We start from the raw sequence: 144179 nt of genomic DNA, 5'->3' as shown, positions 1-144179 counted from the left end.
GGGGAAAGAATCCAGGAAATCACATTGTAGGATTTTTAATGAATTAATTGGTAAATTCCTCGGTAAAATAAGTATTTGGTCACCTATAAACAAGCAAGGTTTCTGGCTCTCACAGACCTGTAACAACTTCTTTAAGAGGCTCCTCTGTCCTCCACTCATTACCTGTATTAATGGCACCTGTTTAAACTCATTATCAGTATAAAAGACACCTGTCCACAACCTCAGTCACACTCCAAACTCCACTATGGCCAAGACCAAAGAGCTGTCAAAGGACACCAGAAACAAAATTGTAGACCTGTACCAGGCTGGGAAGACTGAATCTGCAATAGGTAAGCAGCTTGGTGTGAAGAAATCAACTGTGGGAGCAATTATTAGAAAATGGAAGATATACAAGACCACTGATAAGCTCCCTCGATCTGGGGCTCCACACAAGATCTCACCCCGTCAAAAGGGAGTCAAAATTATCACAAGAACAGTGAGCAAAAATCCCAGAACCACACGGGGGAAACTAGTGAATGACCTGCAGAGAGCTGGGACCAAAGTAACAAAGGCTACCATCAGTAACACACTACGCCGCCAGGGACTCAAATCCTGCAGTGCCAGACGTGTCCCCCTGCTTAAGCCAGTACATGTCTAGGCCCATATGAAGTTTGCTAGAGAGCATTTGAATGATCCAGAAGAGGATTGGGAGAATGTCATATGGCCAGATGAAACCAAAATAGAACTTTTTGGTAAAAACTCAACTTGTCGTGTTTGGAGGAGAAAGAATGCTGAGTTGCATCCAAAGAACACCATACCTACTGTGAAGCATGGGGGTGGAAACATCATGCTTTGGGGCTGTTTTTCTGCAAAGGGACCAGGACGACTGATCTGTGTAAAGGAAAGAATGAATGGGGCCATGTATCGTGAGATTTTGAGTGAAAACCTCCTTCCATCAGCAAGGGCATTGAAGATGAAATGTGGCTGGGTCTTTCAGCATGACAATGATCCCAGACACACCGCCCAGGCAACGAAGGAGTGGCTTCATAAGAAGCATTTCAAGGTCCTGGAGTGGCCTAGCCAGTCTCCAGATCTCAACCCCATAGAAAATCTTTGGAGGGAGTTGAAAGTCCGTGTTGCCCAGCGACAGCCCCAAAACATCACTGCTCTAGAGGAGATCTGCATGGAGGAATGGGCCAAAATACCAGCAACAGTGTGTGAAAACCTTGTGAAGACTTACAGAAAATGTTTGACCTCTGTCATTGCCAACAAAGGGTATATAAAGTATTGAGATGAACTTTTGTTATTGACCAAATGCTTATTTTCCACCATAATTTGCAAATAAATTCTTTAAAAATCAGACAAAGTGATTTTCTGGATTTTTTTTCTCATTTTGTCTCTCATAATTGAGGTATACCTATGATGAAAATGACAGGCCTCTCTCATCTTTTTAAGTGGGAGAACTTGCACAATTGGTGACTGACTAAATACTTTTTTGCCCCACTGTGTGTGTGTGTGTGTGTGTGTGTGTGTGTGTGTGTGTGTGTGTGTGTGTGTGATATATATAAAACTGTCCCATGACATTCAGGTCACCCCCTGGGCTATCTAGTGGTCCACTGGGCACCTCTAGCTTTCTTCTGGGCCTGAGAGCTCTAAATGTTTTCAGGTTCATTATGGTGATGTCTGCCCCATATCAATTCTAAACCTGACCGACATATCCTACATTAATCTGTTCGGTCCAGTGTTCTATACTGCTTTGATTTGCTTTACTTACGGCTCCAAGGTAAAAGCTCTCCTTGTCTTCATTGCTCTGAGTGACTTCTCTCACTGACTTGGACAAACATTTTCTCTCCCAATGGCCCCTTTTCCTACTTTTTCTGCACTCAGATTTTAATTCTGGGCATTTGGCTGGGTTTTTGTGCTTCTCCTTCCTGCACCGGCAGCACTTTAAATCTCCCTCGAGTGGCCTTGCTGCTGTCCATCACTCCCTTCTTTAACTGGTGGTCTCCATCCTCTCATTTGTGGTTGCCTCTGTTTCACCTCATGCACGTTGAGCGGTGCCTACTGTTCTTGCTGCGTTATCTGTTGTGCTACTTCAGCTTGCCTCACCATTAGCACTGCCTTTTCTAATGTAAGGTCTGACATTAACTGTAGTCTCCTAGAGAGCTCTTTATCACGGATGCTGATGACTAATCTGTCTCTGTGTTCAGTTTTATTTTCACTAAAGTCACTGTTTTCACTCCGTTCATGCAGGGCTCTGATAAACATCACCATTTCACCTGGTTTTTGTTGTCTCTGGTGAAAGCATGTCCTTTTGTGTATTGTATTTTTCTTCAGTATGAAGTATTCATCAAATTTAGCAAGCACAGTCTCATAATGATCTGTGTCTTCCTTTGCCATAAAGATGAACATCTTGAATATATTTTCAGCTTTACTGCCCATAGCATAGATGTGCTAACCTGAACATCACCATCCTCATAGCTCAACTTTGTCACCAACTTGTACTGTGTGAATCTCTGTCTCTATGCAGGCCATTCTCCTGGCTTCTCAAAGTTAAGATTCTCCGGTGGTTTAAACTTCATCATGTCAGTTCTCTCTCAGAATGCTTCTGATACCATGTCAAGTAAAACTGCTGGGAAATACAGTTTATTTGTACTCCATTTCAGTTCTTTATTAACTCTCTGTAAACACATACAACACAGGAAATAGGCTTTCTACAACTGAACTCTTCCTGTAAGTTCTGACCTGGCTGCCTCACAGCTTGTTCTCTGATTGGACACTGAAGGTGTCCATTCAATTAAACATAATACCTTGACAGACTGGAGTAAGGTCATCTTCTCTGAGTCCAATTTTCAGCTTTTCCCATCATCTCATCGTTTAATGGTTAGATGGAGATCTGGAGAGGCCTACAAGCCACAGTGTCTTGCGGCCGTTGTGAAATTTGGTGGAAGATCGATGATGATCTGAGGGTGCTTCAGTTAGGCAGGAATGGGGCAGATTTTTGTTTGAGAAGGACACGTTAATCAAGCCATGCACAAGATTATTCTGAAAGAAAACTTGCTTCCTTCTGCTCTGACAATATTCCCTAACTCTGAGGATTGGGTTTTCCAGCAGGATAATGCTCCATGCCACACAACCATGTCAATCAAGGTGTGGATGGAGGACCACAAGATCAAGACCCTGTCATGTCCAATCCAGTCTCCAGACCTGAACTCCATTGAAAACCTCTGGAATGTGATCAAGAGGAAGATGGATGGTCACAAGCCATCAAACAAAGCTGAGCTGATTTAATTTTTTGTGCCAGGAGTGGCATAAAGTCACCCAAGATCAATGTGAAAGACTGGTGGAGAGCATGTCAAGATGCATGAAAGTTGTGATTAAATGTCTGGGTTATTCCACCAAATACTGATTTCTGAATTAATCCTAAGTTCAAACATTAGTATTGTGTTGTTTAAAATTGAATATGATCTTGATTTCTGTGTGTTATTCAAGGACTGAAAACACTTCATCTTTTGTTATTTTGATAGCTGCCAAACCCTTTTTCCTGCCTTCCCAACTTTGTGCTTGCAAAGTACTACTGATTTATTTGTAAGAATCATCTGATGATTCGCTGCTGAAATCATTTCCCAGATGCAGATAGTCCTTTTCCTAGGTTCATACAGATATCCAGTTTCTCTGCTATCCATACTGACTTGAAGATAACGAGGGTTATGTATATAACCGCGGTTCTATGAGTTTCGGATGACCGTCAGAGGCGGTGCTTTCAGCACATGGATATCCATCACACGAACGTGCAGGTCGAGTAATAGTAACAACAAAGTCACGTGTGACCTGGGTGACATCACCCCGTGACCCCGGCACAAAAGACCGGTGAACCCAGGAAGTGACCTCTTGGCAAATCTTCTCGTGTACACTCTGAGTGACTGCCAAGCTCTGGCGGTCATCCGAAACTCATAGAACCGCGGTTATATACATAACCCTCGTTCTATTTCGTTTCTCCTGACCGCCAGAGGCGGTGCTTTCAGCACATGGATGACTAATACCAACCAGGTCATGAGGAGTGCCTACCCGTACTCAGTGCTGCTGCGACGGGCCTGGAATGACGGCCGTCACCACAGGATTATGTGGGACGACATTAGACGGTAAAACCTGGCGAAGGTGCAGCTGGAAGCCCAGGAGGCTGTGCTGCATATGTCTGAAAGGGGCACGCCCTTCAGTAATGCCCATGAGGCCGCCACGCCCCGTGCAGAGTGCGCCCTAACAGCCGGAGGAATCGGGGAGCCACTGTGCCTGTAGGCATGTAATATGGCCTCGACTATCCACTTGGATAGCCTCTGCTTAGAGAGCGCCAGACCCCTCCTCGGCCCTGTGTGGCACAGAAACAGGGCATCACTCCTACGGAAGCCCTCCGTATGGGACACGTACACCCTGAGGGCGCGAACTGGGCACAAAAGTTCCGACCTCTCACCATGGCCCGCCTCAAACGCCACAAGGCTAAGGGGCTGGTTGACGAAGGTAGCAGAGAGGGTCTTCGGGAGGAAAGAGGGGTTAGGCCACAGAGTGACCCCACTATCACCGGAGTGCCACTGCAGGCACTCCCCACTGACTGACAGCGCGTGTAATTCCCCAATGCGCCTTGTCAATGTAATGGCCAGAAGAAAAGCAGTCTTCAGGGAGAGCCATGAAATGTCTGCCGTGAGCAGGGGCTCAAACGGTGCGTCGCAGAGAGCCTGCAGCACCAAGTGAAGATCCCATGTGGGTACCCGGCTCCGTCGGGGGGGTCTCAACCAGAGAGCACCCTTCAAGAAACGTGCCACCAAGGGGTGGGACCCCACGGTCCTTCCCCCAACTCTGGCATGCTGAGCAGAGATGGCAGCTGCATAGACCTTGATGGTGGAAGGAGTAAGACCCTTGTCAAACAGAGACTGGAGGAACAGTAGAATGGTCGGCAGGGGGCAGCATGACCCCCCGAGTCAAGCACCAGTTGGAGAAAAGCCTCCATCTGTTGGCGTAGAGGGCATTGGTGGAGGGTGCCCGAGAGCTTGCAATGGTGTTGACCACTGCCGGCTCACAAAGACCTAGCAGGGGGTCCGGCCCTTCAGCGGCCACACCCAGAGCTGCAGACGGGCTGGATCTGGGTGCCAGATCTGCCCTCCCAGCTGTGATAGCAGGTCCGTCCTCACTGGCAGGCACCAGGGGTCGCCGTTCAGAAGTTGTAGCAACTTGGGAAACCACACTCGGCCCGGCCACCGAGAGGCGACAAGCAGCAGCCCGTGGTGGTCCATCGCAACCCTGTGTAGGGTTGGCACGATCAGTGGCAGAGGGGGGAAGGCATACAGCAGTTGCCTCAGCCAAGCATGCGCCAGCGCATCCTGGCCCAGGGAGCTGGGGCTGTGGAGGCTGAACCACAGAGGGCAGTGTGTCGACTCCTGGCAGGCAAAGAGGTCCACCTCTGCCCTGCCAAAACATTCCCAGATGGCGAGAACCACTGCTGGGTTGAGTCTCCATTCCCCGGGATCGGGGTCCTGGCGGGACAGCAGATCCGCTGCCCTGTTGGCAGTGCCTGGCAAGTACATGGCACGCAGGCTCAAGAGATGTCGATGGGCCCACCGCAGAAGTTGGCCGGCCACTTCCAAGCACTGGAGGGACTTGGTGCCTCCCTGGTGGTTGATGTAGTACACTACCGTAGCGTTGTCCGTCCGCACCAGAACGTGTCTGCCGGCCAGGCCTGGGAGGAAGTGCTGTAGGCCGAGGAACACAGCCTGTAGCTCCAGCACGTTGATATGCTGCTGTCGTTGCCCTGGACTCCAGCAGCCTCTGACGGTCCGGCATTGCCAGACTGCACCCCAACCTCCCAGGGAAGCATCCGTGGTGATGACCTCCCTCCAGGAGGGGATAGCCGCCAGCGGAACACCCCGCAGAAGGTAAGCCCTCCTCCTCCATGGACGGAGGAGCCTGAAAAAAGTATCCGTCACCTTCACGAGCCTGCGCCCGTGCAGCGCCAGGTGGAGGTGGAGACCGTTGAGCCACCTCTGAAGCGGGCGTAAGTCCAGGAGTCCCAGCGGGACCAGAGAGGAGGCTGCCATAAGCATGCCCAGCAGGTGCTGAAAGGTCTTCAGGGCGAGTGACCTGCTCCATCCTAAGCGGCCAAGCAGCAGGCGGATGTTGTGGATCCTGGTCTGGGAGGGGGTTGCCATCAACGACCTCGAATCCAGGTGCATGCCCAAGAAGTCGTCTCCTGGCTGGGCACCAGCGAGCTCTTCTTGTAATTCACCCTGAGCCCCAGCTCTCCGACATGTGAGAGCACAGTCGCGATGTCGGTGCGGGCCTGAGCTGCTGACCGTGAACAGACGAGCCAGTCGTCCAGGTAAGGCAGGACATGCAAACCCCTTGCCTGAAGTGGTGCCAATGCCGCTGCCACACACCTGGTGAACACATGGGGTGCCAGCGATATCCCAAAGGGCAGAACATTGAACTCGAAAGCCTGGCCCTCGAAGGCAAACCGCAGGAACTGCCTGTGGTGTGGCGCAATGGGAACATGGAAATAGGCGTCTTTCAGGTCGACGGTGGCAAACCAGTCGCCCGCCTGGATGTGGTGTAAGACATCCACTGTATGCAGCATGCAGAATCTCATGGTCTTCAAGTGGGAGTTGAGGGACCTCAGGTCAAGGATCGGGCGGATACCGCCATCCTTCTTCGGAACCAGAAAATACCTGGAGTAGAACCCACCTTGCTGTCTCTGCCAGTCGATGGGAGAGATTGCTCCTTTCTCCAGGAGGGTGGCGATTTCCTGCCGGAGGACGAGGGACTTCCCCGGATGGCTCATGGTGGTGTGTTTGACCCCATGAAAATGCGGCGGTCGGCGGCAGAACTGGATGCGGTAACCCTCAGTGAGGGTCACCAGCACCCAGGGGTCTGGGGTCAACACTCTCCAGCTTTGGAGCTGTTCGCTGGAAAAGTGGCCGACTGCCGGCGCGCTGATGTCAGCGCCGCCCAGACCGCCCCCATCGGTCACCATGGGGACAACGAGGAGCGGACTGGGTGTAGGGGGCGGCGCCACGGGTCCAGGAGGTGGTGGGGTGACGAAAGTCATCAACCCGTCTGGTCTCCTGGCGAGTGCATGGCCGAGACAGAGTCGGTGTGGGCCCCCTGAAGGACTGGGCAGCGTTGCCGTGGTGGTGGACCTGGCGGAGGCCAGCGAACTGCTGTCGCGCCTGGACGACCTGGGCACTCCGGTCCAGGGCTTGCTGAGCGGCCTCGCCAAACAGCTCCCCGGGGACAACAGGGAGAGAGCACAGCACACGCCGGTCGGGCTCGGCCAGAGGGGACTGCGCCAGCCATATCTGCCGGCGGGCGAGGGTGAGATACGACATCAGCCGGCCCAGTTCCCGCGACGAGTAGGCAAAGGCCTGGAGAGCCGCGTTGCACAGCTCCCGTGATGCCGCGCTCGTCCCCTCCAGCATCTGGGCGAGGGCCAGCAGCAGATGGGACATGGAATTGTCAATACGACCCATTCGTGCCGCCGTGTCGTATCCCCGCATGATGAGGTCATCGGTTGCACGGCATTGAGTGCGGGGGCATCGGGCGTCAGGCCGCAGAGCCTCGTTGGGCGAAAGGACGAGGGCAGCCACGGAGGGCTCAATGTTGGACATCTGCTGGAGGCCGTAGGTAGGGGTGTCCTGCCTTGCTGCCAGGGCCCTGCAGTCACTAGGGAGGTGGGAAGGTGTCTAGGGTCCGCCCAACACCTTTGTAACTCCTCGATGTATGGGGCCGAGGGCGGAACAGACAACGAGGAAGGCTGTGTGGAGCCTCTGAAGAAAGCGCTCTGATGCTGGGCCACCGGGGGCGTGTCCAACCCCAGACGGGCCAATGCAGCCCTCAGCGTTGGCTGGATGGATGAGCGTCCGCCTTCCGACGCTGCCACGGTGCCATGGCTGGTGGCCTGGGAACCCGCCAGAGAGGTGGAGTCGTGACCGTCAGACCCACCGCAGTCAAAGCTCTCTGACGCCTGGATCGACAGCTCATCCAGGCCGCGTGCATCAACGGCTGGTGATGGCGAACGGTCGGGCTGCCAGGCAGATGGGGTGGCTGCGGGAACACTGCTGCCCTGTGGCGGAGGCTCGCAGCCACGCTCAGGCACATGCAGTCTGCGCAGGCCATGTCCGTCAGCCCCTGCCACAGGTGATCAATACCCAGGCACGAGGGGCACTCGCGGTGGCCGTTCTCCCGGCAGTTGGCGCAACAAGAGAATAGGTCCATGACACCTGGCTGGCAGAAGGGAACTTAAAAAATAGGGCGAGAACACCCCAAGTAAGTATCCCAAAATAAACAATCAGGCGGCAACGAAAAACGACCGGGCGAACACACCCGTGGTCAGGAGAAGAAGAAAAAATGGTGTGAGGGCCTAAGCGGGAGCACCCGGACCTCGCGAACCGCGAGCCTACTGCCACGGGTTTAAAAGACAGCCGCAACTAAACAGTCACTCACTAGCGTGAGAAGACATCATACGCCGCTAAAACACACAAGACAGCCGGCCCGTGAGCAGGCCGGAGGCAAGGTTACACAAACAAGGCGGTCGATAATATTAACAAGATAGGCACCGTGCGCCACAGAACTGATAACAAACAGTGGTGAGAAACACCGCTTTAATTTAAATGAATGAAAACCGCTTACCTGAACGAAAATAAGCCGGCCTCCAGCGGCAAGGACCCCGCCTCGGAGGGCTAGTCAGCTAACTCCACCGGGCGAGAGCACTCAGCTTAACAGAGTAACAAACAATACAAATACAACACACACAAGACAGCCGGCCCGTGAGCAGGCCGGAGGCAAGGCTACACAAAACAAGGCGGTCGATAATATTAACAAAGATAGGCGCCGTGCGCCACAGAACTGATAACAAACAGCGGCGAGAAACACCGCTTTAATTTAAATGAATGAAAACCGCTTACCTGAACGAAAACAAGCCGGCCTCCAGCGGCGAGGATACCGCCCCGGAGGGCTAATCAGCTAACTCCACCGAGCGAGAGCACTCAGCTTAATGGAGTAACAAATCAATACGAATATAACAAGAGAAAAAGAATTGGTGGACTTAGCGCAGTTTCTTGGAAGGTGCGTAAGCACAGCCCCAACCCTACGGGTAACGAAACTAACACGGCGCTTTGTCCAAATTCCAATCCAACTTGCAACCTGCAAACGCGAGAAGATGCAAGAGGTCACTTCCTGGGTTCACCGGTCTTTTGTGCCGGGGTCACGGGGTGATGTCACCCAGGTCTCACGTGACTTTGTTGTTACTATTACTCGACCTGCACGTTCGTGTGATGGATATCCATGTGCTGAAAGCACCGCCTCTGGCGGTCAGGAGAAACGAAATAGAACTTTTTCATCTGACTAAATCCAGGCTAACAAGTATGTTTACACTGGCTACACTTAACTTCTGGATCCTGGCTATCAACGACTTGATGTCACATCCTGGACGCAATACTAGTTGCCCATGTGCAATAAAGCTTGATGTGCTTTTGGACTTAAAGCTACTTATGATCGTTAATCAGGTGGCTGCACTTGTGTGCATTATTATAATTAGGGTTTGTACTATTGTTATCAATCATATTTAAATGTTGTACTGGTACCATTTAAGAAGGCTGAGCTACTTGTGCAATAGTTCAGTGAAACATTCCCAAACATATGTGTTACACCCACGCACATTGGTGCACGCAACAGACTTCCTTTCACACTCACTCTGGACAGCGCGTGCTATGAACTGACTTGCGCACACTCTGAACAGCGCATACTGCTAATGACACACACCTGCACTGGATTAAGGCGCAATCAGCGCGCCTATATAAGGACGCCAAAGACTCCTTCAGGTCACAAAGTATTGCGTTGTAGTAACTCATTACTGAGCCTGCTTTCATATTGTTCTCCTGGTTTCCTGATTCTTGTTCCTGGTCTTTTGGTTTCTGCTTTTGTCTGTGCTTTGGATACTCTGATTGTGCCTCACCTGACTCATTACTTGTTTACTGTTTATGATTGATTTCTGCCTGCCGTTTTGGACTGTATGACTGACTGTTAATTTTATAATAAAACTCTTCTGCACCTACATCCGTCTTCACCACCCTTCTCTGACAATATGCACACATATTGGTTCTATAGGTGAGCACCTTCCACTGCCATCTTTATTACACTGAACATCTGAAAGCAAAATTAAGCATTTTATTTTTCTCTATCCTTATGAACAAATTTGGTGTTCATAAAGAGCTAAAGATGCCTCAGAGAAAAGATACAGCATTAGATGAATACTGGGCTTTGAAATCTCAAAAAGCTCTGTCATGGCCAAATCAGACTATCAATGCAAAAGTTACACAGCTCAGCTCCACATGATTGCACTGGAGAATCTGATGAAAGAGTTGCAAAGGCAATGCAACATCAGTGCACCCGAGGGTTAGTTAATCTGCCTTCCTCTCTGAGAACAGACTTACAGCTAGATATTTAATTCAGCACAAATACATCATTGCTGTCTTTGTTTCCTGATTTTACATTGAGATTAAATAAAGTCCCATACTATTATATAGCAAGTGTGGTGGTGCAGCAGACAGCATTGCCACCTCATAGCCTCAGTGTTTGATTCTGCATACTTGCCAAATCAAATCAAGTTTATTTGTACAGCGCTTTTAACAATAAACATTGTCGCAAAGCAGCTTTACAGAATTTGAGCGACTTAAAACATGAGCTAATTTTATCCCTAATCTATCCCCAATGAGCAAGCCTGTGGCGACGGTGGCAAGGAAAAACTCCCTCAGACGACATGAGGAAGAAACCTCGAGAGGAACCAGACTCAAAAGGGAACCCATCCTCATTTGGGCAACAACAGACAGCCTGACTATAATATTAACAGTTTTAACAGGTATAACCCTCAACTGTCCTCATGGGGCCGTCCTTCACAGGAGTGGGGCGATAAAACTCCGACCAGACACAGGGCACCAGGATGGATCAAGCAGGTCCGAGGGGCAGAAGAGGCCAGCATCTCAATCCCAGGATCAACATGTAACTCAGAGGGACAGATGGGGGGGGGGAGAGAGAGAGAGAGAGAGAGAAAGAAAACACGTTGTTAGGTATGCCCTAAAAATGACAAGTATTAAATCTGTGTGGTAGGCTCGCAGAGACGAGAGTCTTTACATCAGGCATGACGCACAATGGCATGTTAATATGGTAAAAAATATATCATGACCTGCTCTGGCTGGATGCTTGATTGGGTGATGGGAGCACACTCCTCAGCAATGATGAGATGCAGATGGGACCCTTAGGCCTGGCCAAGACAATTCAGTTACATTTCACCGGGTCTGGGACATGCGACAGAATGTCTGACGGCCGATTCCCTGCAGGCTACGATAGCCAGTCGAGGTCCCCACCGTCTCCACCAAAAGATTTCCTGTTGACTTCATGTAACTCAGAGGGACAGATTTGGGGGGGGGGAGAGAAAGAAAACACAGGTGGTTAGGTATGCCCAATGTCACCTGAATAAGTAGGAACAGTATACATATTGCACCGAGTACAAGCAGGGACTCCGGCAACTAACTATGACAGCATAACTAAAAGGAGAGAGCCAGAAGGTAACACAGGCATGAGGGAGCCCCGGGACATAAAGCAGCCAGCCACTGCACCGTCAACAAACTCGAGTGAGCAAGCGAGTGGGGACTGACAGCATCCATACATCCCAGTTTACCAAAACACTCTATGTCTGAGGACCCTCCAGATCTACTCCTTTACCTCATAAACACCATTAACAAAAGGCTTGACTAAACAGATATGTTTTCAGCCTAGACTTAAATGCTGAGACTGTGTCTGATTCCCGAACATTACTTGGAAGGCTGTTCCATAACAGTGGGGCTTTGTAAGAAAAGGCTCTGCCCCCTGATGTAGCCTTCACTATACGAGGTACCAGCAGATAGCCTGCACCTTTTGATCTAAGTAGGCGTGGCGGGTCATAGAGGAGCAGAAGTTCACTCAGGTACTGTGGTGCGAGACCATTTAGTGCTTTAAAGGTCAATAGTAGTATTTTATAATCAATACGAAATTTGATTGGGAGCCAATGCAGTGTGGATAAGACAGGCGTGATGTGGTCATATTTTCTAGTTCTAGTAAGAACTCTTGCTGCAGCATTTTGAACTAACTGGAGCTTGTTTATGCACTTATTGGAACATCCAGACAGTAAGGCATTACAATAATCCAACCTGGAGGTAACGAAAGCATGGACTAGTTTTTCTGCATCATGCAATGACATTAAATTTCTTATCTTTGCAATATTTCTGAGATGAAAGAAAGCTATCCGGGTGATGTTATCAATGTGAGTTTCGAATGAAAGACTGGGGTCAATAATCACTCCGAGGTCTTTTACTGCTGCACGTGAAGAAACAGAAAGGCCATCCAGAGTTACTGTGTAATCAGAAAACTTACTTCTAGCTGTATGTGGTCCTAGCACAAGTACTTCAGTCTTGTCAGAGTTAAGCAGAAGGAAATTTATAAGCATCCAGTGTCTAATGTCCTTAACACATTCCTCAATTTTATTAAGCTGGTGTCTCTCATCAGGTTGTGCAGAGACATACAACTGTGTGTCATCAGCATAACAGTGGAAACTAATACAATGTTTACGAATAATATCGCCCAGAGGTAACATATATAGAGAAAAAAGCAGTGGACCCAAGACAGAACCTTGTGGAACACCAAACTTTACCTCGGTACGTCTAGAAATATCACCATTTATATCGACATACTGATAACGATCAGTTAGATAAGACCTGAGCCAGGAGAGGGCCATTCCCTTAACTCCCACAACATTTTCTAGTCTATCCAGAAGAATGGAATGATCAATGGTATCAAATGCTGCACTAAGGTCAAGCAACACAAGTAGCGAGACAAAGCCCTGATCAGACGCCAACAGTAGGTCGTTTACTACTTTAACCAGTGCTGTCTCTGTGCTATGATGAGGTCTAAATCCTGACTGATACATTTCATGGATGTTATTCCTATGTAAATATGAGCATAACTGCTGTGCCACAGCTTTTTCAAGGATCTTGGAGATAAAGGGGAGGTTTGATATTGGCCGATAATTGGACAGCTGACAGGGATCAAGGTCAGGTTTTTTAATCAGGGGTTTGATAACTGCTAGTTTAAAGGATTTGGGTACATAGCCAATCATAAGAGAAGAATTTATTATTTTTAGAAGCGGTTCAATTACTCCAGGCATTATCTGTTTGAATAGATGTGTCGGTAAGGGATCTAGTACGCAAGTTGAGGCTTTTGATGTAGAGATTAATGAGAGTAATTCAGTTTCTTTTAGGGGAGTAAAACATTCTAACTGATGATCTGATACAGTTATATTGTTAACTACAAGGTCACTTTCATTGTCTAACCTTAAATTAGTAGTTTGAATTTTTTGTCGGATATTCTCAATTTTGTCATTAAAAAAATTCATGAAGTCGTTGCTACTACATACTGCAGGTGTGCATGTGTTGATAGTGGACTTATTCCTGGTTAATTTTGCTACAGTATTAAATAGGAATCTAGGATTATTTTTGTTATCTTCTATTAGGGAGGAGAGATATGTTGATCTCGCAGCACTAAGAGCTTTTTTATACTTCAGGAAGCTCTCCTTCCACACCAATTTGAACACTACCAATTTTGTTTGATGCCATTTACGTTCCAATTTTCGAGTGGTCTGTTTTAATGTGCGAGTGTCATCATTATACCAGGGTGCTAATTTTTTGTCTCTGACCATTTTCCTTTTTAGAGGAGCTACATTATCTAAAGTATGGCGGAATGTTGACTCTAAGCATTCAGTTGCCTGATCGAGTTCTGCAGGGGCTGACAGTGACCCAATCAAAGTTGACAGCTCTGGGAGATCATTTATAAAGCTCTGTGCAGTAGTTGACGTGAAAGTACGTTTAATACAGTAGCGTGGTGAGGTGCATATATTATTACTCAGACATATTTTGAATGAGATGAGACAATGATCTGAGATAACTTCAGACTGTGGAAGTATGACTATATTGTCTACGTTTAATCTGAATGTTAGTATTAGATCAAGGGTGTGACCACCATTATGGGTCAGTCCTATGACATTCTGCTTAATCCCGACTGAATCTAAGATGGACACAAACGCTGTTTTTAAAGGGTCTTCTGGGTTATCGAAGTGAATATTAAAATCTCCGACAACTAAAGCTTTGTCTAAGGAAATAACCAAATCTGAGATAAAATCTGCAAATTCAGAAAGAAACTCAGAATATGGCCCCGGGGGCCTGTAAATAATAAGCAATGGAATTAACTGGGTAGACTTATTTTTCGAGGCTACATACATTATATGAGTATGAAGAACTTCAAATGTATTAGATTTATAACCAGGTTTGTGTGTTACACCTAGATAATCGTTATAAATAACCGCGACGCCTCCTCCTCTGCCAGTTAGACGAGGCTGGTGTATATAACTGTATCCAGGAGGACTCGCTTCATTTAATGCTATATATTCATTTGGCTTAATCCATGTTTCTGTTAAACACAGTACATTAAACTCCTGATCAGTAATGAGTTCATTAACCATTAGCGCTTTAGATGTAAGAGATCTAATATTTAATAGCCCCACCTTTAGATCAAAGGTGCTGGCAGCAGCTGTACAGTCAGTCTGATCTAATTTTATATTGATTAGGTTACTGGAACAAACTCTCTGAAAATTTCTACCTTTTTGTTGAGCTCGGGGAACAGACACAGTCTCGATGTAGTGGGCCCTGAGTGACGACTCTGTGCAGCTAGCAGACAGTCGGTTTAGCCTGTTCGTCTGCTCCCTGGCCTTGGCTCTGGATTGTCAGAAATTAACTAGGCCTGTTCTGAGACTATGACCTATGCTGCAGGAAATGAGAGCAGCACCTTCCCGAGTGGGATGGATACCGTCCCGCCCTAACAGGCCAGCAGTGCCCTCAAAATTAGCCCAATTATCTATAAAGCCCACACTGTTTTCAGAGCACCACCTGGACAGCCAGCAGTTCAGCGACCATAACCTGCTGTAAGCTACATCGCCACGCCGCATTGGGATGGGGCCAGAGCATACTACAGCATACATCCAACCCTTCCGATTTCGGCGGGAGGCTCCTGATTTTAGCCTCCGTCTCCCGCTTCCCGATCGTATTTGTTAAAAACTGGATAATCTCCCGGTTTTGGGAAATCCCTACCGCCAAGTTAAAAATACTCCCGATTATGTCCAATCAGACTCGTACGAGAAACACTGCTGATGTCAACTGATTTTTAACCAATCAATGAACAGAACGACAGTCACTTCCGTAATATAGAATTCACCCAGGCTGTCTGACATTTTTTACAAGCAGTCATTCATCATGGCCACTAAACCAAATACCAAATGGCAAAAATACCATGTTGCATGGGAGAATGAATTTCCATGGATAAGCAAATGTTCGACCAGCCAGACCAACGCATTTTACAAGGTAAGACTACAAAGCGATTCATTTATCCCAATTATTCAATTGCGATTCAATTATCCCAATCTTATGGTGGGGTAAAAGCAGGTAAATTACATATTCTTCAAAACTACAATAGGTCATTCACACCCTTTTATGTAAATTCTAAATGTTATTTTTTAATTAAAAATAGTTGATCATTTGTACATGTGTATGTAACAAGTGTATGAGACATTGAAATTAACTTAAGATTTATATTATGTTTTGTATTTTTTTTAGTAAGAAGTGTAATTAAATTGCATATACAGTAGGATCTGCACCTCTGTATAAACGAAATATATTTATTGTATTGAAATGTGAAATGTTTTTAACTCTTGAGAATTTCTTTTTGCAGTTGTGTCGCAGAAATTTTATTCTTAGTGCTATTTTGAATTTATGTTTGAAAGTTTTAAGTGAAAGTTTACAAGTGAAATTATAAACATTCTTCTAAAGCATCACTTGTGTTATTTTCTGTGGGTCTCTGTATGTATACAATATTCAGGCATGAGATTTTTCAGCTAAAAATCTGATTTAAGACTTCCCTTTCATTGTTATTAGATTAAAATTCAAGACAAGACTATTATTTCAGATTTTTCACTCTGAGCTCTCTCATGCCTGATACATGAATCCCATAACCTATAGTAATTGACAGAACAAAATCAACAATTCAAAAACTCTTTAATTGTATAAATCTGAAATGGTTTGCAATTAATTGGGATCATTTCAACCACGCATCATACCCTTGTCCAATTGAAAATGTCGTTCATGCACTTTTCTCCCCATTGAGAATTTTGAAAAGTTGGCAAGTATGATTCTGGGTTTGATCGTGAATTTGCGTAAGTGTCTGTGTGGGTTTCTTCTGGGTTCTCTAGGCAAGGCAAGGCAAGTTTATTTATATAGCACATTTCATACACAGTGGCAGTTCAATGTGCTTTACAGAAGTAAAAGCAGAACAGTAAACAATAGAAAATAAAATTACATAAAATAATTGGGGAAGAAAAATAATAAGAATTAAACAATAGTAGAAATAAAATGAAATAAAAGTTCAAAAAAGGAATCAGCCTCGAGATTAATTATTATTATGGGTTTAACTCATAAAGCGCGGTCTTCCACGAGGATCACCAAAAATCGTCCCGCAGAGAAAATCTACGAGGATCACCAAATAAAATCGTCCCGCAGACAAAATCTACGAGGATCACCAAAAATCGTCCCGCAGACAAAATCTACGAGGATCACATAAAGCGCGCTCTTCCCGTGGCTCTTCCATGAGGATCACCAAAAATCGTCCCGCAGACACAATCTACGAGGATCACCAAAAATCGTCCCGCAGACAAAATCTACGAGGATCACAGTAACAAAGAATTAAAGTAAAAGTAAAATCATTAAAATCCAAGATTAAAAAGAAATTAAAATAAAGAAAGTAAAATCATTAAAATTAAAATAAATTATGTTAAAGGAAATTAATTACTTAGGTAAAAATTAATCAAGTGAAAGCATCTGAAAACAGCTTTGTCTTGAGCCTGGATTTAAAACTAACAACAGTAGGAGCATTTTTGATATCATCTGGAAGTTGGTTCCAAAGCTTAGCAGCATAGCAACTAAAGGCTGCTTCACCACACTTCGTTTTGACAGCTGGTGTTACTAGCAAGTTTTTCTCCTGTGATCTTAGAGACCTAGTTGGTGCATATAATTGAAACATATCCAGTAGGTAGCTGGGTCCCATCCCATTTAATGTTTTAAATAGAAGAAGTAGTGCTTTAAAGTCAATTCTATAGCTCACTGGGAGCCAGTGCAGAGACCTTAGGATTGGAGTGATATGGACTACCCTTTTTGTTCTTGTAAGAACCCTTGTTGCTGCATTTTGGATTAGTTGAAGCTCTTTGATGGTCTTTTTTGGAAGACCTGTGAAAAGGCTATTGCAGTAATCAACCCTACTGGAGATGAAAGCATGAATAAGTTTTTCTAGATCATGTTTTGACATGAGACCCCTGAGTTTAGAAATGTTTTTTAGGTGATAGAATGCAGACTTTTTTACCACTTTCATATGACTGTTGAAGTTAAGTTTGCTGTCAATAAGGACACCAAGGTTTTTTACAGTATCCTTTGCTTTAAGCCCCTTAGTTTCAAGAACAGTGGCAATCCTAAGCCTTTCCTCCTTTTTGCCAAATATAATTGCTTCAGTTTTATCTGCGTTCAGCTGAAGAAAATTGTGAGACATCCATTTGTTAATTTGGTCAATGCATCTATGAAGAGACTCAAAAGGGGCATAGTCATTAGGTGACATAGCTAAGTAAAGCTGAGTGTCATCTGCATAGCTATGGAAGCTTATTGAGTTATTCTTAATAATTTGTCCAAGTGGGAGCATATAAAGGTTGAATAGTAATGGTCCCAGGATTGAGCCCTGGGGAACCCCACAGTTCAAGGACACGGGTGATGAACTGTGGCCTCCAATGGCCACATAAAAAAATCTTGGTTGTAGGTAAGATTTTAACCAGTTGATTACTATACCAGTAAATCCAACCCAATGCTCCAGTCGATGTAACAGTATGGAATGATCTACCATGTCAAATGCAGCACTTAAGTCTAAAAGCACCAAGACTGATGTTTTACCAGCATCAGAATTAAGACGTAGGTCATTCATGACTTTAGTAAGAGCTGTTTCAGTGCTATGATTGGCACGAAAACCTGACTGAAACTTATCAAAACTCTAGTTTCCTTCCACTGTCTAAAAACATGCAGGAAGATCAACTGGCTATGCTAAATTGTCCCCAGGTGTGAATGGTGCCCTGTGATGGACTGGCATCCTATCCAGGGTGAATTCTCTCATCATTCACCTAGTGTTGCTGGGATTGGCTCCAGATCCACCATGACCCTCATCAGGACAGAACTGTCACTGAAGATGAATGAAGGAATATACAGTGGTGCTTGAAAGTTTGTGAACCCTTTAGCATTTTCTATATTTCTGCATAAATACAACCTAAAACATCATCAGATTTTCACACAAGTCCTAAAAGTATATAAAGAGAACCCAGTTAAACAAATAAGACAAAAATATTATACTTGGTCATTTATTTATTGAGGAAAATGATCCAATATTACATATCTGTGAGTGGCAAAAGTATGTGAACCTCTAGGATTAGCAGTTCATTTTAGGGTGAAATTAGAGTCAGCTGTTTTCAATCAATGGGATAACAATCAGGTGTGAGTGAGCACCCTGTTTTATTTAAAGAACAGGGATCTATCAAAGTGTGAGCTTCACAACACATGTTTGTGGAAGTGTATCATGGCACGCTTGGAGCCAACATGTGAGAGCTTTAGGGGATGGATGAGAACCGGTGTTGTCCGACCACCCTATGGAGGAGGGTGCAGCTGCGGGCAAACAAGGGTACTATTTCTCCCTACGTCAACTGCAGGAAAAGAGCAGAGAGCAAGGCCAACCCCTGTACATGCTGTTTATAGACCTTACCAAAGCCTTCAATCTAGTCAGTAGAACAGGCCTATTTGAACTCCTAAAGAAGATCGGCTGACCACCAAAACTGTGTAACATGGTGGTGTCTTTCCACACCAACATGAAAGGAACAGTCTTGTACGATGGATCCTGCTCGGACCATTTCTCCATTTAATAGTGGGGTAAAACAAGGCACTGGCACTGACACTCTTTGGAATTTTCTTTTCCATACTTCTGTCACATGCCTTCGACATATCCACAAACGGCATTTATCTGCCCACAAGGTCCGACGGAAAGCTGTTTAACCTTGCACGACTCCACTCCAAGACCAAGGTGAGGACAGTACTCCTAAGAGGGATGCTTTTTGTGGACGATGCAGCACTCGTGGCCCATATAGTGGCCGCACTTCAGAGATTGAGCAACTGCTTTGGCACTGCATGTAAGCTGTTTGGACTCACCGTAAGCTTGGAGAAAACTTGTGTTTGTGCACAAGAGGTTAGCACACCCCCTGCTATCACCATGGACAATGTACTCTTAAAATCAGTGGACAGCTTCACCTACCTAGGCTCTACAGTTACTAGTACACTGTCACTAGCAGGGATGAGAGTTTTCCACTTTTCGGCGGATTTCCGCTTTTTCTGAGTAAAAAATGAGCTTTTTATATGATGCCAAATCCATTGAGAATTTTTTTTTAATTAATTTTGGGGGGTTGGGGTATGTTCCTTCATGCTGTTCAAACTTTATTAACTCCAATGATGTTTACACATTATTTGTAAGTCGCCATCTTGAGTCTTGTTTAATCTCATTGCATGTGATGTAAAATTCGTGTTATCTACATTGTTATTGGTCAAAACATCGATGTCGAGACCATAATAGCCAATCAAAACAGTTTTTACAAAGACACCCACATCCGCTTTCTTTTATCAAAACTTACACATGTTCGTGAGCTGCATATCAAAAATACTTTCCTCTAATCAGCGTTTTTTCTCAAGATGCCGAATACTATTGACAAGCGAGATGAAGCAAAGGTACGTGAAATTGATGCTGGTATAAAAAACAAGTTTAGCATTGTTGATGCTCATCAGGCTGGAAAAGGTTACAAAACCATCTCTAAAAAGTTTGGACTCCAAACAAGTGAGCAGTTCATGTGAGGAAACCCACCAACATCCCAGAGTTGAAGCTGTTCTGTATGAAGGAATGGGTTAAAATAAATGGGAGGAATTTTAGCCTGCTCCTCCATACAGAACAGCTTCAACTCTGGGATGCTGGTGGGTTTCCTCACATGAACTGTTCGCTTCAGGTCCTTCCACAACATTTCGATTGGATTAAGGTCAAGACTTTGACTTGGCCATTCCAAAACATTAACTTTTATTCTTCTTTAACCATTCTTTGGTAGAACAACTTGTGTGCTTAGGGTCGTTATCTTGCTGCATGACACACCTTCTCTTGATATTCAGTTCATGGACAGATGTCCTGACATTTTCCTTTAGAATTCACTGGTATAATTCAGAATTAATTGTTCCATCAATGATGGCAAACTGTCCTGGTCCAGATACAGCAAAACAGGCCCAAACCATGATACTACCACCACCATGTTTCACAGATGGGATAAGGTTCTTATGCTGGAATGCAAAGTTTTCCTTTCTCCAAACATAACGCTTCTCATTTAAACCAAAAAGCTCTATTTTGGTCTCATCTGTCCACAAAACATTTTCCAAAAGATAGTTTTCACTGACGTCATGGCATTCCGGGGAATGCCCTCCAGCTGCCATCTTGCAGGGCAAACAAAACGGACCATCGCCACTACCGGCTACGTTATCTCGGACGAATTTATTAAGTTATATAGTCAGTTTTCTAAAATAAAGATCAATGTCGGCAAAATCAAGCAAACGGAAGTATATGGATACATTGGACGACATCTCACGACAACGGTATGCAGCCAAACTGGCCTTGATTGGGGGAATTGACCCTTACGAAGTGGACAAAGAAGCATTTTCAAGTGACTATGCAGGGCTGCCATCCATATCATACCCTGATATTGTGAACTATTTCGTGAATACTAAAAGCGCCTACACACTTGACGACCTCAAAGCATACAAGTCGCTGGAGTCATACAATTATTTTGTCTGTGGCTGGGTCCGTGAAGTCCACCAAAAACAAGTGAGAGCCATGTCCTAATTACAGCCAAGGTATGTACACATTCAGGGGCGGTCCTGGGGGTGGTCCGACCGGGCAGCCGCCCGGGGCGGCATCGCGGGGGGCGGCAAGAGCGTGGGCGCGAAAAAAAAAAAACGGTCCAAAAAAAAAAAGGTCCCCCCAAAAAAAACCCTCGAAAAAAAAACAAGACGGGCAGGGGTGGGGGGGGGTGAACATTTTGGATGTGGAAGCCCAATACCAAAGTTGCGCTGGTGACGTCATCAGTGTGTGTGTGTGTGTGTGTGTGTGTGTGTGCCTAACCATAATATGCACAATCTCGCCAGTGGAACGTTGTACTAGTCATCAAAAAGACTTTACTACCATAGTACTACACTACTATGACATTACACAGAGTCTTAAGTAATACATTACGACTTGATCATTGCCATTCTGGTAACAGCAAATTTATAACGGCCCGTGTCCGCGACGTACAACACACAATGAATGTTTAAACGACCATGTAAAGCTGTTAACATTCTGTTGGCTAATACAGAGCCCAACCCGGGGGGGGCACAAGCGCGGGCAAGAAAAAAAAAAACGGTCCCAAAAAAAAGGTCCCCCCAAAAAAAAACCCGAAAAAAAAAAATGCATCCATTCTACTCTTCAATATTTGCTCCGTGGAAAATAAACTAGAATATATCTGACTCCAGTAAACTACCCAGCGTGAGTTTAGAGACTGCTGCGATCTTGTTTTCATGGAGACATGGCTTAGCGACTGAGTTCTGGATACCGCCATTCAGCTGGATGGGCTAGCTTCGTTCCGAGCCGACAGAGATGCAGCTCTGTGCGGTAAGACTTGCAGAGGTGGCTTGTGTTTTTACATCAACACAGAATGGTGCAGGAATTCAGTGCTGGTCTCTAGTTATTGCTCATCGCTAGTGGAGTTTGTGACTGTTAGATGTAGACTGTTTTATTTACCACAGGAATTCACTTCTGCATTCATAACCAGAGTTTGCATTCTTCCTGGTGCTAATGCTAAGGAAGCGCTCTGTGTACTGTACAGTGCTATCAGCAAACTGCAGAATGCATACCCAGATGGACTGTTTATTGTCGCTGGAGATTTCAACCATGCGAATCTCAGGTCAGTGCTACCTAAATTTCATCAGTATGTGGACTTTGCAACGAGAGGGGTGAACACACTGGATCTTGTTTACACAAACATTCCTGGTGCATACCGGGCGGAGCCCCACTCACACCTTGGCTTACTCAGACTACATCTTTGTTATGCTAATTCCAGCATACAGACCACTCATCAGACACTCCAAACCGGTTCTAAGGCAGGTGAAAACCTGGCCATAAGGAGCTATCTCTGCTCTCCAGGACTGTTTTGAGAGAACTGAATGGAACATGTTTAGGGAGGCTGCAACCAGTGGTGACTGCACTAACTTGGAGGAGTACACAGCATCAGTGACCAACTACATCAACAAGTGCATTGATGATGTTACTGTCTCTAAAACCATCACCACTCACTCTAACCAGAAGCCATGGATTACTTCAGAGGTGCATGCATTACTGAGGATCCAAACTGCTGCCTTCAGAGCAGGTGACAGGGCAGCCTTAAGAGTAGCGAGGGCCAAACTGTCTCAGGCCATCAAAGCAGCAAAGCACGCACACGCTCAGAGAATCCGCAACTACTTCCAGGACAGCGGTGACACACAGCGCATGTGGCAGGGCATCCAGGCCATCACGAACTACTGGACAACACCACCTGCCTGTGACAATGATACCTCCCTTCCAAATGCGCTGAACAGTTTCTGTGCACAGTTTGAGGCGCAGAATGGCGTGGCAGTGAGGAACACATCCCTCCTCCCAACGACCAGGTGTTGTGTCTGACCACAGCCGATGTGAGGAAAGCTCTATGCAAAGTCAACCCACGGAAGGCTGCTGGACTTTACAACATCCCTGGAAAAGTGCTCAGGAGATCTGTGGACCAGCTGGCAGATGTTCTCACTGACCTCTTCAACATCTCCCTGAGCAATGCCATTGTTCCAAAATGCTTCAAGACCACCATCATTGTCCCTATGCCGCAGAAGTCTTCAGTGTCCTGCTTCAATGACTACCGTCCTGTTGCACTCACACCCATCATTATAACGTGCTTCAAGAGGCTCGTCATGAGGCACATAAAGACCCTGCTTCCTCCTTCACTGGATCCCCTGCAGTTCACGTATCGCTGTAACCAGTCAACAGATGATGTCATAGTCACCACCCTTCATCTGGTCCTTAGCCACCTGGACAAGAAGGACACATATACAGGTAGTCGTCGACTTACGACCTATGCAACTTATGACCGATCGACTTTACGACCGTCTGGTTATGACTGGCAAGTGTTTCCCAGCTGAGCTAGCTGAGCGTGTGACAGTTTCCGCCCCAGCTCCTAGCAGCGCCTCTCGCCACATACAACAGTTTCCACCCCAGCTCCAGGCACACGTGCAGTCTCTCTCGCACTCCCTCGCACACTCTGTCATACAGTTTCCGCCCCAGCTCCTGGTTTGTGAAACGAGCGAATCCTCCTGCCAGCCCAAGCGTTGCAACAGCCGATGATGATATAGACGACCCACAGCCAAGCACCAGTGATGCCAGCGGTCACTAAGTTTTGTATTTTGCTATGTTTTACATTTGTATTTTGGTATGTTTCAAACTAAAATGTTTTCTATTTTTCACACGTGTATTTCATATTTTTTGTTTTGCACATATTAAACGAATTGTACTGTATGCAGTGTAGTATGCGGTATTTGACTTAAACCAAATAATGAGCTAAGGTAATGAAATAAGAAAATGTTGATAAAATAAGACTTTTAAGATGATTACAATATCATTACACATCACAATATACTTACGTTCATTTAACATAGGCCGACTTACGACCAGATCGGTTTATGACCGGTCAGTCATAACCAAACGCAGTCGTAAGTAGATGACTACCTGTATATGAATGCTGTTCATAGATTTCAGTTCAGCATTCAACACGATCATTCCTCAGCAGCTAATTGGAAAGCTGAGCCTGCTGGGCCTGAACACCTCCCTCTGCAACTGGATCCTGAATTTCCTGACTGAGTCAGTCAGTCTGGATTGGGAGCAGAACTTCCAGCACTACCATGCTGAGCAGTGAGGCCCCTCAGGGCTGTATGCTCAGTTCACTCTTGTTCACTCTGCTGACTCACGACTGTGCAGCAACTCACAGCTCAAACCACATCATCAAGTTTGCTGATGACATGAATGTTGTGGGTCTCATCAGTAAGAACGATGAGTCAGCATACAGAGAGGTGGTGCAATGGCTATCGGACTGGTGCAGAGTCAACAACCTGTCTCTGAACGTGGACAAAACAAACGAGATGGTCATTGACGTCAGAAGAACATGGAGTGACCACTCTCCACTGTACACTGATGGCTCACTCATGGAGAATGTCAAGAGCACTAAATTCCTAGGTGTTCATCTGGTAGAGAACCTCACCTGGTCCCTCAACACCAGCTCCATAGTCAAGAAAGCCCAGCAGCATCTCTACTTCCTATGGAAACTGAGGAAAACCCATCTCCCATCAACCATCCTCACAATATTCTACAGAGGGACTACTGAGAGCATTCTGAGCAGCTGCATCACAGTCTGGTATGGGAATTGCACCGTCTTGGATTGCAAGACCCTACAGTGGATAGTAAGGACAGCTGAGATCATCAGAGTCTCTCTTCCCTCCATTACGGATATTTACATCACATGCTGCATCTGGAAAGCCACCAGCATTGCGGCTGACACCACACACCCCTCACACAAGCTCTTCACCCTCCTCCCGTCTGGAAAAAAGTACCGAAGCATTCGAGCCTTCACAGCCAGACTCTGTAACAGTTTCTTCCCTCATGCCATCAGACTCCTCAGTTCTGAGGGACTGGACTGATTCTCACAGACTGTTAAACACACCACTCACACTGCAATCTTGCATAGTGGACAATAATGCACTATTTCTTACAATGTTACAATGTCTCTCACACGCACAAGGTTTACATTTATTTATTCCCTTTTTCATATACTACCTCAATTCCTCATGCTATCAGAATTCTCAACTCTGTGGAACTGGACTGATACTCACTGACTGCTGAACACACTACTCACACTGCAATCTTTGCACAGTGGACAATATTGCTTACAATGTTTACAATATCTCTATCACACACAAGGTTTACATTTATTTATTCTCTTTTCATACTACCTCAATATGCACACTCAACTCTACACCTTATGTCGTTTGTTTGTTTGTGTCTGCACTTTATGTTGTTTGTGTCGTTTATTGTCTGCAATGTTGCACTCACTGCACTCTTGGACTTTATGGGTGTTGTAGACTTTTTTTGATTTTTTGATTTATTAGCTTTGCCATAGCAAGATCTATACACAGTGGGGCAAAAAAAAAAAAATTAGTCAGTCACCAATTGTGCAAGTTCTCCCACTTAAAAAGATGAGAGAGGCCTGTAATTTTCATCATAGGTATACCTCAACTATGAGAGACAAAATGAGGAAAAAAAAATCCAGAAAATCACATTGTCTGATTTTTAAAGAATTTATTTGCAAATTATGGTGGAAAATAAGTATTTGGTCAATAACAAAAGTTCATCTCAATACTTTGTTATATACCCTTTGTTGGCAATGACAGAGGTCAAAAGTTTTCTGTAAGTCTTCACAAGGTTTTCACACACTGTTGCTGGTATTTTGGCCCATTCCTCCATGCAGATCTCCTCTAGAGCAGTGATGCTTTGGGGCTGTCACTGGGCAACACAGACTTTCAACTCCCTCCAAAGATTTTCTATGGGGTTGAGATCTGGAGACTGGCTAGGCCACTCCAGGACCTTGAAATGCTTCTTACGAAGCCACTCCTTCATTGCCCGGGCGGTGTGTTTGGGATCACTGTCATGCTGAAAGACCCAGCCACATTTCATCTTCAATGCCCTTGCTGATGGAAGGAGGTTTTCACTCAAAATCTCACGATACATGGCCCCATTCATTCTTTCCTTTACACAGATCAGTCGTCCTGGTCCCTTTGCAGAAAAACAGCCCCAAAGCATAATGTTTCCACCCCCATGCTTCACAGTAGGTATGGTGTTCTTTGGATGCAACTCAGCATTCTTTCTCCTCCAAACACAACAAGTTGAGTTTTTACCAAAAAGTTCTATTTTGGTTTCATCTGACCATATGACATTCTCTCAATCCTCTTCTGGATCATCCAAATGCTCTCTAGCAAACTTCAGATGGGCCTGGACATGTACTGGCTTAAGCAGGGGGACACATCTGGCACTGCAGGATTTGAGTCCCTGGCGGTGTAGTGTGTTACTGATGGTAGCCTTTGTTACTTCGGTCCCAGCTCTCTGCAGGTCATTCACTAGGTCCCCCCGTGTGGTTCTGGGATTTTTGCTCACCATTTTTGTGGTCATTTTGACCCCATGGGGTGAGATCTTGCGTGGAGCCCCAGATCGAGGGAGATTATCAGTGGTCTTGTATGTCCTTCCATTTTCTAATAATTGCTCCCACAGTTGATTTCTTCACACCAAGCTGCTTACCTATTGCAGATTCAGTCTTCCCAGCCTGGTGCAGGTCTACAATTTTGTTTCTGGTGTCCTTTGACAGCTCTTTGGTCTTGGCCATAGTGGAGTTTGGAATGTGACTGAGGTTGTGGACAGGTGTCTTTTATACTGATAACGAGTTCAAACAGGTGCCATTAATACAGGTAATGAGTGGAGGACAGAGGAGCCTCTTCAAGAAGAAGTTACAGGTCTGTGAGAGCCAGAAATCATGCTTGTTTGTAGGTGACCAAATACTTATTTTACCAAGGAATTTACCAATTAATTCATTAAAAATCCTACAATGTAATTTCCTGGATTCTTTTCCACCATACTGTCTCTCATAGTTGAAGTGTACCTATGATGGAAATTTCAGGCATCTCTCATCTTTTTAAGTAGGAGAACTTGCACAATTGGTGGCTGACTAAATACTTTTTTGCCCCACTGTATGTACATACATTATGGCTGGGAAACCACTACAGCTTGCGCCAATTACAGTGGCCCCATTGTACCAAATCTGCATGTCTTTTAGATTGTAGTCCTGTGATGTTTAGATTGTAGTCCTGTGATGTTTAATGTAGCACCATGGTCCTAGATAAACGTTTTGTTTTAACTGTGTACTGTACCAACTATATATGGTTGAAATGACAAATAAAAGAACCTTAAAATTAAAAAGGCCTAGTTAGAACCGTGATATCCAAATTTGGAGTCCTGCAACCTCAATGCCAGCAAGGGGGTTATTCCTGAAATCACTGGTGGAAGGGTGAACACAGGCTGAAAGCCAGGTGGTCCAAATGCTCTGGCGATTCCTGTAGCCAAATGCAGACACGTACTCCAATCCTCCCAGGAACGATCATTGGCGGTGCAGTCACCTGTCAGCCTTGGTCATCCTGTTCCCTTGCTTGCCACCTGGATCCCCGGCGGGGAGTGAAGTGGTGTGGACGAGGACTGCGCACCCTCATCACCAACGTCAACAACAAATCCTTTGCACAGGCTATATATATATATATATATATATATATATATATATATATATATATATATATATATTAGTGCTGTCAAAAATGTCGTGTTATTAACGCGTTAACTTGACTCAATTTTAACGGTGATAATTTTTTTATCGCGAGATTAACGCTCTGTGACATGATGTAGGTTTTCATAAGCTTTTGAAACTGCCAGGAACTTGGAACAGAGACTTTGCTTAGAAAACCGATAGCAGCTAGACTGTAACGCCATGCCACGCTACGCCACGCGCAGCCAGAGTCCTCTGCCCTCCTCCCCCAAAGAACCAGCACGGGCAGGACACGATAGTAGAGATGGGATTTATGGCTCTTTGATGGGATCCGCATCTTTGTGATCCGTTCTTTGAAAAGAGCCGTTCAAAAGACTGGCTAATTTGGCTCTTTTTAAATATTTATTCAGTTTTAAGAAGACAGCGTCTAAAGAAGCCAGATCCCTCTGAACTGTAAACTCAATGCTATCCCAGAAATCCTTCCTGTAATATGCAAATTTGGCCACCTCTGATTGGACAGCGCGACGCATCAGCAGGCAGAAAGTGTAAAAGTACAAAATGTGTTAAGTGAGCTGAAACAGTAAAGATCAGATTAAATGCAATATTTGTCAACGAACAATTTAAAGTTAATATAATAGTGTACTTTATATTATAATCAAGCATGTCAAGGCTACCGTCACTGTGTAATCTATCTCTCTGATTAGAGTTGTAGACACTCAAGCAGTAGATCACTTCACTCATGGTTCTCTTGCTAGCCCCGCACCGGTGCTCGGCTTAGGTTTCACTTTGCAGTGGCTGTGTCAAGAAGTGTTATGTTTTGCAATAAAAAAAAACATTGGTACAAAGCAAGCCCATTCACTTTTTTATGCTGATAAGAGAATTACAATGGTTTTTTTATGTGACAAAAATGTGCGATTAAATTGCGATTAATCGCGAGTTAACTATGACAGTCGCGACATTAATCGCGATTAAATATTTTAATCGCTTGACAGCACTAATATATATATCTCCCAAAATATTGTATTTGTTTAATAAAATTTTCTGTAAACTTTAACAGATTTGGCTAGATGTCCACAATGCCTTTTTTTTTTGCAAACAACACATCTATATGTGTTTTCATCCATGAGAAGCAATTGACTAAAAGATCTCCATTACGCCAAACCATTCCACCTATCATATTAGAGCAATCCCCTTTTTGGCAAAGAGGGATCTAGTATTAACCCAGTGGTTTGCCAAGTTGACCTTGTCCTGTGCATTTGCTTTGGCACACCTGATCCAAGTAATCAGGTAATTAACAGACTTGTGCTGTGTTAATGTGAGTACATGAAAGCAGTACAGGAAAACACTAATTGCCCTTTTCCACCCCATGGTACTGGTTCAACGTGACTTGACTCTACTTGCCTTTTTTGATTTTCCATCAGGCAAAAGTTGTTGATAGGATATGGCACCTGGCACTTTTCTGGAACCTTGGCGGAAATTATATCAAAACAAGTGGCAGGCGGCATGAAAACACTGCAGACTACTGATTGGTCAGAGGTAAAACACATATGCTAACATTAGCTACCAAGTTTGCGTATCCTTTTAGGCTGCCTTTGAGCAGTTATCTCATCATCTGAACACTGAAGTAGTATTTCCAAAATTCCTCTTTTTTTTCAGCAGTCTTTTGTCTTGCTGTCTTCAGCCTCTTCTGAAACAAAATTGATCTCCTTGTTTTGACAAACCACCACATACAGAGAAGCAAGAACAACATCCCATCCATATCCTCAATTGTTCCTGTGAGTGTCGTGTTGAGGATGACATCATGCAGTGTTTTCCCCGGAAAAAAAATTAAAGCCCTAAATTCTGGCATGATAAAACACAGACAATTGCGCGCCAACAGCGCAAAGCAAAACTGGGGGGGTCCAGGGGCATGCCCCCTGGAAAATTTTTTGAAAATAGATGCTCTCAGGTGCATTTTCAGGGTCTCTGAGAGGTTTTAGATACATGATTATAGGATAGATTTTAACAGTGCTTCAATGATTTCTGACCTAAATAGTACTAATGTATACACATTTGAAATTTCACCTTAAAGTTCAACATGCAAGTTAAACTGTTTTGTTATAGATTACTTAGGTATACGATAGATTTGAAAATCTACGGGGATCCCTTGCACTTAATTATCTATGATCAAGTAGTGTTGTAACAAAAATGTGCATGAAAATATGAACAGTGGTTTGCTCCATCTTATGCAACCCAATGAAGAGACTCGATCATCATGACCTCCTGTTGATCACAAAGGGATCTGAACCTAAGAACTGCCACCTTAAAATAAGTTGCTGTATTACTATAACTGTAATGATTTAGAATGTTTCTGATGCAATTACCATAATATATGTATAACTAAGATGCACTGAAAAGAAAAGTAAGGCAACTGCATATTATAAAGTTTACATTTTGGCACTTTATTAAATGGACTAGATTAAGATTAAAACATATTTAAAGGAAAAGAAAACTTAATTCATACATTTAAGTTTGCAGAAAGATTATGTATTTATGAAAACATTCATGAAGAGATTGTGTTAATAAGTGTTAAATGTAGCATAATTTCGAATAATAATGATAAGCATATTTGGCAGTGTGAGACCACTGTGAGCCTTTAACAAAAGAATAATCCGGAGCCGCCTTTTGTTAAATGGATCCCAGTGACATCACACTGCCAAAAATGCTTATGATTATTATTTGAAATTATGCTATATTTGACACATTTGGACAACTTCACTTCGTGAGAGTGTTTATAAGTACAGAATCTTTCTCCAAACCCAAACTAATGAATTAAGTTTTCTACTCCTTTAAAGCAGATTAATTCTCCTTGGCTTTTGCTTGGCCCAATGTTGGGCAGCCCTCTCATAGTCCATTTCACTGTCATCCATGCTGATGTGGACCAAATTGTGCAGCGAGTCTTCTCCTAGCTTATTAAAGTCAGTCGGCTTTGTCTGTCTGGTGGGGACAACATCGGCAGCCAATGAGATCGCTTATAATGAATCGAAAACTTCCGGGATGTTTGACGGTTTCTTTCGATATTTTTATTGGATGGTTTGAACATGTGATCTTGACGTAGCCAACAGATTACAGTTTGTTTACATCATACCACGCGGACATATTACTTTGACAGAATCAACACAAACATTGGAAAAAAAAGAGTGCTTGTTTAACACAAATATCAATCAGTATGTAAATGGTTCCGTTATTTGCTCTCCTATGTATCTAGTTACTTGTGGGTAGGAAATTTAACGTATCAGTATAAATCTAAGCGTATCGGATATTCACTAAAGCGACTAAGCGTATTGGCAGGCAGAGCAAGCGTATCGGGCCCAATACGATAAAACGCTTTGGGGAAAACCATGTCATGACAGTTTCATGCTTTATCGCTATAATGACCAGCTACATTATATCTGCAGTGGGAAACAAAGTACCTGATACCAAAATCAAGTAGAGTCGAGACAAGACGAGACGGTACTATACGATGGAAAAATGGCAAAACAGCATTTTCACACTTAAAACCCAGGATGTTATTGGGATACATTTGTTGCTACTAATATTTGGGCTTAATGTAGTTCAATCCTTGAACCTTCAAATTGTATTTTACCAGATGCACACATTCAGATTTACTATAAAAAGTCCTGTTATACACAATAGGTTTCGGCAAATTTACATTTCAAACACTTGAAATTACTTATCACCTGCATTTTCCTTCTACTTTGACCACACTCTCAAAGTCTCCTTGTGAGTCACTTATAAACGATGCAGCCTGGACTGTGCCTTTCGTTTGATGAATAATTTTACTATCTGCAAAAATAACCAATAGCTCTTTCACCGACTTGCTCCAATTTTTACACATTTCTCCTGTTCTGCTTCTTTGTTGGCTTTAGGCATTTTTCTCCTGTTATCTCTTTTGCAGTGCTGACTTCTGTATCACATGGGCCCTCCTTATAATTTTCTAAGAATTGTACTTGGCCTCTTTCTGGTTGATTGCCATGTAAAGCTCTTTCTTGCATTCAGTTATTTCTTGCATTTACACTTAGCCCTGTCCTTGTTAATGACCACCGAATTCCATCATAAAAGTGCATGTGTAAAAGAAGCTAAGCATGCACAGAAAATTTGCAAAGTACTTCAGGATTAGGAACTACTGCATTAAAAAAAAAACTGACATTGATGTATTCTCAAATTAGAATTAACTGCATATGCATACTCAGCCACATTTTTTTTGTTAGTTTGCTATTCATTCTACTGAGGACTAAGCAGCTATCTGGCTTTTAATAGTTTCATAAATATTTCAAGCCATTGCAGGAGGTTGAAGGCCGAGCTCCATTTGCTGAAATGTGTGATGCAGATGTGCAACATAAGCTCCTGTGCTGGTTTCAGGAATGTCAGAGTTAAAGCTCGAGAAAAAAAAAATAGATATAGGAAGCTGCAGCTTAAGTTTTTTTTTTTAAAATAACCTGCTTACATTTTTTTTTCTTTGCTGCTGTTATTATTACATTGGCACAAAGTATTTCTAAACCTGAAGTAGTGAAAGCAGTGTCCTCTCTACAAAGACAGGCTCAGCACAGGATAGATGGCAAAGTCAATTTCCAACACTTATTTCCTAGCACACCAAAAAGCAATCTAAAGTGGGTAATGCATCAGTGAGTGCATGGAGCATTTGTTCATTTTGCTGTGACCCAGAGTAGCTGCTTATTTGATTTTGTGCATGGCATCTCCTCTGTAAACAGAAAAACAAATAAAAAGTCAATCAGGCAATAAAGAAGTCCACTTTCTTTAATCAGGATGAACACTGAGCTACACTAAACCCACACTAGCCTGAACTAAAGCTCTATATCTGAGGTATTGTTTTCTTTCTTTCTTTCTTTCTTTCTTTCTTTCTTTCTTTCTTTATTTCTTTCTTTCTTTCTTTCTTTAAATGTATATATGTATTTATTTTTAAAGATTCTCTTCTGCCCAACTCATGAGTTAACCAGTGGATAGTTAGTGTGTCTGATTTGTGCTGAAGCACACCTCAGAGGATTGGGCTAATAAAACTTGGATGCTGATTGACAAGTAAACAGAGACATAACACTCTATGAGCTGCAGGTCTCTAGATTAATTAGTCTCTTGCATAATTAAAGCGCTACACAAAAACAAATTCCTCCTTCTGGACCTTCAGACATTTTAAAGCATGGTTTAAAAAAAAAAAGAGTTCAGAAAAACACAAACTGATATAAAATCGAGCAATTGGTCCACAATTTCTTTTACAGCATAGAATAATATCCATATAAGCCATATTTATTTTTAACACAAAATTCTTACACATGACATGCCTTTAGTGTGATGGATGCATCTGCATTATACTTCTCATTTACAAGGATCTGTCAACACATTTGTTGCACCTTATTACTCTGAGGTTAAAAATGATCCATAAATAATATCTGCAATATAAACAGCATTTCAGGAACCAAGGACTGATTGAAACATCATGGAATAAAATCCATGTTTATTCACAGAGAGCAAAATGAATACATCTCTGTGAGTGTGTTGTCCCAGAGACTGCTAGATTCCATAATCTGTAGGTCTCACATTGCTGCTCTTTTCTGCGTGCACACACACACACACACACACACACACACACACACACACACACACACCACTCTAAATTCTGATTAACATTCTGAATACATTTGGACTCTGGATACATTAATTCATTGGCCTTTCCTTTAATACGGGATGATTAGCTTCACAGTGACTTTATAATCTCTAGGCTGGTTCTGTCAGGAGTCGTTAATACAGCCCCTGCAGTCTATAGGTTGCACATCATGCCATCAAAAGCATCAGAAAGCCAAGCAACCCCTGTGCTGTACCTACTTGTATGGTATCAATCATCCCTCAGTGTCTAGCAATGATGGCTTTAAGTCATGGGGATAACATGGAAATAATGAAAGCAATAGCAAGAAGGCTATATCATTATTTCAGGTAATAGCACAGGACAGACTGGTAGAAGAAAAAAGAAACATCCATCCATTATCTGTAACTGCTTATCCTATGCAGGGTCACAGGCAAGCTGTAGCCTATCCCAGCTGACTATGGGTAAGAGGCAGGGTACACCCTGGAGAAGTCACCAGATCATCACAGGGCTGACACATATGCCGCTTTTCCACTACAAATGCGGCTGAGTCGGGCTGAGCCGTGCCGTGCTGAGTTGGGCTGAGTCGAGTTGAGCGGGGCTGTTGGAGTTGCATTTCGACTACAACCGCGCTGAACCGTGCTGGCTGGAAGTGGGTGGACACATTGGGTGGAGTTAGCGAAAGTGGGTGGACGTCAGGTGATGTCGTTAAGCAGCGCAAACAGTGACATCAGTGATCTTTTAAGCGGTAGTCTCACGACCCGAATAGTAAACAATAAACATGGAGGACATGGAGTCGTTAGTGTTGCTGGTCTTGGTGCTGTGGCTTGTTGTCACCGACAACGCGGACAGATACTGGCAAGAGCGTATAGATGAGGCGAGGCGCATAAGGCTTCAGAAATTCTCTTAATTCGTAATTCTTCTCCTTCCGGGTTTGCGGTGTTTACAGATCCCAGCGTGCTCGCGGGGCGTGTGTGGGCATGTGAGGACACTCCTCCTCACCAATCAGTGCACAGGGGAGTGTCTGCTCACGCCCCCAGCCTCACTCGGCACGGCTTGGCTCGCTTCAGCCCCACTCCAAAACGGTGCGAGTTTTAGGGGCTAAGCAGGGCTGAAGCGTGCTGGTTTTTGGTAGTCGAAACGCGAGCCGTGTCGGGCTGAAGTGAGCTGAAGCGAGCTGAAGTGAGCTGAAAAAGGGTAGTGGAAAAGGGCCAATAGAGACAAACAACAATTCACACCTACGGTCAATTTAGAGCCACCAATTAGCCTAACCTGCAGGTCTTTGGAGGAAAGCAGAGCACCTGGAGAAAACCACAGGAGAACATGCAAACTCCACACAGAAAGGCTTCTGTTAGCTGCTGAGCTCGAACCCAGAACCTGCTTGCTGTGAGGCAACAGTACTAACCACTACACCACCATGCCACTGAAAAGAGAAACATACTTACTATATATTCTGCTATGTTTCAGAACTGAAATTGATTTTATAGTTAATTTGCTCTCATACTGAAGTCTGAAGCCATGAAATACTGAAGCAATGCAATTGTCAGCCATGTCTAACGGTAGCCTTTACCTCTGGTAAAATGAGCTTCCATCACAATTTCTAACAGTGAAGGCTCATGAATGGCTGACAGTAGTTCTTGGATGCCATTCAGATGTGATATGAGCTTGTCATCAACCATGCAGAAAACTCTTGAGGCCCAGAGAGCAGCATACAGATGGCACACATTATAGTCATATGCAGAATCAGTGTAGATAGTAAAAGTTTTCCCACTTGCCAATCTGCAAGCACCTGTAACTGTTGCTCTTTCTGTGATCTGTTCCAAGGATGGTTGAGGAAGTTGTACAGAGAGGACCATTTCAAATCCATTGGTATGCCTGTCTAGTGCAACCACTGCATACTCTGTACATCTCTGGTTTTCCAAAGCCAACCACAAAGAACACTTTTGTCACTTTGCAGTAGGGGAGTGAAGGACAAGTTAGGACAGAATTTCAAACATTTTTTCAGTAGTCTCAGTGCAGTAATGAGGGGTACCTTCAGAGAGTGCCATCATACATTGAATCTGGTTGACAGACCAGCATTGTTCTATCATCAGCTCAGGTAATTTTTGAATGATGAACTACACTGCAAAAAAAAAAAATCTTAGCAAGTGAAATATATATTGCATCTAGTCAAATTTATCTGCTAGTTCCTATTATAAAATTACAATAAACCGAATATAAGATGATTAAACCTATAGACTTGTTTTTTTTTACTCGTTTCAAGCTTTAAAGTGCATATCCTGGACCAATTTCGTGTTGTTTTTTTTTAATATGAAAGTATGTCCTTTTACACACTCATCCAGAAGGGTAATTTTGCACAAGGCCATCTGCCTACAGCAGAAAAAAATAAAATAACAAAATGTGCCTGGAAAAATCCCAAGGGAGTCTGGAAATTCGTAATGTCACGTGCGGATCCGCCAGCAGGCTGAGCTTGCATGGGTTCAGTGTACAGGCTGTGTGACCAAGTTTAGCAGCTAGTGATTTTGCATTGAAATATAGAATTGTCGGCTGAGCTTCTAAACCCATGGATTCATGTATCAATGCTCATCTATCTATTGTTGCATAAATCATATTTTTTCTAATTACTATTATGTATTTATATATTTCTTCATTTAGAAGAGTACTGGCTACTGTAGGAGAAAGATTTCATAAGCTACACACATGGAATCGGCTAAGCAAGGTTGTATATACATTTAATGTGTTTGACAGGTCCCAAGATCTCAAGCCCTGACACGCATATCCCATGATACATGTGAAGTAAAGTGTAAAGAAAATGTGACCTTGGGCGCTGTGTGAGACGGCTGCCTCTCCAGTAGCTCTGTAGTTTTTAGCTCTTTAAACTTCCTTTTTTCCACCTTTTTACTTTTCTGCTCTTCTTACGAAGACACAGTGTGTTTTTCTTCATATCCCATGGATATTTTTAACTTTAACATGCAACCAGGAGCCAATTTTCTCTCTTATTCAAGAGAGGAGCTGCTGGCCCTGAAAACAATGGGACGAGCCGGGATACAACACCCCATCCCGGCGGACCTGAGGAGGAAACCCAGGGGCTGCAAAGCCGGGGCGAAGCTAAAGGCTAAGCAGCGGACAACCGTCGGCGCTACAAACCATCCATTCCCTGTCATCATGGGGAATGTGAACTCTCTGCCGAATAAGGTCAACGAGCTAGCCACACTGAACAACCAGCGGATTTAACGGGAGAGCGGCTTATTTATTTTTATGGAGACATGGCTAACACACCTTGTACCAGATGCTAACGTGGACCTGCGGGGATTCACTGCTGTGAGAGCCGACAGAGACACTAAAGCATGCGGGAAAGGCAAAGGTGGGGGACTCATCATTTACGTGAACAACCGCTGGTGTAACCTGGGACATATCTCCGTAAAGACAGTCTTATGTTGCCCAGACATGGAGCTGCTAGCATCACCATCTGTGTTTACATCCCTCCGAGGGCAGACGCAGCCACTGCATGTGAGGGGATTCACTCTGTCACAGCAAGGCTGCAGACACAGCACCCTGAGGCATTTATCATCATTTCTGGGGACTTTAAACACGCTACTTTGGACTCTACTTTGGCTGCTTTTTACCAGGCTTTGGACCTGTATCTTTTTAATTTCCCTGAGGGAACCCTCCCAAAGGGATCAATAAAGTTCTATCTAATCTAAACTAATCTAATCTAAGTAAGTGTATTATCGCCCAGTGCTTTCATGTTGTTTACTTTTGTGTGTGTCAATAAATAACATTATCCGTGTACCACACAAACGCAGGAACACCTAATTTAGAGTATAGTCTCTCTTATTTCTTACCCTGGCAACAGTCAACTTGTGAATCGCTGATTTTCTTGGTCTTTTTCTCGGCTCTGCTTGGTCCTTGGCTTTTTCCAGGTGCCTGGCACGAAGCACTCCCATTTCTCTCTCATTGTCCAGTCTTTTGGAAAATGATGATTATTAATCCCATTATGATTGGTGTTGCCACAACCTCCTACAATACATCTGTTAACCATTTTAATAATTATGTGATAACGTTGAAGAAATTTGCAGAAAACCACCAGGTTGTTTTCTCATAAACAAACCAGTGCTGATGTAGGATTCAGGGCCCGTTTACACGAGGACGCTATCGGGTAAAAACGACTAAATATTTTATCGGAAGTGCCTTTCGTCTACACGGGGACGGCATTTTCGAGGCTGAAAAACGGAAAAAATTGAAAACGGCTTCCAGAGTGGATAAGTTAAAAACAGCCCCCGTTGCATATCCATCTAAACTACCCAATACGCGAAACTCTGCTCGGATCTGCTCACGTCAGGTACACGTTTACGTCATAGTAAGAGCATGTGTGGCAGCGGGGGCGTGGTCAAGCACCGGTCTGTGACAGGAGGGTGGAGTCAGGGAAGGTAAGTGGCAGAATCACTACACCTGATGTCAATTAACCTGTGTTTGTGTGTCTTCCCAGTGACCGCGCCCTATTTAAAGAGGGAGAGCAGAGAAGCTCATCCCCAAGCTAGACGCCGGTTGCATGTGTGTCTGTTGGCTTAAAAATATTGTTAGACTGAAAAGTGTGGCAATAAAGCCTATTTGTAAACCTGATCTCTGTCCTGCCATCCTCTGTGCTCCACCCACTCATATAGAACGGCTACGGCATGTCTGATTACATCGATCCAACGGACCTTCAAGCTGCTCTGGCAACCTCACGAGTAGCCATAGGCAGAGTAGTCAAAGTTTTTGCGGCACAGATGTGCAGATCAGACAAGACGGAAGACGTTGCGCATGCGTGCAGACATAGCGGAGGTCTTTCACAGCACCACTAAGCCGCCTGGCATGCACATCCAATTGAATTCCACACATTTATGCGTCACCATATAGACGCAGATTTCCTCCTTGAAAACGGTCGTGTAGACGCGGAAAAAAGTGAGAATGAAAACGGACTTTTGCGTTTTTGTTTCAGACCGTCCCCGTGTAAAGTGGGCCTCAGAAGGAAGCGTCCTGCACGCGACGTCATGAAAATCAATGTTTGCCAGGAAATCCAAATGCCAAGTTTTTTCAGAGGCAGACAAATTCGCCTCAAATGGCTTGATTTCAATTGAATTTTTCTGGTATTGCACAAGGTAAAAAAAAATGCGCAAAATGTGACAGATATTTGACCAAAGTTTAATATAAAATAGGATAATTACATTGATCTTGTTCCTGAATTTACCCGTGATATGCACGTTAAATTTTCTAAGTCTTAGTCAATTGGCAGATATATGAGCTTCATTTTAGAAATAAATGCTTAAAGTGGGACTGCCTTTTAATTTCATAAAATCTGTGAAATTTGGTCATTGTGATATGTTTATTTCTGTAATATCTCACAAAATATTAGGCCATTCTGTGGCTGGGAAGTTATTTAATTTGAGGAGATTCCCTAGCAAATAATGTGCATGAAATCACCTGCTTCGTGCAGTCAAGCAGACAGAGGAAGTCTGTGTGCACATACGTGCGCATACCTTTGACCGTGCACTGACAGTTACATCATTTTGTTGCTAAACGAACAGCTGATCACACCGAGGTGCTCGCTGACCACCAATATTTATTAGTTTGGCCCTGCGTTTCCTTTCCTTTGCAAGATGTCTTTTCTTCTTGCTTTCCATTACTGTAGTCAATCTTCCACGTTTCATTCGCACACTCATGTCCTCCATTTTTCTCTCCTGTTTCAAATTTGTATCCCACAATGCCTTGCGCAAACAGTGAAAGCCCACCTGTTTGGCTTCAAGATGACGTACTATCTTGAATTGGGTCATGTTGAAGCAGGCAAAAATAGCGGAGAATGTAGGGCCACGTGGCCCTCAATTCATTAATTGTTCTGTTATATATCTATATTATATAACACAGTATGATGCTGGTGCATCAGTCAGCAAAGAGTTTATAGAGAACACAGAAAAACAGAGACACACATGGCACAGTATTGGCTGCATTTATTGAAGAATTAGCAAAAGAAAGAGAGAACAAGAGAACTGCACTTTCCTGTTCAATGCCTGCTGCACTGTCTGCTACATGCCCGGTACAAAGGAAATGTCAGGTGCCCAGAGACACCCACAGACAAATGAAATAAACAAGTCTGTGGAAAATAAATAAGTCTCATCTGGCATGGCCTGAGACATTTCTCACTGGTATTGTTGCTCAGATATACACTGTAAAAAAAATAATCTCAGCTCATTTTGCTTATTTTAAAGGTGACGTATCATACCCCTTCTCCAAAAGCTCACACAGTTCCTTGAGGTCTTAATGAAATGTCTTTGACATTTTTTGGTCAAAATATCACAAATGCCCCTTTTCCACCAAAGCAGTTCCAGGGCTGGTTCGGGGCCAGTGTTTAGTTTGGAACCTGGTTTTCTGTTTCCACTGATGAAGAACTGGCTCTGGGGCCAGAAAAAACGGTTCCAGGCTAGCACCAACTCTCTGCTGGGCCAGAGGAAAGAACCGCTTACGTCAGCGGGGGGGCGGAGTTGTTAAGACCAACAACAATCGCAAGACCGCGAAAGGTCACCATTTTTAAGCGACGAGAAGCAGCAGCTGTACAAATGCGAAGTCATCCATTATTATTGTTGTTGTTGTTGTTGCTGCTGCTTCTTCTCCATGTTGTTGTTGCTTCGATATTCACGCCAAGGTTTATGCAAACGCAGCAACGTAACTGATGTATACAGCGACGTAATGATGTGGCTCCCCTTAGCACCACAAGCTATGGAAAAGCAAATTGGTTATCAGCTGGCTTGCAAGTTGAATGAGTTGTGAACTAGCCCTGGAACTGATTTGGTGGAAAAGGGGTAAAAGATAAAGCTCCCTTCTCACTGTGCTCTAAACAGCCCTGTTCAAAACGGCCAATTTCAGTGACTGTTCCTATAAATTATAATGAGCCACTGCCCCCCCACCCCCCATTCCACCGGCCAATCAGATACCATTTTCTTCATGAATATTCTTTTCATAAAGGGAGCTTTCAAGCTATGAGTGGAGATAAGATGATGAGGGGCAGCATAATTCTAATGAGCTCCCCTTGTGATATAGAACAGAAAACCAAATCTGAATGACTTGTTGAAGCAAATATTTTCTGAAATATGCAGCCCAAAAGAAACTCACTGTGTTATCTTATTTCAGAGTTTGTGGGTTGTAGGCACTCTACATACCTAAATACATGTGTATAAGCACTGAAAAGTGAGGGGTTTTTTTTTTCAAATGTTCCTTCAAGTATTTATTTCTTGAAATAAGCAAACCTAATAGGATAGAACATTTAAAGTAATAGTAAAACTATTAAAGATGTCTATAAGCTTTATATATATATATATATATATATATATATATATATATATATATATATATATATATACACACACACACACACACACACACAGTGGGGCAAAAAAGTATTTAGTCAGTCACCAATTGTGCAAGTTCTCCCACTTAAAAAGATGAGAGAGGCCTGTAATTTTCATCATAGGTACACTTCAACTATGAGAGACAAAATGATAAAAATCCAGAAAATCACACTGTCTGATTTTTAAAGAATTTATTTGCAAATTATGGTGGAAAATAAGTATTTGGTCAATAACAAAAGTTCATTTCAATACTTTGTTATATACCCTTTGTTGGCAATGACAGAGGTCAAACATTTTCTGTAAGTCTTCACAAGGTTTTCACACACTGTTGCTGGTATTTTGGCCCATTCCTCCATGCAGATCTCCTCTAGAGCAGTGATGTTTTGGGGCTGTCGCTGGGCAACACGGACTTTCAACTCCCTCCAAAGATTTTCTATGGGGTTGAGATCTGGAGACTGGCTAGGCCACTCCAGGACCTTGAAATGCTTCTTACGAAGCCACTCCTTCGTTGCCCGGGCGGTGTGTTTGGGATCATTGTCATGCTGAAAGACCCAGCCACGTTTCATCTTCAATGCCCTTGCTGATGGAAGGAGGTTTTCACTCAAAATCTCATGATACCTGGCCCCATTCATTCTTTCCTTTACACGGATCAGTCGTCCTGGTCCCTTTGCAGAAAAACAGCCCCAAAGCATGTTTCCACCCCCATGCTTCACAGTAGGTATGGTGTTCTTTGGATGCAACTCAGCATTCTTTCTCCTCCAAACACGACAAGTTGAGTTTTTACCAAAAAGTTCTATTTTGGTTTCATCTGACCATATGACATTCTCCCAATCCTCTTCTGGATCATCCAAATGCTCTCTAGCAAACTTCAGACGGGCCTGGACATGTACTGACTTAAGCCGGGGGACACGTCTGTCACTGCAGGATTTGAGTCCCTGGCAGCATAGTGTGTTACTGATGGTAGCCTTTGTTACTTTGGTCCCAGCTCTCTGCAGGTCATTCACTAGGTCCCCCTGTGTGGTTCTGGGATTTTTGCTCACCGTTCTTGTGATCATTTTGACCCCACAGGGTGAGATCTTGCGTGGAGCCCCAGATCGAGGGAGATTATCAGTGGTCTTGTATGTCCTTCCATTTTCTAATAATTGCTCCCACAGTTGATTTCTTCACACCAAGTTGCTTACCTATTGCAGATTCAGTCTTCCCAGCCTGGTGCAGGTATACAATTTTGTTTCTGGTGTCCTTTGACAGCTCTTTGGTCTTGGCTATAGTGGAGTTTGGAGTGTGACTGTTTGAGGTTGTGGACAGGTGTCTTTTATACTGATAACAAGTTCAAACAGGTGCCATTAATACAGGTAACGAGTGGAGGACGGAGGAGCCTCTTAAAGAAGTTACAGGTCTGTGAGAGCCAGAAATCTTGCTTGTTTGTAGGTGACCAAATGCTTATTTTACCAAGGAATTTACCAATTAATTCATTAAAAATCCTACAATGTGATTTCCTGGATTCTTTCCCCCCATTCTGTCTCTCACAGTTTAAGTGTACCTATGATGAAAATTACAAGCCTCTCTCATCTTTTTAAGTGGGAGAACTTGCACAATTGGTGGCTGACTAAATACTTTTTTGCCCCACTGTGTGTGTGTGTGTGTATATATATATATATATATATATATATATATATATATATATATATAATAGGACGTGTGATAAATTTTACTAACATTTAAGATATTTTCACTTGCTAAGATGTTGTCTTTTGCAGCGTGTGTACAAAATTTCAATTAAACAATTCCAGGATGTTCATTTCAGCATCTCATTAAAACCAATTATTATATCTCTATCAGTATTATATTAAAATAGATGGCGGCATGGTGGTGCAGTGGTTTCTTTTTGTCCCTCTGTGAGAACTGCAAAAGGTTCAATATAGAACCCTACAACCGGGTGGTTCTCTTTCAGCAAAGGTTCCTAGCATAACTTTTTCAGAAAGTTAGAATCCTTTGAAAGATCCATTTTTTTCTTAATGTGCCAATAGATGTATTTTTTTTATAAACTTGCACATTTTGTTTAACAGCTATCTCATCTTAGCTAACATAACATTATGCTACATCTTAAGATGTATGCAAGTGTTATGAATTCCATATATCTAGCTAATGGTAACTAATAATGAACTGGAAAAAATGAGATGTTTTGCCTCCAGATAATGAACAGAGAAAAGGTCAATGCTTGCTCACCTGTTTTTTTTTTGTTTTTGTTTTTGTTTTTCTTTCATAGTGGTCACTGGGAATAGGAATATGTTCCTGCATGACATACATTTTTTGACAATCCTCACCACTGATGTACAATGATGAAATGAACTACCAAATATTACAGAGATGTTGTTACATTATTACACAAACTAACCTATCACTTTAAGATTTACCAAGTTGCTCAAATTCAGGTAATGTAGCTCCCTGTCGATGTAATTGACTGCATTGTCTCCAACATCACACACACCACCACTAGCACAAATGCCTTGTTGAATATCTGGAGAAAATCTTGTGATCAAGGGCTACACACTATAAATCTGTGACCTGGAGGGTGAGGAGAAAAAAGCAGAGACTATTTCAAGTGGAGCATGATTCACAGAGTGCTCCTGATTGACTCTATTTAAATCCCCGTGAAGGATTAATTGGAGATCTGTGTTCCTGCAGGGCAAGCACAAAGATTAATCTCAGATATATAACTTAAAAAAAAAATAAAGAGGCCTTCGTTTCATTATTATGCCAGCAACTGCATTTTGGGGAAGGAAATTGTGTATTTCCTACCAATTACACAGAAGATTAGATTAATTAATGGAGCTCCTGAGAAAGGCTGACCATCATGGAGATGACACAGGAGCTGAAATGTTTACAGATTTATCCTATGATACTGAAGACTGTTAAAGATGCAGACAACAGGAGGCCTGATCTCTAAGCACTGAAACTTAACTCATATCTCATGTTGTGATAATATAAAGGTCTTACTTGACTCTCACCAGTTAGCTTTCTTGTTTTTTTAAGCAGAAAAAAATTTATAATGATTGTATAACATAAAGTTATACTTGATGCACTTTATTAAGAGTTCAAGACCACTGAGGACAATAGTTTCCCCAAAAGCAGACTCAAACATGCTCTCAGAGTGAACTCAGATACGTTTAGTTCATTTTTTTTTTAATTTAAATTAATTAATTTGTTTATTTTTGGCAGAAACTCAGAGTTTTGTTTAGCTACCAGGGCAATAGTAACAGCAATTATGTTATGTATTTTAAATGACTGACATTCTGCATGTCTTGCAAGTTGTTTGAGTAGAAATGAGTGCACATTTAAGACATGACACTCACTAGGTAGAATAAATGACCGTATATATGAATGGACATCATAATAAGGAGTCAAAAGTGAAGTCAAAATTTTGACTCTATTGGCAGTGAATGCACAGGTTATAGAGTACAGATGTGTAGTATTTTGTTTAAATCCCAAGTCAGCTCTCTGGCCACAAATACATTCCATCCATCATCCATACTTCTTATCTGTCAGGGTCATGGGGGAATTTGGAGTCAATCCCAGCTGACTTTGGGCAAGAGGCCAGGTACATCCCAGACAAGTCTGTCACAGAGATGAACAAACATTCACACTCACATCTATGGGCAATTCAGAGTAGCCAGTTGACCTAATACACATGTCTTTGGACTGTGGGAGGAAACCCACATAGCCACAGGAAGAACATACACACTTCACAAAGAAAGGCCCTAGTCAGCCATGAGGTTTGATTGCTGTGAGACAAAAGTATTAACCACTGCACCCCCATGCTAGGGTGGGACAGTGGTGTAGTGGTTAGCACTGTTGCCTCACAGCAAAAGGTTCTAGGTTTGAGCCCACTGGCTGATGAGGGCCTTTCTGTGTGGAGTTTCTCCCTGTGTCTGCATGGGTTTCCTCTGGGTGCTCTGGTTTCCCCCACAGTCCAAAGACGTGCAGGTTAGGTTAATTGGTAGCTCTAAATTAAGTGTGAATGGTTGTTTGTCTCCATGTGTCAGCTCTGTGATGATCTGGTGGCATGTCCAGGGTGTACCCAACCTCTTGCCCATAGTCAGCTGGGATAGGCTCCAGCTTACCTGTGACCCTGCACAAGATAAGTGGTTATGGATGGCTGGGCCACCATGCTATCCCATAAATACATTTGCTTACAACAATTAAAAAATATATATTGTTGTGATGGAACTTGAGTGAGACATTTGGACCATGTGTAGAGGACCTAACTGAGCCTATAACAGGGGTGGATCCAGGAAAATGAGAAGGGGGGGGGGGGGCATCAACCCAGTAAGGCCAGGGGTCCAGGGGGCTGCCAGAGTCCCCTGGAAACTCTGCAGTTTTTAAATGTCCGGAAATGCATTTTGAGCTGTCAGAGACATGTTGTAAATGAAATCTCTGAAAGAAAATTACCATATCAAAAATCCATTTTAAAACTAGAAACTTTCAAAACCAGGGTGTACCACGTTGGTGTAGTGGTTAGCGCTGTCGCCTCACAGCAAGAAGGTCCTGGGTTCGAGCCCCGTGGCTGGTGAGGGCCTTTCTGTGCGGAGTTTGCATGTTCTCTCCAGGTGCTCCGGTTTCCCCCAGTCCAAAGACATGCAGGTTAGGTTAACTGGTGACTCTAAATTGACCGTAGGTGTGAATGGTTGTCTGTGTCTATGTGTCAGCCCTGTGATGACCTGGCAACTTGTCCAGGGTGTACCCTGCCTTTCGCCCGTAGTCAGCAGGGATAGGCTCCAGCTTGCCAGTGACCCTGTAGAACAGGATAAAGCAGCTAGAGATAATGAGATGAGATTAAACTTTCAAAACCATTTTATTAGTCACTGAAAATGATATTGCCAGAGTTGCAGGTATATGTCTCATCTCATTATCTCTAGCCGCTTTATCCTTCTACAGGGTCACAGGCAAGCTGGAGCCTATCCCAGCTGACTACGGGCGAAAGGCGGGGTACACCCTGGACAAGTCGCCAGGTCATCACAGGGCTGACACATAGACACAGACAACCATTCACACTCACATTCACACCTACGGTCAATTTAGAGTCACCAGTTAACCTAACCTGCATGTCTTTGGACTGTGGGGGAAACCGGAGCACCCGGAGGAAACCCACGCGGACACGGGGAGAACATGCAAACTCCACACAGAAAGGCCCTCGCCGGCCCCGGGGCTCGAACCCAGGACCTTCTTGCTGTGAGGCGACAGCGCTAACCACTACACCACCGTGCCGCCCGCAGGTATATGTGTAGAACATAATTACAACCGATATATGGTAATATTTATGAAAGTTGCATTGTCATATAATGCATTACCACATGACACACTACAGTGTAGTACACTGACCACAAAACACCTTATATCAATAAATTATTTCTATTTTAGCAACTGCAATCTGAGCTCACTGGGGAATTTATGCAGACTGTCACAGGACAGACAAGTCTGAAATGTCTCATCTCATCTCATTATCTCAAGCCGCTTTATCCTTCTACAGGGTCGCAGGCAAGCTGGAGCCTATCCCAGCTGACTACGGGCGAAAGGCGGGGTACACCCTGGACAAGTTGCCAGGTCATCACAGGGCTGACACATAGACACAGACAACCATTCACACCTATGGTCAATTTAGAGTCACCAGTTAACCTAACCTGCATGTCTTTGGACTGTGGGGGAAACCGGAGCACCCGGAGGAAACCCACGCGGACACGGGGAGAACATGCAAACTCCACACAGAAAGGCCCTCGCCGGCCCTGGGGCTCGAACCCAGGACCTTCTTGCTGTGAGGCGACAGCGCTAACCACTACACCACCGTGCCGCCGTCTGAAATGTCTGTCCATTCAAATTTCAGCCTGTCTGAGAGGCTGTCCACACGGCAACGGATTCAGGTGAATCTGATAAAATTGTTTATCGTTTCGGCCTGGCATCCACATGGCACCGGCGTTTTGGGTGCCCCAAAACGATATTTTTTTGAGAACGGGTTCCAGAGTGGAAAAATCTGGCAACGGCGCTGTTGCGAAGTCGTCTGGATGAGTAGAACGGATTTGTTTACGATGATGTCACAACCACATGACTAGAACAAGCAGCACTCTCGCTGTTTTGTATGAACCACTGCATTGCATTCACTTTTGTATACAGCTTTTCTTTTAAATAAACAAGTAACTGAACCATTTCTTGAATTTCTTTTTTTTATTGGATAAGACTGCTTTTCAAAATGTTCACACACAATATAAAAAGTTATATAAATTATATAAAAATGCTTTTCAAAATGTTCACACACAATAAGAAAATTAAGTTATATAAAACTATGCACACTAATAAAACTAATTTGTACACACAGAAGGCACGATTTCCTCGCGTAGTCGCAGCCATCTTCTTGTTGTTGTTGTTGTGTGTTTGTTCCTGTGAGTGCTTCACGCCGGGTAGAAGAAGGGGTTTAGGCGCATGCGTCCTACTTCTTCTATTGTTCTGGTGTCTCCGATGGGACCGTCTTACAGTGCACGTAGAGGTGTGGCATGTGTATTGCATCGTTTTCAGCAAGCGTTGCATTGCCATATGTACCTGATATTTTACTGATCCGTTGCCCATGTGGATGCAATATTTTTTTTAATAAAATCTCATTGCCGTTGTCGTGTCGATGTAGCCTGAATGACAGGCCAAAGGCTTGGAACAATGTGGCTCGGGGTCCGGGGCCCGCCTTAGGGTTTTGGAAGCTGAAGGGCTTTAGATGTCTGGAGATGGCTTCTCAGCTATTTCCAGGCACATTTTTGTGATCTTCAAAGGCCAAATTACACTCAACATTAATTGCTAATTACACTACAAATTGAATATAATTTACAAGAAAATGTCAGAAGATTCAAGAAAAACATGCTTAAAGTTATACCCAAGAAAACAGTAGTATACACAGGTCAGTTTCATGTCTAGGAAAAAAAGGGGGGGGGGGAGCAAGGATGTTCCAGGTGGTTACAACTTACTGGTACTCATATATAGGTATTATAATAATACTCATGAAACATTATATCAACAATGACTTTTTTATACTATATTTATTATAGGTCTGTAAGAAATGTAATAATTAACAATACAACTATTTTTACATAATAGAGTTAAAATTTTGAATACAAGATTCCAAGTAACTTTGTAAAAAATTACTTTTAAAATGACTTAGAACTAGACATGGTAATATCATTTGACATTCAGACTAAAATCTGCTGGACTAGAACTTAGAAAATAGAAGAAACCACAGTTAAAGAGAAATCAATTGAAACCGAAAGAGTGAAAGTGATTATCAAGCTGTTCCCATCAGAGCATTTTTTAACATAGTTACTGGGAGACCAAATGGTCTCCCAGTGGCCAGATTTGGTCTCCTAGTCAATGCCAAACCAGCTTCACTGGGAGACCAAATTTTAAACCAAGTTATGTCTTATCATTTGGTTCAATCAGTTGCAATTAATTAACCAAGTACCATACATTTAACAAGGAAAACAAAGATCTATGTTATAAGATATACACACAAGATCATGTTGGTTAAGAAAAACAAAACTAAAATTTGGTTACTGAGATGGCTGATGTCAGAATCCGATGTCATTACTGTGTAACTTTGAGTGTCTTTGACATAACATTTGTGCTTGGTAATTGCTCTCGATAGCTGTGTAGTCACTGTAGTGTGTTTGTCTGTATGGTGATTGGTGAACCATTTTGCATCACAGAATATGCCGCAGCGGTGCAGCCATATGGACTCTGGGGCCTGTGATTGTATTGCCCAGACCAGTTGGTCTCCTAGTGGAAAATCCTTAAAAAATGCTCTGGTTCCCATGTGAATAGTCTTTTATGAATGCGTAAGTGGGTGCTCAGTGCTCTGACTCCGGTGTAACTGAGTAAGGTAGCAAGTTTTATGTTTCATCTAATTTAGGTAATTTAAAAAATATAATATCATTTGGCAGTGGGCACATAGGAAAGTGTAAAGTATAAAGTTTCTGTCAATATGTTTATCATGCTTCAATGATTAAAAACTCACGAAGATATTTATCTAAATACATGACCTACTCATGCTAAACCTGCCGAGCTTCACTGGAGAAGCTCTCAACCCCAGAGGGTTAAAATACGGTGGAAAAAATGCTTTGTCAGGGTCTAAAACCTGTAGTAGTCTATTGTCTTTGAACGTTAGTGGTAAACCTACCCAGCCGTTAACAGCGTCACGTGGTGTCATGCCAGAATGCACTCCTACTCGCTGATGAGAGGTGACTTGTCATTTCTCGAGAGCATCCGTGATCAGCCAATCACAGGCCATGTTACAACATAATGTATACATCCAGTGTAATATTTGGAAGAAAATTAGAAGTTGATTAGACCCATATTTCATGAGCCATCCAGTTTGATGCTTTTGAAATATAGCTGGACAAATGCAAAAATTACCGGTCAATGTCCACCGGTCCGGCCTTATTTCCCACAGACACTGTTACTATGTTGATGCATGAAGTTCCTGAACCCTGTTAAAATCCAAAAGGACTCGCCCAGCTTGCTTTTCACTGCATTCGTGTCACGAGCGAAAGAACCTAAGCTAGGACCTACTATTAAATATCAATTTATACCATAAACTCTTCAACTCAATCCCACATAACGATTTATTTTGTTTATTTTTTAAAACATTGTTAATTAAATTAAAAAAAAAATGGCAGACATATCTCGGTATCTGCAATACCTAAAACTTTTTTTCTTTTTTTGACATGGGGGCGCTGGGTGCCCCCCCCCCCCAAATCTGCGCCAGTATAACTGGACAGCTATCAAAGGAAGGATGCAAGAATGAAGGAACAATTTTGACCTTTGCTCAGCCAACTCAAGGCTATCTGATATGCTTACTACACTAATAAAGTCGCCATCAAACGCTTTGGCAGCTCCCAATCAGGTTATGCATTTTTTTTCTCATACTGTTTAGGAGTGTTGCTGTGGGGCTGTTATTACTCTCAACAACCTTTGAACTTTAGAAAGTGTCATAAATGTTTGTGGTTATTGATCAAGCATTGTGCCCAAGGGAGCATTTGTTGTGGCAGTTGTAGAGCTGACCTGAGAGTGAAATACACACTTGGGGCACAGTGAATGGACTAATGGATGGACAGTCAGCAAGCACTGATGTTTTTTTTTCTCATCAATGTAACATAGAGGTATCACCAAGGCATCATCAGGGCTGTCAGAGAGCTGTTCAGAGTTGTTCCTTATCTGGTGTGGGTCCAAGTGGTTCTATCACTGACTTGATCCCACCAATTAAATGCTTGATGGCTAAGATGATGTTTACTTCATACTCAATTTAGTGTTTTCTTTGGCAGGGTTAAAAGTTCGGAGGCTTTCATGCTTAAGACGATGACGATTTTCAATCTAGTAGCTGTTTCTATCTCTCCCTCTTTTTCCCCCTTTCATAAAAGGCCATGCATCGCCTACTGAAAGAAAGCAAATCAATAGAGTGTGAAGGGAAAATCACAGGAAACTGTCAAACCACATAGGTTGCTGTCTGAAAGGCAGTAGTGAACATGCACTCTGGTTTTTATCTCCCAGACATGTTAATCTTAAAGAGCGCTTGGCCTGAGTTTCAATTACTCCCTGAGGAAAACAAAGAGGTCAAGTGCTAAGCTCTCTCCTGAAATGGTAAAGCTTTTCATGTCTGGGTGAGTGTAGGAGGACACAGAGCCTTTTAGAAAGGCACGATCATATCAATTTAAAATGTGTACAGTGGAATTTCCTCTAACTCACATTACAGTTTTTTCCATCCATCTATCCATCATCTGTAGCCGCTTATCCTGTCCTACAGGGTCACAGGCAAGCTGGAGCCTATCCCAGTTGACTATGGGTGAGAGGCGGGGTACACTCTGGACAAGTCGCCAGATCACCGCAGGGCTAACACTGATAACCCTTTTCCACCAAATAAGTTCCAGGGCTGGTTTGGGTCCAGTGCTGGTGCTGGTTCACAACTCATTCAACTTGCGAGCCAGCTGAGAACCAGTTTGCTTTTCCATAGCTCGCGGTGCTAAGGGGAGCTACATCATTACGTCGCTGTATACGTCAGTTACGTCGCTGTATACGTCAGTTACGTCGCTGCGTTTGCATAAACCTTGACGCGAATATCGAAGCAACAACAACATGGAAAAGAAGAAGCAACAACAACAATAATGGATGACATCGCGTTTGTACAGCTGCTGCTTCTTGTCACTTAAATATGGCAACCTTTTGCGGTCTTGCAATTGTTGTTGATCTTAACAACTCCGCCCCCCCGCTGACGTAAGTGGTTCTTTCCTCTGGACAAGCAAAGAGCTGGTGCTAGCCTGGAACCGTTTTTTCTGGCCCCAGAGCCAGTTCTTTGTCAGTGGAAACAGAAAACCCGGTTCCAAACTGAGCACTGGCCCCAAACCAGCCCTGGAACTGCTTTGGTGGAAAAGGGGCAATAGACACAGACAACCATTCACACCTACGGTCAATTTAGAGCCACCAATTAGCCTAACCTGCATGCCTTTGGACTGTGGGAGAAACCGGAGCACCCGGAAGAAACCCACACGGACACGGGGAGAACATGCAAACTCCAGACAGAAAGGCCCTCGCCAGCAGCTGGGCTCGAACCCAGGACCTTCTTGCTGTGAGGCGACAGTGCTAACCACTACACCACCAAGCCCCCCCTACAGTTTTTTCAATATTATTATTATTATTTTTATTATGTCTGAATGTTGCCAGTGTTGCCCCCACTCCATGGTTACTGCACTTCATTATGATCTACTCGTGAAAATTCAGGATTTTTTTTCCTCCTCTATTCAAAGCGAGATTGCTGTCAGAAATTCCCTTTCACTGCAGACACACTGGGGAAATTCCCCATAAAATTCTCCAGATTGCCCAATTAATATTATCAGTTCCCTATACTCTCTCTCTCTCACTCACACACGCGCGCGTGCACACATACACATGCTGTGACATTGACGCTATACTGTCAAAAGTTGAGGATTCATTATTTCATGAAATAATGAATGTCACATTATCATTTTTCCTTCCATAAAAATCTGACTGAATTAAAAAAAAAACTTTTATGCATAAATTATTTAAAACATTCCCAGATTCTTTCCATTTTAATCATACATTTAATTTTTTTTATATCACTTATATTACAAAGTAAGTGGATTGTCCATGTTTAGGAATACATTAAATTTGTTCATAAATAAAAACTGTTAATATTTAGTTTTAAATTATATAATGTTCTCATCTCATTATCTCTAGCCGCTTTATCCTGTTCTACAGGGTCGCAGGCAAGCTGGAGCCTATCCCAGCTGACTATGGGCGAAAGGCGGGGTACACCCTGGACAAGTCGCCAGGTCATCACAGGGCTGACACATAGACACAGACAACCATTCACACTCACATTCACACCTACGGTCAATTTAGAGTCACCAGTTAACCTAACCTGGATGTCTTTGGACTGTGGGGGAAACCGGAGCACCCGGAGGAAACCCACGCGGACACGGGGAGAACATGCAAACTCCGCACAGAAAGGCCCTCGCCGGCCACGGGGCTCAAACCCAGGACCTTCTTGCTGTGAGGCAACAGCGCTAACCACTACACCACCGTGCCTCCCTATATAATGTTGATAACCAAAATTATAGAAAATGTCATTCTGTCAATAAAATATAACAATATTCCTTTAACAAGTACAGAATCTACATAGCTTAGGGCTGTTACGTGAAGCAGCTGATTTATGAACTTAACAATAACAACAACAACAAAATGTCAATAAAAAAACCCCCACCTAATGAAAAATTAAAAAAGCTAAGGTGTTCATTGGAGTCTGGCACATTTTATTTATATGTTAAAAGTCCCATGGCATGAAATTTTCACTTTCTGTGGTTTTTTAACGTTAAAATGAGTTCCTCTGATCTTCTTAAGTCACCCCAGTGGCTAGAAATTTCATAATGTGTAAACCAAACTATGCCCAACATTTGAGAATGGCGCGTCAAAACGGCGCGTTGATAAACTCTTCCCTTTATTATGTCAGCAAGGGAGATGATCCCCACGCCCCCCCCCCCCCCCCCCCCCTCTGGATTCCCACCCACTTTATGGATTGCCCGCCCAGTTGTACTGAGGCAAGGCAAGGCAAGGCAAGTTTATTTATATAGCACATTTCATACACAATGGCAGTTCAATGTGCTTTACAGAAGTAAAAACAAAAACAGTAAACAATAGAGAAATAAAATTACATAAAATAATTTTATTTTTATTCTAAAACAATTAATTAAAAGAATTAAAAGAAAATAATAAGAATTAAACAATAGTAAAAATAATAAAATGAAGTAGTAGTTCAAATAGGATGAGAAGAGAAAAAAAACCCAGCAGAATAGAATAAAGAATAAAATAGGATAAAGTTAAAGTAAATTTAAAACATGCAGAGAAGTAAAGATTATAAAGAATGTAAAGAAGACAATATTAATTATTTAACAGAAAGCATCTGAAAACAGCTTGGTCTTTAACCTAGATTTGAAGCTGCCAACAGCAGGAGCATTTTTAATGTCCTCTGGGAGTTGGTTCCATAGCTGTACTGTATAGTAGCTAAAAGCTGCTTCACCACACTTTGTTTTAACAACTGGTTTTAATAGTAAAATTTTCTGTTTTGATCTGGTAGATCTGATTGGGTTGGTGGCACGGTGGTGTAGTGGTTAGCGCTGTCGCCTCACAGCAAGAAGGTCCTGGGTTCGAGCCCCGGGGCCGGCGAGGGCCTTTCTGTGCGGAGTTTGCATGTTCTCCCCGTGTCCGCGTGGGTTTCCTCCGGGTGCTCCGGTTTCCCCCACAGTCCAAAGACATGCAGGTTAGGTTAACTGGTGACTCTAAATTGACCGTAGGTGTGAATGTGAGTGTGAATGGTTGTCTGTGTCAGCCCTGTGATGACCTGGCGACTTGTCCAGGGTGTACCCCGCCTTTCGCCCGTAGTCAGCTGGGATAGGCTCCAGCTTGCCTGCGACCCTGTAGAAGGATAAAGCGGCTAGAGATAATGAGATGAGATGAGATCTGATTGGGTTAGGCCGCTGCAACATATCAGAGAGGTAATTGGGCCCTGTACCATTTAGAGATTTGTATACCAGCAGCAATACTTTAAAGTCAATTCTGTAGCTTACTGGAAGCCAGTGAAGGGACCTTAGAATTGGAGTAATGTGCTCTGTTCTTTTTGTTCTTGTGAGAACCCTCGCCGCTGCATTTTGAACCAGCTGAAGTTGTTTGATGGTCTTTTTTGGCAAGCCTGTGAAAATGATGGCGGCGCACACAGTTGCAGCAGCTCAGTGTCCTACCAGTCGGTGTAGGGTTTGGATGTTTATGTTCGTCTCGTGTTTGTTTTTGTGTACTGTCAGTCGAGCGAATAACATCTACAGCCAACATGACCTCCTTAAGATCGGATTACGCTATCATAACAATGTTTCTAGCGAATTTATCCGACTGCATAAGATACCAGCAGAGATAGCGAGAGGACCGGGCTCTCCATGGATTACCATCCCGGCGGGGAGGAGGCGGAAGCGGCGTTGGGAGAGAAGGAGAAAGCAAGGCTGCAGGGCTGGCGCGCTAGCCAGGCTACGTAGGCAGCCACTCAAACCACCGCTTCCTAGTCTACTCATCTCCAATGCCAGATCCCTGGCGAACAAGATGGATGAACTGAGGCTACAAGTGGCAGCCAATAAACACGTCAAAGATTCATGCATCCTGCTCATCACCGAGACCTGGCTTCATCAATGCATTCCGGACTCTGCTATCGAGCTAGCGGGCCATACCACACATCGCCACGATCGGACAGCAGAATCCGGTAAGAGGAAAGGAGGAGGACTCTGTATGTACATGAATAATAGCTGGTGCACCAACACAGTGATAACTGACCGCCACTGCTCTCCTGACATAGAATATCTGACCGTCAAATGCAGACCTATCTATCTTCCAAGAGAATTCACCGTTGTCATAATAACTGCTGTTTACATACCACCGGATGCTAATGCTAACTCGGCTATTGCATTGTTGCATGCAAATGTTAGCAACAAGCAGAGCAGATACCCTGACGCTGTACACATCATAGCTGGGGATTTTAATCATGCGGACTTAAAAACAGCTCTCCCTAAACTCCATCAGCATGTCAAATGTGCCACTAGGGGTGACAACACTTTGGACAAAGTATATTCAAACATCAAAGGGGGCTACAGGGCTGGTCCCCTACCACACCTGGGCCAGTCAGACCATGTATCACTGTTTCTAATCCCGGCATATGCACCCCTCAAGAAAACCGCTCCCACCACAGCAAAGACTGTTGCCACATGGCCAGAGGATGCTACCATGCAGCTGCAGGACTGCTTTGATAGGACCAACTGGGATATTTTTGAACATCAAGACCTGGACGTGTTCACAGTCAGTGTTCTTTGTTACATCAAGAACTGCATAGACACTGTCACAGTGCACAAACGTATCCGGGTCTACCCAAACCAAAAGCCCTGGATGACCCGGGAGGTCCAGCAGCTGCTGAAGCAGAGGAACATCGCCTTCAGGACCGGCGACAGAGGCCACTACAGTGCAGCTCGAGCCGACCTGAAGAGAGGAATCAAAGTGGCCAAGGCAGACTACAGGAGGAGGATTGAGGACCACCTGGAGAGCAACAACAGTAGGCAGATGTGGCAGGGTATCCAGCACCTGACAAACTACAAGACCAACCCCAGAGCCGCCGAAGGTGATCCTGCACTGGCAGAGGAGCTGAACATTTTCTTCGCCCGCTTTGAGGTCACAGCACCAGAGGCCCAACAACATCATGCGGCCCACAGCAGCACTGTCCTCACTCTGGAGGAACACGAGGTGAGGCGCTCGCTGCAGGCTGTCAACCCAAGGAAGGCGACGGGATCCGATGGCGTCCCGGGACGGGTGCTGAGGGACTGTGCTGACCAGCTGGCTGGGATCTTCACCAGGATCTTCAACCAATCACTGGCACAGTCGACTGTCCCACACTGTCTCAAGTCTTCCATCATAGTTCCGGTGCCCAAGAAGCCCCACATCTCCGGCCTAAATGACTACAGACCAGTGGCACTCACCCCAGTGATAATGAAGTGCTTTGAAAAACTGGTCCGCAGTCACATTACATCAGCCCTGCCCCGCAGCCTTGATCCCCACCAGTTTGCATACAGAGCAAACCGATCCACGGAGGACGCCGTGGCCACAGCGCTCCATGCCGCCCTGTTACACCTGGAGGGGCAGGGGAGCTATGTGCGGATGCTCTTCGTGGATTACAGCTCTGCGTTTAATACCATCCTCCCACACAGACTGGTGACCAAGCTAAGAGACCTGGGGCTTCCTCACACAACCTGTATGTGGATTAACAGCTTCCTCTCTGACCGCAAACAGAGAGTGAGAATTGGCCACCACACATCCCCAGCCCTGAGCCTCAGCACTGGCTCTCCTCAGGGCTGTGTGCTTAGCCCACTGTTCTACTCTCTATACACACATGACTGCTCCCCTGTCCATCAGAGCAATACCATCGTAAAGTTTGCAGACGACACTACAGTGGTGGGGCTCATATCTGGGGGTGACGAGTCTGCCTACAGAGACGAGGTAGAGCAGCTGGTGTCATGGTGCGTGGCCAACAACCTTCTCCTGAATACCTCAAAGACAAAAGAACTCATAGTCGACTACAGAAGGAAAAGAACTGAGATTCCACCTCTAACCATCAACGGGCAATGTGTGGAGAGGGTAGCAGACTTTCGTTTCCTGGGAGTCAACATCGAGGACAGTCTGTCCTGGAGCGTAAACACCTCTGAGCTGCTGAAAAAGACCCAACAGAGACTGTACTTTCTCAGAATACTCAGAAAGAACAACATCACACAAAGACTGCTGGTCTGTTTCTACAGGGCCTCCATTGAAAGCATACTAATATACTGCATATGCATCTGGTATAAAAGCAGCACAGCAGCTCAGAGGAAAGCGCTTCAGGGGGTCATCAACACCGCCCAAAAGATTGTTGGATGCCCTCTCCCCACACTGGAAGAACTTCACCGCTTGCGGTGTTTGAAAAAAGCCCAGAACATTATAAAAGACACCTCACACCCTGGCTATCCCCTGTTTGAACTGATGCCAGCAATCAGGGCAAGGACAAATAGATTTAAGAACAGTTTCTATCCCACTGCAGTCACCTGCCTTAATGCTGCTAGAAACTAAGGAACTCTGCTTACATACAGAGAATTTGTTTACATGATGTCTGATGTCTGAACTGTGTGAATGAGGCAACTGGAACTGTGTAGGTATGTGTGAGTGTGTGGTCTGTGTGTCTTGGGCTTAGGCCACTGTTTATTGCTTTTTACCCTATTATTTTACCCTATTTATTGACTCTTTGCACTGACTGGATAGCACTTTCAATTTCGTTGTACTTGTGGCAATGACAATAAAGACATATTCATATTCATATTCATATATTCATTCATAAAAGGCCATTGCAGTAATCAACCCTACTAGAGATGAAGGCATGTATTAGCTTTTCCAGATCATTTTTTGACATAAGTCCTCTTAGTTTGGAAATGTTTTTTAGGTGATAAAATGCTGTTTTAGTGATTGCTTTCATGTGACTGTCAAAGTTTAGCTCGCTGTCAATGAAAACACCAAGATTTTTAACCATTTCTTTAGTTTTAATCCCTTTTGTGTCAAGAATAGTGGTAATCCTGAGTCTTTCATCTTTTTTTCCAAATAGAATTACTTCTGTTTTATCTGTGTTCAGCTGAAGAAAATTTTGTGACATCCAGCTATTGATTTGATCGATACACTGGTAGAGACATTCAAGGGGGGCATAATCATTAGGTGATAGAGCAAAATAAATTTGGGTGTCATCTGCATAGCAGTGATACAAAATTGAATTTTTATTGATAATTTGCCCAAGTGGGAGCATATAAAGGTTGAAAAGTAATGGTCCAAGAATCGACCCCTGGGGGACATCACAGGTCAAGGACATTGACGTTGAGGAATAATTTCCCAGGGTAACAAAGAAGCTTCTATCTTTTAAGTATGATTTTAACCAATTGATAACTTTACCAGTCAATCCAACCCAGTGTTCAAGTCGATATAGCAGTATGTTGTGATCAACAGTATCAAAAGCTGCACTGAGGTCCAGTAATACCAGGACCGATGTTTTGCCTGCATCAGTATTAAGACGTATGTCATTTATAACTTTAATCAGCACTGTTTCAGTGCTATGATTTGCACGAAATCCTGACTGAAAATTATCAAAATGGCTGTTTGATATCAAGAAGGCAGTTAATTGATTGAAGACAATTTTTTCCAGGATTTTCCCGATGAATGGTAGATTTGATATTGGCCTGTAGTTATTTAACACTGAAGGATCCAGATTATTGAGTGATTAGTGAGGAGACCATAGAGGACACAACATGGCATCACCTAAGCAAGTGAAACATGGAAATTGCGCTGTACATGGATGTGACAACACAGAAAAGAGTCTGTTTTTACTGCCGACGGGAGAGCCCCTGAAGATGCAGTGGCTTAATTTTATTTACTTCAATAATACGCCGTCGAGTCTACCTAAGATGGTGTATGTTTGTCGGAAGCATTTTCCTGAGGAATGTTTCCACAACTTGGGACAGTACAGGGCAGGTTTTGCACATCAACTGTCACTGAAGCCTGGGTCCGTACCAAGCATCCCTGCCGCATCAGCCACAAACAGCGAACAAGTAAGTGTATAACTGTTAAGTCGTTTTGCCGTGTTTTAAAATCGTTAGCCTTGCAATGGCTACATTAGCTGTGCAGCTAACCACTTCCTGCAGTGAGCCAGGTACTCTGCGCTACAAAACCAAAAAGCATGCAGCATGCTCTGTTATAATAGCCAATCAAAACAGTTTTTACAAAGACACCCACATTCTTTTTTTTTAAGTCACTCGTTCATTTTATTTGTTTGTTTGTTCAGTAAAAACCCAAACATTTGTTGAATTTATTTTATTTCCTCGTGTCGCACCTTAATGATGTCAGCGCGCGGTATTTTTCCCTTCGCGGTTTGTTCCTTCTCTCTCGCCATAGTAAGACACCCACATCCACTTGTTCTGACCCACTGGAGGTAGCGTCACAGTGCTGTTAGCCAATCAGAGGTAAAATGTTTACATGTCATAAATATTAATGATAAGACCCGCCCCCACCCTCTACCCTTCCCCGCCTCCTGCTTCTCATTAGCAAAACGACGCACTGGGAAAAGCGCTGAAATGGGGCTTTCTCCCAGGAGGCTATATCTACGTGCCGAGGGTTCATTTCGAGAAAGCCTGCGTATATAACATCCAGAAACCTCCACGAGCCCGTTTAAAGCATCAACAAACCACCATGCCATGGGACCTTTAATTATTTTGTTTAGAATTTTTTTTTCAAATAGGGTGGCATGGTGGTGTAGCGATTAGCACTGTCACCTCACAGCAAGAAGGTTCTGGGTTTGAGCCCAGTGGCCGATGGAGGCCTTTCTGTGTGGAGTTTGCATGTTCTGTGTGGAAACCCTCCGGGGGGATGGTGGGGGGAAACCCTCCGGGTGCTCCGGTTTCCCCCCACCATCCAAAGACATGCAGGTTAGGCTAATTGGTGGCTTTAAATTGACCATAGGTGTGAGTGTGAATGGCTGTTTGTCTCTATATGTGTCAGCCCTGTGATGATCTGGCTACTTGTCCAGGGTGTACCCTGCCTCTCGCCCACAGTCAGCTGGGATAGGCTCCAGCTTGTCTGCGACCCTGCACAGGATAAGTGGTTATGGATAATGGATGGATGTTTTTTTTTTTTTAAATATAAACCAGCACTGAGTATAGCAAATAATTTACAGAGCAGCAGAAATCAGAATCATAAGTTATGTTAATTTACAGTTATGTTTTGGTCTCAGGTGATTTGGAGGTGGTTTATATGTTTTAATAAATAAATAAATAAATAAATAAAACCCTGATTAACCCTAAATGTGGACACTATTCAGGAAAGGGTTAATGATGTTTGGCTAAACAGATGTCCATGATGGTCCAGTATGTGTGTTTAGTTTTTGTTCCTTTCCCAATGCATTTATAATCTGGCATGGATCTCAGCCATTTTCTGTTGCATCCCTGTTGCAGCATCCAACATCCATCCATCCATCCATCACTCTCTCTCTCACACACACATACACACACACACACACACACACACACACACACACACACACAAACCCCCCCCCCCCCCCCCCCCCCCCCAACATTGCCAGCTTGCTACTGGCATTAATGTAAGAACAAGACAGCCGAAGAGCTCTCCAGGAGGCAAGTACAACTACAAAGACTAATCATCATCATCATAATTCAGATGTGACACTTCATTAAGTGCAATTAAGCTAGCCGTAAGCAGCATGGAGACACTGTGACAAGCAACTGCAGGAGACTAGAGAAGGAAAGCATATATATATATATATATATATATATATATATATATTGTGTGTGTGCTAATTAGCACAGCTGGCAATTATATCTGGAATATGAACACTAAGCAGACAATCTGCCAATCCTCAGTTGTCCACCTTCAAATTAGAAGAGATTTAGTTACAAACAACCAATATGCACAAGGTTATTATTATTATTATTATTATTATTATTATTATTATTATTATTATCCCCTTCGGACACAAGGAAAAATGCTATGGAACTTCATGTGTACAATTGTTCACATTATGTCTGAAGAGGTTATTATAGGAACCGTTTGAAATTTGAGGCATATATGATAAAATGTACCCTGTAGAACAGGATAAGCAGCTATAGATAATGGATGGATGGATGGATGATAAAATGTGTGCCATGTACAAATGTGGTGTCACGACTGGATGGATTCGAGACATCATCCTGCAACAATCTCATGCCAAACAGCAGGGGGCAGTAGTTGTAAAGGGTTCAGGATAAAAAAAAATCCACAACAAAAAAAATTTTTTAGACAAAACCACATCACCAGAAAACAATGGCACTATATTCTGTAGATGTAATTATTAAGTCATGAGAGTGCCATAGAGGGAGGGACTGATAAGGAATCTGTGAAGATACACTGCATGACTGGCGCCACACAAGCAGGCCAAAAAACAAAACTGTGAAGACAATAAATCACATTTAACAACATTCACGGCTTTTCCCCCCTCAGACTCCATCAAGCACTTTCAGTAGTGCGTTGACAATGGAAAAAAGAGTTTGTATTTGCAGAATGTGTGCTATTCAGCAATGCTTCTTTCCATGCCAACTGGCTCGTTTTAAAGGGTTTTTAATGCATGTAGGCTGAAGGCTTCGAGAAAAAGAAATACAAAATATTTGTATTACACAATTGTTATAATAACCGATTTGAGGCTCGTGGAAAACAACAAAATTCCCCACAGTGTGCTTGGACCACAATGGCAAGGTGGAATTTTTTTTCTCTTGTAATATCACTGTCTTGTTAAGTTTTACTGAGCACAGCCATCTGCCTGCTTTGTTTTAGCATGAATTGTGCATAAAACATTTCCAAATTACATTGGATTAAGGTACAGCATTAAAAATGTAGATTCAGAAATTCAGCTTTGACATACACTCACCAGCCACTTTATTAGGAACACCCATACACCTGCTGTTTTATGCAGTTTTCTAATCAGCCAATCCCTTAGCAGCAGCACAATGTATAAAATCATGCAGAAACAAATCAAGAGCTTCAGTTAATGTTCACTTCAAACATCAGAATGGGAACATTTGTGATCTGTGTGACTTTCACTGTGGCATGGGTGTTGGTGCCAGATGGACTCTGGCTGATCTCCTGGAGTTTTCACACACAACAGTCTCTAGAGTTTGTACAGAATGGTGCGGGGGGGGGGGGGGGCGCGGGACCATTGAGTGAGCGACAGTTCTGTGGGAGGAAATGCCTTGTTGAAAAGAGAGATCAGAGGAAAATGACCAGATTGGTTCGAGCTGCCAGGAAGGATATAGTAACTCATAGCAACTCTTTACAACAGTGGTGAACAGAAAAGCATCTCAGCATGCAATAGCAGAAGACCACATTGGGTTCCACTCCTGCCAGCCAAGAAGAGGAATCTTAGAATCAAGAACAAGTTCCTATTAAAGTGGCCAGTCAGTGGAAAAGAGCATATGAATCGAGTGGATGTGTGTCTTCATTCTTTCAGCTATAATTTGATTTCAATGATCTGTAGTGATATTAATGCATGATGTTTTCAAATTGTATGTCAGTGTGTCCATGCGAGATTCTCTTTCACTGATTAGATTTTGGAATTGATCTAAACAGGGTCAAGGTCACAGCAAAGTCCAATGTCTTAAAGTTTTTCTTCAATCGCTTTCTTCTAGTTTGTCATACATATATCTTACTTACACCTTTATATTCAGGCCCGTTTTTGGCATCGGTCTGTCCATCCACCCATCTGTAGGTCCATCTGAGATTCACGTTAGTGAGATATCTTAATATCAAGTATTTGAATGGTAGGATTTATATGGAATCATCATAACCAGCAGAGGAACTGATTAGATTCTAGGAGCTAATTCAACCTGGGTGAAGGTCACAGCAAGGTCAAATGTCTGAAATAGTTTTTCATCAATAACTTCCTCCCTGGGGCGGCACGGTGGTGTAGTGGTTAGCGCTGTCGCCTCACAGCAAGAAGGTCCGGGTTTGAGCCCCATGGCCGGCGAGGGCCTTTCTGTGCAGAGTTTGCATATTGTCCACGTGGGTTTCCTCCGGGTGCTCCGGTTTCCCCCACAGTCCAAAGACATGCAGGTTAGGTTAACTGGTGACTCTAAATTGACCGTAGGTGTGAATGTGAGTGTGAATGGTTGTCTGTGTCTATGTGTCAGCCCTGTGATGACCTGGCGACTTGTCCAGGGTGTACCCTGCCTTTCACCCGTAGTCAGCTGGGATAGGCTCCAGCTTGCCTGTGACCCTGTAGAACAGGATAAAGCGGATAGAGATAATGAGATGAGAACTTCCTCCCTGTTTGAAGTATACATTTTGATATTTCAGGCATACAAATTAGTAACAAGGAGTGCCAGATGGATTCCGGCTGATCTCCTGGGGTTTTCACACACAACAGTCTTATTGGTGGTGGCAAAGGTGTAGATTTGGTATTAACATTGGTGGGGATATAAACCTAATGCCAACCCCCAGTGGCACCAACTTCAGGTCAACATGAGAGGGTCACAATATTTTGCTCTGTTGTGTTCCACCAAAAGAGTATCTATCATCTCTCCAAAGTCCAGACATTTAAAATTTGAAGTTCAGAACTGTAGTAATTCATTAATAATAATATGCAATTCATTTGATTAATTGCAAATCTTGCATGTGATGATTAACTCATTCTACCAATTTGCAAATGTGTTTTACAAGCAAATAACAATACAGTGGTGCTTGAAAGAAAAATACAGTGGTGCTTGAAAGTCTGTGAACCCTTTAGAATTTTCGATATTTCTGCATAAATATGACCTAAAACATCATCAGATTTTCACACAAGACCTAAAAGTAGATAAAGAGAACCCAGTTAAACAAATGAGACAAAAAAATATTCTACTTTGCCATTTATTTATTGAGGAAAATGATCCAATATTACATATCTATGAGTGGCAAAAGGAGCAGCACGGTGGTGTAGTGGTTAGCGCTGTCGCCTCACAGCAAGAAGGCCTGGGTTCGAGCCCTGTAGCCGGCGAGGGCCTTTCTGTGCAGAGTTTGCATGCTGTCCACGTGGGTTTGCTCCGGTTTCCCCCACAGTCCAAAGACATGCAGGTTAGATTAACTAGTGACTCTAAATTGACCGTGAGTGTGAATGGTTGTCTATGTGTCAGCCCTGTGATGACCTGGCGACTTGTCCAGGGTGTACCCCGCCTTTTGCCCGTAGTCAGCTGGGATAGGCTCCAGCTTGCCTGCGACCCTGTAGAACAAGATAAAGCGGCTAGAGATAATGAGATGAATGAATGGCAAAATTATGTGAACCTTTGCTTTTAGTATCTGGTGTGACCCCCTTGTGCAGCAATAACTGCAACTAAACATTTCCGGTAACTGTTGATCAGTCATGCACACCGGCTTGGAGGAATTTTAGCCCATTCCTCTGCAGTGTTGGGCAAGTTACTTCAAAACTGTTTTGCATTATTTATTACTTGTTACTGTCATTTTAAAGTAATTTGTTACATTACAATATTACTGTATTTAAGATGTAAGGCATTACACTACTATTGCATTACTTTTAAGTTACTCTCACCAAAATAACTGGAAGTATGGATTTGTCAAGATGGTGGCTCCACCTGTCATATTTACAATTTTATGGGCATCTGAAATGTTTGGGTGACTCATCACATTAAACGCTACTCTTTGTGAACTGCAGGGACATTTTCACTGAAACTCACCCAGAAGACTCTAAAGACATATACCAACAAGAGTTGTTCACCAGGTGGCGCCACCTACCATGGATAAGGCTCCAGAAGGGTCACATGCAGTTTCATGAAAATTGCTACTCCTCCTACAGGAGTGATCAGATTTTGATCAAACTCATATGGAATGTTTCCTGGGTTGGTCTGTATAAAAGTTATCAAGACAGTGGCGCCACCTGTCAGAGTTAACATTATATGAGCATTTGAAAATTTTGGGTGACTCGTCACACCAAACACTACTGTTTGTAAACTGCTAGGATGTTTTCACTGAAACTGACCCAGAAGACTCTACAGACATATTCCAACAAGAATTGTTCACCAAGTGGCACCACCTGCCATGGATGCAGCTACACAGGGGTCATATGCAATTTCACAAAAATTGCTACTCCTCACATAGGATTGATTGGATTTGAAACTCACACACAACAGTGGCCGGTATGAGCTACAGCCTCATTGAGACTCTATATATATATATATATATATATATATATATATATATATATGTAATGTTTTCTTATTTATGTAACGTAGCTTCTATTTCCCAATCAGACAAAGGCTGGGCTCAGACCTGCACAGGGCTCTAGTTAATTGAAGTATCTACACAGTCATTGTGCACTTTTGAATCACTTGTCATACTAACTTGAAAAAATATCTAAATAATACACACTCAACACAAAAAATTATAACATGGGGTGTCACTACAAAATGCGTCCAACTGGTAAAAAAAAAAATGTTCTTCTTATTGGATGTTCTAAATCTACAGTTAATTAGCTTTAAAATAAAAGGTCAAATTTATGTTAAATTTGGTGCAGCCAATCCAGAGAAATTAGCAAAAATGTTTAATGTACTGTCATCTTAATAGAAAATCAAGTTTGGAGAAAATCAGCTGTATGTATGTATAAATTGAAATCAGCTGTATGCATGTATGTATGTATAAATTGAAATTAATACACAGCACACATTTAAGAGAAAGAAAGAAAGAAAGAAAGAAAGAAAGAAAGAAAGAAAGAAAAACTTTATTCATCACACACTTGTGAAATTCCTCTCTGCATTTAACCCATCTAAAGCAGTGAACACATACAGTACATACACACACATGAGCAATGAGCACACACATACCCAGAGCAGTGGGCAGCCATGCTAACAGCGCCCGGGGAGCAGTTGGGAGTTAGGTGCCTCGCTCAAGGGCACCTCAGCCCAAGGCCATCCCATATTAACTTAACCTGAATGTCTTTGGATTGTGGGGGAAACTGGAGCACCCAGAGGAAACCCATGCAGACACGAGGAGAACATGCAAACTCCACACCCAGAACCTTCTTGCTTTGAGGCGACCGTGCTAACCACTACACCACTGTGCCACCCATTTATTTGGCCTACAAAGTCATGTTTATACTCTGTTTTATAATATAATATTTTGTGACTGATAGATTAAGGAATATGTTTATGGCAAACTAGAAAAACGATATGTGGGTCATTTTTTTATACACTCGTTTCAAATTGCTATATGCATCCATCCATCCATTATCTGTAGCCGCTTATCCTGTACAGGGTTGCAGGCAAGCTGGAGCCTATCCCAACTGACTATGGGCGAGAGGCGGGGTACACTCTAGACAAGTCGCCAGGTCATCGCAGGATTGCTATATCTAATAATGAACTTTTGCAACAGGGCAGCACGGTGGTGTAATGGTTAGCACTGTCGCCTCACAGTAAAAAGGTTCTGGGTTTGAGCCCAGTGGCCGATGGGGGCCTTTCTGGGTGGAGTTTGCATGTTCTCCCTGTGTCTGTGTGGGTTTCCCCCACTGTCCAAAGACATGCAGCTTAGGCTAACTGGTGGCTCTAAATTGATCATAGGTGTGAATGGTTGTTTGTCTCTATGTGTCAGCCCTGCGATGACCTGGTGACTTGTCCAGGGTGTACCCTGCCTCTTGCCCATAGTCAGCTGGGATAAGCTCCAGCTTGCCCATGACCCTGCACAGGATAAGTGATAATGGATGGAATGGAACTTTTGCAACACTGGACCCCTTTTTGCGATGACATGCCCCATATACAGTGGTTTAAAAAAAATCAAATTTTCAGCAAGAGGGTTTGGGGAAAAGTCATGGCCCATGTAGCGAAGACTGCACCATGAGAGCTTAACATAAATAGATACTACATGCTAGGATACCTGCTATAAAATAAAAGATGCTCTGATTATGCCCACCACTGCCCTTTTTAACTTTATCTTTTCACTTAATAGATTGTTCAAAAAATTTAAAACCATTTCTTAGTAACATATTAGAACACACTTGCATAGCCACATTTTACTACATTTTGAATGCATTTAGCACTTAATCCTTGTTGCTAATATCTATTTTTTCTCCCTTTTGTTCTAAATTACATTTCTTCCATCACCTGCCTCCTCAGTTCTACACCTCACTCCCCCCTACTGTTTCCAGGGATAAATTATTATTACCCTGGCAACTCAGAAAACATTTGTTTATCTGCTGCATTAAGGCTGCAAAAACAACCACAGGCATGATAAATCAACCTGGGAAAGCTATTTAAAAGACTTGCCTCAGCTCATCGGGAGTATTATAAACACTGGTTTGCTAAATGAGATCACTGATAAGAATCTATTTCTATGGTCAACTGAAACAAAAATTGATTGTTTTGGCTGCAACCAAGCAACGTGAAAAGTGATGGTCCTGCAAAAAAAATGACCTTCAGCACTGCACAATAGGTCTTACGATAAAAAGGATTAAAAAAAATATATATATATATATATATATATATATTTTTTTTTTTTTTCTCCTGGTCACCAAACAAATCGCAGGACAAAAACCGGACCGCCTCTCTTTATGGTCATAGATTTGACAGTAGAAATACAGTTGAGGCCAAATATTTACATACACCTAAGCTAAAGATACATTGGTTTTTCACAACACACATTTCATGTTACTTTACTTTTTTTCTGGCAAGTTAATCAATGTGTCTACTTTGTTCACAACAGAGGTAATGAAAAAAAAAATCAATCAATCAGAGCCAGATTTATTTCAGCTTTAATTCACTATATTAGAAAATTCATTGAGTTGAAATTTTATAGACACCAAGTTGACTGTCTCTTTAAACAGTTTGGAAGATTGCAGAAAATTGCTGTAATGATTTTTAGAAGGTTCTAAATGTAACAAAGAATGTATATCCACCATTAAGCGAGTCCTGTATCACCATGGCCTGAAAGACTATTATGCAAGAAAGAAGCCCCTGTTCCAAGACTTCAAGTTTGCAGGTAATCAGCAGTCTTTTGGAAGAGTTCTCTGGAGAGATACACCAAAATCTGAACTGATGATCATAACAACCTGAGTTATATGTGGAGGCTTTTAATCTGAAGAACATCATCCCTACTGTGAAACACGGGGGTGGGAGCATCATACTGTGGGAGTGTTTTGCTGGAAAAGGGACTTCAGAAAGTAGATGGGATCATGAAGGAGGATTATGTAGTTGGTTGCAGTCAGGTTTTCCAGAAGGACAGTGACCCGAAGAAAAATATCCAGTGTTGTAATAAGATAGCTTAAAGGCAAAAAAGTGAAAATACTGGAGTGGCCATCACAAAGTCCTGACCTGAATCCCATAGAAAATTTGTGGACTGAAATGAAAAAGCATGTAGCCTACAAACCTGAGTTATACTAGCTCTGTCAAGAGGAATGAGCAAAAATTCCACCAAAATATGGTGGGAAACTTGTAAAGCCTACAAGAAAGGTTTTACTCAAGTTCAAGCAATTAAAAGGCAAGGAAATACAAAGAAAGTGCATGTAAACTTCTGACTCACTGAAAATCTGATATAATAAATAAAAACAGAAGTAAATGTCTCAGTTATTAATTTAAAAATGAACTGGAAATGGAAATAAAATGGATATCCTCATTGACTTAACATGGGAAGTTTAAGGGAAAGAAATGTGCTTTGAGTTGTGAAAACTGGGTTTGAAAGTATCCGGTTATTTAGCACAAAAGTATTTAGCACAAATCTAAAGTCTCTTAGTACAACTCTATGTTCTTTAGCACAACTCTGGATTATGGTCACAATAATCGAAATAAATACTCTTGATATAGGAAGGGGTTTATTATGATTGCTCAGGGACTGGAAGCCAGAATTTCTGCTGCTGTGCATGTTAAGGATCAATTATTGAAACGTGGACTGAAAATCCAATTCTTAAAAATGAAATGAAATTGTCTTCCAACTTCTTAAATCATGCGCATTTTTAGTGGCACCTGCAGTTTAATTGATTATCAAGGGGTTTTTTTTGTTTCAAGTTTAATTATATCACTTTCTTGCATTTAGAAGTTACAGCAATTCTTTCATCTCATTATCTCTAGCCGCTTTATCCTGTTCTACAGGGTCGCAGGCAAGCTGGAGCCTATCCCAGCTGACTACGGGCGAAAGGCGGGGTACACCCTGAACAAGTCACCAGGTCATCACAGGGCTGACACATAGACACAGACAACCATTCACACTCACACCTACAGTCAATTTAGAGTCACCAGTTAACCTAACCTGCATGTCTTTGGACTATGGGGGAAACCGGAGCACCCGGAGGAAACCCACGCGGACAACATGCAAACTCCACACAGAAAGGCCTTCACCGGCCACGGGGTTCGAACCTGGACCTTCTTGCTGTGAGGCGACAGCGCTAACCACTACACCACCGTGCCACTTAACAGCAATTATCTAAAATGTAAATTGCTTAATAAAATAATTGAAATAGTTGTACATAGTTTTCCTTTCTTTTGACCTTTTTTCTTTTGTAAAAAATTAAAATAAAGAACAAACAAAAAGCTTTCTTTAAACTCATCTTGTAAATTTCACTTGACTTCATTATCAAATTAGCAAATTATAAATCATAAATATGATATAATTTAAGCTTAGCACTTTAATAAAGACAAAACAAACCTGGAAGTTGGCTATAGCTGTGTACCGTGTCAGGGCATGTGCTGTGTTAAATAATTTGGAGGGAGGATTGGTGACTAACATATGGGCTACCATCAAACAAGGCAGTTTCAAGATGGCAGAGTAGGGAAATACAATCACTTGTTTTTGATTGGAATGTCGGCAACTTTCATTTAAAAAAAAAATCCATCAAACATCTTTAAACATGATCAGTAAGTATTCGTAATAAAGATTAAGTGGTCTTGGATCTTGTGCTAAAGAACTTGTTGTGCTAAGAGACTTTAGATTTTTGCTAAAAGATTTGTGCTAAATAACCATAAACCAGTTTGAATATCTTTAGTCTAGGTGTATGTCAACTTTTGGCCTCAAAGATAATATCCAAAGCCTTCTGCCTGAAGCATATTAATACATTTTGTAGCCCACATCATCATGATATGAAGATGGACATTCATTTGACAAACATTACTGATATTCTATGAGGTGAACTGAAATGGGGAGTCCTTGAGGTTATTGAACATAACGCCGCATAGAGGAGCTGACTGTAAAAATCAATCATAAAAAGATGCACATTTTTCCATCTCTTTAAAAAAAAAGAAACTAGGAATTATATTATGAAATGTGGTCAAGACTAAGTGCTTAAAAAATCTAATAAACTGATTTTCATTAAGCATGTTTGGTATACATTTATTGAATGTGCCAAGATTCCTTGAGGGCACAGCAGGCTTTTGAAAGTCCCACATTAATTATAGGACAGTGACAGCTAGGATACAGTAGTATTATTCTGTTTAGCTATTTGCCTTGGAGAAATACTGCCAATTCAACATTCTTCTGAAATCCCAAGTGGGGGAAAGGTTCATTGGTATTCATGATTTTCACTGAATTTTATCTCCGGACAAATTTCACAATGCCTTCAGCTGGACTGATCGATTAGACAGTCGTTTGCTCCGAGATTCCACAATTGCAAAAACAAGCTAAGCAAGTTTATAACTCACGGTATTGAGACTGCTTTTCTCATGAAGATATTAACAGCATGATGTGCAAAATTCTCAAAAACTATTTTCCATCATTTTCCCCCGTGCCTTTTGCCTGATATGCTTTTCAGAAACCGTGGGACATACACTAAAGAAAGGTAATAATTTATCCTGGTATAGTTGACTGTAAAGTTATTTCAGACTGCCTGGTATGTCCTGATATGATCAAAATCCTTTGAGGTGAGAGCTTCCTCATAATACTTTCTTATCATTCTCTCACACTGTACCTCTTTTCTTTCGCTTTCATTTCTCATATCTTCTCCGTCCTATGACCATTCATCCAGACCTTGCTAACTCTCTTTGCAGGCAACTCATATTAAATAAGGGGCTCCCAAACTCAGGGCTGCAAGAGAAATTCAGACAAAATTTCCTCCTTGAAAAGTTACTGGAAGACATGTTCAAAAAGGTAATAAACAAACAAGGTACATGCTATTTTATCCCTTTTCACTATCCTGACACACTGCACTACTGTAGTGCAACAATAAAAATTGGTGAAGATCTGTCCATCTCCTAAACAAATTAGCATTATGTTTAAAATCAGGTGTACTATTCTAGACCATTATTGAATACCAACATGAACCAGTTTTCATATTCCAGTTAGTGTTTGAATTTTAAAATCCTTCGTAACCTTCAAACCTATTGAAAGGTCAGTTTTGAGTAACAGCCTTCTGGAATTTCTAGATCAATAAATAGTTTTGAAAGTAAGCTCAGAGTTTTCAATCTGAGACACAGCTCATGACAACAATGGTGCGAAATTTTAAGAGACACAGATCAGAGTTTGATGTTGCTGTGCATAAGACTGCTAAAGACCACCACAGTTCACAGAGATGTTGAACAGGGGCGTTTTGGCTCCAACATGCTTTCTAGTGAATGCTGTTCTTAAATCTTATGGATGTAGAAAAGATGCACAGTAAGCGTGTGAATAATGCCACTTGCATTGGTGCTGCACAAGATCATGCATCAAGTATAAACCAGGCTTCTCTGGTCTGGTTGCATCACATCTCTCTGGTGTGGATTATTTCCCTAAAAACACAACACTTCCCACTAGACTGGTCAGTCAATGTAAGAAATTGTTTTTTTAGTTACTTATGTTACACATATTACTGACAAAACGGTCAAATATTGCAGTCTATTATCTTCTTTCGGTTGCTTCCGTTAGGGGATTTAAAAAAAAAAAAAAAATAGGTTTGTGGTTGCTGAATGTTCTTTTGGGATAATTTGACCAAAAAGTTTGGGAAGCCCTGCTTTCAATCAATCAATCAAATAGGAGACAAAAAGCAAATGTGTTCAAATTAAAATTTTTATTCACTTTTTTCACCAACTTTCTCATAATGAAGCCAGATAGAAAGCTTTAAACTGGTATTTTTTGTTTTGTTTCATGGTTGAATTTGCAACTTGAAAGAAAAAAAAAATACAAAAACAAATCCAGAAAGTGAGCAAGCAAGAGAAAAGCACAGAGCCCCCCCCCCCAAAGAGTGTAGGAGCAGAGGCATTAGCATGCAGTCGGGCAAGCAGAAGAGTCCATCGTTATCAGTGGCAGAAGTGCTCGGCTGGTTCCATTCACTCTCAACAGAAAACTCTGAGCCTTTTTTTTTTTTCTTTTTAACCCACATTTTCAACAGTACAAACATAACTGAGCAGACAAAAGAAGAAGTGCAGACTTATGAAATGGTTTCAATACCTTTTCTTATTCATTATTATTTGTAGTATTATTGTTAGTAGAGGTTTTCAAGACTGCTCTGTGGGAATGTAACATTTTTACAGGAAGTAGATGTGGGTTTCTTTTCTTTTTTTAAACTGGGAGAGGGTTAACAATTTATTTGCCATGCCACTACTCATCCCATATGCCACCCCTGATCACATATGGTACTAGGCATTAGACATCAAATTCTCTAAATTTAAAAGCCAGCCTCTTTCAGTACAAAACACATTTACATCATTTTCTCTGCTGATACTTTGGCTGGGGACCATTTGCGAGATGTGAAAGCTTTGTTCTGTAAATAAGTGCGCCAAGTGTGTTTTTAGTGGTACGCAGGAGTGGAGATTAACAGGTTCCTCACAGCTAGCAGAGTATTTATACAGCCACTCCCCCAAAATAATAATAATAATAATAAAGTTAAAAAAAAGGGAACACAAAAAGAACACCCAGAAGACAACGTGGCAGCCACCAGGCAGAGGTGAAGACGTGTGCATGAGTGTGTGTGATCTTTCTGGTGGCAGCCAAGTGTCTGCTTCCACCTCACAGCTGCAGGCCTATGGGCTGAGCCTCATTTTAGCAGGGCTTTTATAGCATCACTCTCTGCTGCCTCAAATGCACTCAGCCCGTCTGGTCCCTTTCTCTCCTTGTCAGCACCCTGTAAACACAAACACTTTTTCACACACCGCACTCAAATAACACTGTCTACTGCAAACTACAATTACTACAATTAGAAAATCAGCCTGGTGCTGAGTAACTAGACAAAATGTACAAGCCACATCATCTACACCTGCAGTATTATTTATACTCGCTTATGTGATATAGTTATATAATCTCTACACAATATCCAGAGATGTTTACTTCCATTATATTACATTCCGAGACCTGCCAGCCTTTATGCCTTTAGCACAGGAGCGTCGCAATTTAACATCAGAGTATGCTAGCATGAGTTAAATACGAAAAGGTAATCATGGCAAATGAAATGTAGCTGCCATTAGACAATTATACATTTAACATCAGCTCATACGCAAGTAACGATATAGTGTGCAATGATAAGTCACGATACACATATGACGATTGAAATCGATGATAAAAAAAAACAACTTAGGCTATGTAATTAGTTTTTCGTAGCTGCAATTGCTTTGTTTAAACAGCAGAGAGCACTATAATGTACAATATCAGGCCTGCATGTGACTTCACCGTAGGCAGAAGTAACAGCTCCAATGTTGCAACAACAAACAAAATAGATCTAAAATGGGAAAGAGCTGTTTGACTGTACAAACTGATTTGATAAGAAATTGGAGCTCTCTTTTTACAGACTGCTGGGACAAAAAAAAAAAGCAAATGGAAGTCGTGCAAATGTTCATAAAAGGCTTATTAAGAAAAGGTTCATTTTTATTTTAATAAAAGTTTTATTTTATTTAATAGGCTATATTTTACTCCAACCTTTACAAGTGTGGGTAAATTATTGTTGGCAATTATTAAAATGAAACTTTTTTTTAATTTAGAAAAAGGATTAAATAGAGATGAAAGTGGAGCAAAGGAAAAAACCCTGAAATGGGGGGGCGGGGCAAGGTCCCCCGAAAATATTTTAATAACATGCAAAACCCTGCATTCTAGTACTTATTTTCACTAAAACAAGTTATAACTTGTAAGCCTTTTTCTTTTATGTACATTAATGATTAACGTCAAAAATATCAAATTTAACTCCCCTAGTTAATGAGTAATTTTCAGGAGTGCATTTAGAAAACGCGGTGATTTTCCTGCTACACAGTTCATTACTTTGAAATAAAATCAGACAGTTGAAGGTAAACTCAGCAAAATCCCAAAACAGTACCGTTAAAAAGTAAAGGTCTGTTAGAGTTTCTAAAGCTTTCAGGTTTCAATGTTGGGGACACTGAGCCTTGTTTATCAATCTTTTAGTAGAGTTGTGCGTTTGCATAAGCTAAAGTGAACTAAAAATTTCCAATTCATATTTATGCGTGTTGAAGCCAATTGTTTACATTAGTTCATATTGTCTGTAAATTTAAACACACCAATGAAGACCAAATTTCTCATGTAAATCAGGGGCGTAGGGTGTGTGTCACACACTAACTGGCAGCCTGAGTACATTATGTAACAAAAAATACCGGTAATTACCATTGCTAGTTTTAGGCAGCTTAGAAACCGGCTCTTCCATTATTGCTGTTTCTTCCACGTTTTCTTGATGTGTTCTAGAAACGGCACTAAAACTTAGCTTCGAAGCCACAAAATGCAACTTTGATGGGAAAAAAAATATGCATATTTTAAATTGCTAAATAAATTGCTTACCTCTCTTCACATCGAAAGGAGGAGGAAAGTTTTGCTTGTTTTGACATGGCGAATTATTAACACAAGAGAAAATACTCGTAATTCGCAACTAAAAAGACTGCAGCTACACTGGCAGCTTGAACATGCTTTCTAGTGCGATTGTGTTGCGCTTGTGCAGAATGGTGTCATTCCTGCGTGCCTTAGCTTGTGCACCTGAAGGCACGCCTTGGCGCGCGTGCCTAATGAGCTCCGGCACACGCACTTAAAGAACACCCGTCTTTAATCAATGAACTATGTTTGGGCTATTTAAGGACTGCGCACATGCAAGGACGATGCAAAGTATTACGCCACGTCTAGGAACGCGAAAAATCCGAAAAATAAATTTCTCCATTCGGAAAACTGGAGATTTTCAAGAGTTTTGTCAAATATCTGGATTTCCAGGTCATTAGCAGAAAAAATCCGGCGGAAAATCTAAAAACCCGGAATTCCGGAACACATTCATGACTAAAAAAAAAAATTAGGAAAAAAAATTTGAAAAATAGGAAAATCTTTGGAAATAAAATTAATTTAATTTAAAAAAATTATATCAAGGGGAAACAATCAATTTGTGAATTGGGAAATTGTTACATACCCATCACCTAATTGATTTACTAGGGATACCACTGAAATATCTCCTCTGAAAAAGGTCAAAAATGGTTCTTTTGTTTTCATTCAAGCTGAAAACAATGAAAATTGACCCAAAAATGTAAAAGTCCAATAATAAAATGTCCAATCTAACACTTTACAAATAATGATCACCATTAAAAGAAAAGTGGTTAAATATGCTGTGCTTATTTATTTATGGATTGGTGCAGGTCAATCCAAATGTGTTCAAACAGTTTAAGCAGCAGCAGCAGCAGGTTAACGGAGAAAATGTCTGCCAAGTGGACATAAAACAACCGAATTGTAAAAGGATTATATTGAAAATTTACCTTTGAGTCCCCCCTCCCAAAATAAAAAAAAAAAAAGTGTAAAGAGCATTACAATGAAGCACCTGAAAATCTATCATTTAGCTGAGTTTTCATGACAGTCACAAAATAAATAAAATACTGCATAAGCCTAGTACAGAAACAACTAAATGAGATGAACACAAGAGAACGAACTGCAGGAAACACAAGAGGCAGTGGTAATGTAACACAGCCTGAAGTCTATATGGATGGAGATTCTAGAAGGGCCAAGGAAACTGATTTCAGACAAAACAACTGGATAAAGATAAACAGAAAAAGCTAGAGATCAACAGATGGGAATGGAGAGAGAAGACAGTGCATTTGTATGTACTACACAAACACGTCTCTCACTGAACTGTCTTACATCATGATGACTTACAGATGGAATAAAACAGGCTATGAATGATGCAAGAGGTGTGTTTAGCACTTCTACTCATCTAGATCTTGCTATAGGCAAAAAATATTTTGCATGGCTTTCTTAACCATCATTCATGGCACATTCTCCACAACCTATACAGTATAATCAAACAAGTGACTTGTAAAGAATTTAAATATACACTCACCACCCACTTTATTCGGAACACCTGATTAAATAACTACATACATAAGCACATGTTCCTAATAAAGTGACTGATGAGTATCGTCTTTCCTGAATTACTTGGCATTCAATTATGGAGAGATGATTTTCCATGAAACAAATATCAAAATGGACTTGAATGAAGTTATACGAGGATAAAAAGGAAATATTATAATTTGGTCAGAAATGCACCTAATCACTGCAGTAATTTTAATTTATGCCAAAACAAGCTAATAACTGACCTAATGACCTTTGTACGTGCTTGATTTAAAAAAGGGTGAAAAAACCAAAAAAAAAAAAAAAATCCACCACCTTTCTAACACAAAGGCTGATCTCTACTACAATATAAAATGTAAGAAATAGGTTTACAGACAATGAGCTCTGCATGACTTTGCCCTAAGCACTATTTCCTACTTTGGAATACCCAAAAAGTATTTCATGAGTGAAAGCATAATTGCCATTTTTAAATAGAGTAATATTACTTTTTGTTCTAGTAAACCCCTTTAAGCCTACAGAAAGGCAAATCGAATCTTTCCCTAGGCCTCCAGGATTTTAATCAGAAACTGAGTTTATTACAACCCCAGGTTCAGACGTGGGCCACATGGATTCAACATTTTACCGCATGAGCCACATTTCCCAGTTTAAGAACTCTCAGCCCCAAACACCTCCAGTGTGCCATTATACTCAATGCCTAAACTCTGCATATTTAACATTTACATAGTGGTCATTTAAATAAATGCTACAGGTAGTTTATACTGTAGTCTAAATCATACATGAATGATAATTACTGGTGGTTATTAAGAAAATGAAAAATTTAACAAAAGGAATATTTAAGTTGATAAATAGGAAAATGTTGCATATTTATTGTAATAAAATCATTTATTTATTTATTTTTAATAGCATGGGAAAATTGAACCATAAACCCAGTATCATGAATCAAACAGTCAAGTCATGAATCAGGTGAATTGCTACCAGTACATGCCTAGCAAGATAATATTCTGGAATGTACTAAAATCAGTCCTGTCAACTCCAGCCTGGTGCAGGAGAGCAAACAGGATAAAGCGGCTAGAGATAATGAGATGAGATGAAATTAAATAAATGTTCTTACCACCATTAAAACCACTTGTAAAAGTGTAAGAGTTCACACTTCATTGAAGGCCAATTTAGTTTTTTTTTTTTTAATCAAAAAAGTGCAGTTACTGTTTTTCACCAAGGTTTACAGTGACATCCCTGATAAAATTAACTGATCTTTAATATAGCCTTTATTTTTATACAAGTCACTGCGATCTATGCAAATTACCCACAATAGAACATTTATAAATATTCTGCCATTTTGATTCCCTTGCTAAATACCTAATGTATTGGTCCTATCATGCAGCTAGGCCCTCATACCTGAAATGCAAAAGATTACTTCCTTTTTAAAAATCTTTCAAATTTCTTAAAAAGCAACATGAAATGCTCATAAAAATGCCCTTCATTCAACTCAATCACCCCAATTTACCTACACATACAAGCAGCAGCAAGATGGGTACTGATGCAAGATTGTTGACTTTTTTTTTTTAAAGTAAAATTGTCCAATTATGTTGTATCTCTCATGTTTCAAATCTGATTAATCCACTATGGGAGTTGAGAGGATGAAAGAGCTACTCAGTGCATCAGGTTTCATTTTACCATAATGAACCCTAAGCTGAGCGAGGTAATGTAAAATCAAGGATCGGTAGGCCGGAATTCACCGCATAAATTTGTACAGACAATTGTTCGATCCCGCTTTTCCTTCTTATGATTAACGGCAGCCTTCTATAATCTGTACCTTTCAAGTCTCAGGACCCTGAGACTCATCTAATATTGGCCAAGTAAAACAGACAGACATTGAGGTGATCTCTCTCCCCCCCCCCAAAAAAAATTAATATATATAATTTTTTTTTTTTTGGGGGGGGGGGGGGGGGATAATACTAATCTTTACATTTGTTTTTGAGTGATAACACAGCACAGCAAGCGATGTTAAAACTCTGTTCCTATGCAAAATGCGTAAGGGCTGGCTGCTCTAAAAACAACATAGAACAGGCTTCTGTCTATACAAATGTTCTGCAGGAGCCTCCTCTTTTACAAACACAAACAGGCTCTGGTTGAAAACAGCAGGAACGGAATATACTCTTAACATCGTAGGACCTTTCGCAGCTACAGAGTTGTGTGAATCTACATCCATGTGTACCTTCTCTAGTAAGATTTTGACGCAGGCAAGGTGACCCTCATAAGTGGCAGACAGCAATGGAGTGATGCCATGTTTGTCTGGAGCCTGAAGGATAGAATAAACAGAGAGGAGAGGGGTTAGCTTCAGTGCACAAGATGTTACTGCTGGATTTATTAAAACTACTTTGGACTGCCAAGTTTGATCTTTAGCATAAAGATAAGTGCTGTACCACATCCAGAGAAGTAGGATGAACGAGAGGATTTACGTAGAATGATTGGAATGTAACACCCCCACATACCACTTAACAAATGTGTTTTAAACATGGAAAGTTGGTCATTCTGTCTGAGACAAAGGCTGTTCTTTCAGAAAGATCAGGGGAAAGAAAAAAAAACAATGAAACAAGCAAACACTGTATCGAAGAAATAAGGCACAATTACATTTAATCAAAATTAGAATAGGTGTGGTGTGTGAAATGTGATAATATACTATAAAGAGCTGTACTGTATTTATGTCAGCTTACATTCACATCTGCTCCTTTATACAGCAGGAACTCCACCATCTCAGCCTGGCCACAGTCCGCAGCATAGTGCAGGGGCTTTCTACCACCCTCCAACGTTCGGTTTACATCCTCATCCTGAAAAAAAAACAAACCACCACAATTTAGGGTACAATTTTTAAGGTTTCCACTTGCATACCTTCAATCTTCATGGAGATTGAATCAATACACACTAATCTGTTTAAACTTTTTCCGATGAAATTCACAGAGAAAAGGAATCAACACACACACACAGGTACAGTTCTTAATGCTTCCACTTGTATACCTTCGAGGAGAGAAAATCAATGTACCCTCCAATTTGTAAACTTTTTCTGATGAAATTCACAGAAGAAAGGTCAATACACACAGTTTAGAGTACAGTTCTTAATGCTACCACTTATATACCTTCAACCTTCATGAAAAGGAACTCAATATGCCCTCTATACTGTAAGTCACGAGGAATTGTCAGCTCAAGCCATCCTCTGAACTCCATGTTTCGACGATATCAATGCTGAAGTACTCTATATCCATCTCTGTCTGTGTGCTGCTTTCCACATTTTTCCCCCCTTCTAAGGGTCTCATTCTGCATTTCCTTTCTACTCCCATGTACAGGTCCTTAAGTACTGTTCTTTCTTCTGTGATAACTCAGGCATAGAGAAGACAAAAGGTTGCTGTCTGTCAAAAATTGTGTCAGTAATCAGTGGGTGTATCTGCAACCACATACATGTCAAGTTATACGGTTTCCCCGTATTTTGTACGGGAAAATGCAATTTTTTGGCTAATACAGCGTACACTGATTTTCATACGGGAAAACTGTTTTGTATCAGAGATTTTTTTCCGTTACTGCAAGAAAAATTTCTTAGCATCCACCATTTATTTTTTCAAACACGCATGCCCAATGAAACAGAACTATTTTCGATTTATATGGTTTTATAGTTGCACATGGTTTTCTCGGTCATTTAAGTATATTGGCTCGTACTGCCCAGACTTCTGTGACGGCTGCAGAAGTTATGTTCTGCCAAATTCTCGTGGAACACAACATCTCCCCCCTCCCCAACTGTGGCAGACCATTTTTCGCAACTGGTGAGAAAAAAAAAAAGTGTTTCTCGATTCAAAGACTGCACACGTAAGCATGCTTTTTTAAAATTTTTTTTTTTTTAGTTTTTACTGTTTGCATGCAGGAAAGCTTCCTCCATTATCATGATAATTTAGGGAGGCGATACTGGGAGTCGCCGTTTATACAACAGCAACTGTAGTTACCCGGCGATTTCTGGTTTCGCTTCCCTAAACATTTTAATTGCTGATAGACATTATATATAGACACAGATGACCAACACTCATCAGTAAACTGGAAAAGTATTGAATGAAGGAGTAATGGTGGTAACAACTGTTGGTAACCTGTCTCTAAATTGTGTAGTAGGGGATGGAAGGAATTTAACACCATCTGCATGTTTGCCGTGCTCTGATTTTCTTTTATTGACCAGGAAAATAATAGATGTATATTGGGGAAAGGTCTTCAGTGTAAAAACTGCTCTGGGTGTTGCCAGGTTTCCAATGCTGAAACAACAATTAATTACATGTAACCTACTATTTTAATTAACATACCTACTTAGTACTGCTGTTATATTTCAAGTAATTTTCTTTGGTGGAATGTAATATTGTAGGTGATGTCAACACTTGTCAAATAGACCTTTGTGTCATTTTTATGTACCATTTAATATTAATACACTTTATTTGCAAAATTTACATCAATAATTCTGGTATTACTGATACAATGTATATTAAATTAACTTTATAGTTCAGTCAGTCATTCTCTTTAGTAGATAATTGTTTACTTGACTGTACATAGTCCTTTTTAATTCAGTTGTTTTCTCTGGGATCTAAAATTTCTTTTTATTCAGTACATGCTTATTCGATCCCTTTAACTTGATGCAGTGTGATAAATATGCCTATTACAATGGGAGTGTATAATGTGGAATAAAACAATCGGTGCTTTAGATTATATATTGGAATTTTTTCTCGTGTATAAGGGCTCATGGGTGTATGCAAGGGAAAAGTACAGATTTTGTAAGGGCATGGGTAACTAAAGGTTGACATGTATGCAACCATAACACAGGCATTTGTGAGATTCAGGGCTATAATCAGCACACTGCATCAACAGCTTCTGTGCAGAGGCACGGACTATCAGCAAACAGTTAAAATCTATTTTCCTTTGCACCAAAGCACATCTGGATATTCTAATAAAGATTTCTGGCCAATGAGTTTTCAATACCAGGGCCATACCTGGTTATTTTAGCTGCCTACCACAGTGTATTCGAGTTAATAATAAATACGAGTTCAAAGTGCAGACTTTCAGTGTGATACCAACATACAAATCGGGTGAACAGTGTAGGAATTACAGCATATTTTATACATGGTCCCCACATTGTTAGGATCCAAAAGGAATTGGATAAATGATTGCTCAGCTGTTCCATGGCCAGGTGTGTGTTATTCCCTCATTATTTCACTTACAGTTGAGTAGATACGATTTAGAGCTGAGCAAGTGTGGCTTTTGCATAAGGTTGCATTTCTGTTGCTGTTAACTCTCAATTAGAGGTCTGCGCGGGACAGAATTTTCAGTCCCGCTCCCGCATTGTGCAGTCCCGCTCCCGCAAAGAATTATGATTTTCAGTCCCGCTCCCACCCGCCATATTTTGTCCCGCTCCTGCCCGCAAATCCCGCATGATGCAGACGTTCGCGTTATTTCTCACGAAAGTTCTTGTCATTGGCTTGGGGAATTACAACCCCGATTCCAAAAAAGTTGGGACAAAGTACAAATTGTAAATAAAAACGGAATGCAATGATGTGGAAGTTTCAAAATTCCATATTTTATTCAGAATAGAACATAGATGACATATCAAATGTTTAAAATAAGCAAATACATTAAAATAAGCAAATACATAAGAACCTTTGATTGGATAATTACTGCAGTGATTGTGTTTCAGCTGGCAAGAATTCGTTTAACCTTAACTGATGCAGTGAGTAGCTTCTCATTTCTTAAACAAGTTGGAAGACGTATCCCGTGGTCAGGGAAAAGATGTTCTGTGTTTCAGAAGGGTCAAATTAACTGCCTGCATCAAGCAAAGAAAATATTAAGGAGATTACTGAAATGACTGGAACTGGGTTAAATACTGTCCAACACATTATTAACCCTTTGATGCAAAACATGGGTCAAAAGTGACCCGGCTGAGTTTTTATCTTCTCTATCTTTGCAATAAATTAATTCCATCATTCAGTATTCAAGGTATTCCTCAATTAACTTGTTTTTGATCATCATACATCCTTATTTTATTTTTTCCTTTCTTACTTTTTGAATAAAAACCCTTTTTGTATCACTACCCTTCTAATGCACAACATGGGTCAAAAACGACCTGCATTCATTTTCCAGGTTATTTCATGTACGGCTGAGTGTTTCTATGATATACTTTTGAAATAAATTCATTGTCATTTACTTTTCCAAATATGCAGTAAATATCTTGTTTTTGTTTAGCACAAATCATCGTTTTTATTTTTCCTTTCTTAAGTTATGAACAAGCACAGCTTTTGTAATTCTACATCAAGTTTACACACATGGGTCAGAACCGACCTGCACGCATTTACTCCAGCGTTTGGTGGGAACTGTGAATTGTGCTTGTGTCAGACATTTCACAGCTCAGCACAGCGCCCTTTGCCCATCTAATACATGGAAGTAACGTTTTTCAATTGTTCTAAAATTACCTTAGAAAAAAATGGATTATGTTTAGGTTCCCTTGAGTGAGTAGATTACTTGTCAGAAAGTTACAAGTAATTACTATTAGCTACCTAGCTGTTGACATATTCTACTTTAGTTAGCTAATTTTACTGTAGTTGGCTTAGCTAACGACATCGTTAATAAATAAATAACTGGCCCCATTCACTGCTAAAGTAATTACTTGAAACAAATTATTATTATAGTATTAAGACATTTAATTTTAAATCACACTTGGATGACCCATGTGTAGTAATATAAAAAGTATTTTTGTTCATAAAGTAGGAAAGAAAAAATTAAATTAATGATTTGTGGTAAGGTGGCACGGTGGTGTAGTGGTTAGCGCTGTCACCTCACAGCAAGAAGGTCCGGGTTCGAGCCCCGTGGCCGGCGAGGGCCTTTCTGTGCGGAGTTTGCATGTTCTCCCCGTGTCCGCGTGGGTTTCCTCCGGGTGCTCCGGTTTCCCCCACAGTCCAAAGACATGCAGGTTAGGTTAACTGGTGACTCTAAATTGACCGTAGGTGTGAATGTGAGTGTGAATGGTTGTCTGTGTCTGTGTGTCAGCCCTGTGATGACCTGGCGACTTGTCCAGGGTGTACCCCGCCTTTCGCCCGTAGTCAGCTGGGATAGGCTCCAGCTTGCCTGCGACCCTGTAGAACAGGATAAAGCGGCTAGAGATAATGAGATGAGATGAGATTTGTGGTAATTAAAAACAAGATATTTAAAGAATACTTGGAATATTCAATCATAAAATAAATTGATTTCAAAAGATAGAGCAAAGAAAAACTCAGTCAGCATGAAATAACCTGGAAAATGAATGCGGGTCATTTTTGACCCATGTTGTGCATTAGAAGGGGTGTGCATGTGTTTTGCATCAAAGGGTTATAACCTGGAAGGATAGTGGTGGACCATCAACTTTGTGGAAAAAAAAATGTGGTTGGAGAAAGGTCCTGACTGACCATGATCAGAGAGCGCTTAAATGCTTGAAGTCAAATCGCTAAAAGTAAAGAAATAAATAAAATAAATAAATTAATTTAAAAAAAAAAAAAACAGTAGAACTCATGGCTGTTTAATAGTGAAATTAAGAGCATTTCCACACTCACAATGTGATGAGAACTCACAGGATTGGGACTAAACAGCTGTTTGGCCATAAGAAAACCACTGTTATGAGACTAATCAGGAGAAAAGGCTTCAGTTTGCTAGGGAGCATAAAAATTGGACTCTGGAGCAATGAAAAAAAGGTCACATGGTTTGAGAAGTCCAGATTTACTCCATCCTTGAGTGAGGAGTGTGCCAGGGTAACAAGGGAAGCACATGCATCCATCATGCACAGTGGCCACTGCACAAGCCTCTGGAGGCAGTGTTATGATCTGTGGTTGCTTCAGTTGGTCAGGTCAAGGCTCAGCAACATTAAGGGGCAATAAAATTAATTCAGCTGATGAACTGAATGACCAGGTTATCACATCAATGGATTTTTTTTCTTCCCTGAGAGCATGACCGGGCTCGACATTAATGGCAGTTCAACTGTCCGGGACAACCAAATGATTGGTCTAGACAAGTCAAATCTACATCTACAATGGGACAAATTGAATATTTGTTGAAAATCAGCATTTTATAATTATTATTCAAGAGTTACATCAATAAAGTTCCAACAAAACTAGTTCAGTCTCCTTGCTCCGGCCGTGTTATTGTTTATTAAATTCTGGGGAAGCAGAGTACAGCAGGTACGTGTGTAAAAATAACCACGTCATAATATCCAGGTATAGATGATGAGACTTTGAATTTATCAAAATCAGAGAAAATGGGAATCAAATACCTCAAAATAAATAGTGGTGCAGCTTCATTTCATTTGGACATTCACTGTAGTTTTCTTGTGTGTGGTACACACTAACAAGTGTCAAAATATTTCATGGGAATTTTACAATAGTGCCAAACTCACTCACGGTTTGTTTTTATTCACAACGTGATTCAGTCACTCTTATGTTCAACTTGTTTTCTTTCGGTTTTATTTCTTTAAATTATTTTATACTTCAAGGTTTACTAAATTAATCAAGATTTCATTTCATTTCCTCCAGAAGCTTTGAATTTGGGCAAGTCTAACTCTTAAAACAGCAGATAAGGTAATGAGTTAACACGCTACATGCACCATAATGGGGGATTGGATAGTTTTTGTTTGTTGCTAGTTAAAATTTGAGTTTTATTGAAAAATTATAAAATCATTAAAGCATTGTGATTATCATAACTATACCTGTTTTTTTTTTAAACAAACTTTAACCACTTTCCTTTCACCAAATTAGTAAAAATACATAGTAATAAAAAGGTTATGGTCAGGACAAGTGAAAAATCTTGCTGCTTGTCTGACTGGACAAGTGGATTAAAAAGTTAACGTTGAGCCCTGCACAGGCATGAAATTAAGGCTCAGGTTGTGAAAGAGTGGTTCAGGAAGCATGGGGAATCATTTTCACACATGAATTGGCCACCACAGAGTCCCGACCTTAACCCCATTGAGAATCTTTGGGATGTGCTGGAGAACACTTTACACAGTGGTTCGACTCTCCCATCCTCAACACAAGATTGCTGAGAAAAATTAATACAACTCTGGACTGACAAAAAAATGTAGCGACACTGCATAAGTTTATCAAAACAATGCCATGGTGAATGCATGCTCTAAACAAAACTAAGGGTGTTCCAACCAAATATTAGAGTGCACGACTTTTTTTTTTTTTGGGGGGGCAGGGCAGTGTATGTGGTACATTATTAAAAAGAAAGACTATAGAAAACAACTGTGGTGGATGACAGAAGAATTCTTTCCCTGGTGAAGAAAAACCATTTCATAGCAGCCGCTCAGATGAACACCACCCTCCAGGAGGTAGGCATATGGGCCGTGTGTGTGCAGGCCTAGACATTAAGCATTTACCACTGGTGGCCCATTGGGCCAGTGGAATTGAAAAGTTACTGGCCCAAATGGAAAATGTGGTGGCCCGAATGCGCGCGGTACCTGAACCACAGCTGCCGCAGGCAGCCGCTGCAAGCACCACAGGTGCTTGCACAAAGAGGCGGGTCCAGGGGCCCTCCCCTGGAAAATTTAGATTTTTCAATTCATATTCGTGCATTCTGGTGCATTTTAAGGTGAAATTAATAAAAATAAGATTATTCATATTTTGCTAACATTATTATATCTTTATTGTTTGTTCACGTTGATATTTTATTGTTTGCATTTCTTGTTCTATCAATTTCTTAGTTACATTTAAAAATTTCCTTTGTTCTTGTTCTCTGCTCGTTTAACACATGCTGTTGATTACTGTTTTACATTAACAATTGTTTGTATAAGTTTTAGAATAAGCTAAGTTTTGCCTCACCATGCAACTAACTTGTTTATAGAATAAGCTTTGCCTGTAACTCACCCTGTGTGATGTAGACACATTTTCCTTTTTTGTCATGGTTTCAACTTTGGCTCATATATTCTCAACGTTGTAGATATTGAATTTTCACCACTGTAGATATTCTAATAGAAATAGAAGTACAATGAACTTTTTACATACACCTTTATATAATAGCCACAAGACACACACAGGCCAGTCCCAAGTCTGGATGAAAGGTGAGGGTGGCATACTAACCCTTATCATGCTGGATTTAAATGGGCATTTTTATTGCCCATGAAGTTTTATTTCTTAATTAATAAAATATCATGAGAATCACTGACAAACCATACATTTCCTGAAAGGGCGGACTTTGGGGAATAATCTAGTGAGATTTTTGCAGTGTCTTACCTGCTCGGGGGTGATTTATAACCCTAATTACCTATTAATTAGCTAATTAACAGGTATGCTCAAGCCAAAAAGGGGTGAAATGTTTTTTTTTTAATAAGACAAGATATAAACACCAAATTTTCAGGATATGTCCTTGGGGGAACTAGTAGTAAATTTTTGCAAATTCAGCTCATTTGCATAAACCGTTGCCATGGCAACAGCAGATACCCTAGCAACTGGGGGTATACTGGGTTTAGGATGGTCTGGTTGTGCCAGAGAGGGTCAGAATAGTTATTTTTGTTGTAATTAACTAATGTAAACCTAGTTTGGCTATTTTGATAGATTTCATCATCTTTGGATATTTGAATAATATATGGGATCAGATCTAATTTACCACATTATTTTATCTGTTCTTCTATTTCAGTCATAGCAACCAACATTTATACTTAATTCTTTAATCACTAAAAGTTGATACACGTGTAGCCATATTTCTTGGCAGTGTATCCTGAAATTTTGATATTAATATACAAAGTCTGAACGATTTTACACCGTCTGAAGCTAAAGCACGCGTGCGGTGAAATGCTGTTTTACGATTTGGCGAGTTGTAAACCGAGCGTGACGTCGCGCGCTCTGATTGGCTGCCGAGTTCAAAATGAAGCCGAACATCTCCGAAGATGCACGAAGACGGCACACTCCTGCCATGGAGCGGAGGATGACAAAAACAAAGATGCTGGACCTCGTATCGAAAAGGTGCATTTTACAAACAATTTCTTCATAATTCTGGGTAAAATATGAGTAATAAAATTTGTTAATTTGTATCGAAAATGTACTGGCCCTCCCAGGCCACTGTTTGGCCAAATTTAGTGGCCCAAACTGGCCTGAAAGACGTAAAAAACACTGCTGGGCCATCGGGCAAGTGCTAATGTCGAGCCCTGGTGTGTGTGTGTGTGTGTGTATATATATTACACACACACACTTTTGAGATAAAACCGACCGCCAAGTTAGCGTTTGAGCTGCCCCGCTGAGCCAGCCAGCCCCGAATGCATGGCATCACAGCAGGAACCGGTTTTAAGGCCAAGGCCTTTGACGGCTATAGACCAAAGTCATATAAATAAAAATTTATGGTGAAAGTAAGAAATACCGTTACCGACTTGCTCAACTAAGACTGATTGGACTTCATTGATTGTGGGTCGAGTCTCATTAAAACAGGATAGGTGATATAACTTATGCAACATACATGTACATGCATGCATTTTCACTGATAAAATGTAAAAGGTTAATTAAATAAAGCAGATTAACTGAGAATCACATTCTGAAGCAAATTAAATAATCTTATACCAGTAACTTAAACACACAATACAAGTTACATGTATTAATCTAAATGCAGGTAAACAAGTGTCGTTTTTGTTTTGTATCCAAATAGTCACATCTTACCCATCTGCATTCTCGCTTCTTGAAGGCTGACCTTCTGACCAACTGTTTTGAAGCAATCTGACTGAGTTGTTCATCCAGTTCTCCATTCATTCGCTTCTTCCACATGAGGGCGAGATATTGCTGAGGCAAGCATATCCAGCGGAGAAAATCAGACGGCTGGTCCACTCATTCTCCACACAGAGTACTCCAATATTACTGCTCGGCTCAGGCAATTACTAAAACCCAGGACGGATGTCACCGGTTTTAGCAACAACTGCTGGGAGGTCACTGCCCGAGGGATAATACATCGCACCCCATTCCGTCCCGGGTTTTAGCAACAACCCTCGGCTCACACTCCAGGAGAACTGATGCGACTTGCTTTCCTTTTCCTTTAATTGTTGGTACTGCACCCTCTTTCAACACAGGCTTATAGCCAACGCTCCTCAACAGATCAGAGGTCTCGCATGAGTCTTCAGTAAAATGTGCAGAGCAGAGGAGAGACCACTTCGTAGGTGCCCAATGTGCCCATGAACTTCTCGCAAAACGTGTCCAAATCTTTGCAGTTTGAACATTGTTGGGCCATGAATGCAACATAAATCCACCTTCTGTCGGGTTGCTGCACCCACCAGAAACACATCTACAGGGGTGATAGCGTTCCGGCGCCGCGCCGGATTTCCAGCGTACCGTGGCTGGGGAAAAAAAAAAAAAAATCTAGTTCTCCCATTGTCCTGTGTCATTCTGAGATGCGCAGATAGACAGTAAAGGGAATTCGCATGATATGGAACTAGTGGGAAAAAAGTGCCGTGACGCCATTTCTGAATGGCGTAAGAAAAAATAAAATATGATTCTGGGACAGTCTAGTCAAAGTCCTGAACCCCATCAAGATGCTGCGACAGTTAATGCTCGTTAACTGTCCAATGTGGCCAAATTAAAGGAATTCTGCACTGAAGAATGGGCTAAAATTCTTCTACAGCAACGTGAAAGACATTTCATTGACAGGGACACACAGTGAGTATGCTGGGACGACAGACCTCATGTATAAAAATAAACAGCACGTGTGTTGCAGTTCACTTGTAGTGAATAGTATCAAGTCTGCAGTGCGGTTTTGTGACCCAAGACCTGCTACTGATGGATGATTTTCAGTTACACGTGTTGGCTACTGTCATTTCTCATTAAATCAACCAATTGTTCACCACTCAGCTCAGGCCCCAAACCTGCATTAGCAGCAAAAAAAGGGAACTTGAACCAATACCACACTGTGCATTTACTGAAAACAGAACCTGAACCCACAATACACAGGAAGTTTAGAACACACAAAGTCTTAACATCTGCTATGATAGAACTGACAAAATAAATCACAACTTCACCGTTAAAGGTCCCATGGCATGAAATTTTCACTTTCTGAGGTTTTTTAACGTTAAAATGAGTTCCTCTGACCTTCTTAAGTCACCCCAGTGGCTAGAAAAGTCAATGTGTAAACCAAACTATGCCCACCCTTTGTCAACATTTGAGAATGGCGCGTCAAAATGGCGCGTTGATAGGCTCTTCCCTTTACTACGTCAGCAAGGGAGATGATCCCCCCCCCCGGATTCCCACCCACTGTATGGATTGCCCGCCCAGCTCAAAAGTTGCCACCATAGATACGTCACTTCAATTTTGTAGTGAGGAGACCATAGAGGACACAACAATATGGCACCACCTAAGCGAGCGAAACATGGAAATTGCGCTGTACATGGATGTAACAACACAGAAAGGAGTCTGTTTTTACTGCCGACGGGAGAGCCCCTGAAGACGCAGTGGCTTAATTTTATTTACTCCAATAATACGCCGTCGAGTCTACCTAAGACGGTGTATGTTTGTCGGAAGCATTTTCCTGAGGAATGTTTCCACAACTTGGGACAGTACAGGGCAGGTTTTGCACATCAACTGTCACTGAAGCCTGGGTCCGTACCAAGCATCCCTGCCGCATCAGCATCAAACACCGAACAAGTAAGTGTATAACTGTGAAGTCGTTTTGCCGTGTTTTAAAATCGGTGCGTTAGCCTTGCAATGGCTACATTAGCTGTGCAGCTAACCGCTTCCTGCGGTTAGCCAGGTACTCTGTGCTACAAAACCAAAAAGCATGCAGCATGCTCTGTTAAACTGAGTTTAGTCTGGAAATTGACTAACTTATGAGCTTATGTTTGACTATTGCTCCGCAATGCATGTCTTCTGTTGGTTAAGCGATATGTTGCTGTAGTTGCTGCTTCTATCCTCTTTGGTTATGGAGTGCGTGTTCAAGCCTAGGGTATTATACATTCGTAAACTACCACTCCAAACACTCTCACTCTCTGTGTCACGTTGAGTTTACGAAAGGAGTCCGAGGGAGAATGGGGTTTTGTTCAACTGCTTGCGCTTCTGCTTCGGGGTCGGACTCCGGGTCAAAAGCGAAAGCTTGGACTGTTGCTTGACCTGCCATTGCTACTGTTCACACACCGGTAGCATGCCCGCAGCTTGGTCAAGCCCCTCCCCCCATGGCCCGCCCCCACCCTCTACCCTTCCCCACCTCCATGCTTCTCATTAGCAAAACGACGCACTGGGAAAAGGGCTGAAATGGGGCTTTCTCCCAGGAGGCTATATCTACATGCCGATGGTTCATTTCGAGAAAGGCTGCAGATATAACATCTGGAAACCTCCACGAGCCCGTTTAAAGCATCAACAAACCACCATGCCATGGGTCCTTTAATAAGATCAGCTATCAGTGAAACATGCAGGATTGTAGTTTAATGACAATCTGCTCCTGTACTGAACTGTTCTGTTCTCACTCACTTCATGTAAAATGGCCAAATACACATTTGCACTTGGTTTACTTTGATAGACCATCAATATTTGCATCATCATCCAGTTGTATAAAAGCTTCCAACTCTAGTTTATTGATCGCGCTTTTCTACCGATATGAAGCCCAGAAATAGTCTGGTTAAGTCATTTTCAATACCACTGACACGAGTTTCCAACAGCTTGAGTGCTGCATGATTAAAAAAAAAAATGCAAGCTGGAATTGAATCCCATCATTAAAGAATTTAATGGAAAGAATGGTGGTACTGTTTGCATTTCTTACCAGAGCTACACTACAGGTGGGTCTATAAGCATTACAGTACAAGTATACAGTACCAGTCAAAAGTTTGGAAACACCTTCAAATTCGATGTTTTTATTTTTTTTTCCCCCTACATTGTAAATTAATACTGAAGTCATCCAGACTATGCAGCAACATGTAAGGAATCATTTAGTAAACTTTAAAATGTTAATCAAACCAAAATGTGTTTTAGATTCTTCAAAGTAGGCACCTTTTGCTTTGATTACAGCTTTGCACACTCTTGACATTCTCTCAATCAGCTTCATGAGGTAATCACTCGAAATGGTTTTCCAACAGTCTTGAAGGAGTTCCCAGAGGTGCTAAGCACTCGTTGGCTGCTTTGCCTTCACTCTGCGGTCCAACTCATCCCAAACCATCTCAATTGGGTTCAGATCAGGTGATTGTGGAGGCCACGTCATCTGACGAAGCACTCCATCGCCCTCTTTCTTGGTCAAATAGCCCTTACATAGCCTAGAGGTGTGTTTTGGGTCATTGTCCTGTTGAAAGACAAATGATGGGCCCACTAAGCGCAAACCAAATGGGATGGCATGTCGCTGCAGAATGCTGTGGTAGCCATGCTGGTTAAGTGTGCCTTCGATTTTGAATAACTCACCAACAGTGTCACCAGCAAAGCACCTCCATACCATCATACTTCCTCCTCCATACTTCACTGTGGGAACCACACATGTAGGAACCATCCGCTCACCTTTTCTGCGTCTTACAAAGACATGGCGATTGGAACCAAAAATCTCAAATTTGAACTCCTCAGACCAAAGGACAGATTTCCACTGGTCTAATGTCCATTCCTTGTGTTCCTTAGCCCAAGCTATTCTCTTCCTCTTGTTGTTCTTCCTTAGAAGTGGCTTCTTTGCAGCAATTCGACCATAAAGTCCAGATTCACACAGTCTTCTCTGAACAGTTGATGTTGAGATGTGTGTGCTACTTAAACTCTGAAGCATTTAGGTGGGCTCTTACCTGGAGTGCTGTTAACTTGCGGTTTCTGAGGCTGGTAACTCTGAGGCCAAGTTTACATTAGACCGTATCAGCGGATCATCAGATTAACGTTTTTAAAACGATTAGTGTGCACACAGCAACACCAATACACGATTCGCGTGCACACAGCAACACCAATACACGGATACGCTCGGCTCCGCAGGCATCCTGCGCTCCAAATCACTCCGCCCTGAACAGCGAGTGCCCTCTCCATTTACCTTGACTGAAAGCAAAAGTGCAGTCGCTGGGTGAAGTGCTGGGGCTTCCAGGACATATTATTCCATCTGCATTCACGGGATATGAGCAAATCGCACGCTCTAATAGCCTAGTAATAGAGTAGCCAATCAGCTCATATACCGTGACTAGAGTAAAATAAAATGGCAGAGCATTTTGCTGAACCAACCGAGGATGATGACAAAAAAAAAATCTACTTGAAAACAAAACTCCAAAAATCAAGTATTTAAAAGAAACAAAAATGGCTCAAAGAATATAGCTTCCACCCCCCAATATCTTCTGTTCCACACTCCAGCCCAGTCAGTGGAGGTAATGCACCTTTAAGTTGGTTTGCCAACCACCAAAAACCCTCAAGAACAAAACCATAAAAAACCTACACCCCGGCAACAAAAAAACAAAAAGGAAAAAAAAAAAAAAAAGTATCTGATGGTAAGAACATATCTTTATTTTTCAAGAATTATTATAGCCTTTCACTGGATGCTGTCATTTTGCCAGTTTACATTCTAAGCAGAAATTATTTTGAAAAATGATTTTGAATCAAATTTGCAAAAAATAAAAATGCTTCATTTCTCAAAGCCCAGTGAATGTGGATAGAAAAAAAAACTCAATTATTCCACTCAACTTTGTCGTACGTGGCTTATAGACCCCTTTCACTGACGTCACCCGAAACCGGAAGTAAACAGACCCTGCGCCATTTTGGAAGACCAACAAACTCGTGATTAGGGGGAAATAACGGCAGCGGTATGTGCACCCACGAGAATAAAGTGGAGTGGCAAACGACTTAAACAAACAAATCTGAGCTGTTTTATTTATGATTAATTGGCCCAACAGTAGACTTGAAAGAAACCTGTGTGAGAATTGGCAAAAAACTGTGGATATAATGGATAAGTCTGTGCATGATCTGCGGACATTTTGAGGTAAGCAAACGCAAGTATCACTTACTATACTCATCAGTCATAGATTAGTCCAGTACAACATGACCAGCTTGCTTTTTTTCCATTTGACTGTCGCAAGTTTTTTCAGGCTGGTACAGTCAAAAATTGAAAAAAGTTTTGGCCTACTAAACTAGTCATCGATTCTACTAGTGTATTAATTGGAGTCGACATGAAAACGTTAGGTAAAAACTTTAAACCAGTACAATCTCTTCTTCAAAGTTTCACCAAATGGTTTTATTTATGCAATTTAAAGCTCATAATACTGTATAACTTTGGTCGAGTAAAAACAGGAAGCAAAAACATGGCTGAATCCTGAATGACTCCTATTTGTTTAAATAGGGGACTACATAGGCAGCAGAATGTAGTTTCTTTTTCCCTGCCATGGAAGCGCACTTGTATACCGAGGAGGAAAGCAATTTGCATTACAGCCGTGAGGCGGCTCGGTTTTCCCTTTCGGGCGCTCTCATTTTCTGTTAGAATTTGGTAAAGAAAAAAATAAATTATTTACCAGCTTACCGGGTCCATTAACATAAATCTGACAGCTGACAAGGTCGGGATATAAACGAACTTTTGCGTTAAACTGTGTGCTTGGATTCACATAATTTTTTCTGAGTCTTATCATATGGGTCAAACCCATCAATCACAGCCAGTTTCTCCACATACCGTGCCCTTTCTGCAGCTGGTAATGTACTCACATAACCCGAATTATCATCCATCGTGTCACTTTACTCTCGCTCGTACTTTGTTTTATATTGTGAGTGCATGTACTTTGTCTTCCAATATGGCGCCTAACAAAATGTCGCGGCGCGGTGACGTCATGTGAAAGGGGTCTATAGCCGACTCGGCACTATGCACCTTTTGAGTGCCAACTCGTTCAGGTGTACTGTGATGTTAAAAATTGCAGAAGTCCTAAACAAAATTCGTAACGCTTAGCTTGTCTTATAATCACTGGATTTCACATCAGTGTAATATCATATGTTCTACCATGCCTAATGTGACTGAATTTTAACTCCATACTTATTGGAAATGAAAAGGGAATTTCATTCAGCTAAATAAACCGTTAATATGATTCACTCAGTGTTCATTTTTCAAGTACAAAATAAATAAGTAAATAAATGAAATGGATGAATGAATGAATGAATGAATGAACAGACATTGATGCATTTTGTTGTCTCACTCTAAAGTTGAAAAGCACATGCATAGAGCGTTGTGCTGCTACTGGCAGAAAAACAGAAAACTGCCATGACTAATTATTTGTCCAAACATTAATCTTGTGTCCTGTGGCGAGGGTTTCCTTTTTTTAAACTCTGGGAGGACATGCTGCTTGCTGCCCCCTCATCTGATTAAAGTTTCGCAATTTAGTGTAAAACTTATTTTGTTCAGGATATTGGCTATTACAGTAGCAATGTGCCAGTGATAGCCATTTAAAATTCACAAAACATCTGCGAGGAAAATATAGCTACGGATGGGTGACAGGAAGGAAATATATCACGACATATAGGCTTGCTCACAAATAGTAATGTTTGTTGATCCTTTATTTAATGCTTACAAAATAATTATAAAAACTAATTTAACAAAAAGCGGGAAAGCGAAAAATAAAATTACAATTTTAAAAGGTTAAGCACAGAAGTTTACCAAATAGTTTTTTTTTTCTTTAATAAAAAATTAATATCACAATGTCTCAGAAGTGTACAGTGACAATCATGGTATTGATATTATATCCTTATATTGCCCCAGCTCTAACTACAATGGTGAAATGGAATGGGTACTGTGTATTTATTTAGTTAATTTTTTTTAATTTAAATTAAAGGATCCAATGACCAAATCACCAATGACCCCAACCACGGATAACCACTGGTTCCAACAATCAATCACTGATCATTGGTTGTCTATTTGTGAGATTTAAAATTCTCTTCCTGTTGATGCTTACAAATAATAAATACATTAAAAAAAAAAAAAAAAAACACTTTCCTTTGTGTCCTTTTCCCAGAAGTTCACCAATTTATTGCTTCAATTTGTCTGTATTCTGAGTCAAACAAAACCCCAAAAATGCTATTTGCTGATCATGGCAAGCGCCCCGATATGCTCTCTGCATGTTTAAAGTGACAGGTTAATGTATTAAAAAGGTGACTAGTACCCTGAGGAGCTAGTATAATCCCTCGGTACTTGAATCACATGCTGTTTTGCCTGCTGCCTCATGCCTGTGAAGGAGAACGAGCTGGAAAAACACAGCGCGCTAATGTTTACACCTTGGTACGGAAACGGCCAAAGTTTACCCTCATTATATTATTATAACGAGCGAGGTCACAACAAACATGGCGGAACCGGCAGCCTCCAGCACAGAAGCGAGCACTCGAAAGCCTTCAAGCTCACAGGTGCATTTAGATTTGGAATATTTCAATTCACGATTTTTATTTGTCTTGATTTAGGAGTCTTTGTTCAATCTGAGGGACCATGTTTGCTGTGGCTCCATGGTCTCGACCTCTAATCCACACATGACCTCACGTGACTTTTCCGAACTGGGTGCTGAGTAGAGATGCTCCGATTGATCGGACGCCGATCATGATTGGCTGATATTGCCTAAAAATTGTTTGATCGGAGGACCCTAAAAGCGCTGATCAAAAAAGTCGATTAAACCACGTGACGTAGGCTACTCGCGCAATGTTTTTTTTTTTTTTCAACTGTGCATCGCATGGACTCAGCAGAGTGGAGCTCTTACAAGTGGCAGCATGAGTTATCCTGTCTGGAAGTTCTTCAAAGTGTCTGACAGACATAAAATTTGCAGTTTGCAATGTATGCCATGATGAAATCCCTCGAGGTGGAAGCAACCCTCGAAATTTCAATACCACCAACCTCATTAGGCATCTTAGAACACGCCATGATACAACTGAATATGCCGAGTATGAGAAGCTAAACCAGCCGAAGCCAGCGTTGAGCTCATCCCCATCCCCCAATCAGCCGACTGTGAGTGAGACACTTCAACGACGTGAACCATACAGCAGGGATAGTAAGAGGTGGAAAGACATCACATTTAAAATTACGGAATACATATGCCTCGACGGACAGCCTCTATCCGTTGTGGAGGATACAGGGTTTCGTCGCCTGCTAACCTGTCTTGATCCACAATACGACCCCCCAGGCAGGAAACACCTAATAGACATGCGCCTCCCTCAGTTGTACCAAACAGTGTTTACATACATTGACTCGCTTCTGAAGGATAATATATATTTCAGCTTCACAAGTGATATTTGGAGTGCAGATGCCTGTCCAATGTCCCTGCTAAGCCTAACGGCGCACTTTATTGACTCAGACTTTGTCAGACACAACATTGTGCTCCACTGTCAGGATTTCACAGGGACACATTCTGCAGCGGCTTTGGTAGAATCATTTAGCGGCATGTTTCAATCATGGGGGAGCGCAAGAGAAAAAAAATCCACTCAATTTTAACAGACAACGTCAAAAACATGCAAAAAGCAATGAAAGACGCAGATTTCCCTGGCCTGCCGTATATGGCACACACACTCCAGCTTGCTGAGAGTGAGGGAATATTGTCCCAGCGAAGTATTTTGGATATCACAGCCTTAGGGAGACGCATTGTTGGGCACTTTAAACATTCTTCATTGGCATACACCCGGCTGGAACATTTTCAAAGGCAACTCGGCCAACCAATTAAAAAACTCCGCCAGGATGTTCCCACGCGATGGAACAGTACATTGTACATGCTCCAGAGTCTGTTAGAACAAAAACTTGCGCTCGCCTCCTATGCAGCAGAATACGAATTGCCATGCGCGTTCACAATCCACCAGTGGAAATTAATTGAAAACACAATCTCCATCCTCGCCCCGTTTGAAGAGCTCAAGCAACAGATCAGCTCATCAACTGCGTCAGCTGCGGATGTGATTCCGTGTATAAGAGCTCTCACCCATCTCTTGGAGAAGACGGTGGAGTCTGACCATGGCGTGAAAACAGCAAAAACGGTGCTACTGGAAGCTGTCAGAAGACAATTTGCTGACATTGATACACAGAAGCTATATGCAATTGCAATAATGCTTGATCCAAGGTAAGAGAAACTTACCAGACCCATCACTTAGGCTATAGTCTTAGGCCTACTACCTCTCTTTTAAATAGGCTAATTATGCTTTACCCATGTCTATATTTGAAGGACAGCTTACAGTAATCTAAAATAAATAAATGGCTCGATATTCGTGGTGGTCCGGTCGCCCGAGACGACTTAATTTGTCATTTGGCGGGTAATTCCTGTCACTAGGCAGCCCGGCTGGCTAGTTGAAAATAAATGAAGCGAAGATTCAGACTAGGGCTGTGCGATATATCGAATATACTCGATATATCTCCGAAAATTCTGCGTGAGATACATAAAATTATATCGTAACTATCGAGTATTTTATGGTCATCTGCCGACTTGCGTTTGTTTCGTTTGTTTAAAACCTTTTCTGGTGGTTTTCTCCCTGTCCCTCAGGCAGTAACGTGAGAGGCTGCCTAAGGGTTTAAAAAAAAAAAGTCACACACTTGCCAACCAATCCCGGGCGAGATCCAGGTGCTGAAAGGAACTTGCGGGAAGATTTTCTAGTTTCGGTTTACAGCCAGTGTTGCCAGATTGGGCGGTTTTGAATTCTACTTTGCGGGCAAAAAATGGCTTGGGCTGGTTGACAAAAATTGGGCGGGTTTGACATTAGTTCGGCGGGTTTTTATCAGATGTTTATATAGTTTCACTACCACTAGAAAGCAGAGATGGGAGAGAATGTAAACACCTAAGCCGAATGATGTTCTTGAATATGCGAAGGAAATCAGGAAAAACAGCTCTCTTTGGTCAACTGAGGCAAGTCATAGACCTAGTTCACCCAGCACCCCTTAAGTATTTTAAACAACCAAAATCAAGCATTGGCCTAAATTAATCATTAACAAACAATCTCATTAAGTATTATTTAAACAAAAAAATGTTGACGTAACTGTAAGACTAATATGAATGTGTGTAATGTAGTGCAGAAACTGAAAAACTAGTAAATAAGAATAGCGCAATCCATTCTCCATTTTCTCTTCTCATGTTACATTCAGCCATGCATCGTAGCCTAACTTTTTTTTGAAGTATATAAAACAGGTACAATCTAACAAATCCACAAAAATCAGGATAACAGAAGAAGAAAATACATGGATGTAGACAAAAATAAATTAAGCAGAATAACTAGGCCCATAAAATTAAAACAAACAGGATAAATAAAAAGACCAATAAATAAAAGACAAATAAAAAATAAATAACCTCAGCAATGCAGATGTTAGATATGCATCGTAGCCTAACATAGCCAACATAATATTATGCGTGTGCGTCACCTACTGGTGCATGTAGGATTCAGAACACAGCAGATGATTGCAGAGTTATAACCTGATTCAACCATATGTAGCCAAGTACCAGACAGCAGATTTTTCACCTCCAGCAGTGACGGTCTAATGTTGCCATTTAGAAGTTGTTTGCATTGTTGTTCGATTTACAAATAGTATACTGGTCTTTAGCTGCATATTTTTTACTTTACAAGATAGGCATCAAGTGCATTTTGGCAGGTTTTGAACATATTTTGGGCTGGAAAACGTCAGCAGTATCTGGCAACACGGTTTACAGCGCTGACTCAGTTCGTGCAATCGCTGGTGTTGCATAGGCTACTGTGTAAGCTCTGTCAATTTCAGCGACAAATTAAAAATGGAAGCGGACGAATTGGTTCCTGAAAGAACTAGTAAGGAGTCAGTCATCTGGCATTTTTTTGGATATCGCGAGGAGGACGTGGAACAGCAAATGCCAATTTGTAAAGTGTGCAAAAAAAAAAAAAAAACCAGTATCAAAATATTCGGGTCTTGAAATAAATGCACATTAGTCATGAACAATAGTAACTACTCTTTTTTTGTGTTATTTTTGACAGAAGTAAAATTCATACATGAACAAATTTTGGCTAGTTGATTTTCTGTTTGGCTAGTTACTTTGGAAGGTAACTAGTCCGGCTGGCTGGCGAAAAAAATATATGAATTTCAAGCCCTGATACACATGTCTTTATCATATTTAGAAATACTGCGAATATTTTTTTCAATGCTAACTAACCTGACACAAATGGATGTGTGTGGCCTGCAAGGCATAACAACTGATTTCACATTGTTTTCATTTTTACATCTATTTCAGGTACAAAGACAGATACTTTCCAGAGGCACTCAAACCAACTTTACGTGATCTGTTTCAGGACACTGTGGCAGCCCATAGCCACACTGAATTGCCAAGTACAAGCAGTGTGGAGGTACCAAGTTCCAGCGGGTCAACAAATAGCCCACCAGCTTGCTCTTTGCAGGCAATGTTTGCTGAGCTGGTGGAGGAGGATACAGGACACAATCAACAAGAAATCACAATCATCTCGCAGATCAACCACTACCAGATTAGTTGACCGGAGTACCTAATCTGCTTTTTGTTGCTACAGTAATGCTTTTATGGCTGAGGACTACAGTTGACTTGCTAACTTTAGGACTGCATTCAAGTTTCCATCAATGAAACTGTCATGTTAAACTGTTCATGTTATAGTCATGCTGTCTTTTGTTGCCCAAATGAGGATGGGTTCCCTTTTGAGTCTGGTTCCTCTCGAGGTTTCTTCCTCATGTCGTCTGAGGGAGTTTTTCCTTGCCACCGTTGCCACAGGCTTGCTCATTGGGGATAGATTAGGGACAAAATTAGCTCATGTTTTAAGGCGTTCAAATTCTGTAAAGCTGCTTTGCGACAATGTTTGTTAAAAGCGCTATACAAATAGACTTGACTATCTAGCAGAACCCGTAATGCTACGCAGTGGACAGCCACATGCCTACTGGCAGGTGAATAAAGGCCGCTTCCCAGCACTTGCACATCTCTTTGCTCACCGTGCACAAGTGTGGATAGTGAGACACTATTTAGCACACCTGCAAACGTTATTGATGACAAAAGAAACCAGCTCACCTCAAAAACTGCAGAGATGCTCATAGTAATCAAGAGAAACTTGCCATTTATGATTGGAATCTAAAGGATTTTGTCCTCTGTGGTAGTAGGCCTAGCACATTTTGGTTTTAAACATTGTGTTTATTTTAATTTAATCAATATATTAAAAAGGCTAAGTTTCCAAGTAGCCTGGGCCGAAATGTGACTAATTGATTGATCCCATCCCAAGTTGATCTAATGTGTGTTGGTAACTATCTGCTTGGCCTTCTTATGTTCTTTATTAATATCATGAAGGATGGCACTGGCATTATTATTTATTTTTTGGATAAACAGTTGGTTGTTCCTCAACATCAGACAGACATTCATAATGATAGCAGAAAAGTTTGCCATAATTTTCAGTGGCCAGTTATGGTGTTTACATTTTGCTGCCAATTATTTAATTGCATTCAGTGAGAGGCTACAATTTCCAAGTATGCCTCAGTGTAACTTCATCCCATCCAATTAAGCTGATCTAATGTGTGTTGGTCTTCCTGACCCCTCTTGTTTTATGTTTCTCTACCTTATTTGGGAAAGATGGCCTAGAGTAGCTTTGTCTAATTTTATATAAGAAAATAAAAGCAGTTGGTGGTTCTTCAAGATCTTGACTGTATTTCTACTGTTTTTTTTCCAACAGTTAATTCATAGTTTCATTTCTACACATTGTGCACACACTGCTAGATTATATATAAAAGATATGGAAGATTCAGATTCACCTGCCATTCTATGATCGGCCGTGATCGGCAATCGGCAGATCATAATTTTGGTGCTCAGGCCCAAAAATGGTGATCGGAGCATCACTAGTGCCGAGCGGTTTGTAAACAGACTAACACGTGGTTAGGATGCCCCACATTAAGAAATAAAATGTATTAAACAAGATGATGCATACCAGCTATGGGGATGGGTATCAGCTCAAACAATTCAGAAAGGTGGAGTGAATTAAATGATTCCTGAACCAGCACATCAACCTGTGTCACTTTAAATAAAAAAAATAATAAAACTAAATTTATCCATTTAAAAAAAGTTATACGATATTGCTAAAAATAGGCTTACCAGGACAACCATTTGCACTGAAACCATCTGAGACATAACCGGCATACTTGAAGGCATACCATCATAACACAGAGCCATCAAATAAAGGCTTCCAATTTAAATAAATAAATAGATAAATGAATGAATGAAGTCAGTCAGTCGCCACCGAGCTCTCGGTCTCTGTGTGCACATCTGTTTTCACTGCTTCGTGAGGGTTGAACACAAAGAATTTCACTGTGCTGTAACGTATATTCGACAAAGGCTTCTAAATCTAATTAGAAATTTTCTGTAATCATGTAATTTTTTACTGTCAACAAAATACACGAATTAACAGACTTCTTTTATGAAGTTTAAATCTCACCAGGGTCTCTGCACATTTCTGACCAGCAAAAATAATACTTTTTAAGACCATTTTAAGACCACTGAGTATAAAAAATAAGACCGCTACCGCGGAACAAATACGTACAGTAAAAAAAAAAAAGCACACTCTAGGTTAAGTTCAAAGCATTTTTTTTTATAAAAAATGTGCATCTTCAGTTTACAAAACAGAACATTAGCTGCCTTCTCGATATTTTAATAGTAGGGTACTGCTGTAAACAAACAGTGAGGAAACAAATTGATCTTCAGTTAACAAAACAGAACATTAACTGCTTTCTCAATATTTTAATAGTAGGGTACTGCCATGAACATAAACAGTGAGGAAACAAGGAAGTTTGACTACTGATCGAACTGCCTCTGGGGACTGTTGTTGCCCGACTAGCAGCATAGCGCATATGCTTTTCCCCTTTCGAGTGAGCGTCAAGGGCTTTACAGCCCATTGTTGTTAACTTGATGTCTTTCCGACATACCTTACATCTCGCTTCATATTCTGAAGTTGCTGTTGTTAGCCAACTTTTGTATTTTGGCTCCTCAAGCCACTTGTTACTAAACTTACACTTCCCCATCTCCGCTCATGTTCAAGTTCAACCACTTCTTTCTCGTCTGCTCTACTCTCAATGGTTCTACTACCAGTGTTGGGCACGTTACTTTAAAAAAGTAATTATAGTTACTAGTTACTTTTCCCAAAAAGTAACTGAGTTAGTAACGGAGTTACTTTGTCATAAAAGTAACTAATTACCAGAGAAAGTAATTATTCCGTTACATTTTGTTCCCCCTCAAAAAAAAAATCATTCAATTAGTGTAATCATAATAAAAGTGAATGTTAAATGTGTTTAATGACTGAAATGGACACTTAACAGAACCAATTAGTAATGTTATCTACACTATATTAATATTTTTGTGGGACAATGTGAGAAGACATCTATCAAATGTAATATATTTCTGTAGTTATTAAAATTGTTACTAATTACTGGCCACTGACGAGGACAAACGCTTCGTTCCTCGACATAATGTGCATTGCACGTGGACATTTTTGCCTTTTATTTCAAGTAATGAAAAGTGCTGGCTGTATTTCCAGTGTGAAAGCGCAGTGCTGGGCTGACCGCTCGCCATCGCTGGGTCTTCCGATTGAAAGAGCGCGCAGTAGTGTAGTAGGCGTGGCCTACCTACGTATGTTGTCCAAATCTACTCTGATTGGTTTACTGTGCCGTTGTCGCGTGTCTCCCCGCCCCACACTAAAGCAGAGTAAAGAAAGGCTGAGCGAGCAGCGTGCCAGATGAGAACAGCTTTAATAAAGTAACGCATAGTATTTTATTGTAAGTAACAGGAACGGCGTTATAACGATGTAAAAAGTAATTAGTTAGATTACTCGTTACTAAAAAAAGTAACGCCGTTTATTTCTAACGCCGTTATTCCCATCACTGTCTACTACATGGATAAAAGAACACACTGCCCCCTGTGGCGTGGTTCCTGCGCTATTAGAACTAGTGCTAGACACACAACGGCTCTTGTGCTACTTGTTCAGCATCTTGATAACAAACGACGCTGGTTGAATAAATAACGTTAGCACGGAAAAAAAATCCAGACATATGTTGTTTTTTTCATTTACCGTAGGCTACCCGGATGAAATTTAATACCTCCCATGTGAAATTTAATACCATAGCTCAAAAAATAGCGAAATATAATGCTTTTTAAGACCTTAAAAAACACATATTAAAAATAATACTTAAGACTTTTTAAGGATCCGCGGAGACCCTGCTCACTTGGCTCAATAACACAGGACACGTCATCATCGTCGTCACCCGATTCAGGCTTGAGACAAACCATATTTGGTTGACTTGGCCAGAATTGCAGCAGTAGGGTAGCCAGGTCCTTTCTGCGAACTCACCTATGGGCAATTTAGAGTACACCTACAGTACATTCACACCTAGGGACAATGTAGAGTAGCCAGTTAACCTAACTGCATGTCTTTGGACTGTGCGGGAAACCCACGCAGACACGGGGAGAACATGCAAACGCCACACAGAAAGGCCCCTGTCGGCCGCTGGGCCCGAACCCAGAACCTTCTTGCTGTGAGGCAACAGTGCTAACCACTACCCAGTACTGACATAGATACTAGTAAAGAATCCGACTGCCATCGCAAAGCAATTCTTGCTGTCTAAAAAGATCGCTTTTCTCAGTGAATAAAAACGTGTCAAAAATTTAATTTTATTTATACAACCCTGAGAGTGGCTGGTGATGGAGTTCATAGGCAGCAAAAGGCTCCCCAAGGCTGGATGAGCGTGCTCACTGTTTACTTTGTGTGTATTCACGGTTTCAACAATCAGGCTTATTTTTACACCCAAATGCTTGACACTCCGGCATCTTTAGGGCTGTTTACAACAATTTAGAAGCAATGTGTCCACGAGATCCACTAGCATCAGTAAGTCAAGTAGCTGATGTCACAATTTGTACTCAGAGCATGATATTTGAACCTTCAAGAGAGTGAAATGTCAGCACCTAGGGACATTGTTTTTCTTTTAAAATAAAATTTGTACACAGTATACAGGTATAAATATGAACAAGTCTTGTATGGATATTATCTGTCAGTATAAAGGAGTTTAAGATAAATATTTTTGCAAATATGTAAATCACCAAGTTGTGGTATCATGACCAAAGATGACTTTGGTCCAATCTGTTACACTATAGCAGCGTTAAGTATTTTAATCTGATTGGTCATAAAGTGAGCAGAGCATTATTTGTGTATAACAGCACGGCTTGGACAATAATTACTGCTGTAACATGAACTATAGGTGCATATTAATGTGTTCTAGGGCTGCACAATTAATCGAATTTAATTGAAAATCGCGATTTTGGCTGCCACGATTAAATTAAATGAAAATCGCGATTTATTTCCATTTAAAATGCGAGCTCTGCTGCATATCTGATCAAGCACTTTTTGACCAGTACTCCGCCAAACCATTAGGGGTCGAACCGACGCATGTAAGGTTTCATTACTCCGCCTAAATAAGCAAGCAAGCCAAGTGCGCAGAGCTTCAGTGCAGCGGTATCCAGTGTTGCCAGATTGGGTGGTTTTAAGTGGATTTTGGCAGATTTGAACATATTTTGGGCTGGAAAACGTCAGCAGTGTCTGGCAACACTGGTGGTATCTTCTTCAAGGGGTGATAGCGTGAGAGTAGGTAACAGATTGAGCGTATTTAGCACTGGAGGCAATGTTGTGACCTGCCTTCGCTCATGTTTAAAGCCAGAGCATGCTGATAGGCTGTTTTTTCTAGCTAAAAACTTGTAGGCCTCAGTATAATGCTATGTAATTGTTGCAATTGAGTTTTCAGTTCCTTCCTCCTTTGGTAATTTCTTGGATAAATTTCATTTATTTGTCATTTGGAAATCAGAATTTCTCTTTTAAATTTCATTCTGCACTGAAAGCTGTTCATATTGTTTGTTTGAATTTAGTGAAATTAAATTTAAGTGATTTCCCTAACATCAAGCATAATCGTGATTAATAATCGTGATTACAATTTTGATCAAGATAATCGTGATTATAATTTTTCCATAATCGTGCAGCCCTAATGTGTTCTTTCTAATATGGCATTGTGTCTACAGTAACAGCTGACACTCAGGTTCTTGTAAAGCTGACAAGCCATGCAATATAACTAATAATAAACAAATTTAAGAAAGCTTAAAGAAAAAAAACATTGTTTTGAGATGTTTATTTAGTTTTAGTATAGAGATACGAGTGTTTTACTGGGAAATATGCCACTTGTATTTTTCATACAAACTACATCCAGGACATTAAGTTCATTTAATATCTTCACTCATGAGGATATCAATGAATTGTTTTGATCACTTGGGTACTTTTTGTTTGTGACTGTGTCTATATAATAAAGAACATCACACACGTTGGCTTGAAGTTTATCTTCTCGCGTTGAAAAACTCACATTTGGAGTAAAATATAATAGTCTATTAACGAAAATATTCCTTTTATTAAAAATGAAAAAATTAATTACAAGTCTTTTCTTCATAAACTTATGAACATTTGTTCTCTCTATTTTTCTTCTCTTTAGCTTTCATCAGTCTGTAAAGAGAGAGCTCTGATTTCTTGTTCAATCTATTTGTACAGTCAAATGCACAGAAGCTCTTTCCCATTTTAGATTTTTTGTGCGCGTGTATTTTCGCAGCATTAGTGCCACGTTAATTCCACCTAGGGTGAAGTCGAATGTATTCCCACTACTGTATGTCCTATGCAGTCCAAACAATGCAATGAAAGCTAGACTACAGAGCCTGACAATAATCAGATGGGTTAAATGCAGACAGGAATTTCACAAGTGTGTGATGAGTAAAGTTGTGCTTTCTTTCTTTCTTAATCATAACTGATTGTCAAATTTGTGTCATGGTTTATCTTTGCATGATGCATCATTCCAGGTTCTCCTAGTGAGAATAGGAACTAATTTGTCTTGTGAATAATCCACAACGTTAATTAACAATTATTTGCAGAGAGCAAAGCGAACATCGGTGAATAGTAACTGAGACGAAGTTGAGGTTATTATTTCACTGACATTCACTGAGCCTGAGGCAGATAATTGTTTTAGTATAAATACAGAGGTGACGATTTAAAAAAAAAAAAAAGCATTAAAAAAATAATTTATTTCAAACTTTAAAAGTGACAATGCAAATGTCAAACAGGGATGAGAGTGGGTCCTGATGAAAAAAGCAGAAAATCTGTAAAATGTCCTGAGGGCGCCCGAAGTAATAAGGGGGGTCCAGGGGGACACCCCCCCCATGAAATTTTTTTCAAAATGAGACCTTACAAACCCTATTTCCTGCAATCTGAGCTGTAGTTAATTAAAACACCTGATGCCTATTTTCATACTCCTTGAAATAAAAACACTTATATAGAACAATATGTATCAAAATCAATATGTGTATTGCATTAATTCAAAATAATATGTACATTTTATGGGGACTGGTTATTACTCATTGTCAACATCACTTGTTTTTCTAAAAAAAAGGTCCATTAAAATCCATAGTTATTTACAGTTCCATTAATAATTCAAATTTTCATATATTCAATATATTGAATTAAATAAAAACATTTATATATATCTTATCGAGACTGACCTTTTCCTAATGTCCACATTACTTGTATATGATGTCTTCACAATGTCTATTTAAACTTTAAAAGTTATATGGTTATCAACACTGTCAGCTATAATTCAAATCATCATATATTCAATGTATTGAATCAAACAAATGCATATTTTATGGGGACTGTCTTTATCTTATTGTCCACATCACTTGTATGTTTTCTTCAAAAGGAAAAGCATGTGTCTATTCACACTTTTTACAGTCAAGTTGTTTACAGTTCCCAGTTATTTTTGAAACAAATTCTCATTAGATCATTTAGAATTCTTCTTCAGCTTCTTGGCCAAAGCCAAAAGCTCATCAGTCCTCTCTTTCTTCCTTTTTCTTTCATTAGCCAGCTCCTCCTGTGTTTTTACATGCTCTAACCTGGCTCTCTTCTGCTCTCTCTCACACTCCTCTCTTGCTTTCCTTTTGCTTTGCTAAACTTGTTTTTTTTTTTTATACCAGCATCAATTTCACGTACCTTCGCTTCATCTCGCTTGTCAACAGTATTCGGCATCTTGAGAAAACACGCCAATTAGAGGAGCATATTTTTGATATGCAGCTCACGAACATGTGTAAGTTTTGATAAAAGAAAACGGATGTGGGTGTCTTTGTAAAAACTGTTTTGATTGGCTATTATGGTCTCGACATCGATGTTTTGACCAATAACAATGTAGAGAACACGAATTTTACATCACATTCAATAAGATTAAACGAGACTAAAGATGGCGACTTACAAATAATGTGTAAACATCGCTGGCGTTAATTAAGTTTGAACAACATGAAGGAACATACCCCAACCCCCCTCAATTAATTAAAAAAAATTCTCAACGGATTTGGTATAATATAAAAAGGTTGGTTTTTACTCAGAAAAAGCGGAAAACTCTCATCCCTGCATAAAGGCACGCTGTAGCAAAGCGAAAGAACAGTCACCTTATCCTGCCTTGAACCCAGGTCTACAGGATACCAAACCCGCACCCTAACCACAACACCAAAGAGCCAGGCTCACTGGTATGGCTGTCAGAGCACATACTCAACTGTAGTGACGGGCACTCCGTCACACTGCCCTCCCCTTCGGGAGGCGCACCCGTGCACTTCACGCACACCGGTGTCCCTCACACATCCACTAGCCATACTTCTCCCATACCAGGGTGCCCCACCCATCTCTGGGGTCCCTCACACAGGGGCCACCTATCCTGGGGGTCCCTCGTATGGCTCATATACAGGGCACACCTCCGATGGCCTCCCAGCAAGCCATCCCACTTCTGCATTCATGGTCCAAGAATGTTCAAACTGCAAAGATTTGGACGCATTTTGTGAGTAGTTCACAGGCACATTGGGCGCCTATGAAGCGGTCTCTCCTCTGCACGTTTTACTGAACACTCGTACGAAACCTCTAATCTGTTGAGGAGCGTTGGCTATAAGCCCGTATTGAAAGAGGGTGCAGTATCAACAATTAAAGAAAACTACAGGAAAAGGAAAGTATTTATTTATTTAAGTTCAGTTGCACCAGTCCTCCCGGAGTGAGCTGAGGGTTGCTGCTAAAACCCGGGACGGAACGTGACATATCGCTCGGGCAGTGACCTCCCCGCAGCTGTTGCTAAAACCGGTGACATCCCGTACCAGGTTTTAGTAACTGCCTGAGCCGAACAGTAATGGTGGAGTACTCCGTATGGATAAAATATAGAATGAGTGGACCAGCCGTCTTATTTCTAAACTGGATATTGCTGCCATCTCGCCCTTACGTGGAAGAAGCGAATGAACGGAGAACTGAACGAACAACTGAAAGTCAGATCGTTTCAAAACAATCAGCCACAATATCGGCCTTCAAGAAGTGAGAACACAGACGGGTAAGCTCCGACTCTTATTTGGATTAAAAAACAAACAAAAAAAACCACCACATTGTTTACCTGCATTTAGATTAATACATGCAACTTGTATTGTGTGTTTAAGTTACTGGTATAAGATTATTTAAATTTGCTTCAGAATGTGATTGTCTCAGTTCATCTGATTATTTAATTAGCCTTTTACGTTTTATCAGTGAAAATGCATGCATGTACATGTATGTTGCACAAGTTATAACACCTATCCTGTTTTAATGAGAGTCAGCCCACAATCAATGAAGTCAAATCAGTCTTAGTTGAGCAAGTCGGTAACGGTATTTCTTACTTTCACCATAAATTTTTTATTTATACGACTTTGGTCTATAGCCGTCAAAGGCCTCTGCCTTAAAACCGGTTACCGCTGTGATGTCACACACTCAGGGCTGGCTAGCTGAGCAGGGCAGCTCAAATGTCAACTATGCGGTCAATTTTAACTCTCAAATATATATATTTTTTAATTCCCCATTTATGCAGCATACAAGAGTCAAGGATGAAGATACTATCCACTCAAATTTATTTAAAAATAAAAGGTTCTGTGCATCTGCTTTAAGACTATTACTATACTTTTGCTTACCTAAAACTCAGGTGGTCTGTGACTAAAAGGTACCACGTTTTAAGTTGTTCAACACATGTAGATGTAAATACCAGGAAATGAAAACTGAACATTGTCTCCTTCACCTTTTGATCTCAAAACCAAACATCTTCATTGTATAGAGAAAACAAAAAAAAAAAAGGCCTTGCTGTTCCAATACTTTAGGAGGGGACTGTATATAAGGAATTAATATTGATTAAATGACATTTGCACATTTTTGCTCTGCTAGAGGAATTGGATCCTGATGACATCCATTGGCTGGAACTAGCTGTTGTATTAAAAAGAAATTAAAGGTAGACTGACTTCAGATTTTTTGAGTTTAGGTCATAAAAATAATTTTCCCGACACCCAATTATTTTTATTTAGTGGACCAAAAGCTACTGAACTCAAATCACAGACTTCCAATTTTACTTGTTTTTTTTATTTTCATACAACAATTAATGAATTTAGGGCCACGTGGCCCTAAATTCTCTGCTATTTTTTCTTCCTTCACCATGAAGCAATTCAAGATACTACGCCATGCATCACATGGTGGGCTTTCTCCGTTCACGCAAGCTAATAAATATCGGCCGTCAGCGAGCACCTCGATGTGATCAGCTGTTCATTTAGAGACAGATGCCCCTTTTCCACCAAAGCAGTTCCAGGGCTGGTTCGGGGCCAGTGCTTAGTTTGGAACCGGGTTTTCTGTTTCCACTGACAAAGAACTGGCTCTGGGCCCAGAAAAACCGGTTCCAGGCTAGCACCAACTCTCTGCTGGGCCAGAGGAAAGAACTGCTTATGTCAGCGGGGGGGGGGGGGGGGTTGTTAAGACCGACAACAATAACAAGACCGCGAAAGATCGCCATTTTTAAGCGACAAGAAGCAGCAGCTGTACAAACACGAAGTCATCCATTATTATTGTTGCTGCTTCTTCTGCGTTGTTTTTGCTTCGATATTCGTGCCAAGGTTTATGCAAATGTAGCGACGTAACTGATGTATACAGCGACGTAATGATGTATACAATGACGTAACTGACGTATACAGCGACGTAATGACGTGTCTTCTCTTAGCACCGCGAGTGATGGAAAAGCAAGCTGGTTCTCAGCTGGCTCGCAAGTTGAACGAGTTGTGAACCAGCACCAGCCCCAAACCAGCCCTGGAACTGATTTGGTGGAAAAGGGGTAAGAATGATGGAACTGTCAGTGCATGGTCAAGGTAAACCTGTAGATTTTCTACCTTTTCCCCCCTCTGTAAGGACAGGTTGATGGCCAATTTCACTGGTAACAGTGACAAAGGGTTCATTCATTCATTCATTAGATGGCAGTAATGCAACACTGGATGCCAGCTGCCGTAAAATCCAAGAGAAGAAAAAAATGTGGTAAACCTGCACATGCACACACCAGACTTCCTGTCTGCGTGAAGCGAGCAATTTCATGCACATTTGGAAGGGAATCCCCTCAAATTAAATAACTTCCCAGTCACAGAAAGTCCCATTTCTTTTTTTTTTTTTTTTAGATATTGCGGAAATAAACATACATCACAATGACCAAATTTCACCGATTTTATGAAACTGAAAGGCTGTCGAGCTTTAAACCACCACACGGACATGGATCATTTTCATATACGGTTATATGGCATGTCTTATTGCGTACTCATTTTCCATTCTGACAAAACTCCATTCTCTTTTATTCCAAGTGCCTTCAGAAATCCTTCCTGCTTCATGTACGTCGTTTGGATAGGCAAATGAGCATGGTGATTGGGTGAATATGCAAATCAGCCTGTAACGCCATTTGGAGACTTTTTGAGCAGGCGCTCAGAGCAACTTTCCCCCTGAAGGAGAGCAATAAAGGGCACATCTTGGGTATATTTAGGAGCAAGATCAATGTAATTCTCTTATTTTATATTAAACTTTGGTCAAATATCTGTCACATTTTGTGCAATTTTTTTTACCTTGCGCAATACCAGAAAAATTCAGTTGAAATCAAGCCATTTGAGGTGAATTGGTCCGCCTCTGAAAAAACTTGGCATTTGGATTTCCCGGCAAACATTGATTTTCGTGATGTCATGTGCAGGACGCCTCCCTCTGAATCCTATGTCAGCGTTGGTTTGTTTATGAGAAAACGACTTGGTGGTTTTCTGCAAATTTCTTCAACGTTATCGCGTAATTATTAAAACGGTGAACAGATGTATCGTAGGAGGGTGTAGCAACACCAATCTTGATGGGATTAGTACTCATCGTTTCCCAAAAGACCGGACAATGAGAGAGAAACGGGAGCGCTTCGTGCGAGGCACCCGGAAAAACTGGCAACATGCAACAGACCACAGCATCATATGCAGGGCTTACTTCATAAAGCCCGACGACTTTGAGAATTATTTGCAGTGGGAAATGGGCTTCAAGAAGCAACTTGATCTGAAAAAAGATGCAGTTCCATCTGTTAGAATGCCCAAAGCAACGCCGTCTCCATTTGTGTCAGCATCACCAAAGGAGCCAGCCGTGTTCGTCTCCCCTGACAGAAGGCGAAGTGCCGCATCCACTGAGGCCCTCGAAGCCAAGGACCAAGCAGAGCCGAGAAAAATACCAAGAAAATCGGCAATTCACAAGTTGACCGTTGCCAGAGTAAGAAATAAAGAAATAAGAAAGACTATATTCTAAATTAGGGGTGTTCACACGGCACATATGCATCGATGCTGCACCGATGTATTTTGTTGCGATATATCTTACATTGGTGTAAATTTTGTGGAGCGTTCACACATCACAAACCTGCTTACTAGAGAGAAGCGTGTTAGCACCGGTGCAGCCCCACTTGCGTTCACACGGCAGTTTTTGCGACCGTGCTATACGATAGTAATAATGCGGAAATGAAATATGCGCATGCGTGAAAATGTACTTCCTTTTCCCGGTTGTCATGGCATCACCAAGTGCCAGGAAAACAATGTGGATGAAGATACCAGTGTTGCCAGATACTGCTGACGTTTTCCAGCCCAAAATATGTTCAAATCCGCCAAAATGCACTTAAAACCGCCCAATCTGGCAACGCTGGAAGACACGCAGTTCTGTTGTTGTTGATATTCGCCATTTTGGAAGCGCAAAATACCAGGATGCAAATTATGCAATGCCCGTATGTAATCAACTCTCCTCACGCGTAGCGAGCATACCCCTGGAGCGTTCAGACATCCCATTTTATATCGGTGCTGCCCCGCAAACTAGCATTTACTCCGGAGTAAATTTCTTAAACCACCTCCCGAGCAGGGTTAGATTTGCACCAGTTTAAGCAGCTTTCAGGGGCTACACCGGTATAACTTTGTACCGTGTGAACGCTCTACCGGGGCAGCCCCGGTGCTACACCGGAGTAAAAGTTGCCGTGTGAACACCCCTATTAGGTGTTCCTGTGTTTGTCTCCAGGGTTTTTTCTAGAAAAATTTAGTATGAGGGCGCTCACCATGGCGAGGGAGCGAAGCGGGGGGGGGATGGTGCCAGTTGTCCGTCCTCCCCTCCGCCGTGCGAAGCCTTTGAAAAATTGAGGCTACAATGGGACATTCTAAGGCTATCTGAGAGGGAAACTGTAACAAATTGTCAACATTGAAAAAGAAAGAAGTAATCTTCTTCTGCCCCGGACAGTCTTTGGCTTTCTTCCGTTTCGTGCCGCGGGATGATATCTTTAAATGCCAGAGTGTCACCAAAAACAACTCGCGAACTACTTCTGTCAAAAGCTCCTGCACCGGTGGGTGAAAGGTCATTCAGTCTCGAGAAATCTCGCTCTACAAGTCAGCTGACCTTGTATGTAACCCATGTCAAATCTCGCGAGAGCAGCCGCGACAAGTAAACAACTAAACAACATGGCGCCTCGGTCTGGAAAACACCAATTCGGATAGTTTTTGCACAGTCTTGCGGTGTATCTATGATGATTGGAATATTTTTGGAGTAATTATAACGTATTTGATGATCAGACACATTGTCACGTGGTGTTGCTGGGATGTTTTCACGGAGAAAAGATCGTTTTGAGAAAGATTGCATGTTGTGCAGTAGCATACAAGTGCATGGCCTAAGTGTGACTTGGGGTTCAATCGGCATTTCGGTAAGGGGGCGCACGCCGAGAGTAAGAAGGCGCAGCGCCCCTGTTCCCCGGTTTAGACGAAAGCCTGGTCTCTCAGCCTGCTGAAGGATCCGCACGTGACGTCACGAATCTGGATCAATCTGGCTCCAGACTCCCTTGGGATTTTTCCAGACGTGTTTTGTTATATTTTTTATGCTGTAGACAGATGGCCTTGTGCAAAATTACCCTTCTGGATGAGTGTGTAAAGGGAAATACTTTCACATAAAAAAAAAAAAAAAACAACACACTAAATTGGTCCAGGATATGCATTTTAATCCTGAATGGGGTCATGTTTAGTGCGCGGTGAGATGTCCGACTCGACCGGTCGTGTTAGGCCTGACTGCGTGAACAAGATCACATATGGCTGATTGGTGTGGAGCAGACCGATACCTCGTCACACACCCGCCCACTCCTTCCTTCCTTATTCAGCTCCCCAGGCATGAACGAAAGCTATATATCGATGCTCTTAGATGCGAGACAGAAATATAGCCCTACTTTTTTTTTTTTGTAACAATGGCTGATTAATAAACAGCAACACAGGATTTTATACCTTTCCCTGTTCTTCAATAATCCTCAAGATAAATCCATACATCGTTACTGTGTACCGGTTTAGCTAGCCATCTGGAGTGCAAGTCCAAAAGGTTAAACTTCTCCTGCTTGTTAATTAAGCTCATGTTTACAAGCCAAGAGCGCAATAAGGCACCTGAAGTTTACCGCTGGATGTCAGCAGCTGCTGTTTATACGCCCATCAATAAACCCTTTATTACTGAACAGACAGCAGTGCTCAGTGCGTTTCCTCATTCACTCAGCCATTCCCAGTCTCTTACCTTCTTCAGTAACGTTTTCACCTCGTCCAAATCACCATTTTTCAAAGCCCACATCAGTTCCTTGTCCCCCATGCTCTTCCACTCTTGTCGGTTTTGTCACCGGCTGATGATCTAAATAAAATCAACAATTCCAGCTAACAGTTAGCGTTAGCTCACACCGCTAGCTAGCTGTGATACTTGGCTAACTTCACTTCAGCCAATTCAAATTCAATTCAGTTTTTGTTTAATTATTATTACACACACACTGCTTATACACACATGCTAAACGTGAGAGTTTGAACATTCACGGACTAACTGAATATGTGAAGGGATGACTTACTGTGTTTAACAAAGAGGATGTGTGATTCGGAACAAAGTTTCAAAGACGCTAGAGAAAGGGATCCGCCTTAGCACAGTGAAATTAGCGGCTAGTGACACTTCCGGTTCTGTGGAGCGGTATGATTTCAAATTAAAAGTCTGTGCAGACGTCGCGGAAGTCAAAACCAGAATCGATTTTAATAAGTTTTTTTTGACTGGCAAGACGTATAGCTCAAGGTCAGGTTGAACTTTTGATTCGATTCGATACACACACACACCTTTTTAAACACATTAAGTCTCTTACAGATTTAGAAGCACTTTCCTGACACAGCTAATAATGGACTTTTATGTGAAATGTCCTGTTTCTCTTGATCAGACTTTCCCCATGAGGCCCACTTCCTAGTTTTTCAAGAATATCCTCTTTGCACAGGGCTTTTATCTCATCTCATCTCATTATCCTGTTCTACAGGGTTGCAGGCAAGCTGGAGCCTATCCCAGCTGACTACGGGCGAGAGGCAGGGTACACCCTGGACAAGTCACCAGGTCATCACAAGGCTGACACATAGACACAGACAACCATTCACACTCACATTCACACCTACGGTCAATTTAGAGTCACCAGTTAACCTAACCTGCATGTCTTTGGACTGTGGGGGAAACTGGAGCACCCAGAGGAAACCCACGCGGACACGGGGAGAACATGCAAACTCCGCACAGAAAGGCCCTTGCCGGCTACGGGGCTTGAACCCGGACCTTCTTGCTGTGAGGCGACAGCACTAACCACTACACCACTGTGCCGCAGGGCTTTTATAACCTAGTTAATGAAATATCACTAAATATAGAATGAAAATTATTGCTTTAATACAACAAACCTGTCAACACCAAGAGGAGTAATCCACACACTGCATTCAAATAAACCTCATAAGCCCATGAGCTAGCTTAGTGGCCTAATGCGCCTTAAGGGCCTGCTCAGTACTGGGACAGGAGACTGCCTGGGAAGATCAGGTTCTGGCATGGGAGGGACTTTGACTTTTATGCTTATAAACTCATGGCAGTCTCCTCAACCCTGAGTTCAGCAAGTGATGTCAAATCAACATGGCTGCTCACTACATGAACAATAAACAAATGCTGCGCTCTAGGTAGGGCTTCAACAACATGCTTATGTAATCGATTACATCAGCAATGCAACACTTTATTAGGTCTCTCTTTAAAGCATTTCCTTTGGATAACTGGTTTTGGACTTTTGAGGATAAAGTATTATTTTTGGCCATCTAGGGCATGACTTTTGGGGGAAGCCATGGCTTAGAGGTTAGCAAAGCAGTTTTGGGAACAAAGGTTTGCCGGTTGGATTCCCTGGACAGACAGGAATGGCTGAAATGTCCTTGAGCAAGGCACCTAACCCCCAACTGCTCCCTGAGTTGCCCACTGCTGTGGGTACGTTAGGGTCCTGTTGTGCGTCGCTCTCGATAAGAGCATCTGCTAATTGCCTGTCATGTAACTTTCAGCATACCCAGGAGTGAGAACTGCCATCCCTATAATTGGGGATAAATGTATACAGTGCAGGGCGGCACAGTGGTGTAGTGGTTAGCACTGTCACCTCACAGTAAGAAAATCCTGGATTTGAGCCCAGCAGCTGGCAAGGGCCTTTCTGTGTGGAGTTTGCATGTTCTCCCCGTGTCTGCATGGGTTTCCTCCGGGTGCTCTGGTTTCCCCCACAGTCCAAAGACATGCAGTTAGGTTAGGTTAATTGGTGGCTCTAAATTGACCATAGGTGTGAATGTGAGTGAATGGTTGTTTGTTTCTGTGTCAGTCTTGCGATAACCTGGCGACTTGTCCAGGGCGTACCCCGCCTCTCACCCATCGTCAGCTGGGATAGGCTCCAGCTTGTCTGCAACCCTGTAGAACAGGATAAGCAGCTACAGATAATGGATAGATGGATGTATACAGAGTAATGCATCAATGCTCTATCTATCTAGTCCCATCCTCATTGTTGAGGGTCGGGGACCATGGACACAGCATGCACCACCGCTCTCTACCGTCTCCTCTCTCTGGCGATGGTCGTACATTCCCCCACTGGTCTCCCCGTCCAGTGTCTGATGTCATCCATCGCTTCCCGTCGATTCTGCCCTCGAGGATGTGGTTACAGAGGTTCTGTGCCCTGATGATGTGGCCGAAGTACTGTAGCTTCTGCCTTTTGATGGTTGCCACAAACTGCCGCTCCGTGCCCATCTCTTCCAGGACTGACTCGTTGGTTCTGTGGTCGATCCAGCTGATCCTCAGTGCCCGTCTGTAGCAGTCCATCTCGAATGCCATCAGTCTCTTGATGTCTGCAGCTCTCAGGGTCCACGTCTCGCAGCCATACAATGCCACAGGCCATACCAGCGTCCTCAGGCATTTCAGCTTGGTATTCTTCTGGATAGCGCGGTCCCTCCAGAGTGGTGAGCGACTGGATGGTGGCTCTTGCTGCTCCAAGCCAAGCCCTGATCTCGTGGCTGCAATCTGCTGTTTGCTCAATGATGGAACCCAGGTACTTGAACTTCTCCACCTGGTCCAATGTGACACCTCGGCAGTGAATGTTAGGTTGTTCTGGCTCCCTGGTGGCTGCCATCACCTTTGTTTTCTTGGTGTTGATCTCCAGCTGGTACTCCCTGGAGACTCTGTCGACCTCTTCTCGCAGAGCCTGTAATCATGCTGGTGATGTCGCTATCAGCACGATGTTGTTGACGAAGTGTAGGTTGTTCAGCTCCTGGCCGCTGATGGTGATTCCAACCCAGTTGAGTTCATCTGCCGACTGCCGCATCACCTCCTTGGAGTAAAAGTTGAAGCATATGGGTGACAAAAGGCAACCCTGTCGTACTCCCTTCCAGATGGTGAACCACTCCGTAAAGTTGTCTTCCACTCTGACCGCCCCCTGCTGCCCACTGTACAGGTTCCTCGGTAGTTTAATTACTGTGCCGCTGACTCCCATCTTCCTCAGCACATCCCACAGTTTGGAGTGACGCACTGAGTCGAACGCCTTTTTGTAATCAATGAAGGCCATGTACAGCTGGGTGTTGAATTCCCTTGCCTTCTCCATAATGATCCTGATATTGAAGATCTGGTCCCTCGTGCCGACCTTCTTCTGAAAGCCCATTTGCACCTCCGCAAACTGCTCCTCGGCGGTCTTCTGGGTCCTCTGGAGCAGGACTCGCAGGAGGATCTTGCTGGCATGACTGATCAGGGTGATGGTGCGGTGGTCTGCACACTCCGTGGCCCCCGTGGTCTTCAGAATTGGGATGAACACTGATCTAAGCCAGTCTGTCGGCCACTCACCCATCTCCATAATCTTGTTGCACAGCTTGCAGAGCACCTTGGTCACCTCTGGGTTATCTGTCTTGAGTAGCTCTGCTGGAAGGTCGTCAATACCCATGGCTTTGTTATTGGGTAGTCTCCTGATGGCCTCCTGTACTTCTGATTCCAAGATGACAGGACCTTGTTCTTGGATGTCGTCCGTGTTGAGGTTATCATTGTCGTGATAGAGACTCTCGTCGTAGTCCTTCCATCTCCTCAGGATGTCCTGGAGATCTGTCCGGACATGGCCCTCCGGGTCTTTGATGTTCCTCTTTTGTGGCCAGAAGCCCTTCCTCAAGATCTTGATGAGGTCATAGCCCTTCCTCATGTTCTGGTGCTTAAGCCCTACCTCCACTGCAGCACACTGCTCCTCCAGCCACCTCTCCTTGTCCCTTCTGACCTTTCTCTGGACCGCTCCTCTCTGTCTTTGGTGGCCTGCCCATCCTTGAGCTTCCTCCTCCTCTCTGTCAGTTGCAAAGTCTCCTCGGAGATCCACTGCTGGTTGGCCCTCCTTGGTTTTCTACCAAGAACCTCCTCTGCTGTGGTCTTGATCACCTCCTTCAGAGCCACAAACATCTCCTCTGGGGGTCGCTCCTCTTTTAGTAGTCGCAGTGCCTCGAACCTGTTATTAACCTCTACATTGTAAGCCACCCTCGTGGTTGGCTCATCGAGAGCACCAAGGTTGAGGTGGACCCTGGTGGTCCGAGACCTCTCCCTCCTGATCCTGAGCTTGACCATGGCACCCACCAGGTTGTGGTCCGAGCCACAGTCAACCCCCGGATACACTCACGAGTTAGTGATGCTCCTCAGCCAGTGTCTCTTGATCAAGATGAAGTTGATCTGGTTCCTGTACCTGCCAGCTGGGGACAGCCATGTGTAGCGCCGCCTCTCCGGATGTTGAAATGCTGTATTGGTGATGAATAAGTCGTTGTCGTGACAGAAGTCTTGCAGTCGCTTTCCCGCGTCGTTTGGTGTTCCCAGCCCATACAGCCCACAGACATCTCTGTCAGGTGAGTTAACTCCCACCTTGACATTAAAGTCTCCTGTGACAAATACGATGTCTTGACTCGGGAATTTGCGCAGGGTGTCTTGTACAGATCCATAGACGGCCTCCACCATCTCCTCATCTGCCTCCGTGGTGAGAGCGTAGACTTGGATCCAGGAGATTTTGAATGGCGAGGCCTTAATCCTGATGTGCAGTACTCTGTCGTTGACTGGCCAGTAGGACAGCATGCTGCTTGAGGCCTGTCGCAAGAAGATTTAAGATTCAAGATGTTTATTTGTGATATACACAATAACAGACACAACAGTTATTATTGGGTAATGAAATTCTTATTTTGCAACTACCTGACCAAACTATGCTTACTAATATAAAAAGAAATATATATATAAAATACAAAATATAAAATATAAAGTGCATATGCAATGCAAAATATAAAAGTAGAATGAAAATAAATGAAAGTAAACATAATTAAAATAAAGAATAAAGAATAACAAATAACCAATCAATGTGCAGTAGGACAACAATCAAACAATATGCATATGGACAGATATAATGTGCAATGTCTTGTGCAAAATTGCAAATATAGAGGTAGATGGTGAGCTTCTCTGTTGCAGCATCTCAGCATGCAACAGAAGGGGGCGCTGCGTGGTGGCGACCTGTAGCTAGTGTTGCGCATCTTGTGTTTGTCACATCGTGGCTTATTTTGTCAAATGTTTGTAAACGTGTCTTATTTTCATGACAGGATCACAACATGGAGTTGGTCTACCTGCTGTTAATTCTGTTGGCCCTGGCCACATTGGGTGTCCACTCGGTTCCAGACAGAATCCACTACACCTGGGAATTTCTCTTGGGCCTACGATGGAGGCAGCAGCAAAGTTCGGATTTACGTGTGGATTACCTGCTGAGTGGAATATCGTCTCCGCCGGCGACTACTGATCTGGCGATCAGAAAGTTTGGGCATAGTCGGAGAAAACCCTGAAAACAGGGGAAAAGTGGAGGTGTCCGCAAGCGTATCCAAAGACAATTCCAAAGAAATCGCTTACCGCTTCCCTCAATGGTCTTGGCAAACGTCCAGTCTATACGGAATAAACTTGATGAATTACAAGCCAGCTTTAATCATGTACGCGAATTCAGGGATGTGTGTGTCATGGCCTTTACTGAAACTTGGCTGACTGAAAGGGACTCGGACACTTCTCTGGAATTAAGTGACTTTGGGGCTCCTGTGCGGATGGATAGGGACTGCATTGTGACAGGTAGGACGCAGGGTGGAGGCGTCTGCTTGTATATCAATCGCAGATGGTGCAACAACATCACGGTAAGACAAAGCATATGTCTTCCTGACATCGAACTTCTCTCTGTGTCACTTCGCCCTTTCTATCTCCCCAGGGAATTCCCTCAGCTCTTCGTCACTGTCGCTTATATCCACCCCAAAGCGAACGTTAATACAGCCTCACATGATATCTTTAAGGTGGCGCAGCACCTTCAATCTATCTCGCCTGACTCTCCCAACTTTATTATGGGGGATTTCAATCACTGCAACTTGAAGGGGACGTTAGCAGGTTTTCACCAATATGTCACCTGTCCTACATGCCATGCGAAAACTTTAGACCTATGCTTTGGCTCTATTAAGGGGGCTTACAAATGCGTCGCTGGCCCTCCGCTTGGATCATCGGATCATAACCTAATCCATCTCCTACCATTATACAGAACTGTACTGCAACGAGAGCGGCGGGTGACGCGGAATGTGGATATCTGGAACAGTGACAGTTCTCTTGCCCTTCAGGGCTGTTTCGACTGTACTGATTGGTCAGTGTTCCAAGACTCTGCTGACAGTATACACGAACTTACCAATGTGGCGTGCAGCATGGGCGATTGCTCTAAGACAACGAGGGAGGCTCAGCCTCCTCTAAAAATGACGAACATCGTGTAGGATGAACTGCGCTAGGCTTATGTTATAGCCGACCTTATAACATTGCTATTTCAGATCCAGAATCATAGAAATATATGTGCTCAACCCACTACAGTGCGAAATCATTCCCTTATAACTTTAATGTGTGCTTTTGAGATTGAAAAGCTCTGCGCTTTTCAATCTCAAAATGCAAGACGATTATTGGACAAATACTGCGAAAACGCCCGCCCACGGAGTCCCACGGACTCCCAGCCTCAGTGGACTTCAATGGCATTTGGGAGCTATGCGGTTTTCAATTTCAAAATGCAAGACGGTTATTGGACAAATACTGCGAAAATGCCCGCCTACGGACTCCGAGCCTCACATGGGAGGGACATGGCAGTTTCCGCGAGGAGACTGGTGATTGGTGAAAGCGGCCGGATATTTTCTTTGATTGACAGCTCGTTTCAACTATAGACAGGCAGCGGTGAATTTCAGTTCAGTCCCATGCGGATTCGCAAGTGCTGTGGTGTATTGTAAGAGATCAGCTTACATTTCGATTTCATTCATTACATACGGTTTCTACCAGCTTTTTTAGTTTGTATATATTTTCATTGTAAATAAAGTGTAAATATAGTGTTGTCAAGTTTGCTATCTTAGTTCCAGAAATTTTGTTTATTTGAGTGACTGAACTTGAACTTGAGGGGGCTAGTCAGCGAGCAAGAAAGCTGCGCACGGATGCCAAGCATTGCTGATTTAATTTTGGCGAAGACATTTGCCAGTCTTCCTTTCGAGGAAAAAAATTTAAATTAAAGAGCAGGGTAGACCAATGCCTCAAATTGACTTGGTGTAAAAGGTAGGGAATAATACCAGTTCCTTTCAGCTCTCCTGGTACGAGAAAGTGAATTGGCTAACAGCAAGTGACCCACATCAACAACAGTAAATAGGCTACTTTAGTAATATGTCATGGATGGACCAAAAATATAGAATCTATTTAAAATGTTTATGCTGAGTATATTATATTGGAATATATATTTTTCTGGATATGAATTAAACACAGCTACAATTTGGAAAACATTTTTAAACAAAAACACAGCCGAGAACATTTCACACTACAGACCTGGATTAAAAGTGAAGGGTTATCAAAATTGTCAATAAAACATTTCTCAGTCAAAATAAGTAAAATATAGGGAAAGTGTCATTGAATGAAATGTGTGGCACCCAGCTCTACTGCTGAGGTTCCTGACAAAGAGCTGCTTTCAATAATGATCAATTTTTAAACAACATGCCACAATTTTAAAATATAAAATGTTAAAATATACCCCTCCCCCCCAACACCACCATCATGTATATTGGACAGTAGGCTAATGGGCCAAAAGAACCTGTTATTTCACAGTTTGTGACGCTGCCAACAATCAGCCAGATCAGAGGCAAGAGTATGGGCAAAATTGATGTTTTTTCTTTTAAAATCTGGAAATATCGTAACCGACCAGCCTCCCCTGTTTGAAAGACTACCAGCCGCCACTGGCGTGCAGCTATATTACATTCTGTAAAGACACGGTGATTCCCTCAAGGGAAGTCAGGTTTTATCCTAACAGTAAACCATGGGTCTCACCTGAACTGAAAAACTTGATAAACCAAAGAAATTATGCTTTTAACTGTGGTGAGGTGGTTAAGGTTAGAGAGCTGCAGAAAATGATCAGAGCAGAAGTCAAGAAAGCTAAAATTAAATACAAAGACAAATTAGAAGCTGAATTCAACAGTAACAATTCTAGAGTTGCTTGGGATGGTATGAGGAAAATGACTGGCTGTTTTAAGAAGGGGAACAGGGGGTTAGCTCTGGATGGTTTTGACTCAGATAAGTGTCTTGCTGATAGTCTGAATGATTTTTATTTGAGATTTGACAAGTATAATTTTATGGATCAGGTCGATAATTTGAGACAGCTGACTAAGATCTCCTCTAATAATATTGCCATTAGCTCAAATCATGTGGTGAGGCTATTCAAACACACTAACAGCAGGAAGAGCCCTGGCCCTGATCTGATATGTGGTAAGCTGCTTACGACCTGTGCAGTGCAGCTGGGGCCAATTTTTCACAGTATTTTTATGAAATCTCTGGATGAGCAGACGATACCTGTAATTTGGAAACATGCCATTGTCATCCCTGTCTCAAAGTGCCCAAATCCCAAAACCCTGAATGATTTTAGACCTGTTGCCCTTACTTCTCTGGTGATGAAGGTGTTTGAGAAGGTGGTAAAGCAGGTGATACAGATACAGGTACAGGGGTCATTGGATCCCATGCAGTTTGCATATAGAGGAAGGAGAGGCGTTGAAGATGCTACTTTGACACTGCTGAACTGCCTCTTTCACCATCTTGAGGCCCCCACAGCCCATGCAAGACTTCTGTTCATTGATTTTTCATCTGCTTTTAATACAATACAGCCTCATCTGCTTGCAGAGAAACTTTTTTATGAGTTTAAGCTGGATTTTAATATTCTCATCTCATTATCTCTAGCCGCTTTATCCTTCTACAGGGTCGCAGGCAAGCTGGAGCCTATCCCAGCTGACTACGGGCGAAAGGCGGGGTACACCCTGGACAAGTCGCCAGGTCATCACAGGGCTGACACACAGACAGCCATTCACACTCACATTCACACCTACGGTCAATTTAGAGTCACCAGTTAACCTAACCTGCATGTCTTTGGACTGTGGGGGAAACCGGAGCACCCGGAGGTGGACCACGCGGACACGGGGAGAACATGCAAACTCCACACTGAAAGGCCCTCGCCGGCCCCGGGGCTCGAACCCAGGACCTTCTTGCTGTGAGGCGACAGCGCTAACCACTACACCACCGTGCCGCCCGGATTTTAATATTGTCGGATGGATTTTAGATTTTATGACACAGAGGACACAATGTGTTAGAGTAAGGCAAGGCAAGGCAAGGCAAGTTTATTTATATAGCACATTTCATACACAATGGCAGTTCAATGTGCTTTACAGAAGTAAAAACAAAACAGTAAACAATAGAGAAATAAAATTACATAAAATAATTTTATCTTTATTCTAAAATAATTAATTAAAAGAATTAAAAGAAAATAAGAATTAAACAATAGTAGAAATAAAATATTAAATGCCAAAAAGAAAAAGGAGAAAGAGAAAGAGGAAAAAAAAACTAGCAGAATAAAATAGAATAAAGTTAAAATAAATTTAAAACATGCAGAGAAAAAGATTATAAAAAAATGTAAAATATTAATTATTTAACAGAAAGCATCTGAAAACAGCTTGGTCTTTAACCTAGATTTGAAGCTGCCAACAGCAGGAGCATTTTTGATGTCCTCTGGCAGTTGGTTCCATAGCTGTACTGCATAGTAGCTAAAAGCTGCTTCACCACACTTTGTTTTAACAACTGGTTTTAAGAGTAAATGGTGTACTCTCTGAAAAAAGCTGTTCTTCCACTGGATCCCCCCAAGGATGTGTTCTTTCTCCTCTTCTGTACATACTGTACACAAACAACTGCAGAAGTCAGTATGACAACAGAAAGATTATTAAATTTGCAGATGACTCTTTTATAGTTAGTCTGTTGAAGGGGGGAGAAGCAGAGCATGGTCAGGTGGTCAATGACTTTGTCAGTTGGTGTGAAGACTCATACCTTGAACTCAACGTGACTAAAACCAAGGACATGGTTATTGATTTTAGAAAATCGGCACCTATCCCTAAGCCCACTGAGATAGGGGGGTGGATATTGAACAGGTGGAAAGCTATAAATACCTTGGGACTGTCCTAGACAGTGACTTGTGCTTTCAGCCAAATTCAGAGGCCATATATAAAAAGGTCCAGCAGCATCTCTATTTTTTAAGAAAAATGAACACTTTTAATGTATGTACTAAAATGATGTTTTTGTTTTACAAATCTTTTATTGAATCGGTCTTGTCTTTTTCTATTATTGTGTGGTTTGGTAACCTAAAACTTGCAGAACGCAACAAGCTGGGTCGACTTGTTACTGTTGCGGGGAAGGTCATAGGGGAGAAGCAGACTCCCCTTTGTGAACTGTTTAATCGCCATGTTTTCAGGAAGGCACTTTCAATCATAGACTGTGTTGATCATCCTCTCTATGGGGAGTTTGAACTTCTGCCCTCAGGCAGAAGATTTAGAGTTCCCACCCATAGGACCAATAGGTACAAATGCTCATTTGTTTGCACAGCCATAAACATGTTGAATTTGCACAAATAATGCTTCCTCCTGCACTTTCTGCATTTTTTGCACATTGGATTTCTGGACTGGACTACTCTCCATGTTTTGATTTTGTTTTTGACCTTATTTTTTAACCTCTTATCCTTTTATCTGTTTTTATTTATACAACCCCGATTCCAAAAAAGTTGGGACAAAGTACAAATTGTAAATAAAAACGGAATGCAATAATTTACAAATCTCAAAAACTGATATTGTATTCACAATAGAACATAGACAACATATCAAATGTCGAAAGTGAGACATTTTGAAATTTCATGCCAAATATTGGCTCATTTGAAATTTCATGACAGCAACACATCTCAAAAAAGTTGGGACAGGGGCAATAAGAGGCTGGAAAAGTTAAAGGTACAAAAAAGGAACAGCTGGAGGACCAAATTGCAACTCATTAGGTCAATTGGCAATAGGTCATTAACATGACTGGGTATAAAAAGAGCATCTTGGAGTGGCAGCGGCTCTCAGAAGTAAAGATGGGAAGAGGATCACCAATCCCCCTAATTCTGCGCCGACAAATAGTGGAGCAATATCAGAAAGGAGTTCGACAGTGTAAAATTGCAAAGAGTTTGAACATATCATCATCTACAGTGCATAATATCATCAAAAGATTCAGAGAATCTGGAAGAATCTCTGTGGGTCAAGGCTGGAAAACCATACTGGGTGCCCGTGATCTTCGGGCCCTTAGACGGCACTGCATCACATACAGGCATGCTTCTGTATTGGAAATCACAAAATGGGCTCAGGAATATTTCCAGAGAATATTATCTGTGAACACAATTCACCGTGCCATCCGCCATTGCCAGCTAAAACTCTATAGTTCAAAGAAGAAGCCGTATCTAAACATGATCCAGAAGCGCAGACGTCTTCTCTGGGCCAAGGCTCATTTAAAATGGACTGTGGCAAAGTGGAAAACTGTTCTGTGGTCAGACGAATCAAAATTTGAAGTTCTTTATGGAAATCAGGGACGCCGTGTCATTCGGACTAAAGAGGAGAAGGACGACCCAAGTTGTTATCAGCGCTCAGTTCAGAAGCCTGCATCTCTGATGGTATGGGGTCGCATTAGTGCATGTGGCATGGGCAGCTTACACATCTGGAAAGACACCATCAATGCTGAAAGGTATATCCAGGTTCTAGAGCAACATATGCTCCCATCCAGACGATGTCTCTTTCAGGGAAGACCTTGCATTTTCCAACATGACAATGCCAAACCACATACTGCATCAATTACAGCATCATGGCTGCGTAGAAGAAGGGTCCGGGTACTGAACTGGCCAGCCTGCAGTCCAGATCTTTCAGCCATAGAAAACATTTGGCGCATCATAAAACGGAAGATACGACAAAAAAGACCTAAGACAGTTGAGCAACTAGAATCCTACATTAGACAAGAATGGGTTAACATTCCTATCCCTAAACTTGAGCAACTTGTCTCCTCAGTCCCCAGACGTTTACAGACTGTTGTAAAGAGAAAAGGGGATGTCTCACAGTGGGAAACATGGCCTTGTCCCAACTTTTTTGAGATGTGTTGTTGTCATGAAATTTAAAATCACCTAATTTTTTTCTTTAAATGATACATTTTCTCAGTTTAAACATTTGATACGTCATCTATGTTCTATTCTGAATAAAATATGGAATTTTGAAACTTCCACATCATTGCATTCCGTTTTTATTTACAATTTGTACTTTGTCCCAACTTTTTTGGAATCGGGGTTGTATTTTGTGTATTGGTCTCAGTCTATATGGTTGGGGGCCTTATGTCTACGTGCCTACCTGTGTCCCTGTTTTTATGTTGTTTTTATTATTTGGTTGTCTGTTTGTGTTTTTAAATACCTGCTACAAACTAATTTCCCCTTTGGGGACAAATAAATCAACTTGAACTTGAACTTGAATTATAATCCGTGGTTCAAAAGTCTGATGGCCTGGAGGTAAAAACTGTTTGTCAGTCTAGTAGTCTTTGCTTTCACACTCCTGTAGCATCTGCCAGATGGTAGGAGTGTGAATAGTCTGTGTTGTGGGTGTGTTTGGTCCCTGATGATGCTCTGTGCCCTTTTTGTGACCCGGGTGTTGTAAATGTCCTGTAGTGGGGGGAGGACAGCTCCACAGATGAACTGTGCCATTTTAATGACACGCTGGAGAGCCTTTCTGTCCTGAGTTGTGCAGTTCCCGTACCCCACAGTGATGGAATTTGTCAGGACGCTCTCCACTGTGCACCTGTAGAAGTTGCTGAGGAGTTTGGTGGACAGTCCAAATTTCCTCAGCTTCCTCAGGAAGAAGAGTCTCTGTTGAGCCTTCTTGATGGTCTGCTGTGTGTTGTGTGTCCAGGTGAGATCCTCACTGATGTGAGTTCCAAGGAATTTAAATGTTTTCACCCTTTCCACCTGTGTCCCATCGATGTGCAGCGAGGCGTGCTGGTCTCTCCTCCTCTTTCTCGGGTCAATAATCATCTCCTTGGTCTTGTCAGCATTCAAGGAGAGGTTATTTTCCTGGCACCAGGAGACCAGCCGAGCCACCTCCTCCCTGTAAGCTCTCTCTTCTCCGCCGATGATCAGCCCAATGACAGTGGTGTCGTCAGCGAACTTGATAATGGAAGTGTTGCTCTGGGAGGGGTGCAGTCATAGGGGAAGAGGGTGTAGTGGTGAGCACTGTCACCTCACAGCAAGATGGTTCTGGGTTTCAGCCTGGTGGCTGATGGGGGCTTTTCTGTGTGGAGTTTGCATTTTCTCCCCATGTCTGCGTGGGTTTCCTCCAGGTGCTCCAGTTTCTCCCACAGTCCAAAGACATACGGTTAGGTTAACTGGCGACTCAAATTTTCCATAGGTGTGAATGGCTGAGAGGAGAAAACCTATACAATGCTAAAGAAGAAAAAGAACTGGTAAAACAACTGAAAATGCCCCTCAGCTTGCAATTTCAACTGGTCAACTTGGGGTAGTTTTCTTTACTACTGTTTCCCTTCCCTGTTTACAGTGTTGTCAAATCTACAACTGTAATTCCAAAAAAAGTTGGGACACTGTGTGTAAAACAGAAATAAAAACAGAATGTGAAGATTTGCAAATCATGGAAACCCTGTATTTCATTTAAAATAGTACAAAGACAACATATCAAATGTTGAAACTGAGAATTTTATTGTTTTTTGAAAAATATATGCTCATTTTGAATTTGATGTCAGCAACACATTTCAGAAAAGTTGGGACAGGGCAACAAAAGACTGGAAAAGTTGTGTAATGCTAAAAAAAATAATTTGGGTAATTTGCAACAGGTTGGTAACATGATTGGGTATAAAAAGAGCATCCTGGAGAGACTGAGTCTCTCAAAAGTAAAGATGGGGAGGGAGTCACAGCTCTGTGAAAGACTGTGTGGACAAACAGTGCCTGGTCTACTGGGAATTTAAGAATAACATTCCTCAATGTAAAATTGCAAAGAATTTGGGGATCACATCATCTATGGTACATAATATCATTAAAATATTCAGAGAATCTGGAGAAATCTCTATATGCAAGAGACAAGGCTGAAAACTGATATTGGATGCCTGTGATCTTCAGGCCCTCAGGTGACAATGCATTAAAAGCAGACACGTGTCTGTAGTGGAAATCACTGTATGGGCTCAGGAACACTTCAGAAAGCCATCGTCTGTGAAAACAGTTCATTACTGCATCCGCAAATGCAAGTTAAAAGCATATATAAACAATATCCAGAAACACCGCCACCTTCTCTGGGCCCAAGCTCTTTTACGATGGACTGAGGCGAAGTGGAAAATTGTCCCAAGGTCTGATGAATCAAAAGCAGAAATTCTTTTTAGAACTCATGGACAGCATGTCCTCCAGGCTAAAGAGAAGAGGGACCATCTGACTTGTTATCAGTGCACAGTTCAAAAGCCAGCATCTTTGATGGTATGAGGGTGCGTTAGTGCACATGGCATTGGTAGCTTGTACATCTGGGAATGCATCATTAATGCTGACTGACATATACACATATCAGAGCAATGTGCTGCCATCCAGGCAAAATCTTTTTCAGGGAAGGCCTTCCTTCTTTCAGCAAGACAATGCCAAACTGCTTTCTGTACATATTTAAACTGCATGGCTCTGTAGTAAAAGAGTCCGGTTGCAAAACTGGCCTGCCTGCAGTCCAGACCATTTAAAACATTTGGCGCATTATGAAGCACAAAATACGACAAAGGAGACCCTGAACTGTTGAGCAACTGAAATTGTATATCAGGCAAGAATGGGGGGCGGCACGGTGGTGTAGTGGTTAGCGCTGTCGCCTCACAGCCAGAAGGTCCTGGGTTCGAGCCCCGGGGCCGGCGAGGGCCTTTCTGTGTGGAGTTTGCATGTTCTCCCCGTGTCCGCGTGGGTTTCCTCCGAGTGCTCCGGTTTCCCCCACAGTCCAAAGACATGCAGGTTAGGTTAACTGGTGACTCTAAATTGACCGTAAATGTGAGTGTGAATGGTTGTCTGTGTCTATGTGTCAGCCCTGTGATGACCTGGCAACTTGTCCAGGGTGTACCCCGCCTTTCGCCCGTAGTCAGCTGGGATAGGCTCCAGCTTGCCTGCGACCCTGTAGAAGGATAAAGCGGCTAGAGATAATGAGATGAGATGAATGAGGCAAGAATGGGACAACATTTCTCTTTCAAAACTACAGCAATTGGTCTCCTCAGTTCCCAAAAGTTTACAGTGTTATTAAAAGTAGAAGTGATGGAATACAGTGGTAAACATGCCCCTGTCCCAACTTTTTTGAAATGTGTTGTTGACATCAAATTGAAAATGAGCATATATTTTTCAAAAAACAATAAAATGTATCAGTTTCAACATTTGAGATGTTGTTTTTGTACTATTTTCAATGAAATATAGGGTTTCTATGATTTGCAAATTATTGCATTTTATTTTTATTTACAGAATAAAAATGCATGTCTTATCATGTCCCTATTCTCTACTTTTAACTGCATTTATAGCAGTATTGGCTTTAGGTTAATTAACATACAGACACAGTACTTTTGCAGCATTTTTATTATTATTTAAAAATAAGAACATTGCTCACAGCATGTTACTGTGCGATAACTTGGTCTCTGTACTCTGATGTTCAAATGTGAACTTCCATGTGAGAGTTATTAATTTTATTATTATTATTATTATTATTATTTTTTTTTATATTTTCCATCTCCAGTCACCCATGCCAAACCGACCACTCCCGCTCCCCAAATACACATACGCACACACGCACAGAGAGAGAGAGAGAGAGAGAGAGAGAGAGAGAGAGATTCTTAGTGGTATGCACTGCACAGTTTGAATACCTCTGCTCTTGAAACAGGTTGCAAGCCATAATTTGATTCTGTACATCACAGATTCCTGACCTTGGTCCTGGAGTACCCCTTTCTGAGTTGAAGTGGGTGTGTTAGAGAAGGGAAAACACTAAGACATGCAGGGCTGGGGTACTCCAGGCCAAGGGTTGGGAACCTGTGCTGTATGTTGATGTATTTCCTTTTGAAACAGGAAGTCAGGAAGGGAGCATATCAAAGGGCTCGATTGAGTCACCATTAAACAATTAATAGTGTCTGACATATGTCATACCTCTTGCTGAGACTTAATTGTAGTTTTGCAAATCAGCTAAATAAGAAAATATAAGTTTAAATAGAGCTTGATTTTTACTCCATAGGATTTGTTGCTGACATCATGCAACATTGTCCTGTTGTTGGATGAAATTTGCTCCAGTCAAGTGCCATTTACAGGGTAAAGGAATGGCATTGCAAAATAGAGTGATAACCTTCCTTGATAACCTTCATTTCTTTTACCCTGTACAAATTTCCCAATATACCAACACAAAGGCATGCCCACACCATCACATTTCCTCCACCACGCTTGACATATGGCATCAAGCACTCCTCCAGTATATTTTAATTTGTTCTATGCCTCATAAATACTCTTCTGTGTGATCCTAATACCTCAAACTAAGACTTTTTTCCCCAAACATTCTCTGTCTAGTCTTAGTTCTTTTGCCTATTTCAGTCTTTTAGTTTTAATGACAAGTCACAGATTTTTCTTTGAAACTCTGCCTAGAAGCAGAGTCACCGCTTCACTGTTGAAGATGAAATTTGTGGTTTGCTGGTACTATTTAATAAAACTACTAGCTGAGGACCTGTGAGGCATCTATTTCTATTTCTGTGCACTGGGGCTTCTTACTTCTTTTTCTATCCTGGTTAGAACCAGTTTGCTCTGTTCTGTAAAGGGAGTAAAGTCACACCTTTGTAAGTTAGTTTCTTGGGAATTTCTCACATGGGATAGCCTTTATTTTTTAAAACAACAGTAAACGGATGAGTTTCTGAAGAAAGCTCTTTCTTTCTGGGCATTTTGAGACTACAATCAAAATGCTGATTCTCCAGATATTTAAGTAGTCCAAAGAAGGCCAGTTTTATTGCTTCTTTAAACATCACACTGATTTTCCAATGTGCTAACAATATTGCACAGGGGTTTTCTAATGATGAATTAGTCTTTTAACATGATAAGATTAGCTAACACAATGTGCCGTTGGAACACAGGAGTGATGGTTGCTGAAAATGGGCCTTTATATACCTACGTTGATATTCTATTAAAAAATCATTATATTTCCAACTATAATAGCCATTTGCAACCTTTATAAAGTGCTGATTGCTTTGTTTGATACATTTCTCTCTCTCGCTACACGTGCTACTTCTTAGATACCAGTGATTCTGACTCCTTCTGTTCTCTGGACGTGCCTTATTCATCCAATGTGATTTTAACATTCATATTGACAATCCTAATGACAGCACTTATAAAGTGCTTATTGGTTTGTTTGACACATTTCATCTGGTACAGCATGTAACTGGCACAACTCCTATACAAGATCATACACTGTATTTGGTTATCAACAGGGGTCTCAGTGTTCCTACTTTGAATGTTAAGGATTCATGAAAAAAAAATTGATGAAAAGAGGTACATTAACAAGAATACCAGTGTTCTATTTATGGGAGCCATGTCTAGTCTGTGGATGACCATCTTATTTAGTTTAACCTGAAAATTCTCAGGATTTTTGCTATTATGACACTGTAAGGTTCACTAGATGTGGGTGGAGCACAGAGGACGGCAGGACAGAGACTGAGTTCACAAAAACTCTTTTATTTTCACTTTTCAGTGGAATAGCTTTCTCTCTCAGCCACACACGCACGCACGCACACACATTCCGGTTATCTGGTTGTGGAGAGAGACCCTCTGCTCTCGCTCTCCCTCCTTAAATAGGGCGCGGTCACTGGGAAGACACACACAAACACAGGTTAATTGCTCTCAGGTGTAGTGATTCTGCCACTTACCTTCCCTGACTCCGCCCTCCTGTCACAGACCGGCGCTTGACCACGCCCCTGCTGCCACAGACACTAAATGATTTCTTGTAAACAGAACGCACCATGGAGAAATGCCACAGCAGTAATTAATCAGAATGGAGAAAAGGTGAGCGTAAATGGAAATAAGCTAGCTTCAGGTTCACTATGAGATTTTCAAAGAGAGAATCTACGTACATGTACAAGTCAGTGCTAAACAGGGCTAGACAATCTTATTTCTCTAATATCATTAATGGGAACATTAACAACACTTGTGCACTTTTTGCCACCATGGATAGGTTAACAAATTTCCATACACAGTTAGCTTTAGAGTTCTTATAAGCTAAAACGTGTAATGAGTTTGTATCTTTTTTACCCACCCCACATTGAAAATATTAGATTAAGAATTAGCCCCATCCAGTCAAGCAGTGACATAACAAAATATACAGTGGTGCTTGAAAATTTGTGAACCCTTTAGAATTTTCTATATTTCTGCATAAATATGACCTAAAACATCATCAGATTTTCACACAAGTCCTAAAAGTAGATAAAGAGAACCCAGTTAAACAAATGAGACAAAAATATTATACTTAGTCATTTATTTATTGAGGAAAAGGATCCAATATTACAGATCTGTGAGTGGCAAAAGTATGTGAACCTTTGCTTTCAGTATCTGGTGTGACCCCCTTGTGCAGCGATAACTGCAACTAAACATTTCCGGTAACTGTTGATCAGTCCTGCACACCGGCTTGGAAGAATTTTAGCCCATTCCTCTGTACAGAACAGCTTCAACTCTGGGATGTTGGTGGGTTTCCTCACATGAACTGCTCGCTTCAGGTCCGTCCACAACATTTCGATTGGATTAAGGTCAGGACTTTGACTTGGCCATTCCAAAACATTAACTTTATTTTTCTTTAACCATTCTTTGGTAGAACGACTTGTGTGCTTAGGGTCGTTGTCTTACTGCATGACCCACCTTCTCTTGAGATTCAGTTCATGGACAGATGTCCTGACATTTTCCTTTAGAATTCACTGGTATAATTCAGAATTCATTGTTCCAATAACGATGGCAAGCCATCCTGGCCCAGATGCAGCAAAACAGGCCCAAACCATGATACTACCACCACCATGTTTCACAGATGAGAAAAGGTTCTTATGCTGCAATGCAGTGTTTTCCTTTCTCCAAACATAATGCTTCTCATTTAAACCAAAAAGTTCTATTTTGGTCTCATCCCTCCACAAAACATTTTTCCAATAGTCTTCTGGCTTGTCCACATGATCTTTAGCAAACTGCAGATGAGCAGCCATGTTCTTTTTGGAGAGCAGTGGCTTACTCCTTGCAACCCTGCCATGCACATCATTGTTGTTCAGTGTTCTCCTGATGGTGGACTCATGAACATTAACATTAGCCAATATGAGAGAGGCCTTCAGTTGCTTAGATGTTACCCTGGGGTCCTTTGTGGCCTTGCCGACTATTACACACCTTGCTCTTGGAGTGATCTTTGTCAGTTGACCACTCCTGGGGAGGGTAACAATGGTCTTGAATTTCCTCCATTTATACACAATCTGTCTGACTGTGGATTGGTGGAGTCCAAACTCTTTAGAGATGGTTTTGTAACCTTTTCCAGCCTGATGAGCATCAACAACCCTTTTTCTGAGCTCCTCAGAAATCTCCTTTGTTCGTACCATGATACACTTCCACAAACGTGTTGTGAAGATCAGACTTTGATAGATCCCTGTTCTTTAAATAAAATAGGTTGCCCACTCAGACCTGACTGTCATCCCATTGATTGAAAACACCTGACTCTAATTTCACCTTCAAATTAACTGCTAATCTTAGAGGTTCACATACTTTTGCCACTCACAGATATGTAATATTGGATCATTTTCCTCAATAAATAAATGACCAAGTAGAATATTTTTGTCTCATTTATTTAACTGGGTTCTCTTTATCTACTTTTAGGACTTGTATGAAAATCTGATGTTGTTTTAGGTCATATTTATGCAGAAATATAAAAAATTCTAAAGGGTTCACAAACTTTCAAGCACCACTGTATACAGTATAAACACACACACACACACACACACACACACACACACACACACACACACACACACAATATGGCCTTCATATCTGAATTTCCTGCTATTATTGGCATAACTATTGAAAAAAATAGTGCTATATCTTAAGTCATCTACTTGCTGTCTCGACACTCTTCCCACAATCCGTTTAAAAAGTATTTCTGCCTGTTTAGCATTCAAGTTTCTGCAAATTGTGAAAGACTCTTTTCCCTCATGCATTTTCCCAGCATCACTAAAGACTGTTGTTATCAAAACCCTCTTGAAATAGAGAAACCTGAACACTTAGCAATTATACTGTAGGCCTATTTCAAATATTCCATTCATAGGCAAGGTTAATTACAAAGTGGCTTTCAATCAAATCAATAAATATTTGAACTTAAATGGCTACTTCGATGACTTTCAGTCATGCTTCTGTCAACAACAAAATGCTGAAACAGCTCTCATAAACATGTTAAGAAGTGTGTGCTTCCTTCCTGAACAATTCAGTGTCTGTCAAGCTTATATACTGTATATGGGCAAATTGCTCCTCAGGAGGAACTGAACTTCTGGAGGTCCACAACTTTTTTTGGGGGTCTTGGCTGAGTTGCTTGTATTTTCCCAAAGAAAAAACACTGGCTCTAAATACTGCCATGCATTCCTAATTAACTGCAAATTATAACAATTGGTCAAGTAGAAACATCTAAAAATCATTACATCAATTTCTGGACTCTTCCACACTGTTTAAAGAGACAGTTAGCTTGGTGTCCTGTATGTAAGCTTTTAACCAACTGAAATTCTGAGATACAGTGGTGCTTGAAAGTTTGTGAACCCTTTAGAATTTTCTATATTTCTGCATAAATATGATCTAAAACATCATCAGATTTTCACACAAGTCCTAAAAGTAGATAAAGTGAACCCACTAAAACAAATGAGACAAAAATATTATACAGGGTCATTTATTTTTTGAGGGAAATGATCCAATATTACATATCTGTGAGTGGCAAAAGTATGTGAACCTTTGCTTTCAGTATCTGGTGTGACCCCCTTGTGCAGCAATAACTGCAACTAAATGTTTCTGGTAACAGTTGATCAGTCCTGCACACTGGCTTGGAGGAATTTTAGCCCATTCCTCCGTACAGAACAGCTTCAACTCTGGGATGTTGGTGGGTTTCCTCACATGAACTGCTCGCTTCAGGTCCTTCCACAACATTTCGATTGGATTAAGGTCAGGACTTTGACTTGGCCATTCCAAAACATTAACTTTATTCTTCTTTAACTATTCTTTAGTAGAATGACTTGTGTGCTTAGGGTCGTTGTCTTGCTGCATGACCCACCTTCTCTTGAAATTCTGTTCATGGACAGATGTCCTGACATTTTCCTTTAGAATTCGCTGGTACAATTCAGAATTCATTGTTCCATCAATGATGGCAAGCCATCCTGGCCCAGATGCAGAAAAACAGGCCCAAACCATGATACTACCACCACCATGTTTCACAGATGAGATAAGGTTCTTATGCTGGAATGCAGTGTTTTCCTTTCTCCAAACATATCACTTCTCATTTAAACCAAAAAGATCTATTTTGGTCTCATCTGTCCACAAAACATTTTTCCAATAGCCTTCTGGCTTGTCCATATGATCTTTAGCAAACTGCAGATGAGCAGCAATGTTCTTTTTGGAGAGCGGTGGCTTTCTCCTTGCAACCCTGCCAAGCACACCACTGTTGTTCAGTGTTCTCCTGATGGTGGACTCTTAATATTAGCCAATGTGAGGGAGGCCTTCAGTTGCTTAGAAGTTATCCTGGGGTCCTTTGTGACCTCGCTGACTATTACACGCCTTGCTCTTGGAGTGATCTTTGTTGGTTGACCACTCGTGGGGAGGGTAACAATGGTTTTGAATTTCCTCCATTTGTACACAATCTGTCTGACTGTGGATTGGTGGAGTCCAAACTCTTTAGAGATGGGTTTGTAACCTTTTCCAGCCTGATGAGCATCAACAACACTTTTTCTGATGTCCTCAGAAATTTCCTTTGTTCGTGCCATGATACACTTCCACAAACATGTGTTGTGAAGATTGGACTTTGATAGATCCCTGTTCTTTAAATCAAACAGGTTGCCCACTCACACCTGATTGTCATCCCATTGATTGAAAACATCTGACTCTCATTTCACCTTCAAATTAACTGCTAATCCTAGAGGTTCACATACTTTTGCCACTCACAGATATGTAATATTTTCCTCAATAAATAAATTTTCCTCAATAAATAAATGACCAAGAATAATATTTTTGTCTCATTTGTTTAACCTGGTTCTCTTTATCTACTTTTAGGACTTGTGTGAAAATCTGATGATGTTTTAGGTGTATATTTATGCAGAAATATAGAAAATTCTAAAGGGCTCACAAACTTTTAAGCACCACTGGAGTAAATTATATATAATTAATTTTATCTATAGTGACCCTGAGGTTGAATATCTGTGGCCTAGATATAGTGTACATAAATTCACAGCATCATCAGTTTTTCTTGTAAACATTTCTATGTAAACATTTAGCCTCAAATGTACCATTCCATCAGTACTTAAATTGTCACAACTGATTGGTTTTATGAACACCAGGGTGTCCCATAGCCAGAGATGCATAAACCCAGGTGATTAATTTCTCTTGTAGGCAAGGCGGAACATATCACTTGTCATGGGGCATTGGGATGGCAGTGCCTGATGTACATTCGTTCTGGTTGTCTCTTGGTCTATGTCCCAGGAAACTGCACTGATGAAGTATGATTCTGGGAGGATGAGTTCTGTACTCTCCTCTTTGTGGGCTACTCAGTACATTCTGGATAAAGAATCTGTGTTAACATTATTTGAACCAGGATTATACAAGAACTTGAGCTGAAGGTGTGATGTGTCCTCCAAACAGTGATGCCACTCCTCTAGTGCCAGATTTAATCTCGTCTCATCTCGTCTTCTTCCGCTTTATCCGGGACCGGGTCGCGGAGGCAGCAGTCTAAGCAGGGAAGCCCAAACTTCCCTTTCCCCAGACACCTCAGCCAGCTCCTCGGGAAGAACACCGAGGCGTTCCCAGGCCAGCCGAGAGACATAGTCCCTCCAGCATGTCCTGGGTCTTCCCTGGGGCCTCCTCCCAGGGGGACATGCCTGGAACACCTCCCCAAGGAGGCGTCCAGGAGGCATCCGAAAAAGATGCCCGAGCCACCACAGCTGATTCCTCTCAATGTGGAGGAGCAGCGGCTCTACTCCGAGCTCCTCCCGAGTGACTGTGCTTCTCACCCTATCTCTAAGGGAGTGCCCAGCCACCCTGCGAAGGAAACTCATTTCGGCCGCTTGTATCCGTGATCTTGTTCTTTCGGTCATTACCCAAAGCTCATGACCATAGGTGAGAGTCAGAACATAGATTGACCAGTAAATTGAGAGCTTCGCCTTTTGGCTCAGCTCCTTCTTCACCACGACGGACCGGTAAAGCGACCGCATCACTGCGGAGGCTGCACCGATCCGCCTGTCGATCTCGCGCTCCATCCTTCCCTCACTCGTGAACAAGATCCCGAGATACTTAAACTCCTCCACTTGAGGCAAGACTTCTCCACCAACCTGGAGAGGACAAGCCACCCTTTTCCGGTCGAGAACCATGGCCTCGGACTTGGAGGTGCTGATTCTCATCCCAGCCGCTTCACACTCGACTGCAAACCGCCCCAGTGCATGCTGAAGGTCCTGGTTTGAAGAAGCCAACAGGACAACATCATCTGCAAAAAACAGAGGTGAAATCCTGTGGTTCCCAAACAGGATTCCTTCCGGCCCCTGGCTGCGCCTAGAAATTCTCATCTCATCTCATTATCTCTAGCCGCTTTATCCTTCTACAGGGTCGCAGGCAAGCTGGAGCCTATCCCAGCTGACTACGGGCGAAAGGCGGGGTACACCCTGGACAAGTCGCCAGGTCATCACAGGGCTGACACATAGACAACCATTCACACTCACATTCACACCTACGGTCAATTTAGAGTCACCAGTTAACCTAACCTGCATGTCTTTGGACTGTGGGGGAAACCGGAGCACCCAGAGGAAACCCACGCGGACACGGGGAGAACATGCAAACTCCACACAGAAAGGCCCTCGCCGGCCCCGGGGCTCGAACCCAGGACCTTCTGGCTGTGAGGCGACAGCGCTAACCACTACACCACCGTGCCGCCGCCTAGAAATTCTGTCCATAAAAATTATGAACAGAACCGGTGACAAAGGGCAGCCCTGCCGGAGTCCAACATGCACTGGGAACAGGTCTGACTTACTGCCGGCAATGCGAACCAGACTCCTGCTCCGTTCGTACAGGGACCGGACAGCCCTTAGCAAAGAGCCCCGAACCCCATACTCCCGAAGCACCCCCCACAGAATACCACGGGGGACACAGTCGAATGCCTTCTCCAGATCCACAAAGCACATGTGGACTGGTTGGGCAAACTCCCATGAACCCTCGAGCACCCTATGAAGGGTATAGAGCTGGTCCAGTGTTCCGCGACCAGGACGAAAACCACATTGTTCCTCCTGGATCCGAGGTTCGACTATTGGTCGAATTCTCCTCTCCAGTACCCTGGAGTAAACCTTCCCTGGGAGGCTGAGAAGTGTGATTCCCCTATAATTGGAGCACACTCTCCGGTCCCCTTTCTTAAAAAGAGGGACCATCACCCCAGTCAGCCACTCCAGAGGCACTGTCCCCGACCGCCACACGATGTTGCAGAGGCGTGTCAACCAAGACAGCCCCACAACATCCAGAGACTTGAGATACTCAGGGCGGATCTCATCCACCCCCGGTGCCTTGCCACCGAGGAGCTTGCAAACTACCTCAGTGACTTCGGCTTGTGTAATGGATGAGTCCACCTCTGAGTCATCAGCCTCAGTCTCCTCAGTGGAAGACATGACGGTGGGATTGAGGAGATCCTCAAAGTATTCCTTCCACCGCCTGACAATGTCCCCAGTCGAGGTCAACAGCTCCCCACCTGCACTGTAAACAGTGTTGGCAGAGTACTGCTTCCCCCTCCTGAGGCGCCGGACGGTTTGCCAGAATTTCTTCGAGGCCGACCGATAGTCCTTCTCCATGGCCTCCCCAAACTCCTCCCAGTTCTGAGTTTTTGCCTCCGCAACTGCCCGAGCTGCAGCACGCCTGGCCTGCCGATACCCGTCAGCTGCCTCAGGAGTCCTGGAGGTCAACATGGCCCGATAGGACTCCTTCTTCAGCTTGACGGCATCCCTTACTTCTGGTGTCCACCACCGGGTTCGGGGATTGCCGCCACGACAGGCACCGGAGACCTTGCGGCCACAGCTCCGAACAGCTGCGTCCACAATGGAGGTAGAGAACATGGTCCACTCAGACTCAATGTCCCCCGCCTCCCTCGGAAGCTGGGAAAAGCTCTCCCGGAGGTGGGAGTTAAAGACCTCCCCAACAGAGTGCTCGGCCAGACGTTCCCAGCAGACCCTCACCATACGTTTGGGCCTGCCAGGTCTGTCCAGCTTCCTCCTCCGCCAGCGGATCCAACTCACCACCAGGTGGTGATCAGTTGACAGCTCAGCCCCTCTCTTCACCCGAGTGTCCAAGACATAGGGCCGGAGATCAGATGAAACGACTACAAAGTCTATCATCGACCTCCGACCTAAGGTGACCTGGTGCCACGTGCACTTATGGACACCCCTATGCTTGAACATGGTGTTTGTTATGGACAAACCGTGACTATCACAGAAGTCCAATAACAAAACACCACTCAGGTTCAGATCGGGGAGGCCGTTCCTCCCAACCACGCCCCTCCAGGTGTCACTGTCATCGCCCACGTGAGCATTGAAGTCCCTCAGTAGCACAATGGAGTCCCCAGTCTGAGCACCCCTCAGTACCTCTCCCAGGGACTCCAAGAAGGCCGGATACTCTATACTGCTATTTGGGCCGTAGGCACAAACAACAGCAAGAGCCCTCTCCCCAATCCGAAGGCACAGAGAGGCGACCCTCTCGTTCACTGGGGTAAACTCCAACACATGGCGGCTGAGCTGGGGAGCTATAAGCAAGCCCACACCAGCCCGCCACCGCTCACCACGGGCGACTCCAGAGAAGTGGAGAGTCCAGCCCCTCTCGAGGAGCTGGGTTCCAGAGCCCAAGCTGTGCGTGGAGGTGAGCCCGACTATCTCTAGCCGGTACCTCTCAACCTCCCGCACAAGCTCAGGCTCTTTCCCCCCCAGCGAAGTGACATTCCATGTCCCAACAGCCAGCCGCTGTGTCCGGGGATCAAGTCGTCGAGGCCCCTGCCTTCGACTGCCACCCAATCCACACTGCACCAGTCCCCTACTGCTACCTCTGTGGGTGGTGAACCCACAGGAGGTCGGGTCCACGTCACCTCTTCGGGCTGAGCCCGGCCGGGCCCCATGGGCAAAGGCCCGGCCACCAAGCGCTCGCATACGAGCCCCAACCCTGGGCCTGGCTCCAGGGTGGGGCCCCGGCTGCGTCATACCGGGCGACGTCACGGTCCTCGGTTTTTTCTCCATAGGGGTTTTGGTGAACTGCTCTTGGTCTGACCTGTCATCTAGGACCTGTCTGCCTTGGGAAACCCTGACAGGGGCATAATGCCCTCGACAACATAGCTCCTAGGATCATTCAAGCACACAAACCCCTCCACCACAATAAGGTGGCAGTTCTAGGAGGGGCCCAGATTTAATGCTAAGTAAAAAAGAATCAGTTTCTCAATTTTAGGCATTTGGTAATTGAGTGTCCAAAGCTTTTGATTTGATTCCATACAGTGATATTGTAGCTCGCCAGTACCTGCACACACATGAAGTGTTGTTCATATGTCTTGACAGCCTGTCTGAAAAACAAAACAAAACATCACTCCACTGCAACACATCAGATGTCTTGTACTTTGGATAACAATTGGCCCTTTTCCACTACCCTTTTTCAGCTCACTTCAGCTCGCTTCAGCTCACTTCAGCCCGACATGGCTCGCGTTTTGACTACCTTAGAGCAGCACGACTCAGCTCGCTTCAGCCCTGCTTAGCCCCCAAAACTCGCACGGTTTTGGAGTGGGGCTGAAGCAAGCCAAACCAAGCCGAGTGGGGCTAGGGGCGTGAGCAGACACTCCCCTGTGCACTGATTGGTGAGGAGGAGTGTCCTCACATGCCCACACACGCCCCGCGAGCACGCTGGGATCTGTAAACACTGTAAACCCGGAAGAATAATAATTACGAATTACGAGAATTTCTGAAGCCTTATGCGCCTCGCCTCATCTACACGCTCTTGCCAGTATCTGTTGGCGTTGTCGGTGACAACAAGCCACAGCACCAAGACCAGCAACACTAATGACTCCATGTCCTCCATGTTTATTGTTTACTATCCGGGTCGTGAGACTACCGCTTAAAAGATCACTGATGTCACTGTTTGCGCCGCCTAACGACATCACGTGACGTCCACCCACTTTCGCTAACTCCACCCAATGTGTCCACCCACTTCCAGCCAGCACGGTTCAGTGCGGTTGTAGTCGAAATGCAACTCCAACAGCCCCGCTCAGCTCGACTCAGCCCAACTCAGCACGGCATGGCTCAGCCCAACTCAGCCGCATTGGTAGTGGAAAAGCAGCAAATGTAAAATGTGCAGTAAACTGGCTTTCAATCAGCCTGTACTGAAACATTAAATATACCCACCAGAAGGAGTTTTCAGAGGAGAATCATGTACTGTTTAGCTAGCTAGCTAGCCCCTGATAAGTCAACTAAGCTAACTTAGCCAGCATTCACTCTCTAAAATGCCTTGCTAGCTAACTAAAATGGCCCTTTAGCTTCAGAGAATGTTCAAATTAACAAAGCAAACTATGTACGTATGTACTGTGTATACAGTGGTGCTTGAAAGTTTGTGAACCCTTTAGAATTTTCTATATTTTTGCATAAATATGACCTAAAACATCATCAGATTTTCACACAAGTCCTAAAAGTAGATAAAGAGAATGCAGTTAAACAAATGAGACAAAATATTATACTTGGTCATTTATTTATTGAGGTAAATGATCCAATATTACATATCTGTGCATGGCAAAAGTATGTGAACCTCTAGGATTAGCAGTTAATTTGAAGGTGAAATTAGAGTCAGGTGTTTTCAATCAGTGGGATGACAACCAGGTGTGAGTGGGCACCCTGTTTTATTTAAAGAACAGGGATCTATCAAAGTCTGATCTTCACAACACATGTTTGTGGAAGTGTATCATGGCATGAAAAAAAGGAGATTTCTGAGGACCTCAGAAAAAGCATTGTTGATGCTAATCAGACTGGAAAAGGTTACAAAACCATATCTAAAGAGTTTGGACTCCACCAATCCACAGTCAGACAGGTTGTGTACAAATGGAGGAAATTCAAGACCATTGTTACCTCCCCAGGAGTGGTCGACCAACAGAGATCACTCCAGGAGCAAGGCGTGTAATAGTCAACAAGGTCACAAAGGACCCCAGGGTAACTTCTCAGCAACTGAAGGCCTCTCTCACATTGGCTAATGTTAATGTTCATGAGTCCACCATCAGGAGAACACTGAACAACAATGGTGTGCATGGCAGGGTTGCAAGGAGAAAGCCACTGCTCTCCAAAATGAACATTGCTGCTCATCTGTAGTTTGCTAAAGATCATGTGGACCAGCCAGAAGGCTATTGGAAAAATATTCTGTGGACGGAAAAGACCAAAATAGAAATTTTTGGTTTAAATGAGAAGCGTTATGTTTGGAAAAAGGAAAGCACTCCATTCCAGCATAAGAACCTTATCCCATCTGTGAAACATGGTGGTGGTAGTATCATGGTTTGGGCCTGTTTTGCTGCATCTGGGCCAGGACAGCTTGCCATCATTGATGGAACAGTGAATTCTGAATTATACCAGCGAATTCCAAAGGAAAATGTCAGGACATCTGTCCATGAACTGAATCTCAAGAGAAGGTGGGTCATGCAGCAAGACAACAACCCTAAGCACACAAGTCGTTCTACCAAAGAATGGTTAAAGGAGAATAAAGTTAATGTTTTGGAATGGCCAAGTCAAAGTCCTGACCTTAATCCAATCGAAATGTTGTGGAAGGACCTAAAGCGAGCAGTTCATGTGAGGAAACCCACCAACATCCCAGAGCTGAAGCTGTTCTGTACGGAGGAATGGGCTAAAATTCCTCCAAGCCAGTGTGCAGGACTGATCAACAGCTACCGGAAACGTTTAGTTGCAGTTATTGCTGCACAAGGGGGTCACACCAGATACTGAAAGCAAAGGTTCACATACTTTTGCCACTCACAGATATGTAATATTGGACTATTTTCCTCAATAAATAAATGACCAAGTATAATATTTTTGTCTCATTTGTTTAACTGGGTTCTCTTTATCTACTTTTAGGACTTGGGTGAAAATCTGATGATGTTTTAGGTCATATTTATGCAGAAACATAGACAATTCTAAAGGGTTCACAAACTTTCAAGCACCACTGTATGTATTGTATGTGTGTATATATGCATAACATAAGTATCTGTATATATGATTTGATTTGGTTGATATTATACTATGTTGGTATGTCTTGGTATGTTGGTATGCTTTCTTTTTTGTTTGTTGCTTTTGTTTTCTTTTGTATATATAGTTTATTTTGGCAGAAAGTGATGTTTGATTAGCGGTGGTATAGAGGGTTAGGATTTGATAAGTTATGTCCTTCTTCCTAATCCTTTCTGAACATTATTATGTTACTGCCTTGTGGCTACGCTATTCTGTTTGTTTATGACGATGTTTTGATTATTGCATTTTTATTTTTTTATTTTATTATATCTTTCTTCTTTACTGTTTGGAATAAAGCAATCAATCAATCAATCAATCAATCAATCAATCAATCAATCAAAAAACAAACAAACAAAAAAACTAGTGGTGTTAATTCCTTGATCCAGGTCAAGTGGCTAGGTGGCTAATGAGAGCTGATGTGAGATGAAGGCTGGAAATAGCTATACCACTGACCATTTTTATGATTGACATGTTTTAGACATAGGTTAGATTATGCTTGCTTTGATATATTTTTTTATGTTTATATAAATACACATCATTTTATGATGTATTCCTAAGCTTAATCATTAAGCAAAGGTTGACACAAAGTCCTAAGGGTATAGAACTCTGCTGTGATATTGTACTGTAGTACAGTATTCTCTCATCTCATCTCATTATCTCTAGCCGCTTTATCCTTCTACAGGGTCGCAGGCAAGCTGGAGCCTATCCCAGCTGACTATGGGCGAAAGGCGGGGTACACCCTGGACAAGTCGCCAGGTCATCACAGGGCTGACACATAGACACAGACAACCATTCACACTCACACCTACGGTCAATTTAGAGTCACCAGTTAACCTAACCTGCATGTCTTTGGACTGTGGGGGAAACCGGAGCACCCGGAGGAAACCCACGCGGACACGGGGAGAACATGCAAACTCCACACAGAAAGGCCCTCGCCGGCCCCGGGGCTCGAACCCGGACCTTCTTGCTGTGAGGCGACAGCGCTAACCACTACACCACCGTGCCGCCCAGTACAGTATTCTTTGCTTACTAAAGAATGAAATTCAATTAGCAAATGTTCATGTGTTCAGATT

At 42.2% G+C, this 144179-nt stretch overlaps 1 protein-coding gene across 1 annotated transcript; it reads right to left on the bottom strand.

The window, feature by feature from the left end:
• Positions 1-71348: 71348 nt before the first annotated feature.
• Positions 71349-113861, bottom strand: mtpn (myotrophin). The gene is made up of 5 exons (XM_060914355.1): positions 113759-113861; positions 113440-113550; positions 78322-78435; positions 77823-77906; positions 71349-72416 (listed from the first exon to the last, which is right to left on the bottom strand). Exons 2-5 carry the CDS (start codon positions 113509-113511, stop codon positions 72330-72332), a joined length of 357 nt encoding a protein of 118 aa, XP_060770338.1. The 5' UTR covers positions 113512-113550; positions 113759-113861; the 3' UTR covers positions 71349-72329.
• Positions 113862-144179: the final 30318 nt, after the last annotated feature.

Source organism: Neoarius graeffei, chromosome 2 (assembly GCF_027579695.1).
Source record: "Neoarius graeffei isolate fNeoGra1 chromosome 2, fNeoGra1.pri, whole genome shotgun sequence".
In the NCBI taxonomy this organism is placed as follows: Eukaryota; Metazoa; Chordata; class Actinopteri; order Siluriformes; family Ariidae; genus Neoarius; species Neoarius graeffei.
The sequence above is the reverse complement of the archived record's forward strand: the minus strand, read 5'-3'. Positions and strand labels throughout refer to the sequence as shown.

Bases quoted from the DNA above. Each gene is read 5' to 3' on its own strand.
- mtpn (XM_060914355.1), bottom strand. From the start codon at position 113,511: ATGGGGGACAAGGAACTGATGTGGGCTTTGAAAAATGGTGATTTGGAC. The intron at 78,436-113,439 runs GTAAGAGACTGG...TTTTTTTTTCAG, and splicing joins TGAAAACGTTACTGAAGAAG to GATGAGGATGTAAACCGAAC. The intron at 77,907-78,321 runs GTAAGCTGACAT...TCTATCCTTCAG, and splicing joins ATAAAGGAGCAGATGTGAAT to GCTCCAGACAAACATGGCAT.